Below are 117,539 nucleotides of genomic sequence, written 5' to 3'. Positions count from 1 at the left end.
AAAAAATAAAAAAACCCAGATCCCGTTGCAGGAAGGGCGCTGGAAGGGGAAGAAGATGAAGATGGGGGAGAAGAGAAAGACCGGGGGGGGGTGGGGAAAGGGGACGTGATTTTATTTTTTTTAAATTTTAAATTTTATTTTTTTACTTTTCTTTATTATTTTAATATTTAAAAATTATTAAATGTTTTTTTTTAGTTTTTAATAATTTTTTAATAGAAAATGGGTCTGGATCAAGCCACGTCAGAATTTAACTGAGAAATAAACGGCCAAACTAACGGAAGGTATAACATTGGCACAAAATCTAAAGATGAGGTATGACATTGTCAATTTTAAAAGATGAGGTATGAAAGTGTCGTGACACTAATAGTTGAGGTAGTTTTTTGTACTTTACCCTTAAATATAACATAAGATAGCAACAAGAGATAACAAAATTCAAATGGTATTCATTTTTGCAATAGGAGCAAAGTTTCCTGATAGTCAACACCAAAGGTCTATGTGTACCCTTTGGCCACTAATCTCACCTTGTACCTGTCAATTGATCTGTCAGCCTTATGTTTGATGATAAACACTCATTTTCATCCCACTGTTTTTTTCCCTTTATGAAGTGTAACCACACTCCACGTATTACTCTTCTGTAATGCCTCCATCTCAATTTGCATTGCCTCTGTTCATTTTGGATCTTTCAAGGCTTATTCTACTCTGGTAGGTATTTTGATGGTGTCCATCTATGGAACAAGTGTACAGTATTTCGGCAAAAGTCAATGAATGGAGACAGAATTAGCAATAGGGTATCGTACCTTCCCTTATGGATAGTACCTTTCTGGCGGCTTTCTTTGATTTTGTCTATGAGGTAACACATAAAGTGGTTTAATAATTTCAGAGTAAGCACTTACCTCGAGGATATTTGTTGGATCATGGATCGATACTGGAGGAAGGGGTGTTGTTTCTTGAGATGATACTCAAGCAAGTGGCAGAATGCCCATTTGGGCAGGTGGCAGTAGCAAGAAGCCCATCTAAGCTAGTGACTATGGCAAGAAGCCCATTTGTAAAAGTGTCAGCAATGGGAAGCCCATCTGGGCTGGCGTCAGCAGCGGCAGAGCCTGTAGCAATAAGAAAGAGCCCAAGCTCACGTGGGCAGGTACCATTATGCAACCTAGAAGCCGCTATTTCTATCAGCAGCCCATCGTCTTGTTTATCAGCATATGTTGTTGTCTTTGTCTGTCCATCATCATGCAGCTCATATGTCGCTGACCCATTTATCCTATTTGTCAGCCTATCATTAACCTTATCAGCAGGCCTATCATTTGTCTCATTTGTCTCCACATGCATATGCCCACTTTCAGGGTCTTCAACACACCCATTATTTGGATAGTCGGCAGGTACATCAAACCAGCCATAGTCTTTGTCTAAGAAAAAACAATTCATCTTCAGAGAAGGTAACATCCATGATGACATAAACATATCAGGTATGTGGATGATAACATTGGTCACCTTTTTGTTGGGGACTAAAACCAATGAAAACACATCAGACTGCACACGGATCAAATTTGCTTCGTTGGTTTTTGTGAAGATGGACGTAGGCCATACAACCAAAAACTTGTGGTTTGAGATGAAAAATGGAGGAAATGGAAACATGGCCACCAAGCACAGCCAATTGAGTGCAAAAAGAGAAAACACAGGATGACATTCAGTTCATTAAATATGTGGCATAGGTCACTGCATCAACCCAATAAGTCTTTAGCGCGCAAGCACTAATGAGAAGGGCCCGAGTAATCTCAAGTATGTGTTGATTTTTCCGTTCGGTTACTCCATTCTGTTGTGAGGTATGACGACAAGTAATCTCATGGAAAAGGCTTTTGTCCTGGAAAAACTGAGAAAGGTCCTGATTAATGTATTCACCATCATTATGAGACCGAAGTACCTTAACTGGAAGTGAATATTGTGTGTGGACCATATGATAAAACCTTTTGACAATTTCACCCACATCACTCTTGTGTTTCATGAGATATAACCAAGTCATTCTGGTGCAGTCATCAACAAATGTTATAAACCAACACATACTATGCTAAGTAGGAACTGGAGATGCCCCATACAGCAGAGTGAATCAACTCAAAAGGAAATGTTCTTTTATTAAAACTTGGATGATACGAAGGTCAATGACTTTTAGCTAATGTGCATACATTGCAATTCAGAGAAGAATTTGAAATATTGTTAAATAATAACAGAAGTAATTTATGCAAATAACCAAATTAGGCATAACCTAAGCGACAGTGCCACAATTAAACAGCGTTTACCTTTCCATTATCACAACTTTGAAGTTGGTGAACCTGGCCTTGCGTAACATCGTCAACAAAATACAACCCCCTCCTCTTAGTACCACGACCAATGATCACCTGAGTCTGGATATCATGAAGTAAACAAAACGATGGAAACATTAGTACCACAAAGTCTAATTGCTCGATTACCTGCCCCACAGATAATAAGTGGCTCGAAAGTGTGGGAACAAGTAAGCAATTCTATAAAGAGAGGGTAGGAGTGGGTGCCATTGAACCCGCCCCTCTAACAGGGACAACACCTCCTTGGCAATGATAATATTGTTTCGTGGAGGTGGTGTCATAGAGTTAAAAAGAGTACGATCGTAAGTTATATGATTTATGGCCCCTGAATCAATAATACACCATGTATCATGAGCAGCAAACGTATTTAAAGCCATGCTTATGTTACCGGGGTAGTCAGATTGCTCGTTTGAAGTAATCGAATCTAAAAGAGAAAGCGGGTCAATATATCTAGGGGTGGTTCGATATGAGATACAGAACCGAAAACAATATACCAAATACTGAACCGTAAAGATTCGGGATGAGATTTCAGCAACTGAAACCAATCCAAAATTTTGGCTTTCCCGAATATTGGTATTCCCAAATATTTTTCGATTTTTCAGTATGGTTCGGGACGCCGCCACCACCAGTAATCTCCACAGCTTCCGCATCAAGAGAATCAACTCTCTTGGCTTCTTCACAAGCCTCCTGAGAGATCTTAATACCCTTCTCCTCCGCCACCTCCACTATTCTGAGAAAGCAACGACCATAGCGGGGACTCCAAATCCACCTAGCTTCTAACCCCACACCCACTCATTTCCACAATCACATCTTCTCATGCCATTTCTGCACAAATCCTTCAAAACCCACATGCAAAAATCCAATTTTTTCTTCGAGCATGGCGGCAACTCCGAGTCCACCTTGTTCCCAACCCCACACGGCCACATCCACTCCTCTCCACAATCACATCTTATTATGCCATTTCTGCACAAATCCTTCAGATCCCACATGCAAAAATCCAATCTTTTTCCCTTGAACTTCAGTGATCATGAAATGGAATTATTTGTTGTGGGTTATGAATTGTGCCTATGTCGTGCTGAGGATTCATAACCCATAGACGATACAACTTTAGAGAGGATAGATAGGGAAATAGGTCAAGGCCAAAGACGAGAGAGCTTCTTCCTATCTCTGCTTCCAAACACAAAGACTGCTTCTCTCTCTCTGCCTCAAGAATCAAAACCAAAACAAAAGCTTTGTGCCTTTGCTAGTGAGACCAAAAGGCTCTGCTTTTTATTTATTTTTTTCTTTGCAGATGTAATGCTAGAAAGTAGGAACCAAAAGCAAAAGCAAAAGAAGATTTCGGGTGTCGCATCCCGGCCCAGGCCCCACCACATCCCAGGCTCGCTCCATCACTGTAGCACGATATTGTCCACTTTGGGCCCCGACTACGCCCTTACAGTTTTGTTTCTGGGAACTCACACGAGAACTTCCCAGTGTGTCACCCATCATGGGATTGCTCTTGTGCGCTACTCGCTTAACTTCAAAGTTTCGATGGAACCCGAAATCAGTAAGCTCCCAAAAGGCCTCATGCTAGGTAAGGATAGGAACATACATATAAGGATCACTTCCCTAGGCGATGTGGGGTCTTACAATCCACCCTCCTTAAGGGCCCGACGTCCTCGTCGGCACACCATGGCCAGGGTTAAGCTCTGATACCAAATTGTCACATCCCAGCCCGGGCCCCACCACATCCCAGGCCTGCTCCACCACCGTAGCACGATATTGTCCGCTTTGGGCCCCAACTACGCCTTCACGGTTTTGTTTCTGGGAACTCACACTAGAACTTCCCAGTGGGTCATCCATCATGGGATTGCTGTCGTGCGCTACTCGCTTAACTTTGGAGTTCTGATGGAACCCGAAGCCAGTAAGCTCTCAAAAGGCCTCGTGCTAGGTAGGGATGAGAATATACATATAAGGATCACTCCCCTGTGGGATCTTACATCGGGATTTCGGGAATACCCAAAAAATGAAATCTGGAAACCAATCCCATGGATTACCAAAATTCAGGATAGTTTCGGTTTGGGATTTTTCTGTTTGAGTTTGGTATTTTTTCGGTTTGGTTTAGAATTTTCGGGAATTATTTACAGCCCTAAATATATCTAGATCAAAATTTTCTTCTATACGGGTTGTCCCGGCCGGTGAGCCAAGCAGGTCGGTCTCCTTTATGCTGCTGACGGCATATTTGTATTGTTTTGGGCTTCAAAAAACAGTAGCCCACTTCCTAAGTTTTCTCCATCAAGCTCAACGGGCCGATATTCAGAATCGCAAATGGTTAGCGCAGCAAGCCCAGATGTGGATTTTGATAATTCGGTTCATGCAAACATCGATCCCACGATGGGGACGACAGTTTGGTTGTATATCATTAAAGCAGCAAGTTGTGGTTTCAGTTTTAATTTTCTGGGTTTGGGTTTTAACAGAGGTCTGGTCTCTTGTTTCGAGACCTGGGTTTGGGATTTTAACAGAGGTCTCTTGTTTCGAGACTTCTGTGCTTGATTCCAAGCAGCTCTAAACAGCCAACAGAGAAGCACCCTAGTCGGCAGTGAACAAGAATAGGGTTTAGAGAAAGAGACAAGGCGAAATCTGCTCTGATGTCAAAATGAAAGTGTATGTGTTTAGGGTTTAATCGTTATCTTATTCTTCTCCCTCAAGGAAGCATTATATATGAAATATATCTTGTGATACAAGGAATAATAAAGGACTCCTAACTAAATTAGAAAACACAATTATATTTCTAATAAATAATTATTCTCCTAACTTGTCGGGGTTGACTCATGTCCACAAAAAGGTCTTCATACAGCTGGGTTGCAAGATGGTGTATATTGTTAATCTGAAGCATTTTGTGGCTTTCTATATAGATATTAGAACAAGGCATGCAAATGGCTAGAATCTAGATCGATCTAGACAACCACTATGGTACATATTTGATCTTTGTTTGTTTAGATGGGGTTTGGTTGATTTTTTAAATTAGTTCATTGAAATTGAAATCGATTCAATTAGGCATTGTACCAACAAAATCGAACAAAAAAAAATAATTGGCGTTGGCTACTTAAATTATGGTTAGAATTGTTCATATTATAAAATCACTTTATAAAGACTATATCTTTGTAAAAAAAAAAAAAACAATTAAAATTAAGGTCATTTAGTCATTGTACTATACAAAAATATATGGACAAAATTGATTAACTAAACAACTTTAGTTTTAATTTTTTTACAGAGATGATCTTTAAAGAGTATTATAATACTAGAATGTTAAAAAGGGGATCCTATTAACTTGTTCCGACATAGGATAATAAGTTGAGCTTATGAACAGTCGTAGCGTTCAGTGCTACGTAGCACCGAAGTCGGACCCATGTTACTTGATCAAGGTCCTCATTTTTGGGGGTTTAGTTGTTTATTGAGATGCCAATACTATGGCAGGTGGATAAATTTTGTTTAAGTGCAATTGCAACCTCATACATCTTCAAATTTAACGAATTAATTAACAATTGTGTGATATTGAAATACAATAATAATATGTAATGTATGAGATTAAAATGTTTTAAAAATATTGAATAAGGTTGCAATTCTACCAAGATTTTTGAGGGTATAAAATGTAATTGACACTTCTTTAGATTATGGTACATTGTGAATTTATTCTCCAAATGATAATGGGAATTCGCTCTTAGCTGGGTCTATGTAGGCTTTCCTTGGCGGGTTAGATTAGATGGTATAAGTAGAATAAAAATGGACATGAATGTTGTCCCTTGTTTTGGTGACATTAAGTGTATCATGGATCGAAAAGATATTAAATCGATAACCCATGATAAGTGGGATTATGAAACCCAACTTTAAGCATGAGTTCAAGCCAATCCAAGCCAGCCATTACCCAAATCTCAATCCAAGCCAATCCAAACCAACCCACAAAATATACTATTAAATTTCTCAATCAATAAACTGTTGACTTTTATCAAAGACACAGTAAACAACAAAGTTACCGGCAAGGTTTGAATATTTCCTATTTCTTGAAATAAACTCGATAATAATTTGATTCGATCCAAACTTGACTCTCACAGATATCAATTGACAAGTTAAATTCAATAATTTGAATATACGCCAATCAGGTTGGCTCAGTTAGTAAGGTCTCTATTTTGTGTGTCATCGATTTGTAAATTCCTACGTAAATCTATACCAATATCAGCTGACAATTAGGTGTCACGCGTAAGTTCTCTCAGCTCGAGATTATGGGTATGTCCTGACGCTAAGGATGAGAATAACCAATCTCCCCTAAACTTCTGTCACAAAAAAATAAAATAAAATAAATAAATAAAATCCTTATATTCAATAATCTGATTAATAAACAAAATGATTATGATGAATTAGGCCGATCTGATCCAAATCTAGTCCGTTTACAAGTCTAATCTTGTATTTTGCAATTGGTCGTTTACTACAGTAGTGGAAATGAGTTGTGTCTTTGCATTATAGCGTGCATTTGAACTTTGTCCTAATCTAACATCCAACCACTAATACTATCGTTTTATAAAAATAAAATTAAAAAATAAATAAAAAACTAACGTTTGTCGACAAACGTGTTCTAACGGCACCTCATCCGAACTTGCAAGGATGGCGCTCAATTTCAAACTCGAAGCTTCTACTCTGACCGCCTTATTCCAACACGTCTCTACGTCTGCCATTTTGAATTGAATTGAATCGAATGGAAACTGAAGATTTCTTCATTTTGGTAATTTAAATCGAAGATTTAATACCGAAACCAGGAGATTTCTGTCTTTTGATTTTCTCTTGTGAATTTAATTTCTCTGTAAACCAAAAAAATGCCACCCCTCAGTTTGAAGCTGCACAGCTTGTTCTTCAAGTACCATCTCAGACACCAATTGCACAACCTAACCCAATCAGCGCACCTCCAAAACACAGACCCGAAATTTGGCATCACTTCCCGGCCCGAAGAGCCCGTCGTTCCCGCCAACCCCACTTTCCAAAATGGCGTCGCCACCAAAAACATCCACATCTACCCCAACTCCTCCCTCTCCCTCCGCATCTTCTTACCTGACACCGTCCTCCCCCTCAAAGCACCGAATCCCACGTCACGTGTCCGCGCCCTGTTGTCTCCCTCCCCTGACGGCTCTAACTCGGACGATGGTGTAATGTACAGGGGATATTCTCCCGATCAGTTAGTGGGGAGGCGACACCGGAAGGTTCCGATATTTTTGCAGTTTCACGGAGGTGGGTTTGTGTGCGGGAGCAATGACACGTCGTGGAACGACGCGTTCTGCAGGAGGATGGCGAAGCTGTGTGACGCGATCGTGGTAGCGGTGGGGTATAGGCTGGCGCCGGAGAGTCCGTACCCAGCGGCGTTTGAGGATGGGGTTACGGTGTTGAAGTGGGTAGCGAAGCAGGTCAACTTGGCCTCGGTTCAAAACGGACGGAGTCGTATCTTTGACAGCTTTGGGTCGTCGATGGTTGAGCCATGGTTGGCTGCTCATGGAGATCCATCTAGGTACTTACTGCCTATCAGCCGTATCCGGATTAGTATAATTAGTGTTGGTATATCATATATGCACAAATGGACCCTGTACAAAACTTTCATTGAAATAGATAAATTATGGTTTAGTGCTCCTTTATTATTGTTTAGTATATTCTATTTTTTATTATAAAGTTGATGGTTAAAATTGGAAGAATCACAGAAGGTTTGCAAGAGTTTATGTGGTTCACTCAACAAAATTCAAGTCGTGGGGTATTTAGATCGTATACGTAGAACTAGTGACACTAAAATAACAATGCGATTTATATAGATTAGGGTTTAATGTCTTCTATTATCTAGTTAATTTATGTTTATGCTTTTTAATTAAAATTTGTAACATGTTCTATTTGTGCATAGTTTTTGTGTGTATATTCTTGGATTTTGAACTAACCAGTTAGGGTTCCCAAAATTTAAAGTACATGGATTTGCTTAATGATTAGTGTTTTGATTATGTTCAGCCCTTTTTAGTTTGTATACCTTTTGTATAAATTCAGTAACTAATGAACATTAACATGTTATTTTCTTATCAGAACAGATGTGTACTTCTTGGAGTGAGCTGTGGAGCTAACTTGGCAGACTATGTCGCTCGGAACGCTGTGGAGGCAGGCGACCTCTTGGACCCGATAAAGGTGGTAGCACAAGTACTAATGTACCCCTTTTTCATTGGAAGCAGTCCCACCAGGTCTGAGATTAAGCTAGCAAACTCCTACTTATTCGACAAGGCTACGTGTATGCTAGCATGGAAGCTATTTCTAACAGAGGAAGAGTTTGATCTAGACCATCCCGCCGGCAACCCCCTCATGCCTGCAGGGAGAGGGCCACCCTTAAAGAACATGCCTCCGACACTTACAGTTGTGGCACAGCATGATTGGATGCGCGATCGTGGCATTGCTTACTCTGAAGAATTGAGGAAGGCTAATGTGGATGCACCTCTTTTAGATTACAAGGATACTGTGCACGAGTTTGCTACTCTTGATGTGCTCCTTGAGAAGCCCCAGGCCAAGGCTTGTGCAGAGGATATCACTATATGGGTCAAGAAGTATATATCACTCAGAGGCCATGAGTTTTCTTATTGATTGTGAATATGTGATAAGTTCCGAAGTTGTTCAAATTGAAGCACATATGAACATGCATTTGAACAGCTTCGGGACAACGAAGGAGAACATTTTTTGTGTACAAAATCATGTCACTCCAATTTTTTTAACATATTTTTCATCAGATTAGTTTTGAGATATCTGATCCTTATTGAGCCGTGCATTGCACCCTGCAAACATATTTTGTTTTGTTCTTTTGGAGTTGTTGGCCGCAGTCCATTTAGTTCCAAGATTGTCTCCATACCGGTGGTATATCCTATACATGTTCTCTTGCTCTTATGCATTTTAGACCCTGGATAAACTAATTGTCCACGACAGCATCACCTACGCGGGTCGGCTATTAGCTTAATTGATTAAGAGAATTTACCCCTGCTCGAGCGCTAACTATTCCAGGCCATATGTATTGTTTTAAACCACGTCAGGATCTGGTGGACTTGGTCAAAGGAAGAGGCGAAAAGAATAAGTTCTATAACCGGAAGTAGCATTGGAGAATTCTGTATTTGGGGAAAATTACAGTCACATATGGATAAACCTCCTAAGCTGTGGGCATAGACAAGATAGAAAGCTCCCAAATCTTGGGGAGATCCTTGAAAATGATGGCAATAATGTAAGTTCCTTAATTAGTGATTGGTCTATGCATACGTTGTGCTATGCCTGCTGGAATTAGTAAAGCCTGTTTTATTTATTTTGATACAAGCGATACTCGGGGAGAAAGGAGTCGAACTTGGGACATCAGGTGCAAGACTTAATACTTTTTAGTTTACCATTTAAGTTACAAATCTCTAGCACTAAGACTGCTTTATTAATTTTTACTCACTTTCGTAGACTTATTTTAAATTCTTGGCAACATTGTAATCGTCGTCCGTACAAGAAGGAAGCTTCAACCTACACATCACATAAATACACACGCATTGTATATATATCCCCGCAAGGAGACTCAATTGGTCAAGCTTCTAATACATTAGAAAGCTACACGATGGCATCTGATCTCTATGTGCAACCTGAGTTTTGTGGTAAGAATACATCTAATGAGGTGATTGGCTTTGATCTCAATCTGTCATCCATGTCATGCCTTCCCTACCCTTCTCTTTCGGCTTTGGAGCACGATTCGGCGAACTGGGTGATTCCATTCGTCGACAAAACGAGAAATCATAAGAGGCTAAAACAGGAACATGATGCCAATTCTGGATTCAAAGTGGGTACTGATTACTATAGTTTTTACACTGGCAGTGACAGCAATATGTGTACTAGTGGCTTGACCAGCTTGCCAACAATCCGATTCCGGGATCACATATCAGCGCACACGCGGAGATACTTGGCAGCAGAGGCCATGGAAGAAGCCTTTGCAACCTTAATGAGAGGCAAGGAAGATGAATCCGGAGAAGGAGAAGGAAGTGGAGATGAAATGAAACTAGTCCAACGACTCATTGCTTGTGCCGAGGCTGTGGCTTTTCGTGACACAGCTCATGCATCAGCATTGCTTTTTGAGCTGAGAGCTAATGCGCAGGCCTTCGGGACATCATTCCAGCGAGTATCTTCCTGCTTTGTCCAAGGCCTTGCAGACCGCCTTGCGCTAGTTAAACCACTCGGGGACGGAGGAGTAACAGACCCGAACGTGAAATCAAAGCCTTTTTCAGCAGAGAAGGACGAGGCTTTACACCTTGTTTATGAAATCTGCCCACAGATCCAATTTGGTCATTTCGTAGCGAACGCATCAATATTGGAAGCCTTTGAGGGAGGAAGTTCAGTCCATGTCATAGACTTAGGCATGACCCTAGGCCTCCAGCACGGGTACCAATGGCGGGACTTAATAGACCGTCTAGCCAACCGTCCAGGACAACCCTTGCACCGCCTTCGTATCACAGGAGTTGGTAGCTTTTCCGAACGCCTTCAAGTAATCGGCGACGATCTCAAGCTGCATGCTCAAAGCATGAAAATAAATTTGGACTTTTCAGCAGTGGAGAGCAACTTGGAGAACCTTAAGCCCCAAGATTTCCATTTGGTTGATGGGGAGATTTTGATCATCAATAGCATTCTTCAACTTCATTGCTTGGTAAAAGAGAGCAGAGGGACATTGAACTCAGTTTTACAAACACTTCACGAGCTGTCACCAAAGCTTATGGTTTTGGTTGAGCAGGACACAAGCCACAACGGGCCTTTCTTTCTAGGGAGGTTCATGGAGGCACTGCATAACTACTCCGCCATCTTTGACTCCTTAGACGCAATGCTGCCCAAGTACGACACGAGGAGGGTAAAAATGGAGCAGTTTTATTTTGGGGAGGAGATTAAGAACATCATAAGCTGCGAGGGACCAGCCAGGGTGGAGAGACACGAAAGGGTTGATCAATGGCGCCGTAGGATGAAGCGTGCGGGGTTCCAACCGGCGCCTTTGAGGACGACGGCACAGGCCGTGAAATGGCTAGAAACTAATGCTTGTGAGGGTTACACGGTTGTTGAAGACAAGGGTTGCTTGGTTCTTGGATGGAAATCAAAACCTATCATTGCAACTTCTTGCTGGAAATGATGTTGTCTGTTCCAACAAAACCTTGCCTAACAACAGAAGAATAACGTTTATGAAATTTATCATGTTACTGCCAGATTCTCTAAATACTTGTTGTGGAATTAATCATGTCTATTTTACAACAAAAAGTTCTCTTTTCTTTCAAAGTAAGAGTGATTTTATTTTATTTTTTTGGAAAAGGGGGCTAATTCTAAATTTCTAGTAACCTAAACATAACTATTCATCCCCGTGTAACATTACGGTCTAATAAAGCAACGCTATGTGATAAAAAATTTATTAGAAAACTTCATTTTAATCCTTGGTAAAAATGATTTTTAGATTAAAAATATGAGTAAGGTCAAAATCTAATTTTAGTCCCTTGATGCATTAATAACCTAATTTATTAATTACATTTTGATTTTTTAATTATTTCTCTTTTTCTTCCTAATTTTAATGTATTAATTTTATTTCATTTTCATTTTATTTATCATAATATATTTTGTTGTTAACATTTAGATAACCTAATTTTTGTTATACAATAAATTTCGATATACTTTGTCTTCTTTATTTAGATATATTAAATTCATTATAATACATTTCGGTAAGACATTAAATAAAGTACACATTGATTGTTTTGAATTAAGAACACATCAATGAACTATAATTAATATGCAATATATTTTAAATTTCAGTTTTCTTGAAAGATTAAAGTTAAAAAACATAATATATATTATTGTACGTGAACGCTACTAGTGAAGTCATTTATTGTAAGTGTGAGATGATTGTTTGAGGCTATGACGCAAACACATGTCTCCAATGGACCATTGTGGCAAAATAGACGGCCAACAATACATAGCCATCAGCAGCTCCATCGTGATCTGCCACGTGTACGGCTGGCGTGTAACAGTTCCCATTCCAAGCTACTCTCTGGTATATCTCACCAAAAATTCCGTTCTCTCGTACAAAATAACGACGTGTGGATAAGAGTCCCTCCTCGGATAGTCCCAACGGGCTTCCTTTTCTGGCTCACACACTGAGAAATCCAGGACTCTGCGAAAACCCAAGTGAAAAATGGAGGTGGGTTTGTCTCTAAACGCAGCGGTTCGGCTTCCGTTGTCAAGCTCGAGGACCCACGAAGATGGTCTGGTCAGGCACTCATTGGTTTCCACAAAGACGACGACTCAGAAAGCGGCTGAGCAAAGGCAGGTCCGCCGCGCGCTGGTGGTTGAATCAAAGGGCAAAAGGGGAATGATGGCCCGCCAGTTTCAACCCAAGAAGCCTCCGCCTCCTGCCATGCCCAAGATTGAAGACGACGGCAACCCTCGTTTCGTCGTCTTTATCCGAATGGCCAATGTTTGTTCTCTCTCTCCCCGTCTCCCCCTGGCTCTCTCTCCTCTGTTTCTTTTAATTTACAAGTTTGTTGCTTGGACAGGTTTACCTATGGTACCCACTTAGTGTGATATCAGGTGGTACAACGGCTAAAATCATGATTGCCGCAAAAGATAACTTTCTGGGGAAATATATATACAAAGATACACTTGCTAGAAATCTTGCTGCAGTTATTTACAGAGTGAGTTTTGTTCTTTGTTATTAAATTTATAATCTAGTTGCATATAATTTGTTACTTGCTCAATCTAAATATACTTTTTCCATGCTTGTTGCGGCTTATTAAACAAGCTGTTTTTGTGTTCATGTCAAGAGAGTCCAACATTTCTGTGTCCATACAGATTACAGGCAAGCTCGGATGCTTCTCTGTAATCTGTATGGACACAGAAATGTTAATTAATCGCGGTTTAGGTATATGTTGATTAATCGAGGGTTAGGGACATGTTGATTAATCCTTGTGGCGGAGATGGTCCAACATTGTTGATTAATTGCGGCTTAGGGACATGATCTGCTTTTCTAGTAACCAAATGCGAATTGTATGGTGGTTAAACATTTTTCGAGCGGCTTTATTCTCTCGTTGCTGGATGTTCTGCTTTTACGTTTAGTAACCAAATGCGTTTTGTATGGTGATTAAAACATTTTTCGCAAGCGGCTTCATATTCTCAATTGTATAAATGCTTGTTTCGTTTTCATTTCAACAGGATGAGAAGGAAATACAGAAGACAGCATTTAAGCAGTACCGAGTTTTGCGGTCAGCTACTGATTTTAGATATGGCTACAAAATTGTCGTAATGCTCTTATAACCTCTACATTAAGTAAAAGTTCATTTGTAGATGATTTTACTCTCTTCTCACCACTAAAATGCTTAAAACTGTTCGGTGCCTAAGTCTGTTCTGTGGCAATCGTGTAGGAAAACGGTAATATGAGAGCAGCACTTTCTACCTCGGATGTAATTGAGGTAATTCGCCTACTCCATCGTCTTTTTCATGAGATTATAAGGTATTACCGTATTAGACATTCAGCCGATCACATGCTTCATGGCCTGAAGAACTAGAGAGCTCCGTTTCTTCTGATAGGAAATTTGGTGGTATCTAGACACTACAGTTGAAATCAAATCTTCTGTTCTATAAGCTTGTTTGATTACCTTCTGCTCTAATATCGTTTGCGATTCTGAACTCAATTTTCAGCTACCAACAAAAGACAAGCTCAAAACCACATTTGACAAAGTGAAGGATTTTTTTGGGGATGCAAAGGAATCTTTTGGCAAGCTGACAACACTAAACTTATCCGAGTCTGAAGAATCAGAAGGAAAAACCGAAGAACAGGGAAAGTGAGTCATATGCACATGATACAATTGCTAAGTTTTTGGTTTCTCAACTGTAGTTGTCGAAAGGCTTTCTTGTTACTGTCAGGCAACATTCGAACCTAAGGCTTCCCGGATCAATCCCATTCCCCCTCACATAGCGAAAACAACGATTACCAATCACTTTACATGCCTAATTAATGGTTCCTTCCTTCTAACAGGGTAAAGAGCTGAAGGTGGCAGAGGCATTTGCTTGATATGGTGCAGAGGCCACAGACTCTTTGAGAGTTAATGCTCACTCCGCTGCATGCTCCTTTCACGAAAGGTCGTTTAGGATTCTACACAGGGTTTTGGTCATAGATCTCTATGTCAATTAAACAGAATTATGTCTTTGCCAGTATACATTTATTTAGCCTATTCCACACTTATATCTGGCATTCTTAAGTAAACGTACTCGCAACAAGTTGGTTCTTTGGAAATTCGCGCTGATACACGTAAAAGAACCTAATTGCGGGCTAAACCGGATATTAAGATGCAAGTGGTAGATTGCCCTAATGGATATTGTCTTCCTTTCTAATTTACTTTGGGTTCAAACTCTCCCCTTTTCCTTAATGTAGTTTAGTACATAGTATTGTTTGTAATAAAAGAGCACTTAAATGTTAAATGATCCTTGTGTTTTAGCCTTCCTACCAACATGGTCCCTGTGTTTTCAATTCTGTCAATTTAATCCTTGTTTTTAACTTAGTTAGTCAATGTGCTTCTTTTTCCATGTTTCAAATTGATTAAAAAAAAGAATAAAATTAAAAAATTAAAAAAACTATAAAAGACGTCTACTACTTTTCCTATAATCTCAGCCACCACCACCATCATCGAATCCATCCAAAGCCAACAACCACCATGGATAGCCCCATAACCACCCATCCAATCTCTTTCTGAAAAAATTTGACCCCCACGGTCTCTGACCTACCATCGAATTCTGCGTCATTTCTCTAACGATACATCGACGTTGTGTTGCTATCCACTCCCATGCACCAGTGTTAATCCCATACAACCCTAATTTGAGTCATCTCCGCATCCACCACCTTCGTAGCATCGATCTACAGCCCTTCCCCTGCTGTGGATCTCCCTCCTCCACTGCACGTTCGTGGTTGGAGATGTTGCCTTGAGTTTTTAATCTGAACTTTTATTTTACTTTATTTTTTAGTTTTACATTGAGTTTTCATATTTCTTAAATAAATAGGTTTTTTAATAATTTAAAATGAAATATTTAACAGTAAATTAACAGAATTGATCAAATTGGCTAATGGTTTAAAACATAAGGACTAAATCAACCAGATTGAAAACACGAGGACTAAATTAATCAAACATGTAAAGACAAGGGTTATTTTGACATTTAAGCCTAAAAAAATTTTAAAAAAAATTCGTAAGATCATAATAATTAGCATCGTACAAATACGTGGATTACATTTATGCGGATTTCTAACAAATTAAGAAGTGGTTTAACTTCTATTTCTCCTTTTGCTGATTTTTCTTGGGCTATTCTTTGCGATCGTTTTTCCTCAACCATGTATACAACTGAAAAGTCTAAACCCGGCGCCGATCGCGACCGGATATTACCTCACTTGTTCTGTTTTATAAGCTTGTCTTATTCCTACATACCATTGAGTTCAAACATATCTCCCCCTCCGGCAGAGCACCGGAATTCACCGTCGACGATGCTTCTCTTGCCCAATTCAGTTACACCAAATCCAATTACACGCTCGCCTACAACCTTGCCCTCAACATCTCCATTAGAAATCCCAACAAACGCTCCGGCCTCGAGTACCTTGGCATCCAAGTCATTGCATACTATCAAGACAAGAGGTTTGCTCTGGTGACTTTGGTCAATAGTTCCACACGATGTCACCAAGGCCTCAAGAACACCACCGTTTTGCAGAACGTACTTGTTCAAGGGTACATGAAATTGCTGTTGTTTGAGGAAAGCTGATGAGACAACTTCCAAGTTTAGGTCTGAGGCCACGGCCGGAGTTTACATGATCGACGTGCTGCTTGCTTTTCAGGAAGTGAAACTGATCAACATTAGGTTTAATACTAATGGAACACCTGTGAGTGATTTCAACACTACAAAGTGCTCAAGATTTTACCGTGATGCGGCAGATCAACGCTTTTAATTTTTCAACCAGCTGAGTTGCTGGCTATTTGTTAATTAGATGATATATGTTACTTTCTGAGGAATGAATTTATAAAGGAATTCGTACGGGTTTTTATGAAAGTTTTCTGAAACTTTGTTGTGGTATACCCGAACCCCAAAACCCTAAACCCTAAACCTAGAGAAACAACAGAGAAGAAACATGGTATCGACTGCCAGTAAAGGTTAACACGAATTCTTCGATCCTAATCTCTTCCGCTCCTTAATTTCTTGGGATGCTTGCAAGACTACAAACAAACTGCACCATAGAATCATAGATAACTAGTTTAAGATCGATGTTAATTTCAATTTTCAAACTTGCGCTTTTGCTTGTTATAAAACATTGTCAATTTTGAAACTTATGATGATGATGATCGTCTTTCCTCACATCAAGTACTGTAGCAACCTCCTCTGGCATCGGGACAAGTGGACAACAGTTTTTTCATGACCTAGCGGTGAAAGGATAGGTGAAACCATTTCTAAAAGTTCTCCCTTTTAGGTCAATTTCTTTGCTTTGCAGCTCTTATAATTTCCGAATATTGATGATTTTTTAAGTACATACGATTTCTCCAGTTGCATCTAGTTTTATTATGTAGAATTAGTTTTGTGGATTTTAATTTAGTTTCAGATTCCATGGTTGTAAAATGAACAAAACGCGTCGCTGAACTTCAGGGTCTTCCAATACAGGTTGTGAGAACCCAAATAGTGTGTTTGTCCATGGCCTTTACTCGGTTGCAGCTGAGCATGGTATGTTTATGCATCGCAATTTCTCAAACGTAAAGCCTTTCGCTTCGCCTGGAAATTCCTGAAGGACAAGTGGATCTGCCTCCATTTTTCAAAGACATTCTTTTCTTGGTGAAAGTGCTGAAGAGGTGCCCACAGATCCTGTGTCCGATCCCATAAAATTATTCAAAGGACAGCTGATAATTACCGTTCTTTGGACGAGGGTTTTGTTCTTCCCTGCTTCAACATATTCGTATATAAACAACGGTTTAGTATATCATGTTCCTATACAACGGTGGTTTAGTATCTTTTGTTTGTTCAGTATCCCTTCAGTTCTGTTTTTCATTAAAAGTTTGTAACTAATTCTATTTACGAAATTTTCCCAAACAGTACCCCTTCAATTCTGTTTTTTACTATAAATTTGTAACCTGTTCTATTTGCGGTTAATTCCCCCGAACATTAATTGACCTGGTCTGCTCTTGCACAAGCTGGCCTACAGTCATCTAGTCTGCTTGTTGGTACTGATTTCACAAACAGCAATGAGTGGACATGTTCAGTCTTATATTAGTTATAAGAAATTCTTCGGTCACATGACGTCATTTTAAGGAATGCAATATACTTAAGCTTTGTTTCAGGTTCAAGAAGTTCGAGGTCATTTAACTGGAAAAGCATCCAGCGTATTGGAAAAGTAATATTATTCATATCATATTTTTATATTATATTTTCATACTATTTTAAATGATATTTAACGTGAACAATCTTATTATTTGAATTAATCAGATTTTTAAATTTAATTTATTATTTAATAAATTAATAATTAAAAAAAATTAATTAATTAAATAATAATTATGATATACGATAACTAATTTAAATGATATAACTATCTATATCAAATACTATCTAAAATAATATAAAAATATATTATAAAAACATAATATGAATAGCACTGCTCTTCGAAATGCTCAAAATCCCTATGAACAAGCGATCTCAATTAACCGGAAAGTCATGGAAGCCTTTGAACAAGGAAAAGAAAGAGGCCATGCATGGCATCACTCAACAAACGTTGATGTTCAAAATCTTGGAAGTCATGGACGCCTTTGGAATAGTAATGTATAAGACCCCATCTTTAACCTCAGCTTTAATCTTCTCAAACTGAATATTCTCCGGCAACGCTATTCTACTGCTGTACCTTCCATAGCTCTTGGCTGACCACTCCTCCCCATTTTCTTCCACCACCGCCCCATTTTGCGTCTTCTTGACAGCCTTCTCGGCCTTCACAACCAGCATTTTCTCCTCCACCCACACCTTCACGTCCTCTTTTGTCATCCCGGGCATGTCGAATCTCATCTTGTAAGCATCCTCACCTTCTTTGATCTCCCACGGCGTCCTTCCCCTGCTGTACCCGCCCGTCTCGCTCGGGACTGGAGTCCTGTACCCGCCGGAGTAGGCAAACGGGTCCTCCATCAGACCCTCCATCGTCTCCATCATCTGCTGCACCGTCTTGGCCGTTGGAAACCGGTCCCACAACCCTGCCAAATTTCAATTTTGTTTCTTAAACTATTCAAATCTAGGACATGTTTGAGACCGTGTTTCTGAAAGTGCTAAAAGGGTCACCAAAAAGAATTTGACCAAAAAGAATTTGACTCAACGTGTTTCCAATGAAAACATTACTAGCAGAAGCGCTTAGGAACAACCCAAGCAGTCCTAAAGCTTCAAAGTTAAAACTTTGAAGTGGGAATTCGAACTTACCGATGGGCGGCGCTGGGGCAGCTCTCTTTCTAGGCTGGGCCTGCTGTTGTTGGAGCTTGGTGGCCCTCTGCAAGTGGTCAAGGTTGTCTCTTGCATCTCCTGCCATGGCCTTAAGGCTGTTCTTACTACTGTGGCTAAAACATCCGCCACCATTAATTGGTTTTGAGAAAACAGGGTATCGCACATTTTTGGTTTTCACAGATGACAGTGGGAAAAAGGGGCTGACATTGGATACGGCCTGAGACATTTTGGTACTCTCAAATGTTGGGTTTCGTTTATTGGTCAAGATATTAATGGAGTTGTAGGGACCTGTTTGGTAGTTAAGAAATCTAGATAAGAAAGTGAAGGGAATGGAATGAAACTTGAGGAGAGCGTCCAGGTTTTCCAATATTTAAAGGAAAGTGTAGACATTTCTGGAACAAGATGGAAGGAGGAAGACGCATTCAGAAGCAGACAGTTCTGGAGAAGTCCAGAAATGTTCACTGGATAAGGAAAGATCTGAGAGAGACTCGGTGGCGAATAAGAAACGGCATCGTTTGGAAAATAGGCAATTTGGCATTTATTGGTTTACGTTTTTAAACTCGGGCCATCTCCAACTATGGTTGGTCAGAGAACTCGTTTTAGCCTTTTATCCTTCAAGATATTAATATTGTAATGTACACTACATGACCATATTTGCCTTCATCTCCAACCGAGGACCAAAGGACTATAGGGCTCGTTTTAACCCTATCACAAAAAATCGTTTTCAACCGAAGGCTAAAGGATCATAGGATCAAACATAATTTATTATTTAAATTTAAAAACTACAGCAACTTAAATTTATGTTGTATAATTTTTATGTTGATTAATGTTATTTAATGTTTTTTCATATTGTTTAATGTTGTTTCATGTTACTTAATTTAATTTAATGTTGTATAATGGCTTAAGAAGTTATAGGAAAAAAATAGAATTTAAAAAAAAATATATAAAACAAATTTTGTAAAATAGAAGTTATAGGAAAAAAAATGAATTTAAAAAAAAATATGAAACAAATTTTGTAAAATATAAGTTATAGGAAAAAAAATTGAATTTAAAAAAAATATGAAACAAATTTTGTAAAATAGAAGTGATAGGAAGTTATAGAAAAAAAATAGAATTTAAAAATAGAAGTTATAGGGAAAAAAAATTTGTAAATCAAAATAAATAAATAAAAACTGTAAAAAAAAAAATTTCAAAAATAATGGCTAGTTGACGTCAGCTAGCCGTTGTATTCAAAATTTTCCCAACTATTCGTGTTGGTTCTAACCGACACTATTGTTCTTATTCTTGTCGATTATATTTGATAGTTTTAAGCAAATTTTTGGCCAGCCCGAGGCTAGCTGGCTGGCTGGAAGGGGCTAGCCATTTGACCCTTTCAGATTCCATGGGGCCATGAGCTCTCTGGCCTAGCCCTTAGTTGGAAACGATTTTCGGACTATTTTCAGCCTTCTGAACCCTTCGGTTGGAGATGACTTTACAATACTCGCGGGAACCTCATTCTGCTAAGACCTGTTTTAATGAATAAAAGCAAGCTTTGCATGCCAAAGGAAAGGAAGATACTAAAATCTAGGGTGGTGCTATCGACACATTTATTTTACTTTTCACACATTTTTTGTTAATTTTTGTCATTTAATCTTCTTCAATTCGTTCGATTCGACAGCCAGAAGAACGTGTGTGGAAGGTAAAAATAGATGTGTGGATAGCACCACCCTAAAAGAAAAGTGTTAAATAAATTTCCCAACAAAAATTCTATGTCATTTATGTTGTTAACTAGACCCCGTTTGTTGATCACATTGTCGAACACTTCTTGAGGAGTAATGTTATTCATACTATCTTTTTTATACCATATTTATTTACAACCTTAGATGGCATCTGATGTAAACAACCACATCATTTGAAAAATTTGCAAAACCCGAGAAATGAAGGAAAAAGACTCCTTGTATACCACAATCATTATTTAATTAACTAGTTTTTCTTAATTATTAGTTTATTAAATAATGAACTAAATTTAAAAATCTAATTAATTCAAATGGAGTGGCTGTCCACATCAAATGTCATCTAAAGTGGTATAAAAATGTGGTACAAAAACATGGTATGAATATCATTATTGTTTCTTGAGTACACGTAACCATGTAAGTCTCACGCATATCAACGGGTACACCTCTATTTTGAGAAGTGATTAGTAAATGTGATACAAATAACATCATCATTTTAAACCAACATTTACATGAAAGGATGAACATATATAATTGCATCCAATGCATGGGAAAGGTCTTCCCCTTGCGATTAGCGTGGTTTCACTGTACAAATTTTATAATCATAATCGTTCATTTTCATAATCATCATTTAAAGTCATATTTACAACAATAAAAAATCAATCAAACCACAAAATGTTTAATCATCTCTACGTAACAAAATAATGAACGGTTTATATGGTACCAGAATTTTCAATTTTTTCAGTACATGTCAATTATCAAACGATATATGGTTTGATTTACAGTTTGTTACAGTAAAGTGTCATTTTACTCATTAGTTCGATTCATTTTTCATACGAGTTAGTACTATCTACGATTGAAGAAAAAATGCAAACAACATGCGTCGTTTATCTACATTAGTTAATAACTTAAAGTGTTAAATTCTCTCCATAATTGAAATTTAAAAAAGTGTTTGGGAAAATAAAATAAAAGGGTCGACGCAACATGCACAGGATCCATGGCTCAAACTTTCTGCAGACGAAGGATCCGTGGCTCAAACTCTCCCATCATTAACAAAAAGAGGAACTTTTATTTGGTCAATCAACAAAAAAGGAACTAGTCGTTGGAAATAAAGTTTTAATCTTCCAAACAATGGGTCCCATTTCACACTCCAGTATATGAACGTTGAGGCCCTTGATCCAATTTAACGAATAAATAATAAATAAATTTCCAAGAAAAAAAAAAAAAAAAAAAAAAAGGAGAGACGTCTCCATCTCCATCTCCATCTCCATCTCCAACTCCATCTAAGAAAATCAACAAGGAAACTAGAAACCCAAGCTTTAAAGGCAAACAAAACCCCACGCTCCCCTTCTCTCTCTCTCTAAAAAAGCTTCCTTTTTTCTGCACATTTTTTGGGGTTAAAAATTGTAAAACCAAACATGGAATGGACCCAATAAGGCGCCTTTCTTGAATTGCAATTCACAATTCAAATTTCTAGCCATATAAACGACCCCAATTGGAAGGATTTTCCCAGAGAAAGCAAGAACACTGAAATGGGTGAATCGGCCTGCCTGATGAGATCATTATACGACCCTTCTGAGTGTTCCACTGAAGTCAAAGAGGTCAGTCGTCCTTCTGCGGATTCTCCCATTTCTTTGACTCTTGAAGTCTTTCGATTCATGGGTTTTTCTTGTTTTCTCGAAAGCTTTAATGGGTCTTGATCCGATTGGTTTGTTTTAATCGCATTGTGGTTTGTTTGGCTGCTGAGAAATAGTGGGAAAATGAATACTTTGGTTAATGTGGTGTGGATTAAGATGGTTTTGTTAGAGCTATTCCGTTTGTTATTTTTAGGGGATAAAGTGCGCGTAGTGTTGTATTAGGCGGTTTTCCAATGGATGTCTTCAGTTCTTGGTTCGTTTGGTTTGTTCCTTATCTTGCGTTATTATAGTGAAAGAGAGGAGAGGGAGTGAGAGAGAGGAGAGAGAGAGAGACTTTTAACCAGTTTCGTTTTCATGTTAAAGTTCTTTAGCTTGCATAATCCTGCATCACATTCTTTTGGGATTACATTAACGCAGTGAGCTTATTCATGGTGATTTAAATGATATGGGTATCTCTCTAGTTTCTTGTTGGAATTATTGAATTTTGTGTTTGGATGGACTTGTATGATTTGGTTACATTTTTACGAGTAGGATTTTGGAATTCACTGAGGAAATTGAGATGTGCTTTGCATTGCAGGGTGACCCCCTTCGTTGCCTAGGAGAATCGATCTCCTTCGGTAGGTATATGTCAGAACCTCTTGCTTGGGAGAAATGGTCAGCATTTTCCCACAATCGATACTTAGAAGAAGTCGAGAAGTTCTCCAAGCCCGGCTCAGTTGCTCAGAAGAAGGCTTATTTTGAAGCTCACTACAAGAAAAAAGCTGCCGAGAAAGCAGCAGCCTTGCTTGAGGTGACAAATGCTGGTGCTTGTAATGTTACAGCATCATCGGTAACTATGTACGGAAATTGTGAGAGCTCCTCCATGGACATGGAATCGACAAATGGAGGGAGCCAGATGGTTGTTGATAAAGAACGGGAAAATGTTGCTCCAAATTCTGATGTAGAAGTATACTCGGCTGATGTGAATAGCCATAATCAAAATGTTGAAGGGAATCAATTGGATATCGCCAAGGTGGAGGGAGCAGAAGCGGTGATTGAAGAAAGTGTTAATTTGGAAAATTCTATTCACGTTGAAATATCGAACCAGTTTGAAAATGGCAAAGACCAAAATGAGATTGTTGGCACCCTAGAAGAGAAGATGCCAAATACGGTAAATTGTTGGGCTTTGACCTGTTTTTAAGTAAGTTGCAATTGCTTGACCACTTTTTCTCACCACACTAACTGTTGCCATCTCACAGATCCTCCAGGAAGCTTCCGGTGAGGAGAATCTTGCTTCAATGAGCAAGAAAAGATTGATGAACTCTTCCCCAAGGTTATCCACAAAAGGTAGAGCACCCAAGGTACCACCGTCTCCTGCCAAACAAGCAATTCGTGTGCAAACCATAAACAGGAAAAATGCCACTCAAATGGGTAAGAAGGTTTCATCAGACTTAGTTGACAAGAGGAGTTTGACTGCAAAATCTCTCCACATGTCAATGCATTTCACTTCTCATGGGGGCGAAAATGAAGCCAGTAAAAGAACTTCACCAGTTGTTGAGAAGACCAGAAATTCGAGAAGTAATACAACTAAACTTGATATCTCCATAAATAATCCGGCTTCTCATCGACGAACTGCTATTAGGGTACGAATTCTTACCATTTAATCTTATTATTTATTCTTCATTCATTTGATTTGTGTCTAATGTGACACCTAGTTTTATTTGCCAACTTCAGGCATCTGTTGGCGGGGTATTAGTGCAGTCTTCAGTAGACCCATGGTCCAAAGATAGAAGGTATTCTGCTTTCTACTCACATGTTCGCGAATGGCTCAGTCCATTACATACTCGCTTACGATTGTGCTATTTATACATGCATTGAGTACTTTAACTTTGCGATCAATTATATTGCATCCAGGGCAAAAACATTACTGAATAAGTCAGTAGCTGGACCAATTGGAGATGGGAAATGGATATCCTCCTCAAAAGAGTAAGGACTTTGCTACCGACATGGCTATATGTTTTATTTATTTCCATTTTATTTTTCAGGAACTAATAACTCTTTTTCTGTTATTTTTTTAATTACTTAACAAACTCTATGAACTTGTATTTGTATAATGTTGTAGATTATTGGACTAAAATAGTTAGTGGACTAGATTTAAAAGGAACTACCAATGCTTTCATAACTTATGGTTATGGATTATTCTTAATAACTGATTGTTTGGCAGTCAATCTTCTACTGCAAATGGAAGTAAACCACGACCCCCTATTGTATCATGTCCTTTTAGATTGAAGAGTGAAGAAAGAGCAGAAAAGCGTAAAGAGGCAAGACTCGATCGATTATCATATTTTTAGTTCCTTCCTTATCGTACCATGGTTCATTAAGTATTTGTGTGTTTCTTTGCTAAGAGAAATTTCTTTTTCTTTTCCTGCACCAGTTCTATCAGAGGCTGGAAGAGAAGAAAAATGCCAAGGAGGCTGAACATAAGCTGCTGCAACTGAGATCTAATAAAAGGGTTAGTTTCTTATGAAAATCTTGGTATTTTCGACACAATAACTTTCCTTTGATCTATGCATTTAGATAAGGGGTTTCTTCTCATTCGAGTTTTGCTAACAGAGCAAGGCGTATAAAACATGTGTGACGGGGCAATGCGAGTTGAATCCTGTAATGTTCTATATCCTTGTATTGTTATCAAACCATTTATAAGTATACTTAAAAGAAAGAAAATGTTATGCAGGAAAAAGCAGTGGGTGATGTTAATAAACTACACCAGAGCACTGCCTTAAAAGCGAAACAAAACCAAGATCTGTCCTCAGGACTACAATTGCCAAGTAATCACTTGAACAAGGTACACACATTTTCTTCCGAACTCTGTATATGTATTAGAGCATGCACTGAATGCTTTCAGTAGTCTTTGGAAAGTTTCTACCGCAATTTTAGTTTCTGAGGCGACGAAGACTTCTACTCTCCCCTCGGAACCTTTTCCATTTTATCCCTCTAAATGTATTCTTTTTTATTAATGGTGGACATATATTTCTTGCAGATTCCTATGTCACAGTCTCGGTCACCCAAACTTGGGAGGCACTCTACTGTCATCAAAATTCTGGACTCAAGTTCTCGACCTTTTGTCAATTCTCACAGCTCCAAGTGTGTCACACAAAAATACAATTTGAGCACAAATCGAATGGTGCCTTCTCTTTCAAAGAAGAATGCTCACGAGAATTCTCCTCCCAATATCCTGAGTTGAGGGTGTCTAGCTTAGGGATATGCATGGAGATTGATTGACTCAGCCGGTTGACACCCTCTGAACGAAAAGAAAAAGAAAAAGAAAAGGCCGGTTACCACCCAGAAGGGCCACAACTACTTTCTGTAATACGAAATATGGGGAAAGAAAATTAGTATGCGAGGATAGTATGGTTTTCTTTCGGGGAACGGGGCATTTTGCTGAGGTCTTTCTGTTAGAAGTGAAATTTTGTAGGGTTTATCTTTCATTTCTACGTTGCTTCTTTTGTTCTTTTGGGTGGCTGTAAATAGATCAATATACAAAAGTTAGGAATGATTACGTATATTGGTTGCTCCATGTAGACAGCTTCTTCTTTCTTCTCCTTTCCGAATTATTTCTCTATATTTTTTCCATTTTGTTAATTACATTTCTCGTTTCATAACTTGCGAGGAGAGAACGATGAGTTTTATGCAGAGGTACAGACTTAACAAAAAGCCATTCTGGCATGGATTCTCCACATGCATATAGATACAAGAAATTTAGTGCACATCTCATCAAATTTCAAGAAGAAAGCTTATTATGCTATGGTTTTCCGTCACTCGTGATAAACATTTCGACATTCAAATCCAAACCGGTCAGAGATATAGTAGATATTCAACTTATACTGGCTTATCAAAACGGAAATAGCAACAGATCATTCTTCGTTGAAGTTGCGCAAAAGAACAGTGCCGTGCAGGGGCAGTTCATGATATGAATAGACCTTGACCTATGACAGAATATTCTGATGGCTCACATGGATAATCAAATCTCAATGCATCGTACAAGTGTGCGGGAACTTCAGAAACAAGTGCAGGATCATTGTACTCCGGGAACTCTATATTTTGAAGTCCGAGATTCATGCCATAACAATCACCTTGATACCAACAAATTTGAAAGCCATCATCCAAAGAAGCAAAAGGTGATGCACTTCCCATGATTAGGTTCCTTTGGGCGGATTCCAAATCAGTAATGCAGTTCAAGTTGAAGCCCGGGTACTCCATGTTTGCTGTACTAGTGGAAATGGCCTCAGAAACTTGATGGTTTACCAGACAGCTCTTGATTTGATCAGGAAAGGAGTCCGTCGTGCTTGGACTTACATGGCTACCCTGAGTATTTATGCACTCAGAATACGAAGGCTTACTCTTAGCAGGGCCTGTTACATCTTCCTCCGCGATAGAAGGTCTTGAACTAATGGAAGGAATTGATTGTACTTGATCAACTTGGAAATGGCTGTGTGGACCGGGCAGTGGTGGCTTGTTGAATCCACTATTTAACTGAATAAGTGGCTTCTGCTTTTTATTCAATTGAATTTCATTCCAAGAATACTTTGTTGGAATAGCGGATTCAAATTCAGTGAAGTCTACTTCAGATTCCACCGATGCAATTGAATGACACGGGCGCACCTGCGGAGTCCTAATCTTCTGAGAATCAGGAACATTGCCAATCAAACCTTTTTTGGTTTCTGCGTAAGAATTATTGAAGTCCATCTGTGGACTCCTGGTCTTCTGAGAATCAGGAATATTTCCGTTCGAACCTTTCTTAGGTTTTGCCACAGGCTCTGAAACAATCCCCTCTATGTCACTCTCGTGGCTCTTCATACCCACTCTCTGGGAAACTAAGTTATCGCCAGAAACTTTGAAGCTGCCATGTGCAACATCACTTTGTTGGATGCTGATCGAGTTCTGAAGGCCAAAACTTCCTTGAGCATCTTTTGAGGAATAGTCGGAATGCTTCATCCCCCCACAAGAAGATTTAAGCTCATTCTCTTTCTGCAGCCTACTCAAGTAGAGCCGGTACTTCTGCACATGAACTTTCTCGGTGAGAATAATCATGCGATGTAACCATATTATCTATTACACGTTACTTTTTATTAGCCATTTTGCTACAAGAGAGACTATGAGTTCAATTACTTCAGTGATAAGCATCGTGAACTATAAGTCCTTACAAGTGTCAGTGAATTTAACAAAGCCGACTGAGATCAAGGGAATGGGGGCAATGTATGTTGTCACTATATTTGTGTGTGTGTGTGTGTATACATATTTTTTTTATATATATATATATATATATATATATATATATATATCTGTGTGTGTGCGCACGTGTGCATATATATTATTGCAAAACAAAATTATCGATTGCCATGTATTCCGGCTACCAAGTTACCCCGTAATTATAGTATGGCGGTGTACAAATCCTACTGCATAAAAGTTTCATATGTTATCAGGAAGAGTACTTAAAGGTGAGATATTTACCTGCAAGTGGCTAGCAACATTTTCCCTTGTCAACCAAGGCACGTTCATCAGGTCAAGTATTTTCTTCGGACCAACTTCTGCCAAACAGACATTACACATCATCGCTCTGTAGAAACATAATAAAGTTGGTGGCGATATTATTGAAAAGGAACACAAAATGTATTCAGACTTCTAGTTCATGATGCTGATCCAAAAACCTAGCTTCATAAGCAAGAAATTTACTTACTGTCAAATCCAATATGGTGTACTGCTTTTACAAATTTCTGATGAAGATCTACGGACCAAACAACTCTAGCCTTTTTTGTAGATGAAAAATCAGCAAAGTCTTTGTCATCGTATTTGCTATCGACATCCTTTCTTTTTCTCGATGAAGTGAGGTCATCTGCGTTGAGAAAGTAGCCCTCATCATACTGATCTGATCCACTTCTTATAAGCTGAATACCCTCCAAGCTTTCATGACTCTCAATGTCTCTTATCTCATGTATCTTCTTTCTAAAGACATGCTGCCATATATTACGCAGTTCTTTCATTCTTATCGGCTTAAGAAGATAATCACATGCTCCATGTTGAACTCCTCTCATAACCCTACTCGTTTCTCCATCAACAGACATCACTGCACAGGTAAAACGGATATGATATGTCAGAAATTAAGTGGTGATAGACTTATTTCTTTTGAAGACAAAGCTTTATTGGTCAACGGCAGAGTACTGACTAATAACTGGAAGATCCATCTCAAGTCCTACATGCTCGAGAAGTCTAAAACCATCCATGTCAGGCATGTTCACATCACTGATAACAATGTCATATCCATCTTTCTTTTGGCGAAGCAAGTGCAAAGCATCTCTTGCCAAACCACATGTAGTCACTGAAACACAGACAAAAAAGGGAGGGAAAAAACTTCAGAAATAATGAAAATTAATTGATGCTGTTGTCATTCGAAAGCTGATTATATTATCAGACTGGCCAAAGCATCGTGTCTAACAGTCGGACAAAAACAAAATCCTACATAACCAACATAACCAAAGTAACTACTTCAGTTCCCCATATGAAGTACCACGAAAATTTATTGAGCAAGGATCATAAATAGACTAAAAATGGTCTTTGATTAGCGTAGTTGAAACAAACATCGAAAGGAAAATGCGCTAGACGGCGCATAAAACCTGAAATCCAAGCATGACAGCAAGATTTGGACAGTATTTAACTGCATCAAGTTGTCCATACAACTGATCAGAGTAATAATTCTACAGGTACACTACCAGAGGCACCAAAGAATGCTCCAGTTATCTGAAATCCATCACCTCTACGTGTTTATATTCGATACAGAATAAGTATTTAACATTTGATTAAACTAACTAATTAACGGAAACACATTATCATTATCCTCCTGCATAGCAGTCTGTAAAGACAATCAAATACTCTATCTCAACTAAACCCTGATCATTCTACTAATCCGTTTACTTAAATCGAAAAATCGATAACTAAATTGCTGCTTCTGGGAAGATTAAAAATCCTTGCTTTCAACAAACACAGTGGTTAAATTACCAAATATGATCAAAATTCCACTCATAAGTAAGAGCCCACCAAAATTAACCCACAACTCAAAAACCCATCTCCAAAAACACCAAAAACATTCAGGAAACCCATGAATTTCCAGAATATAGAGAAGAAAAAAAAAAAAACAAAGTTTGAACTTTAAAGAGTGATCGAAACAGAGGAACAGTGAGAAAACTGAGATAGCGTGAAACAACCTTCGTAAGAGCACCTCTTGAGCATCTTTTCTAAGATCTTAAGCCAAGTGGGATCGTCGTCGACGACGAGGACCCGGAGGCCAGCCGGAAAAGTATCGTTTCGGGGAGAAGAGAAGCTACTCTCCATTGAGAAAAAGTTAATGGAAGGAGGAAGAGTTAAGATTGAAGTGGGAGGGGTAGCGTGGGGACTTACAGCTCGAATGAGATTATATAGCTTCGGAGTGTCTCCAAATTTGAAAAAATGGCTTCTTTGGATTTTTTGACAGAGAGGGAACCAACGAATATTTGGCGCCGGATAACTTAACGGTCAGCGTTGTTCACGTTAGTTTCTATTACTTTTTTGGATTAGGAAAGTTTATGTAAGTTACAATTTTTTTACCCAATATTAAGAATACTCGAATTTATTAAAATAAGTCTAATTCTTTAAGTTTAGCCCTTATTTTATCATCAATAATTATCTTTTTAATGATTAAAATTTAAAGAAAAATAATTAAAATGGTTTGAAAATTTTGAATTTTAACGATAAGAACAAAAATAAAGAATAAAGTGAATAGTACCAGAATTGACTTTTTAGTGTAAAAATGTGGTTTTTCGTTAAAATGAACAGTACCAAGAGCTTTTCGTTAAAGTTCCCTAAAATTTAGTAGACAAATTAAATTTTTTTTCTAACTATCTCTTTAATTATTTCTTCTTTTTTTTTCATGTTATTTTTGTTTTTCCTACTGCTCTAAAATTTTATAATCAACTTGTATCATAAGTTAATTTTATTTATCTACCTATATGACAATTCTTTTTTTATAATCAACCAATCACAGATTAATTTGTCTTGCTTGTAAGTATACTAGGTTTTTGTACATTTTAGTAAGGTTTCATATCTTGGTTAAAGGTATAATATACATTGGTATATTTGTTATTGGAGTTATGGTCGTATGTTATGTGGATGTATTTCTATTAGTATATTAATTTTTTGTTAGAAGATATTAAGTAGATTTATTGAAATTAGAAGATTTTAATTTATCTCTAATATTTTTACAAAATATAAAATGAGTATAAAAAATAAAAATAGAGAAAAGATAATACTGGACTTAACCTAATTGATTTTTTGGATCCAGATCTAAATGTCCCAAAAATATATAGAGAGAGAAAAATGTGCAAATATAATGAGTTGTAAAAAAAATTAATCAAAACAAACATTAGCGTATATTAAAAGAGCATGAGTCTTCCCGACTCCTGAAATGGATGGATAATCGTAACTTACCATCAATTTATTCATTTTTTAAAAAAGAAACAAAAAAAGCGTATATTAAAGGAAGTTAAGGACCACTAGGTTTATATGTTATGTATTATATTTAAATGTCTTATACTAAATAAATTCAGTTACATGCTTTTAATTAACAATAAAAATTGAGGAATATTAAAGGAGTACTATATGGTAGTTTATATATTGTCTAAATTTCTGCTTAGTGTTTCCCAATAGAACGACAAAGTTTGAATCAAGATAAAATCGGAGGGCACTAGGCACAAAATTTTGGTTCATCAACTATCTATTGTCAGTTATGATTCTGTATATAGCTGAAACATAAACAAGTTTCACCATTGGTATCCAAAAAGAATATGGGAAATTGAGAAAAGTACGGTGACACATCCTAGACCGGTTTCGTCGTAGCACGATATTGTCTGCTTTGGGTCATACCCTCATGGTTTTGTTTCTGGGAACTCACACGAAAACTTCTCAGTGGGTCACCTATCCATGCTCTTGCCCGAACCTGCTTAACTTCGAAGTTCCGATGGAACTCAAAGTCAATGAGTTCCCAAAAGGCCTCGTGCTATATGGAGGTGGGTATGCACATATAAGGCACATCAACTCCTCTCCGTTGATCGATGTGGGATGTTACATATGGTGACTTCGAAAAATTGGGGGTGGAATCTTAGGTATACCAGATAAAAGAAGTAGAATCTAAAGGTGGGGATGGTGGTGTATGCTTTGTGAAAAAATGCTTTGAATGAACAAGGGCATCTTGTAAAGGACACATAGGTAGCTTAATGCATCAATTTCAAAGGGACACAAAGCATGGGTAACATCTACGATGTCACATTATAGTTCAATGCAACATCAAATGCATGAGTGAGATTTAAAAAAAAAAAAAATCTTAATTCTTTATCAATTTTATTTATCACATAAATATTTCAATAATTTATAGTCACCGAGTATTGTAACTACACACCAAAGTATAATTCTACTAGATTTGATTTAGAGAATTGGAGTAATGGTCCTGAATTTTGCACAATTAGAGCTTTGGTCCCTAAACTAAAATGCGTGAGTATTAGTCCCTGAACTTGCTATAACGTGGAGCAATGGTCATTTTCGCTAACTCGATTCGTTAGAACTTCCATCCAAAATAAAGAGTTTAAATGGGCAAAAATAGATGGAAATTATGACGGAGTGAGCCAAAATGACAATTGTTTCACATTATTACAAGTTTAGGATCAATACTCATGATGTTTTAGTTCAGAGAAACTCTAATTGAATTAAAATCAATTAAAGTTACAGGGTATTATAGTCACATGTCAAAAATAATTTAACTAGATTATTTTATGTGCAAGGACTCCTTTTTACTTGTCACCTAAGATCATTTACAATATTGCATTTTGTGCCAAGACTCAAGGCCGAAAGGCAAGAAATGAAAAGGCAAAGCCGCCCTTTTTGTTGGGCAAAAAATATATTATTTATCCTCGTAGACTTGAGAGGAAGGTGATAGAACAAATTGGAGTTCATGTTTTTAATTTTTTGGTAAAAAATATTTGAAGTTGATGCATGTTGGATAAAGAAAACAAGGGTTTGAAGGCACGTGGAATCCATTTGAGAGACAAAGATGAAAAGTTGTTTGAAGGTTACTTTGTAGTGGTTGGACAAAAAGCCAAGGCCATCTGAACTTGAAGACAACTGAAATCCATTCGGCACCAAACTCACAGTATTTGACCTTTTAATTCTTCCAACCAGTGTTTGTAAAGCATGCATGTTCTTGACAAGCTACACATTATCCAAATCCTTTCGATGAAAGTGGAAGCATTTGGAAAACTCCTTTTGTTAATTTAATTGTTTAATGTCATTGCTCAGCAAATAATTCATATAATTAAAGTATCTTTAAGTACTTAGGGTAAAGTTTCACTTAATATTTTGGGAAAATGCATGCATGGGCACATTGTGGCATCTAAAAATCGGAAATATTTTTGCTCACCATCCTCAAATGTTGGTAATGTTTAATACTCTGTTTATTACTTGTTGGATAGTTTAAATATTAAGATTTGTGTAGTAGACAGACATAAACTTCAAAATTTAAATTCATTCAATGATAATAGGTAGGTTGGTGAGCATTACCATCGCTTGAGGGTGGTGAACAAAAATGCACCAAAAAAAATCAGTCTTGGGTAATTAGCATCGACTTTCGAGAAAAAACTTGAGAGTAGTAAAAAATATCTCTATATTCATATCATGTATTACCTCAGTTGCTATTTCACTTGTCGCATGACTTGATCATGTAACGAATGAATAGAAACTTGAACATCTATCCCTAGTTACATGTAAGAATGTCCTGTAACCTTGCACTATAGAGAGATTTTCAGTGTGACTGGAACACGAGGCAGTACATTATATCTCATTATACAATTGAAGGGGCACTTGAAAAAAATAAAAAATAAAAAATAAAAATCTCCAATTGTATAATAACGTGGCGTACCGCTCTCTGTTCCGGTCATCCTGAAAAATCTCTCATTTTACTAGTATTAAATAACTCAAATGCAATAAGAGAAGGACAAAACATCCTTGTGTTGTTTACATTGACATTAGCAATCAGTTTACACATGCAGTGTATTTTGTCTCCATTTCATTAGTGCGTGGTTTTCACTCTTGGTTTTTTGTCATGTTTTAAACATGAAATTAGAGAGATTCTAACCCACATTAAGTTTAACATCACAATTAAGGAACGTTCATGATGCTAATTAATCTCGAAGGAACATCTAACTTTTAACAAAAGAATTAGTCCTGAATCTACTTTCTAATCACTCCAATAGCTAACAAGGCCACTAGATAGATGACATGCACTCAGTGACATAAGAGGATTCATGCTTAAAAAAAAGTAATGGCAGAGTTTGCAGATTTCTTGAAATATTTAAGATTAAGACGGGCTAATCATTATCGTTAATTGAGGCCACGATGCCCCTAAGCAGAAAAATATTGAAGCTAGTATAGTGCCATTTGCACCATATTGGTGCAAAATAAAGCGGCATCTTTTCTGAGACTCCATTTAATTTAAAAATGGTTTAATTTGTGCCAAGGATCACTTAATTAAGTTTCTTGACCAGCAACCCAGCAAGAACAAGATTTCCTTGCGCACTTTGTGAAAGAGACACTTGCATATATATATATATATATATGCACATACATACGACCGCGATATATTTATCACTGTGACAATATCTTAAGTTAATCATGGGTTGTCATACATACAACAAAATGAAACTACGACGGTCTCTCAAACTAATTATACAATATCATGCATTTTAACTTTATTACATGACAGTGCGAGCAGTGGCAAATCTAAGAAATATTATTGGAAGGGTCAATAAGAATAGCGCAAGTAGCACGCAAAATATTTTGGACAAAATAATTACCAAATTGGCAATTCATCGAGTCGTGATAGGCCTGGGGTCATTTTCCGAGTCATATTGCATGCATGTCAACAAATACCAACAACTTTCGAGCGAGCATATTGATTGATGTCAATAACTTTTAAGCAAGCATGATGACAAATGCTAACATATACCAAGTGTGCCTATCGAAAGGGCCCATAGCAAAGCACACATAGGCACGAGGCTAACAGCTACCCTGCCCAATGCTTATAAGGCAATTCATCGAGCAGTTGGAGGACATCTTTCAAGGGCATCTCAAATTTTCAAAGGGCAGCACCTAACTCTTTCATGGAGGATTTATGAACTTGGAGGAGTTAGCTGACCCACCTTGTCTCAAAGGTGGATTCACCCCTGAGTGGGTGATTGACTTAAAAATATCGTGCACATTGTTCATGATATGTAGTGTCAATTTCTTAGACTAATCCATACACTATCATGTATTTTAACTTTATTACATGACAGTCGTTATTGATTTAAAAGATGACCGCAATAGCAGTGATATTCTCATTATATGTAAGTTCCTCCTCCACTTTGTGTCATACAAAAATGCAAATAATGGTGTGAGCCTAAATACATGTTTGAACCTCATTAATTAGTGGGTGAGCCATTAACCTTCAATATTTTTCTCCTACATCTCTCAAAAACTTTAGGGATTATAAGCCTTTAAAGGCATACTTTTGGGAGAGTGGGGTAGAAAAGGACTTCGAAGAAATAAAAACTCAATGGCTCTAAAAGGAAATGCCCACTTAGAAATTCTACAATAATTTACTAAAAGAGAGGGTGAGCATGATTGGTGTCTGAAAAACTAGGAAGATGAACTCCATGCAACTTCTCATCAGTGGACTGCCTTTTTATTTGTTTATGTAAAAGTTAAAAGAATAGGACTCTCCCCTTATGCTCTCCTACGATGCTTCCCCTCTTCTTAACCTCTGCATTCTTTCTTTTGTTTTTACTTTTATCATTTTTGTTTTCACTCCCCATTTTAACTGTTGCAGTGATGCTGAATACCATGAACAACCACTCTAAGAATATGTCCAAAGAAAAACTTCAGTAAGGTTTAGTCAAAGCCACTCTCACAAAAATATTACGGTATGTTTTTTCGTATAGAGAAGGGCTCACTCCCTTGTAAAAGTGTTTGACCATCAATCTTTCGACTGACCTATCCAAGTTTTTCTCATGTGTTTGCCACCACTTAACTAGTTAACTTTATGCCTAGCATTGTTTATAAATCGTATTATCTTAGCAGTTGTTTTTGGACCCAAGCAATTTTAGTTGGGTTGATGGGTTGAGAAGTACGGTTGTATTGATTCGGAGGCCCAATCTGAATGATGATGAGACAATTTGGCAGCGGGGTAAAAATTCCTTTACTACACTGATTGGGAATTTAAGACTGATTTATAGTATAATTGTCTCACCGTCACGTCTTATAACCAATTCAATAATATAAACTTTGCTTGTGTATTTACATTAGTAACACTTTGTGGCCTTAGCGCAATTTTATTACTGATATTTTCCCTTTTTAATTATGTGAGACAAAACACTAATGGAAATAACGTAGTGCTATTGACACACCTCTTTATCTCCCACATACCTTTATTTGTTAATTTTTGTCCATTGATGTTCAATTCATTCAATCCGACGGTCGAAAATTAAGAGGTGCATGAGAAGTAAAAATGAGGGTGTGGACAACACCACCCTAGAAATATTGCATGCCAATAACTACATAAAACAACCTGGGTTTAGCTGTAACAGAAGTTACTCAACCAGGTCCCTTAAAGCCATCCAGTGATGTTAAACAGCATGATTTAGCATAAAGGCATAGTACTTTGCTTCCTGTTGAGGGGACGATATGCGTCTGTTCATCATCACAAGGCAGGCACAAAGGTATCCCCAATCACCCCCTCTTCGAGCATTCGGCTATCTTCACGGCACAGGCAATCTCTCGTCCTACATTGACCGATGCTCAGCGGGGAAAATCTAGTGATGGCTACTTGTAGAGCTGGTTTGGAGCACAATCAAGCTCAGGATTGTTGCTTTCTTAAACATAATCCTGGCCATTAAAACAACTTCCTCGAGGTAAATCTTCCTATGATTCTTCTGAGAACATCTCCAATGCACCGAAGATTTAAAACTCGTATATATATATAATGAGTTTCATTAAAATGCAGTTCCATAGTGACATGACATTCTTAACGAAATAATTCTATTGCAGTAGCATAAGCTCTTACATTCTGTTACCAAGTGGTATATAAATACTGTAAACTTTTCATTAATTTATAAGAGATCATCTAGTAAATGAGCAGAAACCATGATTACTTCCATTCCAACACTCAGGTTTCAAAAAGCTGAGTTGAACGCCAGGCTTGCCTGTTATATATACATCCAGAGCTTCCGTCAGAGACATGCAGGTGCCTTAGTCATTGGAGATGGGCAGGATGCTCCCATATGCAACTCAAGAACCTCCAAAGCTACCTGCTTATCGTCTGAAAACAGGCATTCGGTAGTTTAGTTGACTATATACAGCTACCATGAGACAGCCCGTCAAGCCGGCATGGTAGTTTACATTGAACTTCCATATATTAGGCTATATATACATTGGGGTAACGAGTAATTTGTGTACTTTGCAACTTCATTCTTCATTTGTGAGTCAGAGCATGTAATCATACACCACAACATGCGTTGCCGGTACAACTACCGGTAGATTTTCAATATAAAGATAGAAACGTCTTAGGTTCTCCTGCGCAAGGGTTACTGCATCAATAACATCGCTGATGCTAGTGAGAACCCACAAATCTCTGGAACTAACTCTCTTTAGGCTGCCGCGGCAAAAAGGGCAGGATTTCGATCTTGCATTCCTGCAATTCAGGCACATTACAGCATAAACATTTTCCATAGGTTATCATCACCTCACCGGTAAGTACAATGATTTTCAGTTCGTTAATAAGCGAACAAGTGAAAATGGAAATTGATCATACCAATCATGGTAGCAAGTGATGCACATGGAATGCCCACAGTCGGGCAACACCATCTTTGTACAGTTTTCCATGCATATCCCACATTCATCTTCTCTCTCAAGATCTTTATCCGAAAGCTTCCTTCGGTCTTCCATCCTCTTTCTGCCCAAAACATCTGTGCATCGGCTTCTCTTATTATTATTATCTTCCAGTTCGTTAAATTCACCTTCAAGTTGCCTAAGATAAGGGTATATTACAGCTGCATTGATTTCCAGCAGAATTCACCGCTATGTCAAAAACAATTCTTCCAAGAACCGGTATGTTTTCAATAAGAAGCTAACAAGAGAATAACATACCGTAAAATTCCCTTAAAGTGACCTTCTGTTCTTTGGAGGACAATGAAGGCATCCCATCGACATATACCTGTACAATATCGTAAAGCTTAATTTCGGTCTTTAGGAAACAAAAGATTATCTTTCTGCAGCAGGCAACTGGGAAATATAACGAATAAAGCATGAAACGGAAGAGCAGCCCACCTTGTGTACAAGGATGTGGAGAAGGCCTAAAAAATTGGGAAGTATATCAGTGCAACTACAATCCATCCATTCAATGAGATACAGGAAGAAAGGTGCAAAGGGGCTGTAAGACAATCTCATTTGGATACAGTTCCCACCATAATCTCTGGGAAGAGCAGCTGCCCTGCAACAAAATCCATCCCAAAAACAAATGGAAAATAAAGATCAAAAAATATTTGAGCTTCATTTGGGTAGAAAAATAAGAACAACCTGTGGGATTTTTCTTTTTTTCCAGAGAAGCAATTAAATTGGCAACATAAAAGCAGTAATGTATGTAAAGCTGGAAAATTTCTCACCTAAAAAGCCTTAGGAAACAGTATCAAACTTAAATGTTTAGGAAAAAAAAAAATCCAACTTTACCTTCTCTCTCAAATGATAAGCACCACCCAACAACCACAATTCAGTTAGATTAACTACCCAACAAACTACCCAGAAGAGGAAAATGCATATGGATTATTCCACAGTTTTGATTGATCACCAACAAAAAAACATATTTTTAGAGAAAAAAGAGACTCACAAGCTATTGGCATGTTGGATATCAGCTTCAAGAGCTTTGATGGATTCTCCATAAGAAGACTTGCAGGCCTGACCTTGCCACATATGTTCTTTCTCTTCTCACTTGAGTTTTGGGATGGAAAAACAGAAGGAGAAGGGAATAGAGGGAGGAAAGAGGGTGGGGGATCAGATGAAAAGAGTGACTTTTGTTTTTCGGTGGGAGTTGGTTTGTTTTTTTAGTTTTTGTTGGTGAATCTGTTGGAGATTGGAGACATTTGATGGTGGGGTTAATAAGAAAAATAGGTGAGAGAGAGAGAGAGAGAGAGAGAGAGGTAAAGGCTTTGCTTAGTGATCAAACCTTTCACACTACAAGGAAAGAAAGGGATGCCTTCTCGTTGAGAGATTGATCAGTGTGATATGAACACGAGCTCATACGTTATACATATAGAAATATATGTTTGAAAAAAAAAAAAAAAGTTTATGACGTATTGTTCCGTATTTCAGATACATTGAAAAATATTTCCTTCTCGTTTTCATGTTTGCTCTTCATATTAATTTATCGACTTAGTGAGGGAGGTTTGGGTTCCCAATTACCCTTTCCATCCAACTCCAAGACCAACTCTGATTTTTGATAATTGATACTTTGGATTAAACTCCTACTTAATCAATGTTGTCAAAGAATAAAACCACCCCCTTTTGGTACTAGCGGATATTATTAACCAAAGTATCAACTACCAAGTGAGTCATATATCTTTCACATATGACTCACTTTTTATTCCTTATGTGTTAATAAACGCATAGTGTTTTGAGAATAAGAATTTCTTAGGAAAAAGTATTAAAAGTTCAAATTTGAGTCCTATTAGTTTTAACTTAAGTTAGGACATGATGCCTTCTTATACAATCTCTCTTTTTTTTTTTCACTAATTTGTGAAATGAACAAATTAAAAGAGAATATTATGTAAAATCTCCTGATTAGATGTAACTTTTTTTTGTTATCAATTAAATTTTTCTCGTACCACCGAAATTTTCTCAAAAAAATTATGTAACAGATAAATTATTAGTAATTGCTTAAGTAGAGATTATTGCATATATGACATCAATAGTGAACAGCTACGCACATCCTTAACTTTACTCTCTTACTATAATGAATTGAATTATGCTAGCATGAACTACCAATGTGAATATAAGTGATTTTGAATCGTTGATGTAAACGTCAATACACTGTCGCTCGCTCATACGTCAACAACTCAATGAGTGTAAATTGGTCCGAACCTAAGGTCCGCAAAGCGTGGTCCGCACCATAAAAAACGCCACGGCTCAATTGGTTGATGCGTGTTTAGCGTGTGGGTCCATAAATAATGAATAGTGACCAAGTGTTAGGTGTCAGATATAGTGGACCCTTAGAATGGACATCAGCCCGTCATTTACTTTGAAGTTTTAGCTGTGCTGTGCCTAGACATAGACATCTGGGCCCAATAGAGGTACAGAGCAGATCATCTGGTTTGATAGGCCCTGCAAGTCTGCAACAACAATGTACACAATAAATGGTGATTTTACATCCACCAACTCGAATGAGAATGGATTAATTTCTCCTAGGCAATAATTGGTCATTTATATTTAGTATTTAAAATATTGATATAGGTAGAATTATCAATATATAAATTTATAGAAATATTGATAGATATATCAATAGATATCGGTTGCTTTCAACATAAATTATGAAATTTACAATAATGTGGGTATATCAACTCATTCAGATTTAGTCGACATTAGAGAGAAAAAAATAATCAAAAGATTGAAAACTGCAATGGGTTATGGCAAATTTTCTGTAGTGAATATGGAAATATCGTCAATATTCATTGATTTTTTTTTATATCTCATCGATATAGGATGATGTTTGCAGTTCACCCCCTTTTCATATCGATCTTTGATTTTTGAAATATTTCTTGAGCATTTTAAACACTGCTCATATTTGCTTCTATTTTGTGCTAAAAGTGTTTTTTTTTTTTAACTAAACCATCTAGATACGTTTGATAGAAAAGCTTAAAAACTTTTCAAAAATTTACCCATTTTGTTCTTTAAGAAGCACTCTCAAGTTTTTTTTCTTTCCATATATTAGATTCAAATTTTTTTTTTTATTCTGTTATATGATGATATTATACTCTAAGTCGTTTGAGGCTTAGCTCAACTCACATAATCAATTAGTTTTATGTATGAAACTTGTCATTTAAGTAAGTCGAACAAAATATGAAACTGTAAACTTGTAGCACAGATAAATAAATATTATATTTATTGCTTGCCTAGAAGATTGTTTGGGTTATTATTGATGATGAATGGGATGGTGGACCAGAGGCTGGATTGTATGCATCCAATACAGAAAAAGGAAGGCATGAAAACATCATCTCCATACTTTTTCAAAGTCGAGAAAAGCTGGAAACAAGGTGGTCCAAGGGGATATCAGAAAAGGAAAAGATATTTCGTTGTAATCAAAAGCAAAAGCAAAAGCAAAAGCCAATTTTAAAAGCAAAAGAAGATGTTTAATCTTGCTTACTTTTCTTTCACTAAAGACGCTTTTCACAATCGGCCAGGTTTCCGGTTACGTTTTTATTTATTTACTATCATGATTATATATGCTTCGACAAATTGTTAATTACATCTTACATAGGGTGAGATTCATACTAATATATCATATTTATGGGTAATTTATATATTTTTTTTCCTTACAATTAACCGTAATATTTTTATGTGACACGAAGTCTTGATAATGTTGCCTTGATGCTTTGACTTTATAGTTATCAATATGCGTTTGATATGATTGTTAAAACATCGTCGATAAACTTGACTGCATATTTAGTTGTAATACGTTATGTAAACATGTACATGTATCTAGAGTGAGCATGGTTGAGTTGAGTTCGGTTTAGTTTATGCTTCAAATCACAACTAAATCAACGTTAGCATCACAATTTGGTTTAGTTTAGTTCAAGAATTAAACTGGCACAAAGCTATGTATGAAAGTTATCGTAAATTAAATATTAGGCTGTTTATTAAAGGGAATTATTATTGTCATTCTAAAATTTTCATTCTGCACTTCAAACTTTCTATATTTAGAAAGAAAAATACATTTGTAAGAAATGTAGAATGAGATTTTTATACTGTCAATAACATTTCCCTTTTTAAAATGTTAAATGAAACCAAATCAATTTGACTGTGGTTTGGTTCAATTGGTTTAAGATTACACTTTCTTAGTTGAAATTCGAATCGAATAATGGATTCAAGTGTTTATTTGTCCGCTCCTAATATTATCACCTATTTTCTTATACAGATGAATTTTATCCCTCCTAGGTTTGTCTTGGGTACCGAAGAGTTAGCAGGCCTCTTCATTTTCTCCCAAAACTTTTTTATCCGCACCGTTAAATGTAAGGAGTAAAATCTCAACCGCACATTTCTCATACCATTAAAAGCTACGTAGTATTAAAGATTTTTTCATTGTAAAAGATGTAACAACCAATATATTTATGGGATTTTTTTATATGGATCCAAAATAACTAAAAATTGAACCTATTTCAAAAATCAAAAGTCACAAAAAATTGGACTTATTTCAAAAGGTGGTTTATAAAATTGGACCTATTTCAAATTTTCCCTATATTTTTTTAAATAGAACTTTTTTTAGTACAACGATATATTTTACATTAAAGGGAGAGGAAGTTCGACTAAGCTACACAATAGACAACATAATTTGGTATCGAATTCGTCATTTACGAAATTCAAATATAAGACCTTTTACTTATAAATGAAGGGGAATACCACCAGACTGTAATACTGAATGACTTGCAAATAGTTTGATTATCCATTTTTGTAGGTGATATGTAAAAACTAAAAAAAGAGTTGAGACCCCTTTGTAAGTCATCAAAGAAATGTACCATGACTCTGAGATGGGCAACCTCCCTTCCCCTTAAACTTTTGAGAAACAATAGTTGTTGAGAATGAATCTCACATTGATAAGACGAGAAACCTTATATGTGCTTATAAGTGGTTGGGCTACTTCCCATATTGCCAATTGGTTTTATGGTGGAATTTTAACCTTCTACATGCTATCAGAGCAGGTAGCAAGTAGTTCCAAGTGTGAAGTTCAATGACAACACGCGCTCCATGTCACCGAGTGTGTGTTGTCCACGTGTTAGACTTGAAAATTTGCCATATGTGAGGAGACGTATTGGGAATGAATGCCACATTGATGAGATGATAGACCTAGCGTGACTTTGAGATGGGTAACCTCCCTGCCCCCTAAACTTTTGAACACCAAATAGTTTGATTAGGGTTGTGTTATTTATACATCTCTTTTTATCACCCACACATCCTTATTAATTTTTGTTCGTTTGATCTTCTTCAATTTATTTGATCTAATGACCAAAAATTGAAAGAAGTATGTGAGAGATAAAATAAGCGTATAGATCGCAGAATTCTTTGATTATTATATACCTTTGTCGGTGACGAAAAGACAATGGATTGTAATTGGTCGGGAGGTGAGACTTACTACTCACAAGTCAATTCTGCAGAAACGCATGCATGAACCAAACTTCTAAGTAAATAGACCAAATGCAATAAATACTTTGGTTGCAACATATAAAAGTGCCATCCGTCAGTCCTGACCTCATTATAATATCTGCAGTAACTGAACAAAATAAACAGCAACATCATAATTTGGTTAAAAACCTTAATTACAAGAAAAATCAATGGTACTTTGTGTGCAAACGTAAGTTTTTTTAGAGGAACGAATCAATCAGCGCATGAATATCAGGAAATAGTTCATAAAGATCTATCAGCAACACAGTAAAACTTGTAATTCAAGATAGTTCACACAGTTTATCTGCCAAATCATTTTCGAAACGCAAAATAATGACTTAAGAAATTGTCACATCCCTCGATTCTGCTGTAGCACGAAATTGTCTGCTTTGAACCCTGATCATACCCTCACGATTTTGTTTTTGGAAACTCATATAAGAACTTCCCGGTGGGTCATCCATCATGTAATTGCTCTCGCGTGAACTTGCTTAACTTCGGAGTTCCGATGAACTTTGAAGTCAGTGAGCTTCCAAAAAACCTCGTGCTATATGGAGGTGGGTATGTACATAAGGCACATCATCCCCTCACTGTTAATCCATACGGGATGTTACAGAAATGATGTTTTTTCACTAGGTAGGTCGAGCTTGGCTGCTAGTGTCACTTTCTTCCAAGTAAAAAGAAAGTGAAACCAAAAAATGAAACCAGAAATCAATTTTCTAATTCCTGGAGAAAAAGAGAAGATTCCAAAAATCTGAAAAAAGAAAAGGAACGTGAATGAACATTGCATTGCAAATCTCGTCAATAAAAAAAAGTGAATGGTACGTGGACCCCTGCTTAGACAGACATGTTAACCTAATTTCAATCAGTTTCGATTTCATCAACTGAACGAACTCAAATTCTGAACGCCGAGAAAACGTAGAAAAAAGATTTGTTTTGTCTTTCTCATAAAATAATCAAATGGTTTTTTCATTCAAATTCATGTTTATAATTTATATCTGCTTTCTGTCGTCTGTTGTTTCCCAAGTTCAAGGTGTGTAATTTTTCGGTATTTGAGATTTTTGTGGTTACAAACGCATGCGTGTTGTTAGGAATTGCCGGTTTTCGTACTGACGATATGTTTGAATTGAGTATGCAGACTTTGTGAGCATAGACTGTGGAGGGACAAGTAACTACACCGACTCAAGCACTGGACTGGCATGGATTTCAGACGTGGGACTAATGTCCCAGGGCAAATCAATCCAGGTCGAAAACCCTAATGGAAACCAGCAGCAGTTTCAGAAACGCAGGGATTTTCCCATAGACAGCAAGAAGTACTGCTACACACTGAACACTGTGGAGAGGAGGAGGTATTTAGTCCGGGCAACGTTTCAGTACGGCAGTCTCAAAAGTGAAGACACATATCCGAAATTCGAGCTTTACTTGGATGCCACGCAGTGGGCAACCGTGACTATTTTTGATGCTTCAAGAACTTACGTGAATGAAATGATCATTAGGGCTTCGTCCGATTCGGTTGATGTGTGTATATGTTGTGCAACAACAGGGTTTCCGTTTATTTCGACTTTGGAGCTGAGACCTTTCAATCTTTCGATGTACGCCACAGATTATGAGGATAAGTTTTTCCTGAAAGTTGCAGCCAGGGTAAATTTTGGTGCTTCAAGCAAAGATGCCATAAGGTAAAAAACTAGATTTCGATGCTAACTTCTTATTTTTTGTGACGGCATTAGGTGATAGAGGATTAGACGAGTAGAACTGCACACCAGAATTAGGCCGGTCCGGATGCTGATGTATCTAGTGATTTGATGGCTTGAGTGAGAATTTATTGTTTTTCGCAGGTACCCAGATGATCCATATGATAGAATTTGGGATTCTGATCTTGTGAAAAGGCAGAACTATCTGGTTGGAGTGGCACCAGGTACAGAAAGAATCAGTACATCAAGGGATGTAGACACAAGGAGTAAAGAATACCCGCCGATGAAAGTAATGCAGACCGCGGTTGTTGGCACGAAGGAAGTGTTGAGCTACAGATTGAATCTTGATGGCTTCCCAGGAATGGCTCGAGCTTATGCTTACTTCGCGGAAATTGAGGATTTAGGGGCAAATGAGAGTCGAAAGTTCAGGTTAGAACAACCTAATTTGGCTGATTATAACAGAGCAGTTGTAAATATTGCTGAGAATGCAAATGGAGACTATACTCTTTATGAGCCGAGCTACATGAATGTGAGTCTGGAGTTTGTTCTGTCATTTTCCTTTCGTGAGACCCCTGATTCTACGCGAGGGCCACTTCTAAATGCAATAGAGATAAGTAAATATGTTCAAATTGCTGCGAAGACCGATAGGCAAGATTGTAAGTCCAAGATCTTGGTGTTTTATTTTATAAAGTTTGCATCAGATTGGGTGTGGTTTATCATTGATGAGTTAATTGCTATGTTTGGTTTTTAACTTGTAGTGGCGGTTCTCAATGCACTTCGCTTCATGTCTGCTGAAAATCTGTCGGTAGATGAAGGCGATCCTTGTGTTCCAACTCCGTGGGAATGGGTGAATTGTAGCTCCACAGCACCTTCGAGAATCACAATAATGTTAGTTCTTCATGCCTTCTTCGTGACATCTCTGCTTTATGTTGATTTCTGTTACATTGCCATTCAATACCAGGATATTTAGTCTGCCAATTTTTTTTTACTGAATGTCATAGCAAGCAACTTGAAACATGTTAAATCATTGGAAAGGCATACAAATCGAAAGGAAATTAATTTGTACATGTTAAGCTAATGGGTCGAAGTCAAATTCATCGTATAAGTTAGCTTCCGATGTCCAACAAATGCACCTTTTTATGGTGCAGTGCTGATATACAAAAGCTAAATTCATTGATAGAATTGCTTCATATACATCAAGCATTCGAATATCAGATCTTCAGCACAGTTGCTTGCTTATAGGTTCGTCGATGGATGTCTATTAAAACCCCTTTTTTGACAAACAGTAGAAGGTATTGTACCAACGGACTATTGTAAGTAAATCAACGTAGGTCGTGAAACATTTCGCCATTACTTAAACTGGAAACTCAAAAATTGATCACACGTCTTCAAGATATTCAGCATTTTATGCTTAATTATGAAATCCTCTAACTTGTGCTACAGTGACCTGTCAGGAAAGAATGTGAAGGGTGAAATCCCCGTGGAGCTTAAAAACATGCAGGATTTGACAGAATTGTAAGTTCTGTGATTCTCTTAACAGATGTATACCTTATTATTTCTTTCATCGTTCTATTGAGTTCGCTTATAATCAAATCTTTTCTTTGTACTTAGGTGGTTGGATGGTAACAACGTAACTGGACAATTTCCTGACATTAGTAATCTTATCAATCTAAAGATTCTGTAAGCTCTTTGAATCTTGCTCCGAATTTACCTATTTGAATTCAGAGAGCACATATTTCCTTCAATGATGCATTTCTTTTATCTGTTGTCGATTTTGAAGGCATCTAGAGAATAACAAATTCACTGGTGCACTACCTTCTTACCTGGCTAGCTTGCCAAGCTTACAAGAATTGTAAGTAGCAAACGAATTGTGAGTTCGATACTTCCATGTATTATTCGGATTAGTATTAGACATTTTCGTAGTGGGGAAATGCTGGAAATGTGAAATCCTTATGTGGCAGGTACATACAGAACAACTCTTTCAGTGGGGAAATTCCTGCAGGACTGTTAACTGGGAAAATCAAATTTAAGTAAGTTTGCTTTTCACTGATGTATGAAATGCTATAAACATGACAATGTATCTGTAGCCTAGAAACTTATCGACAGACATGCTATTTCATCCTGCAGATATGAATATAATCTTGGACTACGTAAGGGGGAACGAAAACAGAAGCATTTCAAGTTGATAATTGGAATTTCTGTCGGAGTAGTTGCAATTGTATCACTTTTATTATTGGGGACTCTATTGATATTGCGTAATCGTCGAAGAAAGTCATCTCTTCAGAGAAGTAATGGAAAAGGTTTGTACGGCAAGAATATGTTAGCTGCGGTTGCAGTTTCTGCAATGTAACATCTTTTCTTGTGCATCAGGTGACTCTCTGCGTGCCAGCACCAAGCCTTCAACTCACTATTCAATTTCTCGGAAGGATGAAGGCGTAGCTTGCTACATTACACTTCCTGATCTGGAAGAAGCGACCAACAACTTCTCAAAAAAAATTGGCAAAGGAAGCTTTGGATCCGTATATTATGGAAAGATGAAAGATGGAAAGGAGATAGCGGTTAAAATGATGGCGGATTCATCTACCCACATGAATAAGCAATTTGCAACTGAGGTAGCACTCTTGTCACGAATTCATCATCGAAACTTGGTTCCTCTAATTGGATACTGTGAGGAAGAACATCAATGCATTCTGGTTTACGAGTATATGCACAATGGCACCTTACGCGATCACATACATGGTCCGCTCTCTCATAAAAAACTTGTTCTTTAAATTTCTGTTCATAGTTTTAACCGAAACAGTTTGATGGAAATCCATGACATAATTTTTTGACAACAGGTTCTACCACTCAGAAGCGCTTAGACTGGCAAATGCGCCTTCGCATAGCAGAAGATGCAGCTAGAGGTATAAGATGGAACTTCTTATACTAATTTATGCATACTTCATTTCTCAAGTTCATGCTATTGACACGAATCTACGCATGTATAGGTCTCGAGTACTTGCACACTGGATGCAACCCTAGTATCATCCACCGGGACGTGAAAACAAGCAACATTCTCTTAGACATAAACATGAGAGCAAAAGTATCAGATTTTGGATTGTCTAGGCAAGCGGAAGAGGATTTAACGCACATATCTAGCGTGGCTCGTGGAACAGTAGGCTACCTTGATCCCGAGTAAGCCCCATGAATCCTATACGAAAAATTAATCCTGTTCTCATTTCTCTCCTGTATGCACTTAATCAGCCATGTTAATCCTCCAATGCAGGTATTATGCTAGTCAGCAATTAACCGAGAAAAGTGATGTGTACAGTTTTGGGGTTGTTCTTTTGGAACTGATTTCAGGAAGAAAGGTTGTTTCAGAAGAAGACTTTGGTTCTGAGTTGAACATTGTTCACTGGGTATGCTTTCTAATTCACTTCAACAACTTGTCTGACAAATGTATAGGGAAAGTTTTAGCAGTACCTCCTGAACTTAGTACCTTCTTCCGGTTTGCTCTCCTTGACTTCCAATTTGGTTTTGAGCTTCCATAATCTATAAAAAGGTGCCAATACTCTCAAACTGTCAATTTTTCCGGCCATTTGAGGGCTATTTTCGTCAATTCAATTGGGGGAAAATAACGGAAAATGTGATAAATTTGACACTTGGGGGCAAAATGGTGCGTTTGGAAATTAGGAAGCTCATAACCAAATCGAAAGTCGAGGAGACAAATTGGAAGCAGATTTATAAATTCAGAGGCTTTGCTAATTTTTCCCCGAATGAAAATTCAATGCTAATCTTCTTGCACTCTAGAATTAGTTGTTACTCACGAGATTTTCTTATATATTCCGGTGTACACTATACATCGACATCTATAGCCGGTTGATTCCTGATAGTTGGATGTTTAGCTCCAGATCCAACGCGTTATTCATTCAGTGCATATCATACACCGGAACGTAGTAGAATTTTTACATTATACGCAACATATGATCACTAAAAAATTGTTGTTTTTCCAGGCAAGATCGTTGATTCGTAAAGGGGATGTGGAAAGCATCATGGATCCTGTCCTAGTAGGAAGTGTGAAAATTGAGTCGATTTGGAGAATTGCTGAAGTTGCACTCCAGTGTGTTGAGCAACATGGAGTTTCGAGGCCAAGAATGCAGGAAATAATTGTGGCCGTTCAAGATGCTATGAAGATTGAAAAGGGCAGTGAATCCAACCGGAAAATATCACCCAGCAGTAGCACTTCAAAAGCACAATCCTCCAGGAAAACTTTGCTAACAAGCTTTCTTGAAATTGAGAGCCCTGACTTGTCCAAGGATTGCCTAGTCCCATCTGCCAGATGAGCTGATGATGTGAATCCTCTTCGTTTTGACATTTCACCACTTTTAACACTAAGATTATTTCTACTTTTTTTGCTCTTACGCTATGTATATATATATATACTATTTGACATGTTATGTTACCGTATATGTCAAAGACTGTTTAATATGTTATGTTGCCGTACATGTCGGTGATGTTTATGAAGTGGGTGGACGTCCCTCTGGTGCCAAATTGCACACAGTGAAAAGTATATTAACCTGTCAACCTCAGCTAAGAAAATTGTTTTATTAAGCACTATTATTATGTGTAGAAGGGTATTGCTACCATCAATTAACTTGTCTATCAATTGTTTTACTAGATGGTTCGTATGTTATGTTTTGGTGCCAAACTACGCATATTTAAGAGAACATTAAAACATGTTAATTTATTTAAAAGTTGTTTTAAAACAAAATAATAGGGAAGTCGCCTTTTGTCTAGTCTTTATAAAATGCTCTTATGCAGTAGTACATTTATAATTTCAACAATTAGTAAAAGAATAGTGTCGGGAGAATGCTTTCTCTTAAGTGCAGGAAGAACAATGCTACCACTGGTAATCACAACCTCATAGACAGCTGTTAACCTTTGATACAAGTGAGTCATATGCACATCAACAACTTAGACAAAAACTTTAAGTAGCAAAAGTGGGCACCTTCCTTGGCCACAAACTATCTCCCCAAATCCTATGCTTCATGGTTAATATCCTTCTTCATTTGTGCTGACATGATAAATTTTTTACTTGTTTGCTCTACATGCACGACGACCCCTAGCACCCTATTGAACTGATATTTCTCTTGAACAATTTATATTAACAAATTGTTGATGCAAGTGAAGTGAGTGTTACAAGGTATGGAGGGTCTATAGCCGTCCATGGTGCGTGCAAAAGATGCTAAAACGTAACTCGTGTGAAAAACGACATGCACTTATTCAAAAAAGCAAATATGAAAAACGTACGATGCCCATATATCCGTCAAAAACTGCGTGGGTTATTTGGCTAGATCCTACCCAAATTATGTTGGCTAGCTACGTGATTCACACTCGGTGTTGTCACCACTTGGGCCCCCAAATGTCCTTTTAAAGAAGAAAATTTTGTTTGGAAAACATGACTTCATTAAGTATTATAATATGAATGGTTTTTTTTAGTATCAAATTAATTATATTCTAATACGTGATGTATCGAATTGTATTCCAACACACTAAAAAATATTTCCCCCTAAAGAGATATTCCACTTGGATTTTCCACAACTTCTTTTCTTTCTTTTTCCTTTCTTTTTTGTCTTTTTGTTTCTGTTAGACAAAAGGGTTTCACTTAGCAAAAATGAGAAAGAAAGAGTCATGGATCATTAAACCCATATGCCATATAATTTGTTTAAAATGAATATATTACAACAGGGGAAAACCAATGCAATTATTTTATTATAATATATGTATTATGTTTGGTGTGAAGACTTAAACTAAACTACACAATGACTATGTCATACAGTTTAGGACCAAATTTAATGTATTTAAATTTAAGATATTCACACATAATTCACAAATAACGAAGAATATCAGTACATTGTACTAAACTCATTGTATCCGAATATAAAACATTTCCCTTACAAATAACAATTGCACTATAATATAAAACGACAAACCAACAATAATAATTTAAGTATAAAAACCCCACAAGAATAAAATATGATTCGACCCCCTTTCTTTTTAGTTTTCTAATGATGGATAGTGGACCCTAATTCTGGAGGTTAATTGACCAAGTTTTAAGGGATTTATTTATATATATTCACAATAATACTTTAATAATGCAAAATTTTATATTGCTTTTCCGTATGGGTTTCTCCACCTGATATATTTCAGTCCATGGATAAGCCTCCAAATGTGGACCCTTTGATCTACTGGCATCAGATGATTGCAGATGAGATGAACCATTCTCATACACACAAATAAAAACCTACCATATAACACACACATAAATCTGCATACAAATATTTCTGTACTGAAATTTTTCTAAAATTTCGAAAAGAGTTCGAACTAAATAAGGGAAGGAAACTACATTATTCTTGTCAATCTAGTTAAACTTAAACATAAGGCTCAAAGTGGATATGATTTGTTAGTTTAGCAGCACTTAATGCCCATCGTCTATTTAATTGGAATGGATGTCATGTTGAGTCATACATATGCAAATTGATATATGACTCGTTTGAAAGTGTTTTTAAAATGATTAAAAGCACTTTTGGAAAAAAAAATGTTGGCTTCTAAAAGCACTTGAAGTACTCCCTGCAAGAAGCACCAGTTATGAGTTTCTTGCAAAAAACACTTCGATTGTTTTTTCAAAATTCACTTGTATTATTATGGATTTATTCCAAAACTTTTTTTTAATAAAAAATGCTTTCAATCTTTTGAAAAATACTTAAAAAAAACTCGTATATTTATACTAATTTTTCTTGCAAAAAATGTAATTAAATTGAGTTGGATACTAAAATGTTGCTCATTGTGACGTATTTTGTAATATTCTATTGTTTGTCCAAGAAAAAAGGAAAGGGATCCTCTCCATATCCCTTCCACCTAATGCTACAAGTCTACAAATTCGGACCCTTGAAATTTGATCTAACGGCTAAAAACAGGAGGCCCATAAAAAGTTATAATAATTTCAACCATTTAATCAAATTTCAAGAGTCCGAATTTGTGGCCTTGATGGATTAGGTGAAAGGGTCCGGAGAGAATCTCTTATCAATTGAAACATCAAAAGTACTCTACAAGAAGGAACTTTATAACTTAGGTAGTTAAAGAGTATTTCCATTAAATCAAGGTCATGTATTTGAACCTCTCACCCTTATATTGCTTGTATAGCAAGATTCATTTTTAAAATATTATTCCAAAACCTTATAAAATAGTAACACAAAATAATGTTTCATTAAACGATAGTGTTAGAGAAAATACCCATTAGAATCATATGATGTGGCTTTGGTAGTTGAATTTCTTATTTAAATTATTACGAATATAATTAAATATGGTCATAAAAATATGGTCTTCATACAATTTATTTTATTAAAAAAAATTAGAGAGAAGGTTAGAAAAGGCACCTTGGCAAAATTAAAAGGAGAAGCAAATATAATAATATATAAAGCAAAAGATTATGATAAGAAGAGCACATTAAATGAGGTGCAAAGGACGCATTTTTTCCTGAATACGTATTCCATATCAGACCGTATAAACAAGGCAAACTCCGAAAACAGTCGTTCTCAGCAGAGCCGCCCCCCATTGAGAAAAGGATAAAGAGGAAATAGCCTTTGGGAAGCAAACCTCTGCGGCCCTCTATCTCTCTATCTGCTTTTTGTTTGTTTCTTTGTCGTTGGTGCTTGCTGGGTATTAATCTCTCTGCATAAAATAGGAAAAACCCAACAAAAAAAAAAAGTGAACTTTGTGGGTTGTCTTTCTACTTGATAGTCTCTGAGAGAGAGAGAGAGAGAGAGAGAGAGAGAGAGGAGTTTTTTGATCCTTGTTCTATTTTTTCTTTGCTAGAGAGAGGAGAGAGAGGAGAGAGAGAGATGGAGATGATATATTACCAGCCTTCTTACCAGGAGTCCTTGAGTGCTTTAGAGGAAGATATACAGCATGCAAATTCTCTGTAAGTTGCCTTGTTTCTCTGGAAATTCTTTGTTTTTGTTTCAATTTCTCTCTTTTTTCTGCAGTGGGTGTGGATATCCTTTTTTTCCCAAGTGGGTAGTTTTACTTTTATGTTTAATTGCAAATATCTATATTTAGGCCATCTGATCATCACAACCCACATCATAATTCTTCTATTTAGGCAAGAAAAAACAAAACCCATGATTGTCTGTATCAATTTAGGCAAGAAAAGCAAAACCCTTTGTCAGTTTTTCCAATTTGGGATTTTTCGGGGAGCAAAGTTGTTTATTTATTTATTTTTTATTTTTTGGTTTTGACTTGATCATGGTTGCTTATCAGATTGAAATGTAAAGTTTGCAACTTTTGACATTATTAATTCTGATTTTGATTTGGATTTTTCTGGGGTGCACAGTTGTTTATTTATTTTTGGGTTTTGACTTGATCATGGCTGAGTTATCAGATAGAATTGTAAAGTTTGAAAATTTTGACATGTTACCGGTTCTGAATCTGACTGGATTGTGTGCAGAGCTGCTGCAATTCCGAGAGGCAAAGGCGGTGCCCGGTTTCAGATGAAATTGGTTTACAATCAGTTGGCTCCCCTATTTATGTTTTTGTTGCAATGGATTGATTGCTCATGCACTTGCCTGCTCCCTAGATACCTAAATTTCTTCCACATACGTGTCTACAAGGTTTGGTTCTTTTCTTCCACTCTGGTCTATTGGTTGTTAATCGTTGCGGAAAAGGAATTAACTTTTGTCGCTCTACCTACTTTGGGCGTGTTGGTCTTTATTTGATACAGGTATACACAGACGGTAGGCCTATTATTTCAACTCATGGAAGGAAAGCTTCTATAAGGGACTTCTATTGTATGTCAATTTGCCTACTTTATGATCATTGGATGTCGTTTGGTTGTGATTCGCACAATTAGGTTTGTAACCAAGTTTGCTTTGTCAAAAACTGAATTGCAGCTGTCATCTTACCGTCTCTTCAGCGGCTTCACGGAGATTTGGGGGAGTTGGATGATGCTAAGGAAGGACATCCTAGGCTTCCTAGCATGGAAAGCTCTGGAAAGAAGATGATTAAGGGAGATGGTAGCCTTGTTAATGCTGAGGTGGAGAGGGAAGAGGAGTGTGGGATTTGTTTCGAGCCTTGCACCAAAGTGGTCTTGCCTAATTGCTGTCACGCAATGTGCATCAAATGCTACCGCAATTGGTAAGTACAAGCCTTGAACCATATCCCTTATCTGTATGCTCCTTTTGATTCGACCATTGCTGCTCGTTTCTCTAAACAGTGATTTGTTCATTGCACTTGCAATGCTTTGGTTTAATTACAGGAATAGAAAGTCGGAGTCTTGCCCATTTTGTCGTGGTAATATAAAGAGAGTTAATTCTCAAGACTTATGGGTGCTCACTTGCAACGATGATGTGGTTGACACCGAAACAGTTTCTCAAGAGGACTTGTTGCGTTTCTACCTCTATATCAACAGCCTGCCGAAAGATTACCCAGACGCCCTCTTCTTGGTGTATTACGAGTATTCTAATTTGTTCTAAGAAGCGGAGAGTGGTGTACAGATAAAAAAAAAGCCGCCCTGTCAAATGTAAATAGAATCCGGTAAGGAACTTCTATTGAATTTTTACACAAAATAACAAGTTTCAAATGTTATGCATATCGAAAATTTAGAAGTCAGTGTAAGACTGCTGCATTACTGATGCCAAAGTCTGCATCTTGAGAATATATTTATGTTATGAGTTGAATCCGGTCGACAACTCTAGTTCTCTAGCCTCCCTACACTCGTCCTGCGAGTGCTCTAAGTATTCAAATTAGAGTGCAGATGGTTAAAAACGGAGTGTGAAAATCGCTATCCTTTTTTGTTTGCTTGCCGAAATACTTAGACACATTTTAAAACATAAGGCATCATTAGGTTGTTGATGTAATCCCCTGACTTATTTGTTAGCATAATATTATTATTTACACCTTCTCTCAGCTGGCGTTGCAAATGCAGACCGTTTTGGCAGGCGACCTACCCTGTCTGCGGATGACAATATTTTAAGGTGTCCATTTGAATTAAAAGAAATGAATATGGTGGTCAAAGAAATATGTTTTGTAGACATTTATGTCCATCGTTGATCAACTTCCAATTTTCAAAGTCAGTGAAACTATTATGAAGAAATTTGATTTTAGTCGATTCAGCTTCCAGAAATTGTAATTAAGAAGAGATTGGTTGTTGGATAAGTCAAGGGGTGAGGATTCATTATCGTCTCATGTTGAGCCTAAGAACGTATCAAGTACAGCTCTAAGCCCTCAAGGGGGTTAGTAAGTGCTGGTTTGGTACTGATGTGTTTTTATAAAAAGTGGGTATAAAAAAATGTGAGCTCAAAAAAGTGTTTGGTAAACATTTAAAAACAGTTTATTTTCACAGTTTTGGATGAAAAAAAGTTGAAAATATGAAGCAGCAAAATTAAGTTTATTGTCACAGCATAGCAGAAACAGTCTTTTTTCAAAACATAGCCAGTCCTAACCCCACCCCATGCCAATTGCTTGCGCAATTGAATCCTCCAAAATCCGCCAGTCTCTTAGAGCGGCTCGCCCAGCACCCTCTCAAACCCATCTTCGCTGCCTTGACGTTACATGGCCTTAGGCGTAGAGGCAGGCTATTCCTGCCCGACTCCTCGGTACGGTGGTCTTGGGCCCACCTATGACCCGACTGATTGGACCGAGATGGAGAGACTCTTTTGGATTTCCAAGGAATTGGATTGCCTAATTGCCTAATCAATCAGCATGGCATGGACTTGCTCTAAGAGCAACTCCAGCGTTGGAGTCCTCCCCCTGACAATACACTATTCAATCCACCTAATGAACAGTAATTGCCCTTAATGAACAGTAAGTAGCCCTGGCAATAGAATTTGCATCTCCACCGTTACACTTCAATAGCCCTGGCAATAGGCAATAAAATATTAGTATTTTTTTTATTTATAAAATTAATACAAAATAATTTTAATTGTAATATCGGATAAGATTTTTAATCGTTCTCGTTGCGCCACGTGTCATTATCCGAAGTATTATTAAATAATGAAAATAAGTAACAAATAAATAATTATAATGAAAATAAGTAACTAGCAAATATATACATATATATATAAGTAACAAATATAATGAAAATAAGTAAGAAGGCTTCAAGTTTAGTAAAATAATGAAAATAAGTAACAAATAAATAATTATAATGAAAATAAGTAACTAGCAAATATATACATATATATAAGTAACAAATATAATGAAAATAAGTAAGAAGGCTTCAAGTTTAGTAAATAATGAAAATAAGTAACAAATAAATAATTATAATGAAAATAAGTAACTAGCAAATATATACATATATATATAAGTAACAAATATAATGAAAATAAGTAAGAAGGCTTCAAGTTTAGTAAATTGTTGTGTAAGGTAGATGATAATGAGAAGGTATTTATAGAAAAGTAAAAACAATTTTTTTTACAATTTTTTTCAGATTTTTCAGATATTTTTTTGAATTTTTAAAATTTTTTTTTAAATTTTTATTCAATTAATTAATCTCTGCCGTTGGATATAAAAAAATTTGAATTCCAACACTCCAGATTGTGCCACGTGTCACAACGGTAACTTTTCAGATTTTTAAAACTATTTTTTCATTTATTTTTTAATTTATAAAGCATTTTAATATCCACTGTTGATCTCAGATCGAACGGTGGATATTAAATCTGACTTTTTTTTTTTTTTTTTACCGTTGAGATCTAACGGTCCACATTAAGTGACCGTTAAGATCTAACGCACCGTGGGAAGCCACGTGACTTCCCAACGGTAACTGACACTTTATTTTTTTAATTTTTTTTGTGTCGGCGACACGCCCCCACGCGCGGGTGGGGTGTACGCGCCTGACACAAAAAAAATTAAATAATGCGCTGACGCCACCCTGGCGTCAGCATTGCGTCACCCCCACCTCGGACTCAAGGGCTGGCAATCCCTCACGGGCCCGGCCCTCGGGCCTCCCCCATCCACCGGGCTCCCCCACGCTGGAGCGAAGCCACTGGCCCTCGGGCCATTGTTTTGGACCCCGTCCCTCGAGCAAAACCCCACGCTGGGGATGCTCTAAGTGCATGGATCGACCAGGGAGTGGGTCCGATAGGTGGGTAGCAAACAAGGGAGTGGAAGAAAAATGAGTAGTAAAACCAACAATCGCACAATAAAAGACACAGATCATGTTCTTTGCCTATATTTGCAAATGAATGAGGCTATGTGCTCTGTATATTTTTGCATTTATTCTCTATCCCTTTTAAAATTTGACAAAAATGATCATAAAACATGAATCCAATTACGAATATTGCAGGTCTCTTCACCCAATGTAACCATCAAGTTAACTTTATTTGTTTTGTACGTGGCACTCCGTCCTTTTTTTTTTTTTTTTTTTTGGTCTAAATAGTAAATAGATCTATAATGAACGACACACGAATTGAAGGATATCATATGGATAACAAACAACACTTTCTCCGAAGAAAAACTTTGACTTTTGAGGAATAAGAAATGGGTGAATTGATATTATGTAACATTCAAACAAGCGAAAATAAACTCGCTTGCGTAAAAAAGTAATAGTAGCTTTATAGTTCGACGAAGAGAAATAATGTAACTCTTTATTCATAAGTTGTTTTTGTTAATATCGAAACAATATATACATGTATTGTGTTGAACTTTTCTTTTTTTGACAAACGCTAACGTTAGTAGGTTAAATTGTTAAAAGTTAAAGATAAGAAGATCGGTGAGAATCGAACCTATATCAGAGTGTATAAGCACTATTGCTTTTGCTACTACAGTAAATCGTGATCTGCTACTATGTTGAATGTTACTGACATAGGTTATGGACTGTGATAAATTGGGGAAAGAGATCCTCTCCAGATCTCTTCCACCAAGGTCATCGGATCAAGTGATCTGGATTTTTGAAATTTGATCAAACGGCTAAAAATAGAGGCCCCCCTTTAAGAGTTATAATAATTTTAGCTGTTATATCAAATTTTAATAGGCCGGATGACTTAATCTGGTAACCTTGATAGAAGACATCTTTCCGTAAATTAATAAAAACAAAATTGAAGTCGAAAGCCTAGTAGTAGTTTCGGTAGTATGGTAGAAGTTTGGTCATTTACCAAACGTGTAGAGTAACGGTAACGGTAGCCATTGACTGCACTATGACGGAAACAAAATAAATTAAATTAAAAGAAAAATAAAAATTGGAGGGAGACGCCAGAGTAGGGGGTAACGTGGGAAAATTACAGTCAGCTCGGCAGTCTGCAGGATCAGAGAGACACCGCCCGCGGTGGTCTTTATTCATCAAAATCCAACCTTTTCAACTCTACCGGAATCCACAGGACAAATTTCTATGGTTTTGGCGACAATTTCAGAGCTCTCGGATTGATTTCTAGGGATACATGGATTAAATAATCCGGTTGGGTTGGGTTTCGGATCCGGGCCTTGTGGCGGAGGACGAGGGATTGGTTTATGCGTGCCATTCTGATGTCTGAGAAACCTGGTTTAAAGCAGGTTCTGGAGGAGTCGGCAACTGAGGCGGAGGGAGATCAACTGATTCGAGGCAGTCCAATTGCGAATGGGTTGGCCAAGGATTCGAATGCAATTCGAGACGACGTCGCCGAGCCGGTGAATCAGGTAATCGGAGAATTCTGGAATTGCAATTTGCTGAACGGTGCCGGTTCAGTTTGATCTGGTAGTAACGCTTTGTTTATCGGTTTTAATTGCAGGAATTAGGGTCGGCGTGGCCGGTGGCGGAATCGGTGGCAGACGGTGATAACCAGGTGGCGGAAGATAAAGGCAAAGTGAAGGAGGATTCGGGGAAAGAGGAGTTTGTGGATTGCTCGGAGGATTACGCGATGGATGAGTTGGATCGCCTGCGGCTTTTGCTGGATACTACTGTTGGCGAGAAGGAAAGTTTGGCGCGCCAATTCGATGTCCGTATTTCTTTTATTCAATCGAAAAGTTTGATGCTTTTCGAGGCATTTTTGTGTTTTCGGTATTGATTGTTGGTTGTTGTTTAAAATGTAGGAAGAAAGAGAGGCTTTTGCTAGAGAAATTGCTAGTCTTCGGTTTCAGCTGAATGCTCTTACTGATCAACAGCCATTGATTGACGAAAGCGGTAATTTTGTTGATGACAAAGAAAGTAGGGAAGATGATAAGGGTACGGATACCCGGTGGAGTGAGTTGATAACTGAATGCTCTGGACTTGTTAAAACGGCTTTGGAGAAACGGTTGCAGACTGAGGCCGCGGTGAGAGAACTTGATGGAGTTGTGTTTAAGAAGGATCAAGAGATTGAGGAACTCAATGCCAAGATCAATGAGTTTTCGGTTTTGAATGACGTGGTTGCAATTTTTTTGAATTCTGCTCAGAGGTCTGTGGAAGTGTCATCTGAGGTTCAGATTGAGAAGGATACGCACATTGAAGTTGTGACAAACAGGATGCTGGCTTCCCTTGGGGGAGTCGTTGATCAACAAGAAATGTTGGATGGTTCTATCGGTGGAAAATTAGTACATGTTGAGCAAGGCACTTCTATGCTAATTGAGAAGTTCACCAGGATGCTTTTGGAAATCGAACAACTTAGACAGTCTTTGCCGGAAGCCAGGTCAGATCATAAATCGCAGGAATTAGGAGGGGTTTTTGCTGCTGCCTGTGATGAGTTAGTTGAGCTCAAAAGAAAGGAAGCAGAGTTTGTCGAAAGATTGGGCCATCTAGAAGATGAAAATAGGAAATTGATAGAAGAACTTGAAAATCAAAAAGGGATAGTCGAGGCGGTGAATGCGGATCTAGGACAAACAAAAATGGAACTGGAGCAGGAGAAGCATAGGTGCTCTAATACCAGAGAGAAGCTTACTATGGCCATTACAAAAGGGAAGGCATTGGTGCAGCAACGGGACTCATTGAAGCAGTCCATTGCTGAAAAAACGAGTGAGCTTGAGAAGTGTTTGATTGAATTGCAAGAGAAGTCACGTGCACTTGAAGCTGCTGAGTTAACCAAGGAGGAATTGATTAGAAGCGAAAATTCAATTGCATCCTTGCAAGAAATAGTATCCCAGAAGAATGTAATCATTGAAAGTTTGGAGGACATTATGTCTCAGACCGGTGTACCTGAAGAACTTCAATCTATGGATATTCTAGAGAAACTTAGATGGCTTTTGGATGAAAATGATAAACTCAAGGGAATTTCCCTTGAATTCAAAAACTTGAGAGATGCTATGCATGCAATTGATCTACCAGAAGTTATTTCATCTTCTGACTTAGAGTCTCAAGTAAATTGGCTTAGGGAATCGGTTTCTCAGGCCAAAGAGGAAGTGCTTATGTTGCGCGATGAAATTACTGCAACTAAGGAAGTGGCACGTAAAAATATCGACCACTTAACTGATTCACTTTCAGCTGAGTTGCAGGCAAAGGAATATCTCCAAGCAGAGCTGGACAATCGGACATCCGAATACCAAGAGATTGTCAAGAAAGAGCAACAGGTGTCTTTAGAGAAGGCTGATATGGCGAAACAGGAAGTACTTACGTTGCGTGATGAAATTACTGCAACTAAGGAAGTGGCGCGTAAAAATATTGAAGACTTAACTGCTTCACTTTCAGTTGAATTGCAGGCAAAGGAATATCTCCAAGCAGAGCTGGATAATCTGACATCTGAATACCAAGAGATTGTCAAGAAAGAGCAACAGGTGTCTTCAGAGAAGGCTGATATGGTCAGAATGTTACTCGATGTCTCAGGAGTTGTAGTGGACAATGAAGAGGTCTATCAACCTTCGTTGGACCCTGCCTTGCTTGTTGACAGATGCATTGGGAAGATAAAAGAAGAGAGTAATGCCTCACTTGATTCTCCAAAGGTTGATGCTGAGTTGTTTGAAACAATTCAAAGCCACCTGTATGTAAGGGATCAGAAATTGATGCTGTGTGAGACTTTACTAGAAGAGGAGACACTGGTGAGGTCAGAGGTGAATAACCTGTCAAATGAGTTGCGGGCTGTATCTCAAAAACTTGCAGCATTGGAAGAGGAAAAAGGGAACCTGCAGAGAGATTTTGAACGATCAGAGGAGAAAAATACTGTGCTAAGGGAGAAGTTATCCATGGCAGTCAAGAAAGGTAAGGGACTGGTTCAAGACCGGGAAAACTTGAAACATCTTTTGGATGACAAGAAATCAGAAATTGAGAAGTTACAGCTTGAGTTACAGCAGGAACAGTTGGCACTTGCTGAATGCAGGGACAAGATAAGTAGTTTGTCTGCTGATGTACACCGCATCCCAAAGTTAGATGCTGATCTAGTTGCTATGAAGGAACAACGGGATCAACTTGAACAGTTCTTAGTGGAGAGTAATAACATGTTACAGAGAGTAATTGAATGTATTGATGGCATTGCTCTTCCTGTCGATTCAATTTTTGAAGAGCCTGTGGGGAAGGTGAATTTCATTGCAGGATACATAAGAGAATGTCAGGATGCCAAGGAAAATGCAGAGCATGAGTTGAGTAAAGTAAAAGAGGAAGTCAATAATCTGGCTGGTAAGTTAGCAGAAGCTCACTCAACTTTAAAGTCTCTGGAAAATGAATTGTCGGTTGCAGAGAGTGATATTTCTCTGCTTGCTGAACAAAAGAGGGAAATGGAATTGGGTAAGACCAATGTTGAAAAAGAGTTGGAGAAAGCAATTGAGGAAGCTATGTCTCAAGCTAGCAAGTACAATGAAGTTTGTGCATCTAAAAAGTCACTGGAAGAGGCGTTATCAATTGCAGAAAATAGTATATCTGTGCTTGTTAGTGAAAAAGAAGGAGCTTTAGTTGGTAGAGCTTCTGCAGAGACAGAGCTAGAGAAAGTGAAAGAGGAAGTTGATACTCAGACTAGCAAACTAACAGAGGCCAATAAGGCCATAAAGTTACTTGAAGATTCCCTATCACTGGTACAGACCAATGTTTCTTTGCTTACCGAACAAAACAATGAAGTTCACATTGGTAGGACCAATTTAGAGGTTGAACTAAAGAAACTGCAAGAGGAAGCTAGGATCCACGATAACAAGCTAGCAGATGCCCAGGCAACCATAAAATCACTGGAAGATGCATTGCTGAAGGCTGAGAATGATATTTCTGTCCTTCAAGGTGAAAAGAAAAATGCTGAAGACGAAATATTGACACTTTATTCCAAGTTAAATACACAAGACGAAGAGTTGTCTGGAACTAATTGCAGCACAGAAAGCAGGTCCATAGAGCTAAGTGGCCACCTTCATAATCTTCACCTGCTAATGAAAGATGATACTCTGTTGGCCACTATGAAAAGATGTTTCGAGAAGAAATTTGAGAGCCTGAAAGATGTGGACCTCATTCTTAGAAATATAAAGGACAATTGTGTTTCCATGAATTCAGAAGAGCTGCAAAGACATCAAGTGTTGGAGGTATATATGCTGTTTGATGGACAAAGTTTTCTACCTTGCCGTTCACTTTATTTTTTTTTCTTTCGTGCATGCCATGCAGATGCTGGTGGACCAGAAGCCATTTTGCATTTAGAGCTTTCCTATTTCTTCTTGTTATATTCTCTCTTTTGTTTTCAATTTCATACTTTTGCCTGTGAAGAATATGTTTGCTAATAGTTCTGAATACTTTTACATGCCAATAAAACATGATATTAGATTTTACGGCTCTGATAATATCAAAGTCCTTTATGATTAGAATGTCGTTGTGATGTGTTCCCAATGACCCCAAATATTTGTGAAAATTGCTCCTTTTCTGCATGTATGATGTATTCAAGAAGAGCTAGAATTTTGTTCTAATGAGCTCCTTTTATTACTTAATCCAGGAAGATTCATATGTGACAAAGTCTTTCTCAGATGGCATTGATACTATATCCAGTGTGGAAAAGGTTACTGGTGAGGCCAGTGTTGCAGATGCTGATATGTCTTCATGTTTGAAGCAGACTGTGGAAAGGTTCCAGATGCGAGAAGATGTTCTTGCAGAAATTTTTGAATGTTTATCTTCTTCTGTAGATGGGTTTATTGCAAATCTGTTGAGAAATCTACAGGCAGTAAGGGATGAAGTAATAGCTAGGTTCGAGAACATGGAGTCTGTCAAACAACAAGCAACTAATCTGGAAATATGTAAACAGGAACAGGAGAATACAATAGCCTTACTAGAAAATGATCTTAAGTCTCTACTTTCTGCTTGTACCGCTGCTATCGGAGAACTTCAATTTGGAGTCGAGAACAATTTACTTGAACTGAGCTCTGTTCCTGAGCTTGAAAAATTGAAACATAATTTGCCCCAGGAAACAGTAATCAGTGAAGAGACCACAGAAACAGATGAGCAAGGTCTACAGGACAGCAAATATGGAAAAACTGCAGAAATGTTGTATGTTTCTATTAGAAAAGTTAAAGCTTTGATTAAACAGTTTGAGAGAACAAGTAAAGTGGCAGCCTCTACAATTGAAGATCTGCAGTGTAAACTGACAGAAGCTAGGACGATTTCTAAGAAAGCCATTGAAGAAAGGGATCTAGGACAATATAGGATTTCCAAGTTGGATGCTGATGTAGAAGCATTACAGAATTCGTGCAGTAAGCTGACACTTAGACTAGAGGATTATCAATCCCAAGAGGATAAGTTTAATGAAAAAGAGGTGGAAGTTTTATCACTGCGCAATGCTTTGTCGATGAAAGAACAAGGTGAATATCTTTTCTTTTATTTCTTATCCTCTTACTACTTTGCTGTTGTACAGTTGTAGTGATGATAAGTGCTCTGATGACTTATTTGTTCACATTGCTTGTTTCAGGGGCTGAAGACTCACTCCTGTCAGCATCTGAAATCAAAACTCTTTTTGACAAGATCGGCAGGATTGAAATCCCAGAGTCGCATGGAGGAGACTTGGAGGCCCACAATTCAGTTCATGTGAAGAAGCTCTTTTACGTTATTGATAATATTACTGACCTTCAGTATAGGATAAACTTATTGTCTTATGAAAATGAAGAGCTGCAGTCAACTCTTGGGACTAGGAATCTCGAAATTGAACAATTGAAGGAGGAGGCTGAAAGTTACGATAGAGATAGACAAGATAGAGAGAAGATGAAAAATGAATTGTCTGTGCTCATATATAGTTTGGAAAAAATTATAGATATGTCAGGAGGTAGTGATTTAGTTGTAGACCAGAAATCTTCTGGTGTGACTGGACTTCTATCAGTATTGGAGAAGCAGGTTAGGGATTTACAATTGGAGTCTGAAGGTTCAAAATCAAAAGCCCAGGAACTTGGTACTAAGTTGGGCGAGAGCCAAAAGGTCGTGGAGGAATTATCGACCAAGGTTAATTCACTTCAAGGGGGGGCTGCTCAGCCAGAGATTGTCCAGGAAAGGAGTATCTTTGAAGCACCTACTACTGGTTCAGATATATCTGAAATTGAAGATGGGGTAAATGTTTATATATATGACTCCTTGATAATTCCCGTCTTTCTGCGTGGTTATCATTTGATTCCTTTTGAACATTTTGATATATGCTACAAGATATTCCAGTTAAGTTGAGGTGTTTTCCAGTAAATATAATATAAGCTTCTGTACATGGTTGAGGTTTAGGCTCATTACGGTGCCTATTGTTAGTTGCATGCTGAGCAATATCAGTTGTGATTGTATGGACTAAGGATACTTGTAAGATTTGAACTTAGTAAATAAAATTTTTTTTTCAGGGATCGCATGGAAAGAACGCAATATCTCCTGTCCAATCAGCAGCTCATGTGCGAACTATGCGGAAGGGTTCAACTGAACATCTCGCAATTGAAATTGGTTCTGAATCTACTCGTTTAATCAACAATGAAGAAACCGATGAGGACAAGGGTGGGCACATTACGATTTGTCTGTCATTTCAAACACTTTTTAACGCCTGGTAAACTTATTTCTTCTGTTTTCGTTTTCTCGTCCTTTTGCAGGTCATGTATTCAAATCTCTCAATGCATCTGGTCTCGTACCAAGACAAGGAAAGTTGATTGCAGATCGAATCGATGGAATTTGGTAAACTCTTGAGCTTAAACTCGTTATATAAACAAGAGGGTCGGGTGGAAAACATCAAAACCCCTTCTTCTTTTCACCTGCTTTTTTTCGAAACCACATTACACGAAAACCTTAGTAGCTGCCTAACATCTTGCTCCGCATATTTAGTCGTTGTTTTGATCAATGCAGTCTGCCACTTTCCAATGGGGTCTTATTTTACTTGATTCTAATTAGCTTTTCTGATCTCTATACGCAGGGTATCCGGCGGTCGGGTTTTGATGAGTCGCCCGAGGGCAAGGCTCGGGCTGATCGCCTACTGGCTCTTCTTGCATCTGTGGCTGCTAGGAACCATTTTGTAACCAAGTTTGTGATTGTTCCTCATTAGGGTGTGCAAGCAAATTGTATCATACACATTTTGTCATTTCTTTTTCTTTCACATTTGCATATATGTCCCATCCCCAAATTCAAATTCTCTGCAATCACATTTTTAGGTTGCAGAAAATCAAAAATCCGGTGGAAAATTTTCCACGTTGTCACGACTCACGTTTTCGTTTTATTTCATCGTAGTTTGGTATATCACGGATGAACCTCAAATCTGAGGCAGTTCTCAACTTTCGGCATTTCTCATTAGACAGGGAATTGATTTTCACACACCTTTATTAGTCTTTCGGGAGGTGTTTTAACTGTTCAATAAATGACGATCTCAAGTCAACGAGATTCTTCGCTTTGCTAAGGTTCAAAGATGTTGTCTTCATGTCTCGAACCCGTGATTTTTTGGACAAAAAGGAGTAATCTTTTACTATGTTCCTGAATCGATGCCTCCTATGAATTTTTTGATTCACGCAATTAGTTCATCCTGCATTGGATGGACAGGCATAAAAAATATGGTTGGCGCTTTGCTTAACTTGGTAAGTAATCTGCATTTTAAGTTCTATTTCTTATCTGCAACTTGCAGGCATCTCATGTTGCATCAGTTGAAGGATTGCCGGTCTTTGACTGCTCATTGGAAGTATCATGTATGAACATTCACATACTATCTCGATGCAAGAATTCGTAGTGAAAATTTTATTCTTATTCTCTTTCATAGAAGCAACACGTGAATCCTTGGCAAAGACAGTCTATAAGCTGTTACCGAAGCAAGATTTGTCGAGAGTGGGTTGTTTCAGTCCCAAATCTTACAGTACAATACTTTTTATTGCCTTCTTCTTTGTTTTCTTTTATGTTTCGTATTTTTATGTCTTTTTTCTGGATTTAGTTGCTTCATTAGTTTCAAGAGCATAACTCAGTTTCTCCCATCGTGTCCAGTTGATTTTGAGGTGTGGCATCTTGAGTTGATTTCGGGACTGGTCATTCTGATATCACTTAGCCGATATCTATTATTGAAGACATGGCCGGATTTCGCAGAGTCCAGCGAAGCAGCCAATCAGCAGGTATCTACTTTCTGTTCTAGCTGTATATCTGCAAGGATTCGGAAGAGTTTACCACAAACAATTTGTAGTCAATAGTCGTCTCTGTCAATATGGTAATTCAGTCCCACATTGCTGCTTGAAGACATCGTTTTTATTGATGGTGTTGTCCATAGTTTATTCCGCATCTCCGACACAATCCGTTTCCTGTAACTTAGGTCCTTACATCACTTCAACCTTTGGATTACATAATCGTTGCATTTTTGCCCGGGGTCAGCGAGGGTAGCTAATACTTGTAACCAGATAGTAGTGTTGTTCAATTCTGCTCTGGTCAGCTAATTTTGCATTAATTCATCGTGCACTGGATGGACAGGAACTTCTTTTTCGGGGTGCCTTGCTACCACTTTTTGGATCCAATTGGAGGAGCGCCTTGATAGTCGCCATCATTTTTGGTGTTCTACACCTGGGCAGTGGCCGAAAGTATTCCTTTGCTGTCTGGTACTTATCCTCTTATCTCTAACACTTCAAAAATACTTCATTCATGCCATTGTTAGACAGTCTTTCTTTTTTGCATTTCATGTTTCGCGTATATTTATGCCGATGAACTCTCATGAAACTACGTTCGAGCTTAGTTATGATTTTGTGGTAAAACGTGCTTCAGGCCAACTTTTGTGGGTCTTGTGTATGGTCATGCAACCATTGTCTCCTCTAGCCTTATCGTTCCAATGGCTTCTCATGCAGTCAACAATTTGGTTGGAGGGATGTTATGGCGTTACCGATCAGATTCATCACGGATGATATAAGAAGACTGCCACTGTCACACTTACCAGAAATGTACATGGTTTTTCTTGTAACTTGAGGAGTGTATAACTAGTGAGGCACTATCAGTAAAACGTATTACTTCCATTAACCACGCGAGATTTGGGTTTACTACCGTCTAACAGTGTATTCAACTAATATAATTGTAGAACTATTCTGGTGCAAATTTTGATTCACTTCGTCAGTGTTTTGCTCCAATTTTATGCGTAAGTGCCATTGGATTTGAGATAATTTTTGGGGTGTGCTATTCACACCCTATTTTATTTTTCAAACGCTCCTTATTAATTTATGATATATAATTTTCTTTAATTCAATCAATCTGAGGACCGCAAATTAAGAGGATGCGTATGAAGTAAAAAAGGGATAGCACATCCCAATTTTTTTTCTCAATTTCATCCAAAGTATCGTGAACCAGATTGTGATCCCTAGCATTTTCCTATCCGAAAACCAATTCCAAAAACTAATTTCCTAAACCAAACCTCAAAACCAGTTATGCTCCAAACTTCAGCAACTTCCACACCAGTTATGAGTCAATTTTGGTATCTGAAAAAAAAAAAGAAAAAAAAAAGGGGCGTCCCAGCTTTTATTAGGAAACTTTCGTTTCGATCTCTAGTTGACCAAATTTCGAATATGAGATCTCTTGTGAAACTACATTCAAGTTATGGTATTGCTCATCACCTTATTTATTACTTTTCGATAAGTTAATTTTGAGATTTGTGTAATGCGTAGACACAAATTCTAAAATTTAAACTTATTCAATAGTGATAAACATGACGATGAGCAAAAATACATCATTTGATTAAGGTAAGCAATTAATCAAACAAGGCAACTAATCCTTTTCATACTTAAATACAAGGCAAGTAATTAAATATTTTGGTTCTTTTCTCTCCTTGTAGACTTTTTCATTAATGCAGAATATCTGCAGAGATTCCTTTTTCTTGTTTTTTATTTTTTATTTTTATAGGTCTTCTTTTTTCTTCTTACTAACCAAGGTCACACGCATAAGAAGAATTATAGCTATAAATAGAGAGAAATGCAAACCAAATTATAATTAAGCGTGCACTAATTCTCTGATACTAATATAATATTAGAAAAAACTTAAGAGAACAATCATCAAGATGAACATGAAGACGGTGGCAGTAATCAGCTTCGTGTTGTTTTGTTTCCTCTGCATGGCTGATCATCAAATGGGCCAAATCAAATTAGCAGAAGCCACCAGCAGTCGCATGCCACTGATCGTCAGCGCCAAACATGTTCCTTTAGTTGGTGATATCGTTGTCTATCGTACGTGTTCTTATGATTTCTCTCTCACTTTCCCTTCGTTTTCAAGTGTTTGTAATTACATTTTATTTTCTATATTTTGATTGGATGCATGGATTAATTAATTTTGTGGTTGGAATCGTACGTGGATCTGCAGCTTGCATGCCGAGGGGGTGTAAAAAAGGCGAGGCCTGCTGCGACTGCGACGTTAGCAAAGTTCCACCCGCCTGCCTCAGGTGTTGCTACTGGCCTACTGGGGGCCGTGATTAATTTCTTGTATGATGAATAAAGGACATTTAAATTTAGGGCTTAATAAGTTCCTTCTCAATATTTACATATATTTAAAATAATTTTAAGTCCATATAATTATCCATCATTCTATGATCTTATAATTTACTTGACCAAACGATTTTAGTTTTAATTAATTTTTTTTACAAAGACGATATTTGCACAACGATTTATTATATTGACAAGTTTCGGTTATAAGTAGTTCATACTCATGTTTTAGTAACCTAGTAATGTTAACATAGTAATAGAACGATTTTATCGATTTTTTATTATTTAGTCCTATATTTTTTACCTATTTTGTACTTTTAAAATAACTTTTGTCATCTTTTTTATACCATTTAAAATTTTCATGCTGTAAATTACTAAAATTAAAATTTTGAGATGAGCAACTTAAATGACACAAATACATCGATACTCAATCCGTCGTCTTTTGATGACATTATATGATTAACACAAGATGCTATGGTTGTGATAAGTACATTCTTCTAACCATGTAGCCAGTTAAACCGCTGATAATTAATCCTAACAAGTTCAAATAAAAACGAACAAAATCAAACACGAATTAAGGAACAAAAATCTGTTTATCTAAATATTGACACCGTTGACCAATAAAAACAAGAATTGAAACCGCGAGTAGTGTTGCAAGTTGCAACAGCTTTAATCGAAGTTTGGAAGACGCAAGCGTTTGCTTAAAAATCATCAAATTAAGTAGGAGGAAACAAGACGCCAGCGTTTTGGATAATCAAGCAGCTGAAGAAGAAGCCATTGACCAAAAACGCGCTTTTTCAAACGGCAATGTTTGTTTCTACTCGATCGATCTGGGAATTACCGAATCATTCGACCTTATTCTTTTCTGCTTTTTCACTCTCTAATATCTCTTTATATATGAATAATCTCAATCATTTTCCAATCAAATAGTAACTCATAATCTCTGAGATTCTTTGAAGCCTCTCTGTGAATTGATTTTAATCTCCCCAGATTTACCTATCAATGGCAGCTGTAAGTTTTTTTTTCCTTCATGTTTTTTCCTGATTTTAGGGTTGTAGGGGCTTTTCTATTATCTATGCATGATGCACGTCTTTTAGGTTCAAGGAAATGACGGATTTTATATCGATAACACGTAAGTAACGATACATCTTTTACAGAAAAAATGGACGCCGAAGTCTAAAGTCACAGAAATTAATATCATATGTGTGATTATTACACAGGAAGTTGTTTCCATGAATAACATTGTTTGTTTGCCATATAAATTGCAGTATGAGAAGGGAAGGGCGGCAGTAGGGATAGGAGGAGCTCTACCAAAATTTGGGGAGTGGGATGTGAACGATCCGGCATCAGCTGAAGGATTTACAGTCATATTCAACAAGGCCAGAGATGACAGAAAGTCTGGTGGAACTCCATTGATTGTTGCAGCAGCGGCCCCAGAAAAATATGCTTCCCGTAAAAAAAGTGGCAAATATAATAAGCTCCCCAAAAAGGTAATGATATCCATGCCTAATCATTTCACAAATTAAGTCTGTTCATACTTCTAAATTCTGATTAACCTGATTGAATATCTCAATTAATTATCATATCTTCACTTTGTGGATGCAGAGTAAGTGGCTTATTTGCTGCGGTTGTTAGGTTTTTGCCCATTGGCTTTCGAAAGAACCTTGCAAGACAAGAAACACACGACGCTCTACAATGCGGAGGAGGAGGATTCTCTACCCTCCTGCTCTACAATGCGGAGGAGGATTCTTTACCTTTCCATGCCTTTTTATTTGAACAGCCACGGTTAAGTCACGTCAACATCTTATATTGATTTTTTTTATGAAGATAATAAGACAAAAAATAATTTGTGAGATGAGAGAATGTAAGGGAATGAGAATAGGATGGTAGATAATCTTCCTTCCTACAATGCAGCATTGATCGGAGTAGAGAAAAACAATATTTTTCTTGTTATTCTTTAATTCATTTTATTTTTCTTTTCAATTTTGATGTGTTACTCCTTGATTTTTCCTTTTCTAGGAGAGTGATGTATATTGAGTATTTTGTTAATTTTTTTTTTCATTAAGTGAATGCTTTTATTTAATTTTATATGCTCAACCCGATTGAATGCTAATGCAACTTTTGAATGGAACTGGTCAACTCATCTGTCATAATCATTTCTACACCATATTTCAACTTTCAACTACTCTCGGCCAAATCACGAAAAAAATATTTAATTAACGGATGGAACATCAATAATTTATGGACAAGGGTTGTCAGCCCATTCATTTTCGATGTCCTTTCGTGCTCTTCTGTTTTATGTGATCATAATTAAGTTGAGTCAATATTTTATATTATTTTTTATAGAAATAATAAAATAAAAATAAATAATAATATAAAATATTGACGTAACTTAACCGTGATCACACAAATATAAAAGTACGAAGGACCATTAGAAATAAGAGGGCAAATAATCTTTGTCCATAATTTATTTCACATAAACTTTCATTGACAAATATGTTGATATATTATTGACAATGACGTAAAGTAAGGTATTGATAGAATCATTAAAAGAAGCACGAAAGGCAGTTGGCTCTTATTTCAATGGACGATTACCTTGTGATTAGCCGACTGATAGAATCATTGAAACAAATTTACTTTTATTAATTTATTAACAACAAATATTATAGTCAAGAACGTGTGAATATACTTATTAATATAAGTTGTCATCTCAATTAAAAAAAAATTCGTACCTTGTAAATGTGATCAGACCAATGACGTAATTCACCCTTCATACGCGTAAATCTGATCTCTTTGAGAATGTAGGCTATGTAGCATTTTTCAACCGGAACACGAGTTAGTACATTACGTGTCATTATACAAATTGTGAAATTTATATGTTAAAAAGTTAATAACTTAAAAAATAAAATTTTCCACCACTTAGTAAAAATAAGTGATGTACCACTTGTGTTTCAGTCACAATGAAAAATTCTCGCAGCAAGACAAGCGATGGGATCCACCCTTCATCCATAGGAGAGATTTTTCAATGTGACTGGTAAATGGGGTGATACATCACGTATCACTATACAAATTATAGGATATATGTGTTAAAAAATTAATAACTTCAAAAATAAAATTTCTTACAATTTCTATAAAAACAAGTTATGTATCATCAGAGTGTTCTGATCACGATAAAAAATTTCTCTATACAAGAAACCTGGTGTGTTTTTCACGGCAGCAGTGATGGGCATTTTAACCATTCACGTGTACACTTTGCAATCTTCGAGTCTTCGATTTTGTCAACAAACGAACACAATATTTCCACTGTTCCCTTCTGGTCAAACATCATGTTCGAACACCAAGCCGCCATTTTCCAATTGCACCCCACCAGAAAAAGGACGAGCCTTGGAGCTGGTGACTTGTTGGGCGGGGCGTCCTAAATTCTTCTGATTTCGGATCCTAAAAACGTACTGGGTAAAACTCGAACTACCCTGTTGGGTAAATGCAAAGAAAATGGCAAGCTGCGCAGTGGAAGGTGGCTGTGCCAGCGACTACTTGGCCGTCGCCATATCCGCCGTCTGCTTCATTCTGTAAGTTTTTCTGGTTCTAGTGGGTGTCTATATCTGATTAAATTCATCACAGTTTAATGGGTTGTCTTGGTTGTTTGCATATTAGTTTGCTTTGGTGGGTTTTGTTTTAAGATACTGCTTGCTGGGTTTCTGTTTGATCTTTTATGTCTCAGAGAGAAATTTGAGTTAAAGCAGAAGATTTGAAATTTCCATGTGAAATTAGCAATAGGGTAACAATTCTATAACCTTTAGCTTTCTATGAGTTAGTTAGTTTGGCAAGAAGTACAATTTGATGTTCAAAGTCTGATAAGCAAAGTTGTTGACCTCATTGTTCATAGTGAATGAATGGAAAGAAATTATAGAATTTCCGGATTGTATCTGCTGATTTGTTTGCTCATGTGTCTGAGTTATTCTATGATTACTATACTCTAACACTGACCAAACTCGCTCATATACTAACTCCAGTCCTTTTGTATTGTTGGTTTCTTTCTTTCAGGCTTCTTTCACGGGTAATCTTGCCCTTTGCCGTTCTCAAAATTCCTCTTCCGAAACGCAGTAGCTTTTGGATTCCAGTGATTCAAATTTATGCCAGCTTAAACCTTCTGTTGTCGCTTGTGGTAATTATCGATTTCTATGTTCAGTAACCCATCAATACTGGTCTTAATAACTTCAGCTTTTATAAGTTGTGTTGTGGGGCTCTTTTGTTACCATTTATAAATAGAGCATGTTTCTTGCAGATGTCTCTCACTTTTCTGAAATTCAAGAAGACATATTGGTGGCATTCTTGCTATTTTTGGGGAGGTTGTTTACTCATTTTATCATGACTTTGAAGTTAATCGTACAGTTTCTCGTTTGTGAAATTTATAGTTTTGTGTACTCTTTGAAGAATCTTTTTGCTTTCAGTCTGGATTGAAGCTCCGCTTGGCTTTGGTTTACTACTGAGCTGCCGCATATCACAGGCCTTCCAACTGTATTACATTTTTGTAAAGTAAGCATACATTTTACGTACTTGAGAAATTATTGTTGCAGTATAAAGCTCAGTATTACAATTGGGCTGCAACTCGTCAAGTATTTAATGAGAAAATTAAGCTGTAGAACCAAAACCGATTAAGAAAGAGATTTAGGTTGCATTTGTGTTGGGTTTGTGCTCCACTTATGTGCAATTAATCTTTCAGGAGGTGTCTACCACCAATCAGGTCTTATATATTTCTTCCACTAATTCTCATGCCATGGATTGCTGGGGCTGCTTGTAAGGCTCTCTGAATTGATAAATACTTTGGATATCCACTTCAAATGCCTGTGTCTTACACAATCTGTCTTGTATGATTTGTAGTTATCCAGGTCAAAAGGCCTCTAAATAATCGATGCCACATGGGAATTCAGTGGACCATCCCAGTCATGTCCCTCCACACATTGTATGTTGCCATTTTGGTAGGATTCACGGGGGCTATTTGGCATATAGAGTTCAGGTTTGACGAACTTAGAGACCTCTGGCGGGGAATACTTGTCTCAGCCGTTTCTATTGGTACACCACTGTGATCTGTTTTTGGTTAGTTCGATGAATGTCAAAAATGATACTTTTTAATTTTTCCGATGAAGGAGTTGTTCATCTTAATCCAATTCAGATTAGATTTCTTTAGTTTGAATGACAAGTGGTCCCGAATGTGGACTTGTTATATAGGCCTTACTGGTTTGACAAAAAAAAAAAAAAATTAAAGGCCGTACAAGCATTTTCATTTGTTTCCTTGGATGCTACAAAGGCTAGTTCACATCTGCTTTTAGATATTGTGAAAGAAACTATAATGTTACAGAAAACTACATCATTGTTTCTCAACTATCTTGTAAGCTGATTAAGGCTGTAATATATCAGTAATATATGGTTAATTGAATCATTACAACTTGTTTACCCTGCTTTTAACTGGTTTCTCCTTATTGCTTCCAGGAGTATGGGTTGTTGCTTACTTTTTGAATGAAATTCATGAAGATATCTCATATCTTCAAGTTGCCTCAAGATTTGTGCTCTTAGTTATGGTATGATTTATCATCCGGTAGTACCTTTGCGTGTTATGTTCTGTGTAAAAGTCTTATTCATGTGTCATGCGTGTGCTAACATTTCTAAGGTATATATTATAGGCAAGCATTCTTGTCTTAGCTTTCTTTTCGATATCAAGTTCACAACCTCTTCTGTCACAAATCAGCTTGAGGAAAAGGGAGCCCCTATCATTTGAGACAATGGGTCAGGCTCTGGGGATTCCTAACAGCGGAATGCTATTGCCAAGGGAACCAGCACCTGTGATAGGTCCAGATGAGCCACTTGATAAACTTCTTATGAACAAAAGATTCCGTGAGTCCTTCATGAAATTTGCAGACAGGTATTCCGTTCTTCCCAAAGTTACATATTTTGAAATACATTTGCAATGATAATTATTATGCCAGAATAACCTCTTGAGTACAGAACACGACTTTCTCCTAAAGCTAACTGAAAAGAATTAACGAATTGCCCAAAGGTTGAATGTAAATTTATCCAGCCAAATGGAACCTCCAAAGATTATACGTTTTTTATCACGAGCTTTCAGTGGGATCTATTTGTAGAGACAATTGTGATAAGGAATAAATAATTAATTGTGTGGAGTATTTATTTTAATCTATTTGTTCGTTTATTCACAGTTGTTTGGCAGGGGAGAATGTCCATTTTTATGAGGAAGTGCATGAACTTGGTAAAATACCAGCGGATGATCCTGTAAGAAGGATTTACATGGCAAGGCATATCATTGACAAGTACATAATTGCAGGTTTGTGATCGCGTCAGTGAAAATCTACCTTTTAACTGAGTTGCGTAACGATATGAATTTACTTTTTTCAACCTAGTCTCACAATAACTTGGAGTTAACTAAACTCTCATAAGTGTGTGTATGTATTTCAATGTCGACCATACAGGTGCAGCAATGGAAGTTAACATTTCTCACCGAAGCAGACAAGCGATTTTGACTACTTCCAATCTGGCACAACCAAATCTTTTTCATGATGCTTTAAATGAGCTGATACAATTGATGAAAACGGTAGGATGAATTTTTCAGACAACTTTTTCTTTAACTGACTTCTAATTAGTTCAATATTACAGCAGAAAATTTCTAAGCTTTTCTTTCTCTTTTTTTACCCTCTTCGTGAAGAACTTGGCAAAAGATTTCTGGTCATCGATGTACTTCACGAAGTTCAAAGAAGAAGCGAGTACGAGATCTCATGAGCTGAAACAGATGACACGTTGGAACCACTCTCCCACTCCCAGGTTGAGTTCTGCACACGGTGTTGATGATCCATTTCACCAAGAACAAGAATCATGATTATTGCTGTAACACTCAGCACCAAGGCCTACTGTGAGCCAAGTATCATGGAAAGGTATATGATAACTGGAAGTTTGATGGATCACAAGGTGCTATTGTTTTGTGAAGATTCCGACAACATTATTGCTTGGCCGGCATAAACAAAACTAACTGACGATTAAGAAGAGATGGAAGTTTCATGAAAGTATAGCAAATTTTTGTGGTGATTCCCAGACACAGGAAGAAGTGTTTTATTCTAGCTAGTTTATGAAGGCTTAGCGTCACTTGATGTGTAAATACAACCTTTTCACGTATTATGAGTTATACTACCTTCTAACAATTGAAGCAATGATTCTCCAATAATCTTCTTATTTTTCAAGCACAAATAGTTTGTCGCTGTTGTGAATCATCATGTTATAGTTATGGAGAGGAAGCATCCTCAAGGGCTCTGGAAGAACTTGCATGCAACGGGGTTTCATACCCTCTTCTTTCTTCATCTCTCTAATCACATGATGAGGAAAACTACAAGAAGAGGGATACGGAAACCCGTTGCAGGCTTGCAGCTAAGTTTTTACCAGGACTCGTGCATTCCTAAACTAGGGTGCAAGTTCACGGACCACAACTACAATAGTCTCCCCAACGCAATGCCAATGCCAGATCTCAACAATAAAAGCTGCAACTATATATATATATATATGTATGTATGTATGTATATAAACTCTTCTCCAAAGTTATTCGGATCACACTTCAAGAAAACTAGATGAATATTACAGGTGAACATGTATAATCCACACCCTCTCTTCCGGACGTGGCCTCAGAGTCTTCACAAACCCTAGGAAATGCAATTATGGTAATCACTTTCAATATCTCATGACCATCTTCTCTTAATCAAACACTTCATTAATAAAACCAAATTACCAAATCAAACCAACGGTATATTATATGGGGGATTACCAACCGCTTAAGCCAGACCTTATTCTACTTTTACGACTATCTTTTTATTCTAAAATGTTATATGAAGATTAAAACTGTCAGCTTTGTGGTTTAAAATGAAAAGCTGGTCGTCATTCATGCTTATATATAGGGATAGGAACATGAACCCGTAACTAATCACTTGTTTTCTGGACAAAAGCGGACCTAACATGCCCCTTATGAAAGTGGGGTCCGTGAGGCCATAAATTTTCTAACGTGTAGTGTGTTTAGAACATGAAACGGAATACCAAATATTATGTAATTAAAGGAATTTTGGTTTCAAGTACTTCTCGAATTATATAATGACATATAATATTTTATCTTCTATTCTTGACAAACTGAAAAATCTCTGGAAGCGAACCAACTTATTAACTGCATTCAGCAACTCCTCTGCTATCTACTGCACGCAGTTTTATGGGTGCCTATACGTGACGTGTACTGCTGTGGAATAAAACCCTTTGACCTAACTACTAATGAGTTTTTTGTTTATATTTCATGCATGCAATAGCATAATCTACTATTATACTATTTGATGTGCAAGGTCAGGTATCATATCATACAGCAACAAAATTGGCGCCAATGGTTGCTTCGATCCAGAGGTCGTCCCTCTTCATACCAACGCCAGATGCTCATGCAAAGGCTGCGGTTCAGCGGATTGGCTAAGCTTGTTGCATACAGTTTGGGCTCACTCAGGAAAATTTTTTAATTGTGACAGAAATATAAATGGTACATCATATGTTTTAATAGAAGTTATGAGAAATTTTATATTTTAAGTTATTATTTTAATAGAAGTTATGAGAAATTTTATATTTTAAATTATTAATTTTTTTAGCATACATATCTCATTATTTATATAATGACACATGATGTACTACTTCATGCACCTGTCCCAAAAAAAATCTATGCTCACTCGGACCAATGGTGCTTCTTGCGCTCTGCTCCCGACTCTCGAGGCTTGGCGCCTCTCCATTGGTTTAAAGAAAAGGGGGATTTCCGATGTAAGGCCCAGCAGTGGCTATATCCCCACTAAAAAAAAATAATGTTAAGGAGATTAAATTTACAAATAAAATATACAAATTAAATTATATTATCAACTTTCAAGTCATATATAAAATTTTATAAATGACAACAAATTTTCTTTCGTAAGATAAACAACTTTTATAAGATAAACAACATTTTTGTCCATAAGTTGCAACCAGTTCTTGATGTAGGGATTGGTTTTTCTTGTGACCCCGTATGGCCACTTGTGAGGAAATATGTTGAAGAATAGGATTCCACATTAGTCATATAAAAAAAAAAAAACAATTAATATATAAAAATTTCCGCCTCAAGTATCATTAAAACCTTTTGCGGTAATATCCAACAACTAATGTTAGTTGATTAAATTGAAACAACGTCAATATTATTGACGGTGGACCATGGTTCCGCCCACAGTCATAGAAGTATGGTTTTGTCACCCACTAGCGTTGCAATATCCAATTACTTTCTTTTCATCCAGTCCAACTACTTTCTTTTCATCCAACGACCTTTCTCTCTTCTGAATATCATACCTAATAGCACGGTCCCTTTTTTCAGCGACTCAAACTTGTCCTGCAGTCGCTTTACAAAACGAAGTCCTTCATTTTAAAAGAGAAACTGATCAGTAGATTCAGTACCTACAATGGAACTGCATGAGCTTTTCATAGCGGCAGCAAGCACTTTAGGATTCATCTCTCTTTGCAAATCCTCCTTCAGTTTTCTCAGGTGGGTATGGGTCATGTTCTTGAGACCCCCAAAGAATCTCAAGGAGTATGGCTCCTGGGCTCTCGTTACGGGCTCTGCTGATGGTATCGGTAGAGCCCTTGCCTTCGAAATGGCTTCAAAGGGTCTTAACCTAGTCTTGCTTGATCGAAACACTTCAAAGCTTGAAGCTACCTCCAACGAATTACGTGAAAAATATGGTGGACAAATTGATGTTAAGAACATTGTTATGGACTTGTCCAAGTTTAGTGGGGAGGAAATAGCTGATGCCATAGAGGAAGAGATAAAAGGGCTCGATGTCGGTATTTTGGTAAATAACGCAGGAGTGGCTTACAGATTTGGTAAGTTCCTCCATGAGGTGGATGATTTGGAGGTGATGGAGAGCATAAAGGTGAACATGGAGGCTGCGACGTGGATCACTAAGGCATTGCTTCCAGGTATGCTCAAGAAGAAGAAAGGAGCAATTGTCAATCTTGGCTCTGCCTCTCATGCGGTCCCTTCTTTTCCTCTATTCACTAATTATGCTTCTTCCAAATCGTGAGTTCATTTCATGCTTAATTTTATTTATTTATTTTTTTTTTTTCAATCAACATTCTGCTTCAAATTAATTTAAGTTGTGAAAATGGGATTAGGATTTGGGTGTATATCGGTTCTTACCAAACTTCATTTCATATTTTCATATCTCGTGGTTAGACGATTAGTATGTCTGTGCAAATATGTCTTGACCCTCTTGAAAATTAAGCCCAGTTAATTTTACGAACTTTCGATTTGAGAAAGTCTTCAGTATAACTGGTTATCTTTTGAAATGAACATTTTCTCGTATATTAAACCGCTTATATGATTAAGAATGTATGCGTCATGTTATATAGGTACCTTTCAATGTTGTCAAGAAGCATTAGTTTGGAATACAAGCAGCATGGAATTGACATTCAGTGCCAGATTCCTATGTTCGTGGCAACAAAGCTAACAATGGTTAAGGCAACTCCCTTCTTCTTCCCATCACCAGAGACGTACGGGAAGGCAAGCATGCGATGGATTGGCTATGAGCACCATTGTTCGCCCTACTGGGGGCACTCTGTGCAGTGGCTCATAGTACGTACATTGCCCGATGCGTTTGTGACTGCTGTGTGTTTTTGGTACACCCTTCGGTTGCGAAAGATTGGCCAATTGAAAAGGATGCAACAAACAACACGAATACCATGAAACTCCATTGTGTACGTTCTTTGTTTTGGTTGAGATTGTGAGGTTTGTTAATTTGATGTGTATTTGGTTTGCAGTAATTAAGTAATAATATAATAAGAAGCAAATTCACAAAGGACTTATATGAATAGGAAAATTATTGTGAGTTATGGGAACATTGTCACGTTTTTTTTAATTTGGTTCGCACCAATCGGTTACTAAATTTAGACTTATGCATAAATTTGTCGTTCATTTACATTAGTTATATATAATACATGATGTGCTTTCATAAAACAAAACATGTGATGTGATATGATGTGATGTTCATTAATTCGAGAAAATGTGTTTTTATTTTTTTATTTTTTATATTAAGAGCGAAGATTTATGCATCCTCGTAATAGACTAGCAAATCAAACTCGTCATTCATGATAATCAAATTTAAAATGTCTCATAATAATTAGAAAAATATTATTAAATCATAGTGCAATTGACGTGATAGTCACCTATTTTAGTAGCATCTATTATGTTTACTTGCAATTACCAATTGTAATGGTTTAAGCTTAATTAATTATAGCTACGCTTCATACAACTCAATTGTTTTCTCACTTTGCCAGAATTTTTAATGAATTAGTTAACGGAGTTGATGAAGGGGTAAGTTGCGACAAGAAATAGACTTTTAGAGGGTTAAGTGATACATTTTAAGTTTTATGAGACAAAGTGAGAAAACAATTGAGTTTAATCGAAGCCTAGCTAGCTGTAATCAAGCCAATATTTTACTAAGGAACCTTTCGAAAAAAATCATATCACCCTCGTGGCATTTGGCACACATTGCCAGTTGCACTGGCATCTAGAGTTTGCTACTAGTCTGCACCCTTTTAGAAATGTCGTCTTGAATTGTTCTTGCCCGCGTCAAGCCTTCTTACTAATAAACTGTTAGGACCTTGGACTATATGGTACTTAGGTGTTTAGCCTTTATGGCATTTTGTCTTTTCTTTTGTAAGAGTCGGTATCATTCAATCCAACGGCATGGGAAGCTGTGATGTGATGTGATCCAATCGTGGGCACTCCTTCTCTAGGGTTGTATAAGAACTAACTTTCACCATTTGGGAGAGTATGAATGAAAAATGGAATGTTTATTCCTTTTCCCTTTTCCTCTTATGAATTTTCCTTCTCGCTGACTGCTCCTATTATAAACCAGAAACCCTACCAAATTCTCTACTGGAATTGCTGGCAATGGAATTCCAACAATTTTTCCTAGTGGCAGTAAGCACTCTAGGGTTCATCTCTCCTTGCAAATCCTTCATCAATTTTCTCACATGGGTCTGGCTCATGTTCCTCAGATCCCCAAAGAATCTCAAGGAGTACGGCCCGTGGGCTCTCATCACTGGCCCCACTGACGGGATCGGAAAAACCCTAGCCCTCGAAATGGCTTCAAAGGGTCTTAACGTAGTTTTAGTTGGCCGAAACCCTTTGAAGCTCGAAGCCAACGCCAATGAAATGCACGAAAAATACGGTGAGAAAATTCACACCAAGGATATTGCCATTGATCTGGCAAAGTTTAGTGGGCTGGAAATTGCTGATGCGATGGGATTGATGTGGGCATTTTGGTAAATAATGCTGGGTGGCTTACCCAGGGTCGACTTTGAGAATTCGGGGGCCCTAGGCGATCCTTTGAAGTGGGGCCCTAAAATTCTCTGAATTCTAGTTCTTTGTATATTGATTTGTATAAAGAAGAATTCACTAAATACGTAAAAAGTTCTATTTTCACATATAATATCATTAAAAATTAATATCAATAGAAGATAAATATACAAACATTATTTAAACATTAGACGATTCATGTTTTTAGACACAAATGTACTAAATGTTTGCAGTCAATTTTTTAAGATTGAGAGTGAAGAATAATAAAACTTGATGATCAAGAGAGTTTTAACAATAAAACTTGATTGACGAGTATAATAAATTCAACGCCAATTGTTTCTCTTGTTTTTTTTTTTCTAAAATCAACATCACACTAACGAATTGAATATTAAAATAATATATTGAATAAAAAGTTATTGAAAAGAAAAATATATAATTCAAAGTTTTGATTACCTTAAAGTACAATCTTTAAGACCATATAATAGTTGGTTTAAACATTCAATAGAAATAGAGAGAATGAGAAGTTATAAGAAAAAAGATTGCAAAGAGACTTGAGTTTTATAACTTTATATGCATTTAAACATATGGATTGGGAGTTGAATAGATGGATTGGTTGTAAATTTGAAAAACAAGAAAAATTAAGAAAAATCTAGTGACTGAAAGGCAGCTTCGTGTTTTGAACTTAACACCCCAAAGAAAAATGAAGCCAACATTTCCACTGCATTAGCAAATGAATTATGATATTTCTTACTTTCGTTTATATTTATATGTTAATTACAGGATATAAAAATTTTTTGGGGGCCCTTCCAAAATAGGGACCCTAAGCGGGCACCTACTTGGACTACCCTCAAGGCCGGCTCTGGGCCTACCCTTATGCAAGGTTTTTTCATGAGGTTGATTTGGAGCTGATGGAGAGCATTGTGAAGGTGAACACGGAGGCTGCCACGTGGATCACTAGGGCAGTGCTTCCAGTTATGCTGAGGAAGAAGAAAGGAGCAATTGTTAACATTGGTTCTGCTTCCTCTTGAGACACTCCCTTCTTACCCTCTTTACACTCTTTATGCTGCTTCCAAAGCGTGAGTTTTCTTGCTTAAAGTAGTTTAATAATTAAGCCTTTGTTTCATATATATATATATATATATATATATATTAATGATGGGTTACAATTAGATTAGCCTTATTATCAAACGTGGTTTAATGTGAGTGAATTGCTAATACTAGACGGTGATGGACGGAGTGACAGTCACACTTAAAAACTACTCACTCTCGAAAATATGCCCAATGTAAAATTTGTAACTTGTCACATAGATCTGGTATTGGCAGGTTCATATCAAAGTTCTCAAAATGCATTAGTTTGGAATACAAGCGGCAAGGAATTGACATTCAGTGTCAGGTTCTAATTAATTCTTCCTTTTCTTTTCTTTTTTTTAAGTTTTCTTCTTTATTCTTTTGGAATTCAGTGAAAATGGCTGTTTTCATTTGTGTAAATTTAAAGTATTGAGCCGTAGATATAAAACTCCAAATAGTTTTCATTTTGTGTGTTTTTTGCTATACATTTCCCCTACATCACTTTTCTAACACAACAACGAAATTAAAAACTAAAAACGACATGGTTATAAAAAGACCTCTTAGATAAAATTGAGGGGGAAGAAAGATCACTTTAGGCTGCTGATTTACCAGTGATGATTTTCATTGAAAAAGATCGAATCCACGGAATTTATTTCACTTGTTTTCTAGGATTGTGGTATTTACGAAGTCCTCCATATAATCCCCTTGCATACGATTCAATGCAGATTCCTAGTTTGGTGGCAGCAAAGATGACAAGGATGAAGCCAACTTCCTTCTTCCTTGCATCACCAGAGAAGTATCGCAAAGCAAGCATGAGATGCATTTGTTATGAGCATCTGTGCATACCCTACTTGAGCCATTCTTTGCCGTGGTTCATAACAAATTCAGGGCCTGATGTGTTGCTGAATGCGATCATGTTCAAGTCTTTCATTGGGATGCGAAAGAGAGGCCAACTGAAGGAGTCACGAAACAAAACAATTTAGCAACATAAACTGAAGGGGAAACTTCGGTAGGCTGTCTTTTTACACAAGTCAGGTCAGATCAAAATATATAGCTTCTTATGTACAAATTTTTCTTCAAAAATGAAAGCTACGTTGCGGATGACTTGATCCTGGTGCTTCTACACAAATGTGAGCTACGTTACAGATGACATAACTGATCTTCAGAAACTAATAAAAAAAGTCCATTGTGAGTTGCATTTGATACCTTGTTGAGTTACTCTTTAACTAGAGATTTATGATAGCATTACTATTTTTTTGGGTGCATAATTTACGGTAAGGTTGTTTTGTGCAATGACCTAGTTTGATGGGCAAAAAACTTTTTGAACATCATGTTTAGAAACTATACTATTATATTCCTTTTCGGATGTGGAAAGACCAAAAATGGTTACAGCAGTCCCTTTTACTTCTTAAGCAGGATAAAGATTGGGCCATTCTGATAGCCACACATTTTAAGTGCCAATATAATGAACGAAATCCATGTAGATATAATTAAGCAAAAGATACAGATTCAACAAGTTATCCAAATCACAAGCGGACATGTAACTCGAGCAGTTCAGAATGTTTGTTTAATACTTGAAATCTTGTGTTTAATCTCGCACCTCTAATATTATTTGTATGAAAAAATAAAAAATAAAAAAAAACTCGTTGGCCAAATTGTTATTGCATGTTCGTGCACGTTAATTAAATAATGCCCAAGTTTTATTTAGTTTACCCTCTAAAACTGTCCCCCAACTGCTTATAGCTGCAACAAATGAAGCAATTCTTAGATAGTATCGCCTGTAACAAGGTTGGCCACGGCTTGACGTCAAACCACCACCAAACTTTGAGTAAGTTGATAAAATTACATGTGCACTTGAAGTTCTTGATCGATTTTCTCCTTCCCACAATCGCTTGTATGTAATGAAAGAGTTAACGATATTTTTTTGGGTGTAGATGATGTTTCTTCGTATGGTAAGTCGTGACATTCAAAAGTAATTTTTACACCTCATTTTGTCTGAACAAAACGATCACTAACTTTATTGATTTTTTGCATAAATAAACTTCAAATAATTATTGAAAATTAAAAATTTTGTTTGCCAAAGTTGTAAACACCCAATTATTGAAATCATTGTAAACACGTTGTTGTTTGCCAAAATCATTTCATAAAATAGGGAATTTTGATCTCTCTCTAATTAAACCCCAACGTAAACCAAACTCAAGGAAATTTCATTCACTTGGACAAAACACAGTAAAATGTAATTGTCTTTTCCTGAAACGATAGATTTTTTCATGTGACAGAAAATAATCTAACACATTAAAGTATCATAATACAACTGATTGAATATTTAAAATAAAAAATCTCGATTACTTATATTAAGACATTTAAGAGACTTATTGAATCCGATAAACAGGGACTTGGATTGTCTGTCCTTCCCATCCCATACTTTTTCTATCCTCTTTTATTTCTGTGGTTACGGTTAAACTACGTCAATATTTTATATTGATTTCTTTATAAAAATAATAAAACAAAAAATAATAAAAGTATAAAATATTGACATAACTTTACAAATAGAAGAGTATGAAAAAGATATGAAATGGGAGGGCAGAGAAGCCAGGTGCAGTTAATTGGGGTGATTTTCCGCTGATCTACTTCGTCCAACTTTTCATCTCTATCAGTTTCAGACGCTTCTATAAATTTAATCCCACCATTCACTCCCTGCTATGTCCTTCTTCCTCACGCCACTCCCTCCTCTCTCCCCACTCCTTTAATTTCCAAAAACCCAAATCTCAGAGTTTCGCCATTGTCGTTTCAGAACTCGGATCCAAAGCAAAAAAACAAACATGGAATTCTGCTTATTCGAGCACCTCAAGGCTCAGCCTTTCTGGGTTCTTGTGCTCTTCACTCTCGGCTCTTTCTCTCTCCTCAAACTCTCCCTCTCTCTCCTCCAATGGGTCTACGTCAATTTCCTCAGACCCGCCAAGAATCTCAAAGAGTACGGATCTTGGGCACTCGTCACCGGACCCACCGACGGCATTGGCAAGGCCTTCGCTTTCCAACTGGCCCGGAAGGGGCTCAATCTGATCCTGGTCGGTCGGAATCCGGACAAGCTCAAGGACGCGTCGGACGCTGTCCTGGCCAAGTACGGCAAAACCCAGATCAAGACCGTCGTGGTCGACTTCACGGGCGACCTCGACGACGGCGTCAGGCGCATTCGGGAGACGATTGAAGGGTTGGATGTGGGACTTTTGATTAACAACGTCGGGATTTCGTACCCGTATGCTCGGTTCTTTCATGAGGTGGATTCGGAGCTGCTGAGGAACTTGATTAAGGTTAATGTCGAAGGCACTACGAAGGTTACTAAGGCTGTTTTGCCCGGCATGGTGGAGAGGAAGAAAGGTGCTATTGTAAACATTGGGTCGGGTGCTGCTATTGTGATCCCCTCGGATCCTTTGTATGCTGTTTATGCAGCTACAAAAGCGTGAGTATTTTGCACCTGTTATTCTACTTATTTTTTAATTAATTCATGCCGTATTGGAGGAGGGAGAATGAAACTCGGAGTTCCGGTTTAGAGGTGAATGCTCTTGACCAACTGAGCTGCGAGCCCACTCCTTCGCGGTGTTTCGCACATTGTTGTTTCTCTTCCTGGATCCATATGTGCTTATTGTTCAGGTGATTAATTTCAGGTACATCGATCAGTTCTCTAGGTGCCTCCATGTGGAATACAAGAAAAGTGGGATTGACGTGCAGTGCCAGGTACTGTTTCTGCACTTTTTTTATTTATCAATTTTTTTTTAAGAAAAACTAATGAAAATAGTTTGAAAACAGCTTAAAAATTTTGAGTTTTAAGCAAATGACTAAAATGTGTTGTAAGTGAATAGTACGAGAAGTGACTTTTTAGAGTAAAAATATTATTTTTCGTTAAAGTGAATAGTATTAGGAGTGTTTCGTTAAAACTCATTTTTTTTTCTTTTTATAATTGGAGATGCTAACTAGCTCCCTTAGTAAAGTTTTCAGATTTTCGGATAATTGATCCGCGATTTGTTTGGCAAATAAAAACTATTCATTTGATCCATAACTTTGACATTATGTAAATTGTAAATAATTGAAGCTTAACTGAGCCAACTCTCAAATTATATAGAAAATTGCAGTCATGTGTTGTTGCACAAAGTGGGTATCTTTATGCAGTGAAATACAGAGTGGCTCTTCCTTGCCAAAGTGTTTCTTCATGCCCTCATGGACTTACAATTTACTTGGAAAATATCAGGATCTTTCCCATGCTGCATATATAGGAAATGAACGTCATGTATGATCTGATTGTATCTCAGGTTTATGTATATATAGGAAATGTAAAAACCATCTTTCAGATGTGATTGGCAATGAAACTGATGTAAACACAAATTAGAATTGGACCGATTGTGAAAGGCAGTCGGCGAGGGTGTCAGTCGCTCGAGTGTATTATATATCTAACCTCCAAATGTTGAGATATAGCCGAACACCGAGCAGAACTCATATGTCCTGATTCTGTGTATGCATATTGCCGTAGTTTGGCAGCTGATCTTCTTGAGCATTGGATGCTTGCCGCTACGGATGATTGTTAGTATTCACTTTGCTTTGAGTTGTTTAGGTTATAAAAACTAAGAAGTTTCTCTTTGTAGGTTCCATTGTACGTGGCAACAAAGATGGCATCTATTAGGAGGTCTTCCTTCTTTGTACCGTCAACTGACGGCTATGCCCGGGCAGCTTTGCGCTGGATAGGCTACGAGCCTCGTTGCACTCCTTACTGGCCGCACACTCTACTCTGGGGTTTGGCATGCTCATTGCCGGAGTCTGTTGTTGACGCATGGCGTCTGAGATTCTGCCTGGGGATTCGAAGGAGGGGACAACTGAAAGATTCTTCCCGGAAGCAGGAATAAATGATGGAATGCTTAGATTTTATTTCTGTTGTATGTTTTGAAATTCCATGGTCCCTGTTGTCTGGAGATGTTTACAAAAGAAAGAAGCTATTGTTTCACTTGGCCCTATTTATTCTTGTTAATGCCTTCAACTGCTCTCTAGTGATGTAGTCACATTGAGGATCCATTTTTAATTCAATCCGACTGACAAGAACAAATTAATTGAAGCACTGCCCGTCCCGCGTTTTACTAACTATAGGCTTGCCAAGTTGAAAAGTTATCAAAACTTGTGCGTTGGTGGGGAAGAAAAGGATCCTCTTCGGATCCAATTCTACCGGATCCTTCTTCTCTAAAGCCGAGTCGGCGTCATGCTTTCTCGGAGTTGACATCGTGGCCTTCCCAGAGCTAGTTTTTGGCAGCATTGTAATAGTCGTCGACGACTCATGGTTCTGAAGTTTCTTGAAAACAAACAATAAAAGTGAAGAAGAAGACTCATAATTGAAAAAGAAAGGATTATTGAACAAGAAGAGCTGAAGGAGGCGAGGAAGCAGAAGAAAATATGCTGAGAGAAAAAAGGAGCATCTGTAGTGATTGGATCCAGAGAGGGTCCTCTCCTTGTTGGTGGGACTTATATGGGACAGATTTACTCTTACAGTGACATTCCGGTCTAATAGTATAATGTCATGTACGTCTTCATATGTTATTGTTACTGGACTGAAACGCCAAGTGACGATGAACATGTTCTACGTTGCTCGTGATTTTAGTATTATTTATTAGACTCATATCCTCCATGAGGGGAATTTTTTTTATTTTTTCTTGTTGACGACGAGGCATAAACCCAAAAGAAAAGAAAATTAAAATTACTAATTTCTCTTTGTTATTCTCCATTTTATTTTGTCATTGAGAAAAAAATATAAAAGGAAGTAAGTTAAGCCCACAATTGAAGGACAGTGTTACTAAAGAATTTGGCCTATCCTTTTCTCCATTTTGGGCTTGAAGCCCACTGTTTCAGGCCCGTCACGTGTACCCGCCCTTTGCATGCGCCTTGAGCGCAGTGCGCACCTTATTTACCCCAGAACCTGTACGGAGTACAGACCTTCTGTTGCCGCCATTGAAATGCCTCTCTGTAGACGAGCTGGTATGTGGGTTTCCTGCGCTTTCAAATTTTAACTCATAGGAAGTTACTGGGTCGAAACCAATGGGGAAGCAGAACTCGAGTTTGGTCTCCGATGCGGCGGAGGCCACGGTGTTCGTCGACACCAGCCTCGGCACCCACCTCGCCGTCGCCGTCGACCCCAACGCCACCGTTTCCGCACTCAAAAGTAATATTATCCCATCCCTTCTCTTTCAGAGTTTAGTCTGATACTGTTTTTTAGCTCCCATTCAAAAAATTTATTCGCTTTTGTTCTTTTTCTGGGTAAAGAATGCTGCTTTGAATAATTATTACCAAATTGGAAACATTAGGTGTTAATGTTTATGCATTTACATTTTGTTCAGCTCCAAATACCCAATTGAATGCTTTGTTTTCGGGTTTTAAGAGTCTTAGAAATCGCAAGGTGGATTGTAGCTCGAGTGGTTTAGAGACTTTATCTGGCAAATAAGGTGATGAGTGCGAACCCCGCATCGCGTAATGTTGCTTGTATAAAAGAAAAAAGTGATCTTAGAAATCTATAGGAAGATACTTTTATACCACGACTTTTTGTATGATTGAAGGAGTTTGGTGTTTATGGTCGTTGATGTGATTCACTTAACATCTACGTTGTTCCATTAGTTATCATCTTCCACTTTCTTTTTTTTCTTTTTTTTTTTAACCATGAATACTCGAATTTGCAATTTTTATGTACCGTGAATGATTGTGTGAATGCCTTCGCTCTGCAGGGAAAATAGAACATGAACATCTATTGTGCTTCAATAGCGTGGGGAGAATCGAGGTTGAAGCTCTAAAGGTTTGTTTTTTTCTTAGTGAACTGTTAATTTACTTTCTCTGAAATATTGCGTTTGGTATTGAGGATTACTTGTATGCCTGGTAGGTAAAACGCAAGGGATTCTTTTATCACCTATCAGATTCCATGGTTGTTAGAAATGCTTTCAGGGTCAAGATGAATTGGTTTGTTTCTGCCGATGCTAAACGTGTTGCGGGGAAAAGATTGTCCAATTTTAATGATTCAAGGCCATTGCTACTGGAGGGGAGCAAACATGCAGAGGAGAAAGTTACTATTGTCGACCAGAATGGTTCAGTTGATTCTGCTGGAGAAACTTCAAAACAATTGGATATAAGGTTCAAGAGTTCCGATAATGATCATTGCACAATTTCATTTCATGACACAACCAATCGTCTAGAACCTGAAATACAGGAGGACCACAGCTTACATAGTAAGGGATACATAGTTCCCAAAACACAAGAATGCAAGGAAGATGGCTCAAGGAAAAAAAGTGATGTCCAATGCAACGCCTCTTCGGAAAAAGCTTTTCCTGCTGAAAAGAAAAGACTACGCAAGACTAAGCAGAGAAATGAAAAAATAGTGCAGTTAAAAGAAGACAGCGTTTCAGTTCTTGGATTTGGTAAAGAACAGTCGCAGACAGATGTTATACGTCCTGAAAATTCATCAGGCAATCAGAGTAGAGATGTTATATGTGATGTGACTATTGGAAAGAAGACTACTACCAGTAAAGATGTTTCACAGGATATGGCGGCTGGAAACAGAAACACTACAGAAGAACCTTGCAGGAGTTCGGCTTCTAGTATGGATAACAGGTCAGATTCTGGAATTCATAGGACTATTGTTGCATACAAGCACACTGAAGTACTTGGAAAACACATTGAGAGCAGGGAGAATACATCTAAGCATGGCAGTCTTGTGGTCTCCGATACAGAAGTGGACAATGCTTCACTATCTCAGCCTGCTGCAAAGAAAAAGCGGAAGCTTGCAAACATATCTCGTCTTGAGGATTCATTGAAAGAAAATGATAAAGTGACCTCCAAGCCAGAGATTGCATCTGAATTCTCTTTGAAGGACAAACAGAAAAATGCAAGTTCTATCTTAGGTGGTTTAACTGCCGAATCTTCGGATTTGTTGACCAACAGTTCCAGAAAGAAGAAGAAGAAAAATAGAAAGATTTCACCAAATTCTCTTGATCAAGTTGTTGCTGCAGCTCCTTCTGGAAGAGATGTTATAGAAGAGACATCTGCTGCTGCTGCTGCTTCAGGAAGTAATGATAAAAATTCAGGTGGAGAAGACTATGTTGCTTCTAATAATGAACAAGGTACACGTGAACTTAATGGAATCTCTCAGAAGGGAAATCACTGTGCTCCTGTCCAAGAGTTGCGAGAAAATTCTGGAGTATCCTCTTCACTAGGTAAGTTTTGTTTGCTCTATAAGTGATCAGATATAGATTTTTTTATTCCTTTCTAACTGAAGTTTGGATGGAAAAACGGGCCTTTTGTCTAAGATTACTGCTTTTTCTTTTATAGATGGTAATAATACTGCCGATGCTGGTAATGTGGAAAGCAAAAGTGTTACAGCTGAAGAAAAATGGGACGGCCATCCTCCCCATGTCTTCAAAGTTCCCATTGAAGGTGTAACTGATTCTGCTCAAAGAGTTGGAGAGGGGAGAGAATCAATACATGGAAAGGATTCTGAATTGGTGAAATCTGAAAAGAAACAGTTGCCTGGTCAGGGTAAGAAAGATAAGAATGATACAAAAGTAATTGTGACATCTGAATTGTTGGATGCGAATGGAATTAACACCCCTAATAACACCATTAAGAAGAAAAAGAAAACCAGAAAAACCAAGGGTTCTATTGGAGAAACTTCAGTTGAATCAGGTGCAGAACACATTAAAGGGTCTGAGAATGGCCTTTCGTTGGATGAACCTCATAAGGCTGTACATGGTGAACATGCTAGTGATAAAGCTAAGGAAGAGGAAAGTAATATTTCTAAGAAAACTGGGACAGATGTGTCAGAAAAAGAAACAGAGAGTTCTCATATCGTTATGAAAATTGATAAACTTGGTCACAGTGAGGTGGGGACCCTGGAGCAAAATGGCAACCCTCAAGAAAATGAAGAAAGTATGGAGCAGAATGTCAAAAAGAAATCTAAGAGGAAAAGGAGTGCCATGACAAAAGACATCCCAAATTTGCAAGCTGAAGCGCAAAATGTTGGTCACCAGGTTCCAGCACCGACAACTGATAAGTTGGAAAAAAGAACTCCCATTGAACAATCAAATGAGAAAGCTCTGGAATCTGATAAGGGTTATAGCATGGAAACTGATTCGGTCCCTGCTCGGTCCAAATCCAAGCGTATTGAGCCTACTAAAGTTCATTCTCATGCACTAGAACACATTTCCGATGGGAGGCCTGTTGAAGCTAGCGTAACTGGTAACCCTCCAGAAAATGGACGCTCTAATGAAGCTGATAAGAACACGGAAGTTTCCTGTGAAGGCAATAAGGTCAACTTTGACAAGCATCAGATGCCTAGCCTAGGCCAGCATGAAGTTTCTGTCTCTGGAGAAGTGCACACCGAGGTGACTAGAACAAACAGAACAGATGATAAGACAAAAAAGAAGCGAAAAAAGCTTGATGTGCAAAGTGTTCCTTCGCCTGATCTGCAAGGTTCGCTCAAGTCTAATGAGAACCAAGGGATTGATGGAAGGTCTGAAGCTGGCAACGCTAGCTCCATACAACCGCAAGGATCATCATCCAAGGGTGACGACCTTATGCCTCACCCTCAAAAGAAGGTTTCGAAGAAAGTTCCTAAAACTGGGACCAAAGCCCCAACACCTGATAAGTCTGATAAGATGAATTCCATTTCTCAAGCAGCTGGAAAGCACAGTGGTGCCAAAGTTTCTGGGACCGATATTCATACAGGGAAAAAGAATGATTCTTCAGCTGTATTGAATTCTAAATTGGAAAAATCAAGCAGTAAACCTCACCAAAATAAAATGGATAACAAGCGTCAATCAGGTGTCAACCGAAATCGTGTGGCCAGTGGGAAACCTTATGGTATTGATTATGGGGAAGTTGTAAACAGCCCAGAAAAGAGGAAGAGCTCAACTACACCAAGGAAAATTTTCAAGGATAACGACAGTAGTGGGAGTTCTGAAGATGAAGTTAAAGAACTTTCAAAAGCCAGCACCCAAACCCCATCAGATTATTCGTCATCTGGCTACTCAGATGGGGAAAGCAATGCAGATATGAGCACGCCAAGAAGCGGTAAGTTGAAGAAGAATTCATGTCTTGGATGTTTACACCCACCGCAGTTTTCATGATTTCGTTGTCTGATACTTTGTATTTTCCACAGGAAAGGCTGGTGGGGGAAGCGTCATAAAATCATGGTAAGTTTGTTAGCAACAACTTTGTACCTTTCACTTAATTCTCTTGTTCTGTTGCCATAAGAAGATTTGTTTTTTCTTTTTGAGAAACTAAAAGGGAAATGTAACGGGGATTGATGTTTGCTAAGAACCACGGAGCACTGTTACTTTTATACTGAAATGTTCGTCCTCGTCGATATCTGAGCCTTTGTTTATTGTTTCATTGTGGAGCAGCACTTCCGGCATGAAGGACATGAATTGGGATGAGTTGGCTAAAAGTTCAAGCACGTTCAAGAAGGCGAAACTTAGGGCGTCTCAGGCACAACTGGAGGAGGACAGCGAGCCCGTTGAATTCGTTCCCGACAGTCAGCCTATATCATAGTCATTGAACTGTCGTCGATGTTTTCAAATTCTCTCCAAGTCCTTGAGATTATTTTGTTTTCGACTTTTACGCATTTTGTCTCTCCTCTTTTGGAACCCTTTCAGCTCTATGTGTGCAGCAGTTTTATCATGAATCAGAAGGGTCCAAATCAACCTCGATGTTTTATGCTTACTAGGCTTAAAAATCCAAATACTCCAAGCATAACGTGATCAATCTATCTCATCATTCACATACCCATATTGGACAACAAATTTGATGTTTTAGATGGCAATATTCGACCTATTCAACAATGTACATGCTACAATCTACAACTTATTAACACGTATATTAAAGTAATACTAGCCAAACAATGGGAGTGATTTACCATGTTTATATTCGTCTCTTCCACCGTATATATAAATGAAAGAAGAATAAAGAGATAAAATAAGTTGATTATCAGAGGACATGATGAAGAAATGAAATATAAACTTAATTAATTAAAACAAAAGAAAATACTACAAATTAATGAGGCGGCTATGTACCCTGTAAGACCATATTTTGACTAATTTGATTCTCATGCGACACTACAAGTTATATTTATAGAAACCCTAATTTAAAAAGGCTAGGCCCAAAACCAAATAATAAAATAAATAGCTAATTTTCCAACAATTCCGTCAAACTCATGGCCCTACACGGGGCTCGTTTATTAAGTGTTTTTCTTATGACATAAATTGCTTTTAGGGAAAATATATTTTGGTTCCAATAGCACTTGGAGTGTTCCCTTCAAGAAGCATCAGTTATGTGCTTATTGCAGGAAGCACTTCAAATGCTTTTTCAGGATTAACTTGCATTTTTAAGGATTGGTTTCAAAAATATTTTCTCTAAAAACGCTTTCAGTTATTTAAAAGAATTTCCCAAAACGAGCCAAACATGAGTTTGCCAACAAGTTGAAGTGGATGCAAGCTCTATTAGGCGGACACGACAAGACAAGCATTGTTAGATGGACAAGGCGAGTTCCGTTAGGCGACCAAGAAAAGAGAGCAAATCAAGTAAACAAGCAAGCAACCAAACAACCGAGTGAGCAATCCAAGCGAGCAACTAATCAACCAACAAATTCCGGCGGACAGTAGATTTAGCAGACAAGAGATAAGACCTGTCAATAAACGAACAAGATTCCTATATCTTAACTGCAACAACAAACAAACAAACGATCCAATTCTTTCCCATTTACACAAGTGGTCACCAATTTAAGCACTCGAACAACCGTTGTAGTGGTCAAATTTTCCAATACAAGGCCGACAGCAATAACCATTTACAAATCACCAAATGTGGGCCACAAAACCAGCAAGTTGCCCAACAACATACAGGCCCAAAACAACCATCAGTTCAATTTCTTTTCTTTTTCCTTTTCCTTTTTTATTCTTTTATTCTTTTCCTTTATTTTTTTTCTTTTTTTCTTTTTCTTTTTTCTTTTTCTTTTCCTTTTTTTTGGGTTCTTGAGTAGTGCTATCCATACACTCCTTTTTAATTCTCACATACCACTCAATTAATTAAAACAAAAGAGAAGACTACAAATCGACGAGACAAATGAAATATAAACTTTATTAAGTGAAACAAAAAAGAAGACTACAAATCGATTAGACGGTTACATAACTCATGAGGATACATTCCATACTACAAGCTATATTTATAGAAACCCTAATTCAAATAGATAAAATAAATAACCAATTTTCCAACAAAATAATAAAATAAATAACTAACTTTTCAACAAAATAAATAAGGTGTGGAGAGAAGAAGAAACGATCATATCTCCCAAAAAGTATATATAACTAAACAAAAACCGTCGGAAAAAAGATAAAATGAAACTATTTATATTCACATTCTCAATTTATCGCATAAAACTAGATAAAATGATAAACTGGGAATGTAAAGAAAGATTATGTTTGTCTAAATAGAGATTAGATGGAAATCATTACTCAAGCAAGCATGCATATCCACAAATAATGACATGATTTGAATAATTTTTTCCCATCAAACAAGAAAATATGTTGCACGTATTTGCAGAGAGTGACAATTGGGTTCAATCAATCAATCAGGGCCGTTGGATGAGCTACCGTTTTGCCGTTTCCGAAAAACCACCTCCGTGTTGGCCCCAAAACCGTCAACCTCCTTGACATGAACCAACTCGCTTCTCCGAAACATCGCCACCAACGGCTTCACACTATACAGATCATTCGCTGAGTACTTATCTGTCCGCCGCGCGATCGCCACGTGTAAAACGCAGACCCCGCGGGGCCTCAACGTCCGTTCGATCTCCGCAACGAACTTCCGCGGGTACAGCGCGTGGTCGAATACGTTCGAGAACTCGAAGTCGAAGGTGTCTTTGCCGAACGGCTGGTTGTGGAAGTCTCCCTTGACCACGAGCGGAGGGAAGGGTACAAGGTCGATGCCAATCGAGTCGGACACCCCGACTCGCTTTAAGGCCTCAACCTCCTGGCCGACTCTGGCCCCTATGCATAGGGCCTTGGAGTCGTAGTTGAGGAGGTTCTGGAGCTTCATTTGTTGAAAGACTTGAGAGAAGACTTGGATTTTGCGGTCCCAGTCGCGGGTGGTCCATAACTGGCGGAGCCTAGGGTTGTTGGTTTTGTTGACCTGCCGCTCGAGGTAGGCTTCGTAGGAGGTGTAGCCTGGTCGGATTCGGATGTCTTTGGTGGATGTGTTGTTGGTTTCTGTTTCCTGTTGGGATTCGGCTTGTGTAGCCGGGAAGGTGATATCATGTGTGGCAGCGGCGGTGGTCCAGTAGAGGTTGTTGGGTTGGAGACGGAGGACGAGAAGGAGAATAGGAAGAGTGAGGAGGAGAGAGAGGAGCAAGTATTTGAAAGTCGGAGTGTTGTTCTTCATGTTATATTATCTCTGCTTGATCAGTTTCCTTTACTTTCTCTCTATCCGGTTCTCTCTCTAAAAACCTCCGTCAGTTCTCTTCTATCTTGGTGTCTTCTTCCTCCTATTTTCCAAGTTTCCAACAACAACAAAAAGGAAGGAGATGTATTCGCTACAATCGTATTCGTTTCCTAGGTCAACTAGTCTTTTTAAAAGGGTAAATTGTAACTAATGTTGTGAACAAAAACAAAAACTGTTAAACAATCTAAACGGCTAAACAAGAAATTTATTCCAATAATAAAAAAATATACATTTTATAGAAAGAAAAATGATGAGACTAAGACCCAAATGTGCTAATCTATCATGATTAAGGAGGGAGTCAAATATATAATGGCTTGAATTCTAAATTAAATTGACATGTATAAAATAATGTAAATTTGTTGTTCACTTAATGTCTGCATTTTGAGAACCTGTGAGGTCCTCAAAATAAATGCCTTCAAATTAATCTAATGGTAGATTAACTTATAAACTTAAATCATTATGACTCGGATTTTGCACCGTTGTTGGAAAATTTGAATTCTCTTTCAAGCTTCTCTAAAAGGACTTTGCTATATATAGCCACAAAATTCTAGGGTTTCGGTGTACAATTCAAATCCAAATGAATAGATGGAGTACGGATGCCTTTATATGGTTTGTTCTGCGTAAAGATTCTTTGTGGTCAAATTAAGGTTTCTTTTGTGGCTGGAAAAAAAAAAAAAAAAAACTCAGAGAGAGAGATATATAGATGGTGGGAGGAAGTGTGTGCGGGGATGAAGATTCTAGGATTTTGATTTTGTGACGCGAAAAGTTTATCACCCATGGAAGAAGCTCTGCCGCTGGAAGTTGTTCACGCTTGCACTTCTTGTTTTTTGCCGCTAGAAGGATTTTGGTTCAGACGCTTGTCTTCTTTCTTTTTGTTTGTATTTTTTATTTAACAAGTTAGGATTTTGACTAGGTATAACATAAATAGTTTAAGTTCATAATTTAATTTACTGCGTGTTTTGATTAATCTGAAGACTCTTATCAAATAGGACCTCACAAATCTTCAAAACAAAAACCTTAGGTCAGCATCACTGACCTTAATTTATATGTTTCGTTGTTCAACAAATACTAGTGCATGCAACATGTCCTTATTTGCATGCATTCAAATGGAAAATTGAGAAGGAAGATTATCATGAAAGGAATTGTGAAATGGACCTACCAGGCTACCACTCAGTCCCCCGAGCAACAAAACTATGTATTATACTTTATTAATAAAAAATGTTACTCTTATTATGTTTTTCATATCATATTTGTACCATTTCTTTAACAGAGATGAAATTTATATGTGTTAGTGAATCATTCATATATTGAAGAGGTGGTACAAATGTAATATAAAAAATATAGTAAGTGTAGCATTACTCCTAATTAATATGAAAAGTAATAACTTTAGTTTATTGAAAGATTCATTACATTTGTAAACGTATTAAAGGAATATTAGGATTAATATAAAGCTTTGATGAATGAAAGAAGGGATAAGTTTTAGTTTAGTATAACCAACCAGAAAGGGAAAAGTGGTGTGTAAGTGCGCATGCACGAGTCAAAGTGGCGTTCTTCTGGAGTCCTCACGATCGATCAATATTTGCTGCATTCGACAGTTTTGGCTTTGGCCTTGTCTTTTGGGATATGCATATTGCCAATTGTTGCATGGATTGCGTGACTTCTGACCGTCTGTTGCTGTTGAAGCCTACGTCTTCAATCTGGATTAGTTACAACGAACACCAATCAAGTTCTTCGTGTGTCACATACGCCTCAAAAGAATAACAAAAACGTTTTATATATCACATGTTGTATACCACATTAGAAAAACGTCTTATCTCATATGTACTTGTATTGATAGATCATATCTCTATCGTGAAATAAAACGTGGTAAATATAGTAATACTCAAAATTAAATTTTGAAACCATACCAACTAATTCATGGGCCGAATTCTTTAGTCGATATGGGATTGGTTTGGGCACATATCAATATAGAGGTTTGGTGACTGACCTTCCTCCTAATGAAAGTTGGGAGACTTCAAGATGTATCAGGTTTGACATATTTTTAGTGAAGCTAAAATATCGAACGGTTGATACTTTAATTAATCTAGGACACTTTAACACTAATCTTTCACTAGACTACTAGCTAGCAGGTATCCAATTTGTAGGGAAGAACCTCCTTACAGTTGCGATGTCAATGTCGTGATATCACAAGCTAATTATGCATTGTCACGTTGTTAACATTAAAAACTATCATGCCTACGTTGTGTGCAGACTGAGTACTTAATAAGTTAACTACGTTCTTCTAGTGATTGGGGGCATGCCAACTCGCAACTAAGCTCGGTCGGCGAGTATGTAGAATAGATTTGGTGGTGGTGCCGAATGCGCTGCTGACTTCTGTACTCGAGCGACCTCAGCTGAGAAAGGAACACGTCTTGGCATTGGGTTCTAAAACTTGAAGGCTATGTTACTTAAATCACTTCAAAGTTCAGGACTGCACCAAGTTTGACTGCCTCAACTATATTCATGAGAATATAGGTGCACCGAATCGATTTCAAACTGTAAGACACAGATACTCTAAAGAAATGAGTGTCTTGATGGTAAATGTTGTCGATCATCAAAATGCCAAACTTTGAATGCACTTGGGAATAACTAATCATAGAAAGGTTCTGCTTTCAATGTGTCGAACACTGAGTAACCTGGTAACACCTCACTTCGCCGAGAAGCTAGTGAGATGACCTCTTTTAGCAAGAAAACCAAATATTCCTTGCTAGTAGAAACTTGGATAAGTAACTAGTCGAACTCGAACAGTGATGTTAATCCAAATTGTAGATGCCACCGATTGTCCAACACTGTGTTATTACTCTACAGTAAAGATGTGATGACTTAGTTAGGAGAGTTGATGATTTCTCACAATGTGAGAAGATTCGTGTAGAGTGAGATTTTGCACAGGGCATTCGTATGTTGAGTTTGAGGTCATTTTCACGTTGCAGACTCACTTCTATTTATAGGAGCAAGTGTCGTGATGACCAAGAATCTCGAAGTAGAGTCCCACTAGAACTAAACTACTCCCTCGGTGTAATCCTGTATTTAGATATTATTCATTTATCTGGCAAAAACCAATCCGTAGTCTTCGACAACTTTGACTAGAACTAGGAGTATGAACCTAGTCCACTTATGTATTAGATTCATTTCTTATCTTATCAATAACGAGTTTTGATTCTTCGAATAATTTGAATCTTATCAAAACCTATTTTGATCCATAACAATTTTACTTCAATCAGGACTCGGTTAGATCAATTCTCAACCTAATCCTTTTAAGAATCTACTTCTATTAGGACTCGGCCAAATTTCATTATGAGCTAGATATCTGGATATCATATGACCTATAAGAATTACCATTGGGCCGAGAATTATCCACCTTGGGGCCAAATCCAATATTTCTGGCCCAAACACATGTAAAAAGTTAATAGACATAATGATATTTGATTGACTTGAAATACTGTCGCTAACACTATGTTTGGATAAGGAAAATAAACTTGAAATTTGGGTAAAAGTCTAAATATATAAATTGACATGCACCAATTCTCTTATTTGGATTCATAAACATAGAAATTTGGAATTTCCGCGTGGAAAAAAAAAAAACTTGGAATTTGGGACCTCCAATTCCCAAGTTTAAATTCCATGTGGATAGATATCATTTTTCAATTTCTATGATTGAGAATTTAAAAATAACAAATTTTGTATTCAATTCCATTGTTCTTTTTTAGGTTAACCAAATAAGAAAATTCATAAATTCTAGAAAATAAAATCTCGTCATTTTAATTTTCATCATTTTAAAATTTCTTAGTATTCTTAAATTTCCTTATCCAAACATATTACAAAAAAACATGACCCAGAGGAAACTCACGAGAATGGAATTTAGAGAACTTCCAGCTCAGAAGCTTCAAAATCCGTTCTGCATTAGTGAATAAGGAGACTATATAAAAACATATAATTTTTGAAGACCTAGGCCCTATATATATGTATATGATCCACAGTAGTTACGGATTAAACCTACCGATAATAATAACATCCCCCGAACACAGAGAATTCAAGAAAAAAAGATGCTAATGCAAAAAAGAGAGAATATTAATATGCCATTAACACAAGGTGCAATTACAAGCAAGTTCATCAACAATTGTGCCATCGCACCCATCACAAAAGCCCCTCATCACCTCACACCTAAGACCTCATCCTGTTAATTTGGTTCAAAGCCGGTTGTAGAATGTTGTAAAGCACCCACAGAATCGCCGGAGCCACCACAAACAGCAACAACTGCCCCCTATTGTCGCCAGCGGAGGCATCAGCCGCAATCATGGCGAATTCTCCAGCGGACGCCTCGGGGGTCAAGACGAACCCAGAAGCAGCCAACCCACCGAGCCCGAGCCCGACGATCACGCTCTTGTTTGTCATGCGGTTGAATTGGTTGAGTGCCGGTTGAAGAATGTTAAACAGAACCCAAGCTATGGCGGGAATGATAGGCAGCAGGAGGGCGAGGCCACGGTTGTCGCCTTCGGCGATTTGGGCGATCTGCTGGGCTGCGAGAGCGGGGTCGGAGGCGCTGAGGGTCGAGAAGATGGCTCCTGCCATGGCTGTGCCGGCTAGGGAAGGGGACATGTTGGGGAGTTCAATTGGTTTTGAGAGGCTTAGGCCCTTTGGAAGGTTTTGAAATGAGAGGAGGGAGGTGGGTTTTGCTGCGGTTAGCTTGGTGGTGACTTTGGGGGTGGTGGTGGAGCTCAAGCACTTTGCGTTGATTATTGCCATTGTTGCCATGGTTGCTGCCATTTGTTTAGGGTTTTTTCTGTGGAGAGCTTGGGATTGTTTGGTTTGGTTTGGTTTGAAGTTTCAGGTGTGTGCAGTGCAGAGGGAAGTGAGATCAGATGGGATTCAATGGTTGGTTTGGAGGGGGAGTGTGGGAAATATAGATGTGGGGCAAAGTTAGGGAAATGGGAACCAATAGAAATGGGGTGTGTGGATTCTTTTCTTATCTAGAGAGTGTCATTGGTGCAACAAGAACCTCATATTCAATACCCCAACTACAACGTCTTATCTCTTTTTGAAAACATGGTTTTATTGATGGCTAAACCACAATAATTGTGTTAAGTTCTTTGTCACTAATGAGCCTCTAGAATGGTCTAGATACATACATGGTTCTATATGCCTATGATCAATATACAACGACATGTTTACTTATCGAAATAAGAAAAGTCATGAGTTAGGAGAGTATGGAATCAACTACCCTCAATCAATCTAATACATGATCAGAATCAGAGCATAAAAGAAGTGAGTATAATATCAACTATCAATATACCTGATGAGGAATAGGGCATAGGAAGAGGAGGCCAAATAATTCCAATACTTGTTGAGTTCGTGTATGTTAGTTTAACGCACATATACTCAAGAATCAAAATAATTCTAATGCCAAATGTTTAAAACGCTAGAAAAGTCTTTTTTTTTTTTTTTTTTTTTTTTTTTTTTTTTGGGGGGGTTAAACGCTAGAAAAGTCTTAAACAATAATAATTACAATATCTATTGCATGCAAGTAAACACGTCATAAGTTGTAGCTAGAGAATCACCAGAGCAACAATATCATGGGCCTATGCCAAGCCTTTGAACTTCTAGCTTGGGCTTCTGCCATCAACACACTTAACAAAGCCCAAAACTCACAAGCTCACAACAAATAAGTGAAAACAAAACGACAAGTCGTTGCATAGGTGTTTTGCCATTTCGGTCAATTCTCAACACCTACAAGAGTCCCGTAAAGTTGGAAAATGGAAAGCCGAACCGGACTTTCCGGTTCATTCCCCATTCGCATGAATCGCGTCCAGCAAGAACTGCCCCACACTCACCTCCTCTCTGCAGCAGCTCAATCTTTTAGGGTTTCCAAATTTTCAAAATTCCAATCCCAAATTCCCAATCCCCCTCCAAAGATGGCTACTTTATTGTCGTTTCGACCCAGCCCAGTCGTCGCCCCAACTCCCAAGCCCCCGAACCCACTCCTCCCGCGAACCCACCACCACTACGGCTTCCCCCACTCCAAGCCCCTCCTCCGTGGCTCGCTCGCCGTGGCCCGGCTTGGCCCCGGCCCCGGTCTGATTCCCGAACCGGAAGACGCCGGAGCTGTGCTGATGGAGCTGTTCGGTAAAGCCGAGAGCTTGCTTTACACGGTGGCCGATGCGGCGGTGTCGTCGTCGTCGGAGAATTTGACTACTTCGAAACAGAGCAGCGATTGGCTTTCTGGGATTACCAGTTACCTTGAGAGCGTTCTCAAGTTTTTGAAAGATGGGCTTTCTGCTGTGCACGTTCCGTACTCCTATGGCTTCGCCATCATACTGTTGACCGTTCTTGTTAAAGCTGCTACCTTCCCGTTGAGCAAGAAGCAGGTGGAGTCCGCCATGGCTATGCGGTCCTTGCAACCTCAAGTGAAAGCTGTGCAAGAACGCTATGCTGGGGACCAGGTGCAATTGCAATGCATACCCATCTTTCTTTCACTTAATTTAATCTTTACCATTTCATTAATTATTGAATTATTTGATATTTATGAGCTCAAGTTTTAGTCTTTTACTTGTAGGAGAGAATTCAACTCGAAACTGCTCGATTATATAAGTTAGCCGGCATAAACCCTTTGGCAGGTATAATTTAATTTCAAAACTCTGTTTTCTATCTTCCAATTTGTTTCTGTATCTTATTGTTCGTGCTTTTTCGTTGTGTTTTGTGCCAGGATGTTTGCCGACACTTGCAACGATCCCAGTGTGGATAGGGTTATATAGAGCTCTTTCAAATGTGGCAGATGAGGTACCATTTTTCATATTCGTCTTGATTGGTTTTTAGTAACCTCCTATTGTTTATGTAACTTGGCTTTATAATCTCCCTCAGCTCTAATTAAATGTGTGACATTGCTATATTAAGGGGCTCCTTACAGAAGGCTTCTTCTGGATTCCGTCCTTGGCTGGTCCTACAACCGTTGCTGCTCGACAAAATGGAAGTGGAATCTCTTGGCTTTTTCCATTTGTAGTGAGTGTCTTCACCTTCAAGCTAAAACACTCCCTCATCTCTATTTATTGGATACTCACTGCAAATTTGTGTAACTTGTATTCTACACAAGCCTTACAAAGTTACAATGCAGCTATTTGGTTCAAACTCAAAAGTCTTGTAATAATGAACTTTTGCTTGTTATAATTTTCGAAAATCTCAAATTGCTCTTTTTTTTTCTTCCCCGTTTTCTACTTTTAAATCTCTTTAGTTTTTCTTTTTTGGATTTTTGTTTTGACATGAAATTTGATGGTTCTGATGCTTGCTTTACTTGATATCTATGTACTACCCGCCTTGTGGAATTCATATTCACTTTTGGTTGCTTTTAATTTTTCAGGATGGTCATCCACCCCTTGGATGGTCGGACACCTTGGCATATCTTGTGTTGCCTGTTTTGCTGGTTATCTCACAGTACATATCTGTTCAAATTATGCAGTCAACACAGCCACAGGTCAGTCATTTAACTCATTTCCCCGGTCCAAAGCCTGGTTAGATAAACATCACTAGTGCTTCTAGGTCTGACCTTCTTGATACAGGGATTTCTTATTTGAGCCAGATTTACTATTACTCATTCTTTTCATGTATTATCCTTTCTTCAGAGCAACGATCCAAATGTGAAGAGTTCTCAAGCAATTACCAAGTTTCTTCCTTTGATGATTGGTTATTTTTCTCTTTCAGTGCCTTCTGGTCTAAGTCTCTATTGGTGAGCTTCTGTAAAACCCTTTTGTTCTATAAGCACCATAACAGTTTTTAATTGTATTTTCCGAACTAGTGAATCATTAATCTTCATGGTAATGACATTGGAAACTTTCCCTTTTGGTGATAGTCTTTCCTATGTTATTTAAAATCTTTCATATATGTTTGTGCAGGTTCACAAATAACATACTGACCACAGCACAATCAGTATGGCTTCAAAAATTTGGGGGTGCAAAAAATCCAATTAGTCAATTAAGTGATAGCATTATCAAGGAAGATGAACCCCAAATTCTAAAGTCTGTCTCTGAATTAAAGCCAAAACCAAAGGATACCAGAGAAGAAGAAAAGTTGACGCCAGAGGGTCTACGACCTGGTGAAAGGTTAGTAGTCTATCCTGTCATTTCTTTATGTTTTGCTGCACTTATAGTGTTTATGTTCCTAATATTTTGTGATATTCCAGATTTAAAATGATAAAGGAGCAAGAAGCACGAAGGAAACAACAAAGAGAAGAAGAAGAAAAGAGGAAAGCTGAAGAGGCTGCAGCAAAAGTGACTCAAATAACTAATGAGACACATGAGGGAGAAGCCAGATTACTTGAGAATGAAAATGGAGTTAACGTTGGATTAGTTGGTGAAAAGAGTGAAGAACATCAATCTCAGACCACAACTTATAATTCCTTTGATGCTAGAGTTACGTTGAATGGTGATCGGTCTGTACGGGACACAAAAGAAGACCACAACACAGTTTCCACGTTTCAGATAGAAAACAGTGAAGTTTCTACTGAACAAGAGGTTGATAAGAGGGATGAGCAGAAGTTGAATGGAAGTCTAGGTGACGTAAAGGTATCTTGGTTATGCTTTGATATATGCGCTGAGCGTTCTGTTTGTTTATGTGTAGGGTTACTAGGGTATAATAATGAAGATTTAGACAAGAAGGATTAGTTTAGGCTTCTAATTGGAATTTATCGTCCATAATACAATCATTTGACTTAAGAAAAAGAAAATGGGCTCGAATAAACTAAATCTATGCATGCTTAAATTATTTTGGACTTACCAACTGCCAATTTTTTCTTGGTTTTCAGGAAGCAGTTGAAGTACAAACTTCCACGACCATTGCGGATAAAAAAGGTTCTGGAGAAAGCACACATCAAGTGAGAGGGGAGTGACCAACCAGCCAGAGCGTAAGCATTGTTGCGATGGTATTGGTGAGATCAGATTGATAATGCTAGTTATATATGTCCAAATAGAAAATGGGAAGCAGCCCGAACATTCAGAAGCAATCAACGGGGTGTATATTACATCGTATTCGAGATGACGAGAAGTATCAACAAGAAGATGTTGAGGTTTTTAGCTGTAACAAGTTTTTGAATGTGTGTATAAAAGGCTGCTCTCTGCAATCCCTTGTGCTTCTCAGTGGCATGGCATGTATGATCCATGAAACAAATTTTTCATTATTTTTGGTTAGGTGAGAAAGGGAAAATGGATAGGAAATTTATGCAGATGATGTCTTAGATATTCTTTCTTGCTCATTGTGTCACCGCACAACTTACCAATAAATGATATAAAATTTTCAGTTGGTTACTTTCGTTGTGTATCTCGACCCGTTTATTTGTCTTGCACACCAATTTTCTCAGCTGGTTTCGTGCTTGGTTTTTTATGGTCTCCCTGTTTCCTTCAATTATTGAGATTCTTGTGTGTGGCTGGTTTAGTCACCTGATAGAGTAACATGGTAGTATACAACTTGTGATATGATATATTGTCTTCGTCAATGGGTTTCGTCGTCTTGTTTAGTATTTCGAGACATATGTATTAGGCCCAGACTGTAGCCAATAGTTACGTATATATGTGTTTATTGCTTTAGCTTACGTGTAGAAGGTAACCTCCAATAACGTTTCTTCAATTAGAAAACCGTAATATTTAACTTGTTAAATTAAAGCTAATTCTCTTCTTATACTAAAAAAGATCTAACCTAAACTTCTTAATGTCTTACTATGCCACGGATTTTCTTTTATTATTATAGAATTACCCTTCAGTTGTTATTTTATAATAACTTATTTACTTAATTATATGTATCAAATAGTTGGTAGGTCCAAAAGGAACACGTACTAAATATTCGGAGAGTCATCAAAAGACATTTATATGTATATTTTATGGACTCTTGAGTGTCCTCGGACCATTTAGGTCCCAATGTCCATCTGCCTCTGGACCTGATCTCAATTAAATTAAGTTACTAAAACATCATACTCCTTCCAAGAAAATAACATATAAGATACTCTATGATTACAAACAATATATAAATATTATTTTGAAGTATAATTTACGTGCAATTCACATGCTAGTTTGTCAAAATAACAATAATTGATGGCATTTGAATGGAGTTAATTTATTGACCCAAAACAAATGAGTAAAGATAATTATTTTTCACCTGAACTTGGGAGTGTGTTAGTGTTAGATCATGCTACAATTAATTGATAGTTTAACGACAGCATTCTAATTAGTTGCAAACTAATGCTGCTCAATTAGTGATGAGTGAGTCGAGAACACAAATGAATCCCTTGTCGAAATCATGAAACAAGGTTCGGCATGCATGCAGGCAAAATACTGTGGAACTTTTCTTATCAGCCATGGCATGCACATGCAGTCGAAGGATCTGCAGGTAGCTGTCAGGCTGTCAGTGCGGAGTGCAGATTAAGTGCTTGGCACGCACTTTCATTTGGTCTGCCGTATATATGTCGCAAAAGTTTTGGAAGCTAATTTTGTCAAATTAAAACAGCTTAATGATCATATTAAGCCAAATTATGCAATCATTGATTATCATCCTATACAGCTAGCTTGCTCTTATGTTTGTGTGGAAATGAAGCTTGACTTTGTCTGTTCATGTATATTTGTTAAAGATTTAAGAGCAAAGCTAACAACCTACTACTATTCAAACTGATATGTCTCAACATAATAGTTTATATCAATAATCAGGTGTTCAGTTTTATTACAAAGATCTCGATGCAATTAAAAGTAAAAAATTTCAATATAAACTGTGGAGAAATACTAAGGAGACTTTTTCAAAAGTGATATTCTCTATGAACTCTCTGCCACCTTATGCTTTTTGCACAATATTTATAATATTAACACGAGAATTGACATTATTGTAAGCTGACATAGATTCCAAAAAGAGTCCCACTTTCAAAGTATTCTCTTATCATTTCTCTAAATTGTAAGCAATGATCAATCAAGGTTTTTATATTGAACAATAATGCGACTGGGTAATTTGGTATTTAGCATGACAAAACGTCCAGAGAACAACACGAAACCCTTTAAATTTAGCCGGACGGATCAACTTTAACCACACTCAAGTAATACTTTCAATTTTTTGCTTCTTTAACGACTAACGTAATCATGGAACAATACTAAGAAAAATATTACGAGTTTGTTTGAAATTGCATTTAAAAATGATTGAAAATACTTTTAGAGAAAATAATTTTTAGTTCTAAAAACACTTAAAATGCTTTCTATAGAAACACAAATTATGAACAAGAAGTACTTTAAGTAATTTTTCAAAATTTATTTATATTTTTACTAAAGATTTCAAAAATATTGTCATTAAAAATTCTTTCAATCAACTGAAAAGCACTTTTTACCTGCATGGGAAGCCTAGCTATACAACACATGGGTGAGATGAAATTAAATATGAAATTATTAAATTAAACAATGGTGAGTTTACTTTACATTTACAAAAACGACAGATGGCTGCATGCTTTTTCTATTCGTGCCGACATCGCAATCTTTGCTAAAAATGGACGATGATAATGGAGATGACATCACCATTGTTTTTGAAGTTCCCAAATATGATTCAAAAGCAGGCATCAGTTTCATTCAAGACTCTCATCGATCAACCAAATTGTATTCAGATTATCAGACCAATTACTTAGGTTTTGGCAGACCTTGATTTCCAACCGATTGGAACATATGCTCTGGGGAATATTATCCGAGAAGGAATGTTAAGAGAATTCTTTCAAAAATAGAATTTTTTAAGAACTTTCCGTCATCTTTTAAGTTTAACTTAATTACTGTGTTGACATTACAAAACACGGTGTAAAAAGCACAAGGTGACATAGAGTCTATAACGAGTCCAATTTTGAGAATCTCATTAGCATTTCTCTTATTTGGGACTTATTAAAGTTTATTTATAGAAATATATTACTAAATATATGGACATCGCTACATGATAAGTTTATAACATACAGTTGTAGGTAGTTAATATGCGTTATTTGTAATAAAGTAGTGCGTAGAATGACTTGTTTAGGGTGTCAACAACAGTTTCAAATGTTAACTAAGCTAGCTAAAAAGGGTTGTGGAATAAAACACACTGATTTCCAATGACATACACATATCTCATGTTGAAAAGGATGCATAGATAAGTAGTTATATGGGATTTGAAGGAGAAAGCCTACTTGGTACAGGGAAAAGTGAAAACAACTTAAATTCGGTTTTTTTCTTTAGTTTTTACTTTGTGTTCATTTCTTTGTACATTTCTTCTACATCATCTCTACCATCTTTCATTGACTCTTCTCCATCTTTTCATCTCTCCGGACCAAACACTACAAAAGAAAAAGTTATCAAACAGACTGTCAAAGTACTTGAATTAGAATGATGGCCTTGTAATGAAAAAGACAATATTAATAATTACAATTAGCACACTAATTAATGGCGATCAAAAGGAAAAACTATGATTTGTACCTTGATTGCCTTCTTTTTTATGCAAGAAGGTTTTTGTGTCGTTGATACAAGTTGCAAGCATCATGAAGGCCGATGTCTTGATGTTTCCTTCTATTTTTGACAGCTAACTCAATTGCGTCTGTGTCCCTCTAACACCTGCCTCATTGATCGACCGATCCCACTCATGTTGCTTTCGAACGATGAAGATCATTTAGACCTCTCTTTACAACTTTTGAGAAAGTAAAAAAAAAAAAAGGGGAAGATTTTTAATTCATTAAAAATTATATTCGATTACCATTTTATTTTAATATAGATTTTTTGAATCATCCCTTAATTTCATAAATCAAATAGAGCACCCAAATGTTTGGATCATTCTTCAAAGCTCATTACTATGATTTTAATTTCTATTCTTTAAATGGGAAATTTGGGAAATTAATCATATTTTAGACCCTATATCGAATTATAGTCACTATTTTAATTTTATGATAATTCTAACCAAAACTTAATGTAAAAGTACTAATATACCCTTAATATTAGGGTTTCTCACAACAAAAACTAAACCATCATGGCAATCAACAGTAATCAACCAAGAATGAAAAGTAGGGAGAGATTAAAAATTGAAGAGAATCAGGAGAAGAGAGGATCTGCAAGTGGGGATTGGAATCAAGGGGGAGCTTTTGCTTGGCGTGAATTCTTAAGGCTTTGGCATCGCCACCATATATCAGGGAGGTGTCCATTTCACCACCAAAACCCGAAACCCAAAACCCTAGCAGGTTAGTTATATGTGCTAACTAATTTTGCTCTAAAACTTTTTCCTAATTTTAATATATTTGCAGGTTAGTTAGATGTGCTAATTAATTAATTTTTTCCTTTAGAATATTGACTCAATTTGTGACCGTGATCCATTACGGATGGAGGAGGGTTGATAGCCAATACACAGATGGTCAAGTGAAAGCAATGGTAGTGTCAACCAAGGTTACTCATCAAGATCTTATACATGGTATATATAAATGTCTTCGTGTTAGTTCGAGTGAATTTAGAATCTCAGTACATTATCAATGCATGAGCAACTTAGGGATGCAAAATATGATGGAGATTGTAGACAATGACGATGTGACTAGTTGGGTATGTGAAAGTCTTTTTGCAAAACCAAACAAGATTCCATTATATGTTACAACATATCCTCTAAATGAACCTGAAGATGAACACCCAATTGCATGCAGTTCCCCATCACCAACAGTGGCAATTTAAGAGAATGATGACATTTTGGGTGATGAACAACCAAGTCAAGTTTTTCAAGACAATGCCCAAATTAGTGAGACTTCAATAGATGTGAGTTTTGAGTTTACTGATGACTATCATGACAATACCCATTTTGATAATGTGCAGTCTAACGATGCTAATGTCAATTTATCATCGTCTCATCGTAACAAACGTAAGAGCATACAAGACTATGATAATATTGTAGATTTGAATATAGATGGAGATATTATGGTTGGACAATTGTACTCGAGTAAGAAAGAGTTGCAAAATCAATTAGCTATGATTGCAATGAGGAAGAATTATGAGTTTAAAGTGGAAAGATCAACTAAGGATCATTTGGAAATTAGATGTGTAGATGATAATTGCAAGTGATGACTTCGTGCAACCAAGTTACAAGTGTCAGAATTTTTTTAAGTAAGAAAATTTGAAACTAATCATTCTTGTTCATTACATGTTGTTCAGCGTGATCATCGGCAAGCAAGTAGTTATGTTGTTGGTCAATTTATAAAGTCAAAGTATGAGGGGGAATCACGTGTATATAGACCTAAAGACATCATTGAGGATATGCAAGCACATGTTGGGGTTAATATAAGTTACGAGAAAGCTTGGAGAGCAAGAGAGTATGCATTTGACATGATCCGAGGATCACCAAAGGAATCTTTTGCCGCACTTCCTGCCTATTGTGTCATGTTAGAAAGTAAAAATCCTAGGACAGTAACACATATAGAAACGGATGACAATAATCATTTTTTATACCTTTTCATGGCAATGAGAGCCTCTATAAGGGGATTTCGTAGTTCTATGAGGCATGTGGTAGCAGTTGATGAGACTTTTCTAAGGGGTAAATATCTTGGCACCTTATTTGTCGCTGTATGCCATGAAGGACAAAATCAAATACATCATTTGGCATTCGGTGTGGGTGACTCAGAAAATGACGCTTCATGGACATGGTTTCTTACAAAATTGAGAAGTGCTATTGGAGAGGTAATAGACTTAGTGTTTGTATTTGATCGACATGGAAATTTTGGTAAAGCTGTGCAAACTGTGTTTCCAAAGGCATATCATGGAGCTTGTATGTATCATGTAGCTGGCAACATGAGGAATAAATTTGGTGATGATGAAACGATGTTTAAGTTATATTACACTGCGGTAAAAACATACCTTGTGTTAGAGTTTAATAGTGTTATGACTGATATTTGGGCAATCAAAGATGGAAAAGTAGGAAAATATCTTCAAGAAATTGGGTATCATAGATGGGATTGGGCACATTTCAGTGGCAAACAATACAACATGATGACAACCAACATTACCGAATCTATGAATGCAAAACTGAAGGATGCTCGAAAGTTGCCTATCACTGCTCTAGTGGGTCACCTTAGAGGTATACTCCAAGAGTGGTTCAACGAACGTTGGAACACAACAAGTTCATGGAATTCGACCTTGACAAAATGGGCAAAGGAAAAAGTACACGATAATCAAAATAGAGGCTTGCGTATGTCGGTATGTATGATTTGTTTACATTTTTATGGACTCTCACATTCCTAATGCACACTGGACACCTAAATCCACATAGGGTCCATACCAAGAACATACGAAGAAAAAATAAATAAAGAACCGATACCCCTCCATATTTGTAGTGTTGACAAAGATTTTATCATTTAGGTAGAATAGTAGCTCTATTTTTTTTTTCTTTTTCCAAAAGTGCTTCTTCGTAGTCAAAGGTTGAGGCCTCTGCCGAAGAAAAACTTCCTAAACTTGTTCTCTAAATTTTCCGAATAAGACCAACATTTTGTTCTTATCAGGATCACGATAATCACCTATTGTTTTAAATAGAAATCTAAAAGCCAAAAGCTATAAGCTAAAATCATCTCTTAACTCTTTATTTAATCAATTGTGGCCAGGAAACATGTAATATTTCATGGTTGAGTGAGCTGGATGATAGCCAAATCTATGTGGTTAATGCACATATTTTGTTAACCAAAAACATAGTTAAAATATTTCAAACAAATAAACAGGTTGATAAAAGAATATGATAATTATGATTAATTGGTCTCTTGTTGTTGGTTGTCACTTGTCAGATTAGAAGATTTGCAATTTGCACATAATTTGAAGTATTCTCATAAGTTTTTAAGTCCCTAATTTCTCCCATTGGTGTTTCTTCAAGGTATTGTGTGTGCATTTTTTAATTTTTCTTTTTTCACATGGTTAACAACTATGCAAGTATCTTCCATTAATCATTATGCATTGCAAGTACATGAGGCAGACTTATGTCATATAGTTGATCTAAATGCCAAGTCATGCACGCGTAGAAGGTTTGATCTCGACCAACTTCCATGTGTCCATGCAACTGCTGCATGTCGAATTTGCAATACATCAGTGTACACTATGTGCTCCAAATTCTACACAGCCAATGCAAATGTGCTAGCGTATGCGGAGCCCATTTGGCCGGTTGGAAACAAGAGTGAATGGAGTGTACCAGAAAAGGTACAGAATAGAGTTGTTTTACCTCTAATCAGACAAGTTGTATCTGGAAGACGCAAGACAAACAGAATCCATCTCAGGGGGAGGAAAGGATAGTGAAGAAGTGCAATTGTTGTGGTGGGACAGGCCACAATCGCCAAACTTGCAAGAATCCAATTAGACTGCATTCCAACGCATGATGTGAATGTTTTTATTTGGGATTTATTACATTATTGGCTTTTATATTATTCGGGATTTATCACATTATTGGCTTTTATATTTTCAATCACCAGTTTAGCAGAAAAACCTCACACATATTTTAGCTTAAAAGGGTTTTTGCTCCTCTATTTTTAGATTCAAATTTTGCTTTGGAGATTTAGTTCCTGATTAATTTTTATGTTTAGTTTACTAGGTTATCTTCAATTTCACGTTCTCTGATTACATTTGAATATCTATATATATATATATATATATATATTTATTTATTAAAAAAAAAAAAAAAGAGTGTAGGAAATGGAGGGGTTCGAGAGTTGGTGTATTGGGTAGTATTGAAGAGGCTACCTCTTTTATGCTTCAAGATCTCAATTAATTGTTGTTTTTTCATGGTTAAGAGCAATGAGGAACTTCTTTGTCATTAAGGGTATATTAGTACTTTTACATCAAGTTTTGGTTAGAATTATCATAAAATTAAAATGATGGCTATAATTCTATATGGGGTCTAAAATATGGTTACTTCTCCAAATTTCCCTCTTTAAATGGATGTTCATATTTCGACTTACAGTTTTGAAGATAATTGATACCAGCCTCTACTGTAGTAGTCCTTGGTAAAAATAAACGTATGAGGAGTGTAAATGATTTTTTTGAGTGCCAATAACATCTCTCTAACATTACATTTTAAAGAAAAACATTTCATATCTAATAACTTAGAAAATTGAGTTGATAATGTTGAAAAGATTTTACAATTAAGAGTCAATTAGAGTACAAACAGGTGGGGGAAAAAAAAAGGCTTATTAATTTATTTGCCCCCTCAAACTGCCATTTAGTCTCACTTTATCCTTTAAAACTGGTTTTATCTCACTTTGCCACATGAAACTACTATTTTCGTCTCATTTAGACTCACACCCTATTTTCGTCAATTAAGTCAAATAAACGTTAAATTAAAGGGTAGTATGCACAATTCGTTGCCTCCAACTTGCATGCTAAAACCATCCCAATTCCATTTTCGATAACTCTAATTCAAACCCTCGTCTGTCTTTCTTGCGAATTGGTGTAGAATTGTAGTTGCAGCAGTTGGCAAAAACAAATAATGTGTTGTGATTCAAAATCCAATTCAAGCTGCTCGTTCAATCCAAAAGAATGGACGAAAAGGGTTGGACTGAGATTAAATGAGACGAAAAATGACAATTTTAAGGGACAAAATGAAACAAAACTAGTTTCAAGAGATAAAATAAGACTAAATAGCAATTTCTAAGGGCAAATAAATTATTATGCCAAAAAAAATGTTTTCTTTTTTCCCATTGAACTTTTAAAGTAATTTTGTGCAAAACTTATAGTAGTTAGGTGTTTTCGTAAATTTTATAATTTATGACTATTTAAGTTAGAGGCACAGGTGATGGTCATGTGCTAGGTAGATGAGCACTAAGAAGTAATGCATTGGGACCATTTATCTACGAATTGGGTAGAAAAAGGTTTCTCAACTTATTGTCTTCAAGCTTCAATTCCTTCAAGGAACCGTAGAAGTCAAGCTATGGTAGATATGAACTTCAATTCTGTGAGTCATCCCCTTGAACAGAAAAACTACATGCAACTAAAATACTAACGTAACGGAATGTATGTTATTAGATGCTTTAACTTATCAACTACTATCTTAACGTTCTAATTGTCTGCAAATTTGATCACCTTATAATGTGGACCTTGCAAACCTTTTTTTTTATTAAGGGTATCAATTGGTGATTTCATTACGACAGTCCACCTTTTGAGGGACAGGTAAGACTCGTCAAGAATTGAATTCAAAACTTGTTGTGTGGAATACAGGCCTGTAATTTATTCTCTTGTGATGGTTTGACATTGCTAACCCTTTACCCTCATGTTTTATCGAGAATTCTTGCAATGCCAAATCAGGTGTTGGAGAATAACTTTCACAACTAGTAATAGTTTAGCTTTTCGACCTGGTCCCCCAAAAAAGCACAAACCATGGCCCGTTACTTACAACTTACAGCTCTCACTCCTCAATGACGACTGAAGGTTGTCAACTACTATGATTATATATACCTCTGCCGTCGACTAATTTCTACTTTGTTTTCTTGGACTAATGGAAGAGAGATCGATAATGTAGAATGCTAAGTTGCCTAATTTCTACTTTGTTTTCTTGGACTATTGGAAGGGAGATCGGTAATGTAGAATGCTAAATCGCCGCATAATGTTTCACAGGGATTTTGTGTCTCTACATTTAATTTCAATTCAAAAACATATTTGTGAGACGTTATATACGTGTTGTTGTGATAATTAGAAGGAAAATGAATTTTTGTTTGTCCTGTACGTATATAAACACTCTTAACCGATTGAACCACAAACACCACAATCTCGTTTATATATGTATTAGTGAAGTGGTAATGTTAAATTAGAATTAAAAATGATTAAAATTACAGTCCTAATTATATTGGACTTGGGAGAAAACACACGGTACCCTCTACTAATATGATTTCAAAATGTCTTAAACAAGAACCAAGTAATTTTATATTGTCACCATTCGTGTCTAAAGCAACCAATTAGACTTTCAAAATAATTTCAATCAAATAAAAAACTTTATGAGAAGTCAGAGAAAATTTTCAATGTACCAGAATACGATGTATAATACAAATTATTGTAAATTATTTTTTTTAAGTAATTAATTACTTGTAATATAATATCAGATGTACCGAGCTGTATTACCGAAACACTAAAAACAATCTCTCCCTATCTTGTTTGCGATAGTTTTCACCTTGGTTTTCGTAAAACCATAGGAATTAGTTGGAGTTACCATCTCCATAGTCAAGAGGAAGAAGCTGACGTGTAGGAATGGGCATATTACAAACATATAGTAACTAGAAAAGCTTCATCACCACCCAAAAGCTAATAAGAGAGATAGAAGGGAAGAGAGTCACCTCCCAAAATCCCCCCATTGAAAAAATAAAAATAACACAAAAAACTCTCAACTATTTGTTCATATATTCATCCACTCTCTTTCCCCATAGACAAAAACCAAAATTCCCATTCCCTTTTATCTCTATAAATCCTTTGAGGAATATCCCATCCCACTCTCTCTGCCTTTTGATCAAAACCCCACTTCTCTGCTCTTTCATTTGATCCATTTTTTTCTGTTTTTGTCTTAAGAAAAAACGTCAAATTCTCTGCAAATTTGTTGACGGATGCAGATGATGGGTTTTCAGGAATCGTGGGTTGCTCCGATATGTAATTCTTCGTTTCCTAGTTGTTGGGTCTCGATCTCTGGGTCGATCATAATGTAGAATTGACAAAGCTTGTTGAGCATGTGATTGTGTTCTGTTTCTGCTGGATTCTGTCTCTTTGATTACTTTTGATGTTTGATCAAGTTTTTGTAAATGGTTTTTTGATTCCTCCGATGATTTTCTGATCTGGGTTTGTCAAAAGTTTTGATTTTACAGGACAATTATCTGTAAACCCCTGTTATTTGTATAAAAATATGGAGGTTGGTTTTGCTTGCTTGGGTTATTTTGATCGGGTTAATCTGACCCGAATCAGTAAAAACGAGTTTACATGGATTAAATTTTGTATTTTGATGTCAAAACTCTTTCCTTTTTTTGGTTGTCTTTTGCCGGTGGGAATATCCATTTGTGGAAGACTAGTATTCTTCTCCTCAAAGTTTCCATCTTTTGGTGTTCCTCAAGTGTGCTCTACTATTTTGAGGTTTGGGGTTTCTTTGTTGACCCCCTTGATTCGGAAAGTCGGAAAATTTTCAGTTTCTGGTCTGATCGAACTGTGATCAAATGATCGGGCTGTGAATTTCTCTGGTTTGTCGAATTTTGCAGATGTTTGATGTTATGACATGTTGATAGGACATAACTTGTTGCATTATTTGTTCTTGCACTTGCTGTCATGCTTTATAGGTATGTTTTTTTTTATTTGTAGGTTTTGAGACTTGAAGTTGTTGATCAATAACATAATTATCGAGGTAGATACCGCGGCGTAGATTATCTGGTGAATAAAATTAGCAAGAATGTTTGAAAATTTAGATTCTAATGTAATGTTGGATGATTGAGAGGAGTAATTTAGTAATTGTTGTACCGATATTTCGTAATTTCAGCAATTTAGAACTCCTTTGCAAAGCTTGGCCACTGTGAACTTTGGCAGTGCCAAATGGATGCCACTGCGAGCGGAACCCCAACTATACAATACCATAACATTCCTGACCAGCCAATTACCACTATTGTTGCCACTCCTGTACCAACATTTGAAAGGCGGCAACGCCATTGCTCCGGGACCTCCACCCCCGGAGAGTTCCCTTTAGCTGCAAACCCCTCCATTGTCCTCCATGTCCTTACTGCCTGCAATTTGGATCCTCAAGACCTTGCAAAGTTAGAGGCAAGTGACCCTTTTTTCTCTACATTTTGGTAATGCAGCGGTGGTGTTTTAAGTTTTTGGATTTATAATGCTGCTGGTTTGTATTTGGGTGTGTGTGTGTTGCAGGCAACATGTTCCTTTTTTAGGCATCCTGCGCACTTTGCTCCTGACTTTGAATTGTCCATATCCGAGCTAGCTGCTCTGGACATGTGCCGAAAAAGAGCTATATTTAAGCCAATGACAGCCGAACAGCGTCAAGAATTGAAGCAAAGATGTGGGGGTTCATGGAAACTTGTCCTGAGGTTTTTGTTGGCTGGAGAGGCATGTTTCCGAAGGGAGAAATCACAGGCAATAGCAGGGCCCGGTCACAGCATTGCTGTGACTTCGAAAGGAACTGTCTACTCATTTGGCTCAAACAGCTCAGGACAGCTCGGACATGGCACAACTGAAGAGGAATGCCGGCCTAGGCCAATCAGGTTGCGAACTCTTGACTCCTCCTCTGATCTGATTCTGTAAAATGCAGGAAAAAGGAAAGAGAAATAGTTGATTTACACGAAAAGTTGATGGAACTCCGTTGTGTTGCAGATCTCTGCAAGGCATTCGAATTATTCACGCAACTACTGGGGCTGGCAGGACAATGCTGATCAGTGACGCTGGGAAAGTTTATGCCTTTGGAAAGGACTCTTTTGGCGAAACTGAGTACGGGGTTCAAGGATCAAATCTTGTTACCACTCCACAGTTGGTTGAGTCTTTGAAAGACATATTTGTGGTACAAGCTGCAATTGCAAATTTCTTCACGGCTGTGTTGTCACGAGAGGGCAGGGTGTATACATTTTCTTGGGGCAGCGATGGCAAACTTGGTCACCAAACTGAGCCAACTGATGTTGAGCCCCATCCTTTATTGGGGGCACTTGAGAATGTACCTGTGGTGCAAATTGCAGCTGGATACTGCTACCTTCTTGCTCTGGCTTGTCAACCTAATGGCATGTAAGGATTATCTGTCTTCATCAGTTTGCCTTGATGGCCTTGAGCATTCTGATTATATCGAACAATCAGCTTTTTCGGAACCAAAAAGAGTTGTTCCAGAATCTTGTTCACAATTTTTGAGAATGTTACTAAAATTAAAAAAATTATTGGGAGCCTGTTCAAACTGTTTTCTCCTAAAGCATTTGATATTACTCCTTTTTGACATATTCATGTTTGTTCCTTGATAAATCCGAAACAGTTTCTGTTATTGTAGTCTTTGCGTTAAATCTTTTATGAAAATTATTATTTGCTCATTTGTATGATCACGAAACTTTCAGGTCAGTTTACTCTGTTGGCTGTGGCTTGGGTGGGAAGCTTGGACACGGTTCAAGAACTGATGAGAAGCACCCCCGACTTATTGAACAATTTCAGGTTTTGAACCTTCAGCCGATGGTGGTTGCTGCCGGAGCTTGGCATGCCGCTGTGGTGGGGCAGGATGGACGTGTCTGCACCTGGGGTTGGGGTCGTTATGGCTGCTTGGGTCACGGGAATGAAGAATGTGAATCAGTTCCCAAGGTTGTGGAAGCATTGAGCCAGGTGAAAGCGGTGCACGTTGCTACAGGGGATTACACAACCTTTGTGGTTTCGGATGTCGGTGATGTGTACTCATTTGGTTGTGGAGAATCAGCTAGTCTTGGACATAGT

At 37.4% G+C, this 117,539-nt stretch overlaps 20 protein-coding genes across 28 annotated transcripts in view; 15 read left to right on the top strand and 5 right to left on the bottom strand.

Moving 5' to 3' along the window:
• The first annotated feature begins 6,973 nt into the window (after positions 1–6,973).
• On the top strand, positions 6,974–9,122 carry LOC125471353 (probable carboxylesterase 11). Its single transcript, XM_048571672.1, has 2 exons — positions 6,974–7,866; positions 8,426–9,122. Exons 1-2 carry the CDS (start codon positions 7,184–7,186, stop codon positions 8,964–8,966), a joined length of 1,224 nt encoding a protein of 407 aa, XP_048427629.1. The 5' UTR covers positions 6,974–7,183; the 3' UTR covers positions 8,967–9,122.
• Positions 9,123–9,744: 622 nt separating this feature from the next.
• Positions 9,745–11,508, top strand: LOC125471279 (GRAS family protein RAD1-like). The gene has a single exon (XM_048571533.1). It carries the CDS (start codon positions 9,961–9,963, stop codon positions 11,506–11,508), a length of 1,548 nt encoding a protein of 515 aa, XP_048427490.1. The 5' UTR covers positions 9,745–9,960.
• A 934-nt stretch (positions 11,509–12,442) lies between these two features.
• Positions 12,443–14,853, top strand: LOC103949875 (protein HHL1, chloroplastic). Its single transcript, XM_048571475.1, has 6 exons — positions 12,443–12,837; positions 12,917–13,054; positions 13,572–13,658; positions 13,781–13,828; positions 14,058–14,200; positions 14,395–14,853. The coding sequence occupies exons 1-6, from the start codon at positions 12,556–12,558 to the stop codon at positions 14,405–14,407; spliced, it is 711 nt and encodes a 236-aa protein (XP_048427432.1). The 5' UTR covers positions 12,443–12,555; the 3' UTR covers positions 14,408–14,853.
• Positions 14,854–18,036: 3,183 nt separating this feature from the next.
• LOC125471578 (small heat shock protein, chloroplastic-like) lies at positions 18,037–19,321 on the bottom strand. Its single transcript, XM_048572169.1, has 2 exons — positions 18,834–19,321; positions 18,037–18,613 (listed from the first exon to the last, which is right to left on the bottom strand). The coding sequence occupies exons 1-2, from the start codon at positions 19,078–19,080 to the stop codon at positions 18,138–18,140; spliced, it is 723 nt and encodes a 240-aa protein (XP_048428126.1). The 5' UTR covers positions 19,081–19,321; the 3' UTR covers positions 18,037–18,137.
• A 2,125-nt stretch (positions 19,322–21,446) lies between these two features.
• On the top strand, positions 21,447–25,759 carry LOC125471662 (protein WVD2-like 7). 2 transcript variants are annotated; one of them, XM_048572348.1, is made up of 10 exons: positions 21,447–22,167; positions 22,781–23,353; positions 23,442–23,825; positions 23,917–23,975; positions 24,097–24,168; positions 24,407–24,503; positions 24,617–24,694; positions 24,796–24,843; positions 24,917–25,027; positions 25,223–25,759. In XM_048572348.1, exons 1-10 carry the CDS (start codon positions 22,099–22,101, stop codon positions 25,424–25,426), a joined length of 1,695 nt encoding a protein of 564 aa, XP_048428305.1. In that variant the 5' UTR covers positions 21,447–22,098; the 3' UTR covers positions 25,427–25,759. The 2 variants fall into 2 exon arrangements, with proteins under 2 accessions (XP_048428305.1, XP_048428306.1); XM_048572349.1 differs by lacking the exon at positions 24,796–24,843 and having other exon boundaries at positions 21,450–22,167.
• A 130-nt stretch (positions 25,760–25,889) lies between these two features.
• Positions 25,890–29,695, bottom strand: LOC125471661 (two-component response regulator ARR11-like). Its single transcript, XM_048572347.1, has 5 exons — positions 29,442–29,695; positions 28,406–28,558; positions 27,920–28,306; positions 27,694–27,770; positions 25,890–27,240 (listed from the first exon to the last, which is right to left on the bottom strand). The coding sequence occupies exons 1-5, from the start codon at positions 29,566–29,568 to the stop codon at positions 26,146–26,148; spliced, it is 1,839 nt and encodes a 612-aa protein (XP_048428304.1). The 5' UTR covers positions 29,569–29,695; the 3' UTR covers positions 25,890–26,145.
• A 6,559-nt stretch (positions 29,696–36,254) lies between these two features.
• On the bottom strand, positions 36,255–38,559 carry LOC125471243 (E3 ubiquitin-protein ligase AIRP2-like). Its single transcript, XM_048571458.1, has 5 exons — positions 38,177–38,559; positions 37,621–37,783; positions 37,441–37,507; positions 37,106–37,343; positions 36,255–36,985 (listed from the first exon to the last, which is right to left on the bottom strand). Exons 1-5 carry the CDS (start codon positions 38,257–38,259, stop codon positions 36,778–36,780), a joined length of 759 nt encoding a protein of 252 aa, XP_048427415.1. The 5' UTR covers positions 38,260–38,559; the 3' UTR covers positions 36,255–36,777.
• Positions 38,560–43,387: 4,828 nt separating this feature from the next.
• LOC103949942 (probable LRR receptor-like serine/threonine-protein kinase At1g67720) lies at positions 43,388–48,872 on the top strand. Of its 2 annotated transcripts, none has more exons than XM_048571862.1 (14): positions 43,388–43,535; positions 43,853–44,390; positions 44,550–45,061; positions 45,164–45,293; positions 45,849–45,920; positions 46,017–46,085; positions 46,186–46,257; positions 46,367–46,435; positions 46,533–46,705; positions 46,776–47,144; positions 47,243–47,308; positions 47,393–47,579; positions 47,671–47,803; positions 48,398–48,872. In XM_048571862.1, the coding sequence occupies exons 2-14, from the start codon at positions 43,936–43,938 to the stop codon at positions 48,725–48,727; spliced, it is 2,637 nt and encodes an 878-aa protein (XP_048427819.1). In that variant the 5' UTR covers positions 43,388–43,535; positions 43,853–43,935; the 3' UTR covers positions 48,728–48,872. The 2 variants fall into 2 exon arrangements, with proteins under 2 accessions (XP_048427819.1, XP_048427818.1); XM_048571861.1 differs by lacking the exon at positions 43,388–43,535 and adding an exon at positions 43,559–43,747.
• Positions 48,873–51,973: 3,101 nt separating this feature from the next.
• LOC125471272 (E3 ubiquitin-protein ligase AIRP2-like) lies at positions 51,974–54,118 on the top strand. The gene is made up of 5 exons (XM_048571521.1): positions 51,974–52,365; positions 52,891–53,053; positions 53,164–53,230; positions 53,333–53,576; positions 53,698–54,118. The coding sequence occupies exons 1-5, from the start codon at positions 52,286–52,288 to the stop codon at positions 53,912–53,914; spliced, it is 771 nt and encodes a 256-aa protein (XP_048427478.1). The 5' UTR covers positions 51,974–52,285; the 3' UTR covers positions 53,915–54,118.
• Positions 54,119–57,705: 3,587 nt separating this feature from the next.
• LOC125471684 (trans-Golgi network-localized SYP41-interacting protein 1-like) lies at positions 57,706–64,913 on the top strand. The gene is made up of 8 exons (XM_048572391.1): positions 57,706–58,046; positions 58,139–58,345; positions 58,440–61,808; positions 62,210–63,068; positions 63,176–63,804; positions 64,077–64,224; positions 64,317–64,398; positions 64,634–64,913. Exons 1-8 carry the CDS (start codon positions 57,882–57,884, stop codon positions 64,734–64,736), a joined length of 5,562 nt encoding a protein of 1,853 aa, XP_048428348.1. The 5' UTR covers positions 57,706–57,881; the 3' UTR covers positions 64,737–64,913.
• Positions 64,914–65,062: 149 nt separating this feature from the next.
• LOC125471685 lies at positions 65,063–66,800 on the top strand. 4 transcript variants are annotated; one of them, XM_048572393.1, is made up of 5 exons: positions 65,063–65,557; positions 65,683–65,807; positions 66,002–66,065; positions 66,158–66,281; positions 66,525–66,800. In XM_048572393.1, the coding sequence occupies exons 1-5, from the start codon at positions 65,392–65,394 to the stop codon at positions 66,640–66,642; spliced, it is 597 nt and encodes a 198-aa protein (XP_048428350.1). In that variant the 5' UTR covers positions 65,063–65,391; the 3' UTR covers positions 66,643–66,800. The 4 variants fall into 4 exon arrangements, with proteins under 4 accessions (XP_048428350.1, XP_048428349.1, XP_048428352.1 ...); XM_048572392.1 differs by having other exon boundaries at positions 66,445–66,800; XM_048572395.1 differs by lacking the exon at positions 66,002–66,065 and having other exon boundaries at positions 66,157–66,281.
• A 2,186-nt stretch (positions 66,801–68,986) lies between these two features.
• Positions 68,987–70,524, top strand: LOC103949866 (protein NOI4-like). The gene is made up of 3 exons (XM_009360995.3): positions 68,987–69,149; positions 69,407–69,628; positions 69,744–70,524. Exons 1-3 carry the CDS (start codon positions 69,141–69,143, stop codon positions 69,771–69,773), a joined length of 261 nt encoding a protein of 86 aa, XP_009359270.2. The 5' UTR covers positions 68,987–69,140; the 3' UTR covers positions 69,774–70,524.
• A 912-nt stretch (positions 70,525–71,436) lies between these two features.
• On the top strand, positions 71,437–75,392 carry LOC125471290 (regulator of G-protein signaling 1-like). The gene is made up of 11 exons (XM_048571541.1): positions 71,437–71,707; positions 72,183–72,303; positions 72,424–72,487; positions 72,590–72,674; positions 72,862–72,935; positions 73,020–73,211; positions 73,629–73,717; positions 73,820–74,058; positions 74,354–74,478; positions 74,624–74,745; positions 74,857–75,392. Exons 1-11 carry the CDS (start codon positions 71,631–71,633, stop codon positions 75,025–75,027), a joined length of 1,359 nt encoding a protein of 452 aa, XP_048427498.1. The 5' UTR covers positions 71,437–71,630; the 3' UTR covers positions 75,028–75,392.
• A 2,122-nt stretch (positions 75,393–77,514) lies between these two features.
• On the top strand, positions 77,515–79,093 carry LOC125471319 (very-long-chain 3-oxoacyl-CoA reductase 1-like). The gene is made up of 2 exons (XM_048571607.1): positions 77,515–78,255; positions 78,588–79,093. The coding sequence occupies exons 1-2, from the start codon at positions 77,639–77,641 to the stop codon at positions 78,919–78,921; spliced, it is 951 nt and encodes a 316-aa protein (XP_048427564.1). The 5' UTR covers positions 77,515–77,638; the 3' UTR covers positions 78,922–79,093.
• Positions 79,094–84,188: 5,095 nt separating this feature from the next.
• Positions 84,189–86,609, top strand: LOC125471614 (very-long-chain 3-oxoacyl-CoA reductase 1-like). The gene is made up of 3 exons (XM_048572251.1): positions 84,189–85,066; positions 85,272–85,341; positions 86,244–86,609. Exons 1-3 carry the CDS (start codon positions 84,429–84,431, stop codon positions 86,499–86,501), a joined length of 966 nt encoding a protein of 321 aa, XP_048428208.1. The 5' UTR covers positions 84,189–84,428; the 3' UTR covers positions 86,502–86,609.
• Positions 86,610–87,554: 945 nt separating this feature from the next.
• On the top strand, positions 87,555–92,330 carry LOC103949863. The gene is made up of 6 exons (XM_048571852.1): positions 87,555–87,802; positions 88,359–88,426; positions 88,511–89,837; positions 89,953–91,692; positions 91,781–91,814; positions 92,025–92,330. The coding sequence occupies exons 1-6, from the start codon at positions 87,679–87,681 to the stop codon at positions 92,170–92,172; spliced, it is 3,441 nt and encodes a 1,146-aa protein (XP_048427809.1). The 5' UTR covers positions 87,555–87,678; the 3' UTR covers positions 92,173–92,330.
• A 1,670-nt stretch (positions 92,331–94,000) lies between these two features.
• Positions 94,001–95,283, bottom strand: LOC125471604. The gene has a single exon (XM_048572235.1). It carries the CDS (start codon positions 95,050–95,052, stop codon positions 94,240–94,242), a length of 813 nt encoding a protein of 270 aa, XP_048428192.1. The 5' UTR covers positions 95,053–95,283; the 3' UTR covers positions 94,001–94,239.
• A 3,925-nt stretch (positions 95,284–99,208) lies between these two features.
• On the bottom strand, positions 99,209–100,095 carry LOC103949857 (photosystem II core complex proteins psbY, chloroplastic). The gene has a single exon (XM_009360986.3). It carries the CDS (start codon positions 99,913–99,915, stop codon positions 99,313–99,315), a length of 603 nt encoding a protein of 200 aa, XP_009359261.2. The 5' UTR covers positions 99,916–100,095; the 3' UTR covers positions 99,209–99,312.
• Positions 100,096–100,886: 791 nt separating this feature from the next.
• Positions 100,887–104,438, top strand: LOC125471439 (ALBINO3-like protein 1, chloroplastic). The gene is made up of 9 exons (XM_048571799.1): positions 100,887–101,588; positions 101,702–101,762; positions 101,852–101,925; positions 102,040–102,144; positions 102,500–102,613; positions 102,762–102,865; positions 103,032–103,238; positions 103,319–103,700; positions 103,940–104,438. Exons 1-9 carry the CDS (start codon positions 100,902–100,904, stop codon positions 104,021–104,023), a joined length of 1,818 nt encoding a protein of 605 aa, XP_048427756.1. The 5' UTR covers positions 100,887–100,901; the 3' UTR covers positions 104,024–104,438.
• A 9,961-nt stretch (positions 104,439–114,399) lies between these two features.
• The window catches only part of LOC125471407 (ultraviolet-B receptor UVR8-like), a 4,066-nt gene continuing 926 nt past the window's right edge, over positions 114,400–117,539 (top strand). Inside the window, exons 1-6 of one of the 4 annotated variants that reach the window (XM_048571732.1) lie at positions 114,400–114,740; positions 115,437–115,479; positions 115,612–115,889; positions 115,995–116,344; positions 116,454–116,855; positions 117,173–117,539. The exon at positions 117,173–117,539 is cut by the window's right edge and continues 18 nt beyond it. In XM_048571732.1, coding sequence (XP_048427689.1) covers positions 115,665–115,889; positions 115,995–116,344; positions 116,454–116,855; positions 117,173–117,539 — 1,344 coding nt within the window. In that variant the 5' untranslated portion in view covers positions 114,400–114,740; positions 115,437–115,479; positions 115,612–115,664. Of the gene's footprint in view, positions 115,506–115,611; positions 115,890–115,994; positions 116,345–116,453; positions 116,856–117,172 lie in introns of all 4 variants that reach the window. The other 3 variants (XM_048571730.1, XM_048571731.1, XM_048571728.1) reach the window with 3 other exon arrangements.

This window comes from the organism of the source record quoted next, unplaced genomic scaffold (assembly GCF_019419815.1).
Source record: "Pyrus x bretschneideri cultivar Hongxiangsu unplaced genomic scaffold, Pyrus_bretschneideri_v1 Contig6, whole genome shotgun sequence".
NCBI classification, from domain to species: domain Eukaryota; kingdom Viridiplantae; phylum Streptophyta; class Magnoliopsida; order Rosales; family Rosaceae; genus Pyrus; species Pyrus x bretschneideri.
This window is presented reverse-complemented; position numbering and strand designations above follow the sequence as displayed.

Coding starts and splice junctions, on each gene's coding strand:
- LOC125471661 (XM_048572347.1), bottom strand. CDS start 29,568: ATGGAGAGTAGCTTCTCTTCTCCCCGAAACGATACTTTTCCGGCTGGC. Junction 27,771..27,919: donor ACACCATATTGGATTTGACA/GTAAGTAAATTT, acceptor TCTGTTTGGCAG/AAGTTGGTCCGAAGAAAATA. Junction 27,241..27,693: donor ATGTTGCTAGCCACTTGCAG/GTAAATATCTCA, acceptor GTTCATGTGCAG/AAGTACCGGCTCTACTTGAG.
- LOC125471662 (XM_048572348.1), top strand. CDS start 22,099: ATGGGTGAATCGGCCTGCCTGATGAGATCATTATACGACCCTTCTGAG. Junction 22,168..22,780: donor GTTCCACTGAAGTCAAAGAG/GTCAGTCGTCCT, acceptor TTTGCATTGCAG/GGTGACCCCCTTCGTTGCCT. Junction 24,695..24,795: donor AACTGAGATCTAATAAAAGG/GTTAGTTTCTTA, acceptor TTTTGCTAACAG/AGCAAGGCGTATAAAACATG.
- LOC125471439 (XM_048571799.1), top strand. CDS start 100,902: ATGGAAAGCCGAACCGGACTTTCCGGTTCATTCCCCATTCGCATGAAT. Junction 103,239..103,318: donor GGTCTACGACCTGGTGAAAG/GTTAGTAGTCTA, acceptor GTGATATTCCAG/ATTTAAAATGATAAAGGAGC. Junction 103,701..103,939: donor GAAGTCTAGGTGACGTAAAG/GTATCTTGGTTA, acceptor CTTGGTTTTCAG/GAAGCAGTTGAAGTACAAAC.
- LOC125471604 (XM_048572235.1), bottom strand. CDS start 95,052: ATGAAGAACAACACTCCGACTTTCAAATACTTGCTCCTCTCTCTCCTC.
- LOC103949857 (XM_009360986.3), bottom strand. CDS start 99,915: ATGGCAGCAACCATGGCAACAATGGCAATAATCAACGCAAAGTGCTTG.
- LOC125471279 (XM_048571533.1), top strand. CDS start 9,961: ATGGCATCTGATCTCTATGTGCAACCTGAGTTTTGTGGTAAGAATACA.
- LOC103949942 (XM_048571861.1), top strand. CDS start 43,675: ATGGTTTTTTCATTCAAATTCATGTTTATAATTTATATCTGCTTTCTG. Junction 44,391..44,549: donor TCAAGCAAAGATGCCATAAG/GTAAAAAACTAG, acceptor TGTTTTTCGCAG/GTACCCAGATGATCCATATG. Junction 45,294..45,848: donor CCTTCGAGAATCACAATAAT/GTTAGTTCTTCA, acceptor CTTGTGCTACAG/TGACCTGTCAGGAAAGAATG.
- LOC125471272 (XM_048571521.1), top strand. CDS start 52,286: ATGGAGATGATATATTACCAGCCTTCTTACCAGGAGTCCTTGAGTGCT. Junction 52,366..52,890: donor ATACAGCATGCAAATTCTCT/GTAAGTTGCCTT, acceptor GATTGTGTGCAG/AGCTGCTGCAATTCCGAGAG. Junction 53,054..53,163: donor TCCACATACGTGTCTACAAG/GTTTGGTTCTTT, acceptor TATTTGATACAG/GTATACACAGACGGTAGGCC.
- LOC125471243 (XM_048571458.1), bottom strand. CDS start 38,259: ATGTGGCAAGGTCAGGCCTGCAAGTCTTCTTATGGAGAATCCATCAAA. Junction 37,784..38,176: donor ATCCAACATGCCAATAGCTT/GTGAGTCTCTTT, acceptor ATTTTGTTGCAG/GGCAGCTGCTCTTCCCAGAG. Junction 37,508..37,620: donor TCCACATCCTTGTACACAAG/GTGGGCTGCTCT, acceptor GATATTGTACAG/GTATATGTCGATGGGATGCC.
- LOC103949875 (XM_048571475.1), top strand. CDS start 12,556: ATGGAGGTGGGTTTGTCTCTAAACGCAGCGGTTCGGCTTCCGTTGTCA. Junction 13,055..13,571: donor TTGCTGCAGTTATTTACAGA/GTGAGTTTTGTT, acceptor TCATTTCAACAG/GATGAGAAGGAAATACAGAA. Junction 13,829..14,057: donor CTACCTCGGATGTAATTGAG/GTAATTCGCCTA, acceptor CTCAATTTTCAG/CTACCAACAAAAGACAAGCT.
- LOC103949866 (XM_009360995.3), top strand. Junction 69,629..69,743: donor ATAATAAGCTCCCCAAAAAG/GTAATGATATCC, acceptor TTGTGGATGCAG/AGTAAGTGGCTTATTTGCTG.
- LOC125471684 (XM_048572391.1), top strand. CDS start 57,882: ATGCGTGCCATTCTGATGTCTGAGAAACCTGGTTTAAAGCAGGTTCTG. Junction 61,809..62,209: donor AAAGACATCAAGTGTTGGAG/GTATATATGCTG, acceptor TACTTAATCCAG/GAAGATTCATATGTGACAAA. Junction 63,805..64,076: donor TATCTGAAATTGAAGATGGG/GTAAATGTTTAT, acceptor TTTTTTTTTCAG/GGATCGCATGGAAAGAACGC.
- LOC125471290 (XM_048571541.1), top strand. CDS start 71,631: ATGGCAAGCTGCGCAGTGGAAGGTGGCTGTGCCAGCGACTACTTGGCC. Junction 71,708..72,182: donor TCCGCCGTCTGCTTCATTCT/GTAAGTTTTTCT, acceptor TCTTTCTTTCAG/GCTTCTTTCACGGGTAATCT. Junction 74,479..74,623: donor TGACAAGTACATAATTGCAG/GTTTGTGATCGC, acceptor TCGACCATACAG/GTGCAGCAATGGAAGTTAAC.
- LOC125471614 (XM_048572251.1), top strand. CDS start 84,429: ATGGAATTCTGCTTATTCGAGCACCTCAAGGCTCAGCCTTTCTGGGTT. Junction 85,067..85,271: donor GTTTATGCAGCTACAAAAGC/GTGAGTATTTTG, acceptor GATTAATTTCAG/GTACATCGATCAGTTCTCTA. Junction 85,342..86,243: donor GGATTGACGTGCAGTGCCAG/GTACTGTTTCTG, acceptor TTCTCTTTGTAG/GTTCCATTGTACGTGGCAAC.
- LOC125471319 (XM_048571607.1), top strand. CDS start 77,639: ATGGAACTGCATGAGCTTTTCATAGCGGCAGCAAGCACTTTAGGATTC. Junction 78,256..78,587: donor AATTATGCTTCTTCCAAATC/GTGAGTTCATTT, acceptor CATGTTATATAG/GTACCTTTCAATGTTGTCAA.
- LOC125471578 (XM_048572169.1), bottom strand. CDS start 19,080: ATGTCTCAGGCCGTATCCAATGTCAGCCCCTTTTTCCCACTGTCATCT. Junction 18,614..18,833: donor TGCCCCAGCGCCGCCCATCG/GTAAGTTCGAAT, acceptor GAAATTTGGCAG/GGTTGTGGGACCGGTTTCCA.
- LOC125471353 (XM_048571672.1), top strand. CDS start 7,184: ATGCCACCCCTCAGTTTGAAGCTGCACAGCTTGTTCTTCAAGTACCAT. Junction 7,867..8,425: donor GCTCATGGAGATCCATCTAG/GTACTTACTGCC, acceptor TTATCAGAACAG/ATGTGTACTTCTTGGAGTGA.
- LOC103949863 (XM_048571852.1), top strand. CDS start 87,679: ATGGGGAAGCAGAACTCGAGTTTGGTCTCCGATGCGGCGGAGGCCACG. Junction 88,427..88,510: donor TCGAGGTTGAAGCTCTAAAG/GTTTGTTTTTTT, acceptor TATGCCTGGTAG/GTAAAACGCAAGGGATTCTT. Junction 91,693..91,780: donor TATGAGCACGCCAAGAAGCG/GTAAGTTGAAGA, acceptor TATTTTCCACAG/GAAAGGCTGGTGGGGGAAGC.
- LOC125471685 (XM_048572392.1), top strand. CDS start 65,392: ATGTATGAACATTCACATACTATCTCGATGCAAGAATTCGTAGTGAAA. Junction 66,066..66,157: donor TTTGCCCGGGGTCAGCGAGG/GTAGCTAATACT, acceptor TGGATGGACAGG/AACTTCTTTTTCGGGGTGCC. Junction 66,282..66,444: donor AAGTATTCCTTTGCTGTCTG/GTACTTATCCTC, acceptor AACGTGCTTCAG/GCCAACTTTTGTGGGTCTTG.